The 143104-nt window shown below is 44.2% G+C and overlaps 5 protein-coding genes and 1 non-coding gene across 6 annotated transcripts; 2 read left to right on the top strand and 4 right to left on the bottom strand.

Moving 5' to 3' along the window:
• Positions 1 to 69842: 69842 nt before the first annotated feature.
• Positions 69843 to 70722, top strand: NANOS1 (nanos C2HC-type zinc finger 1). The gene has a single exon (XM_066324468.1). The coding sequence runs from the start codon at positions 69916 to 69918 to the stop codon at positions 70690 to 70692; it is 777 nt and encodes a 258-aa protein (XP_066180565.1). The 5' UTR covers positions 69843 to 69915; the 3' UTR covers positions 70693 to 70722.
• Positions 70723 to 77327: 6605 nt separating this feature from the next.
• On the bottom strand, positions 77328 to 106848 carry EIF3A (eukaryotic translation initiation factor 3 subunit A). Its single transcript, XM_066323500.1, has 22 exons — positions 106698 to 106848; positions 102938 to 103128; positions 102693 to 102829; positions 100689 to 100852; positions 99446 to 99645; positions 98730 to 98938; positions 98069 to 98240; positions 97001 to 97105; positions 96120 to 96218; positions 95325 to 95441; positions 94755 to 94940; positions 92299 to 92646; positions 91980 to 92084; positions 90133 to 90246; positions 89726 to 89848; positions 88805 to 88958; positions 87696 to 87880; positions 85918 to 86006; positions 82719 to 83506; positions 81260 to 81434; positions 80666 to 80844; positions 77328 to 78598 (listed from the first exon to the last, which is right to left on the bottom strand). The coding sequence occupies exons 1-22, from the start codon at positions 106744 to 106746 to the stop codon at positions 78357 to 78359; spliced, it is 4131 nt and encodes a 1376-aa protein (XP_066179597.1). The 5' UTR covers positions 106747 to 106848; the 3' UTR covers positions 77328 to 78356.
• On the bottom strand, positions 95631 to 95763 carry LOC136364601 (small nucleolar RNA SNORA19). Its single transcript, XR_010744184.1, has one exon. It is a non-coding gene; the product is annotated as a small nucleolar RNA SNORA19 (small nucleolar RNA).
• A 2608-nt stretch (positions 106849 to 109456) lies between the features above and the next one.
• On the top strand, positions 109457 to 118704 carry DENND10 (DENN domain containing 10). The gene is made up of 9 exons (XM_066323499.1): positions 109457 to 109532; positions 110013 to 110209; positions 111319 to 111398; positions 112901 to 113049; positions 113236 to 113347; positions 113774 to 113874; positions 114945 to 115052; positions 115580 to 115674; positions 116322 to 118704. The coding sequence occupies exons 1-9, from the start codon at positions 109487 to 109489 to the stop codon at positions 116496 to 116498; spliced, it is 1065 nt and encodes a 354-aa protein (XP_066179596.1). The 5' UTR covers positions 109457 to 109486; the 3' UTR covers positions 116499 to 118704.
• A 3799-nt stretch (positions 118705 to 122503) lies between these two features.
• Positions 122504 to 132505, bottom strand: SFXN4 (sideroflexin 4). The gene is made up of 14 exons (XM_066323498.1): positions 132461 to 132505; positions 132324 to 132389; positions 131492 to 131566; positions 131116 to 131142; positions 130971 to 131025; positions 130338 to 130363; positions 128873 to 128923; positions 128722 to 128787; positions 128539 to 128607; positions 127191 to 127281; positions 126038 to 126153; positions 125238 to 125323; positions 124044 to 124158; positions 122504 to 122886 (listed from the first exon to the last, which is right to left on the bottom strand). Exons 1-14 carry the CDS (start codon positions 132497 to 132499, stop codon positions 122809 to 122811), a joined length of 960 nt encoding a protein of 319 aa, XP_066179595.1. The 5' UTR covers positions 132500 to 132505; the 3' UTR covers positions 122504 to 122808.
• A 1291-nt stretch (positions 132506 to 133796) lies between these two features.
• Positions 133797 to 139290, bottom strand: PRDX3 (peroxiredoxin 3). The gene is made up of 8 exons (XM_066323497.1): positions 139285 to 139290; positions 138931 to 138960; positions 138780 to 138855; positions 138553 to 138694; positions 137696 to 137831; positions 135469 to 135572; positions 134486 to 134651; positions 133797 to 133989 (listed from the first exon to the last, which is right to left on the bottom strand). Exons 1-8 carry the CDS (start codon positions 139288 to 139290, stop codon positions 133936 to 133938), a joined length of 714 nt encoding a protein of 237 aa, XP_066179594.1. The 3' UTR covers positions 133797 to 133935.
• Positions 139291 to 143104: the final 3814 nt, after the last annotated feature.

Below are 143104 nucleotides of genomic sequence, written 5' to 3'. Positions count from 1 at the left end.
ATTCCAGGCACTTTTTTGCCTTTTGAAGTAAAATGACCCCGACAGCTTCTAATGTGTAAACCATCATAAGGTCATGTCAGTTTGTTTAATGTAACAAAAATAAAAAAACAAACCAGAAAGTAAAAATTTAGGTAAGAAATTAAAAAGCCCAGGTATACTCTTGATCCAGTAGATCATCTGGGCTGAAGAGATTCCTAATGCTTATTTCAGTGTTGAATCTTGCTGCTCTGGAGGGGTGATCCCATTAATGGTAGTGTGGAAGTTTGCTGAGCCATGAGAAGTTTCTAGTGCAGAGTTTCCAGAATTTCCTGCTACTTTCATTGAGTTTGAGAAATTACCAGAATAGAGGCTTCATTAAGAGTTGCTTTTTTATGCAGATGACAAAGAGAAATTGCAGCCAGTGGTGTCTTTGCTAAAAAGACTCCATTCGATTGCCATTAGTTGCGAATAATACATCATAATTATTTTTATAGGGTTTAGCTTGTCTCTTTCCTCATCCACCTGCCTTGCAGAGCTAACCTCTAAGAATACCCTGAAGGACTGTCAGGCTCCAACTCAAAAGCTTTTCCTTAGCTAAATTTTCTAAACAATTCATTACCTATAAAAGATTGGTGAGAATACAGAGATATGGCCCTTTCTCTTTCCAGTTGACATTCTCATAAAACTCCACTCAATGCCTAGTCAGACTCTGGAATAATTTGATTCTTCTTCCATTATTGCTATGCAAAGATATTCTGCATATTAGTGAAATATCCATTCATTTTTCAGAAGACATTTGCCATTAACTACACAAACACTTGACTGTAGTTAAAGAATTGTTAATCAGAGGTGTCACCTATCTTATTTGAAATATCCATTTTACTTATTGTGTGTGGCATGGTTTTCAAAAGTTTGAGCCTTACTAGTGCATATTTCTACTTGAGGCTGAAGAATAAGCTCTCTGCTAAGACACAAATTTGTGAATGTGCACATGTGGTTGAAAATTCTGGGAGTTGATACTTCATTTTCTTCTTAAATGCTTTGCCTCGAAGTAAAGCTTATCAGTGAATTTATCAGGTCTAAGCAGCATCTGCTGCCTGACCTTTATGCAAGTGTGTTAGATTATTTTACTTGTAAAGCTGAGCACCACTGCTGGATAAATAAGAGCAACAGAGCAGCTGACTTATTCAAGTCTCACCAAAAGGCTTGTTCTATTTTTCTGCTTAAAATCCTGAGTGTGAGATGAACCAAAATCCATGAACCTTCCAGCAGTGAGAATTTGGCACAACAGACCCATGGCCACGTGGAGAGCAGGGCTGGCTCAGGTCTCAATAACCAGCAAAGCTGCTTGCAGGGGAAGGTCAATGACATTTTCTGCCACTATGGAATGATATCTTCACACAGCACAAAATGCTAAATACTCATTTTCTCAAACTGAATTAACGTAATTTAACTGAGGGCCGTGTATCTGCACTCTGGATTTTGTTTCATGGCAGGAACACTAACTGGTGACATGACCTCACCAGTACATTTGAATCCCCACTGCAGAGACCCTCTGAACAAGAGCCAGGTTTAATTATAATAAGAAAATTTCCACAAGGAGAGTGAATCAGACTTCCTTGTATGAAACCAGAAGATGCTGCAGTGCTCTCCAGAGAATGCTACATACATAACCAAGAGTAACAAAACCCAAACTGGAGCAAACGGCAGTATTTTCTGAGAAATGTATCCCAGAAAAAAAAAAAAAGGTGAGGTGGGATGGGGTTTTTTGTATTCTATTTGAATAATGGTAAAATTCCTCAGAATCTCTGAGGAGACAAAAACTATTAGTGCATTACCATTAAAGTTTAAAGAAAAAAACAACTTCTCCATTTGTGGAAACATCAAAACCCAACTGGACATGGGCAGCCTGCTCCAGCTGACACTGCTTGAGCAGGGAGGATGGAATATATCATCTCGAGACACTCCTTCCAACCTAAATGATTTTGTGATTCTGTCACACTAAAAGTATCAGAATAGGGTTTTTTTCTTTATGTTTTCAAAGGGGGCTGGTGTTTCTGCCTAAACATGAGGGGAGATTTCCAAACTCAGTTTAGAAGTCCTAAAATACTTTTAGAAGTTTTCAACTGCTTTGAGTTGGCATTTCAGAATGACACAGACTAAGTATAATGTTTTTTAAGCTGGAGTGACAGGAAGAGGAATAAAGCTTAAGTGACTTCCGAAAGAAAAGAGATCATTAGGTTTGGAAATGACCTCTGAAATCATTGAGTCCAGCTGTTTACCCAGAACCACCACCACCAGTAGACCGTGTCCTCAAGTGCCACATCCACATATTTTTGAACACTTGCATAGATGGTGGTTCCACCACTTCCCTAGATAGCCTGTTTCAATGATCTTTCCATTTGAGTCAAAAAGAGAAAGTTTTGCTTGTTTTGCCAAGATAAGTTGATTCTTACTATTATTTTTAGGTTCAGCCCTAAAAACAAGATAAGAAAAATTTCCATCTCAGCTTTTAAATACAGCTTCATGAAACTTCTTGATCTCTAGCCTAAGTAGTATGCCAAAAAAAACTAAGCAAGTGAAACCACACCACAGGAATATTGTTCTGGGTTTTGGGTGCTTTCAAAGCTCAGAGATGCCCCAAAAGTAATTTATTCCAAGCAACATGAGATATACACAGCCCTAATTTAACATTGCAAGTTATGAGAGATGAAGTATCAAATTTCCATCTCATATTTTCTGCTTAGATTTGTCCAAACAAATCAGCACATTTCAGGAATATTTCCACTTACTTTCATCTACCTGGTTATTCCAGAAGGCTTAACATGTACTATTTCCTTTTCTTATCCGACCACTTGAATAACATCTGCCCTCTTCGTCAGCTTCCTAAAATAACCACCTCTGGCATGTTAGAAAAGATTTTTCATTCTCTGGTGCAAAACAGCAGTCAAGTAATGAACTGGGTTCAGCCCAGCAAATATTTAATTTGGCAAGTGCTAAGTTTTAACTTGTGATATCTCATCTTTTCATTCAAATGTCCAAAGCAGGTGATACATGCGTAATGCAAACAGCTAGAAGCAAACACCACAGCATTTAGAAAACAGCTGCAGGGGTTTTTTGCTATGGAAATCATTTCTGCATAAAACATCAACCCAGAGTAATTGTATATTTTGTTTAGAGTGACAGCTGAATTTTTCATGTATTTGCTGCCTTTTGATGGCAGATAAGTGGGAAGGAAAATGCACTCTCCAAAGGCTTTTATCAGGGAAAATCACAGTCAGAAAATTGCACCATGTAGCACAGCAATATTTCCATACTTTACTGCACTTACAGAGAGAAAACTGTTATTAAGGCTAACAGGGTGTCATATAAAAAGAGATGTTTCTTTTCACAGATCCCTTATTTGGCCAGAATTTTTCCCCCTACAGTTCCAGGGGTTGGGAGGCCATTGCATCAGAATATAAAGCATTAGACTTTTCAGTGAAGTGCAGCTAATATTTTAACAAGAGGATCCAACAAAATTCCTGCTGGCTCTGTAGACTGTGATAGAACCCAGGATAGGACAGACCCACCCTGAGGAACCTATTCACCTGCATTTCCAAGGGGCAGTGTCCTGAACCGAGGAGGGAGCAGAAATCCACCCCTGAAGCCTTGCCTTGCTGTAGAGAGCTCTGCTGTTCCCAGAGGATAAGGCTCATTCCTCTGGTGCCCTTCATGTCTGGTTTGTTGGACATTTCAGAGAGCATCTGTAAAGACAGCTGGGCAATCTCCCACTTGAAGGAGCTTCAGGAGGGCTGCTCGCTTTGGAGTTCTCTGGAAGACTTCAGTCTGCTTGAAAGGGAAGGAACTTGTAAGGGACCAGACTGGAGAAAAACGGGGTGAGCTTCAGCTCAGGGGCCCTGTGGTCTGCTCCTGCTGCTGCACTGACTCACATTTACTGAATTTACCAATGCCCTAATTGCCTTCTGCTAAGCATGAGCCCTGACTCATAGGAAGAGCTGCTATTTCTACTGTTAGGGATTAAATTCCCAATGGACAAACCCCTGCAGATTCACGAGGACCATCACAGCAGCTGTAAAACCATTTCATCTCCCCGTGACTCAATCGTGCTGCTAATATTTCAATTATTTGCAGGTTTTGGAAACAAAGCTATTTTGAGATGCTTTGGAAGCGCCAATCTCCTTCTCCAAAGGCCAGCAGTTAGTCATGGCTTCATTCATCAGAAGCCCCTTTACTCTGGGAAGCTCTCACCTCACCACTGTTCTCAGATGTGCTGCAGCTATTCCCTTGTGCCATTGCCTATTCCCAGTGCCATTCTGTTTGCTCTCTCCATGGATTATTGCAGTAATAAAAGCAGCAGCTGCCTGAAACAGATTTCTTCCCAGCAGAGGGGTGAAAAATATCCAAAATATCTTTTGCCATTGTAGCTTGGCAAGTGACAAGAAGATCTGCACCCATTTTATTCCTTTGAAGCAATTCGAAATTTTAAAAAAACCCACAAACTCTCAAACACTGCTTCTGATCCAAGAACAATAGGTGCACCTTCATCCCACTGTCAGGGAAAAATGAAGAGAAAAAATGAAGAAAAAAATCTCTTGTCCCTGACAATCTCAACCAGCTTGAAGCTGCAAGCTGTGTCTGGTATTACAAGGAACACTGCAAAAATTCCCAATCCAAACCTTGGCAAGCACAGAGCAAGATCCCAGGCTCTCCACAAGACCAGGGAGGTTTCCTGGCTTGTACTAGGGGCAGTTTCTTTTCTTAGGAAGAACTTCCTTGTGGGATGTTGTACAGATTGACCCCCAGCCCTGAAGAAGGCAAGTTGAACCTGCCATTAATCAGGCCACAAAACTCCTTTTTGCAAGTAAAACATCCTGAGCTGTTGTTTAGGGGTCCCCATCACAAGATCCTTTGAATGTCTGTTTTTCTGATGAAACCTCCTCGTGCTGGAGTAATTATTGTTGTTCTTCACACAGATAACTATTTGCGTTTGTGTTTCATATTATGGATTTCTTCTTTTAATTACCTGAACTCCACTCAGCATTCAGAAACATTAAGCATAGCACTACGAAACATCATTTTTTTCTTGTCCTGCCAACACTCAACTCTTCATCCACTGCTTCAACAAGGAGCTGTTTTTCCTTTATTTGAGATACTTCAGCATTCCACTAGGAATGGATAGAAATTCTGCAGATTTTATTTTCTTCTTAGCAATTGATCAGACAGAATGGAGATAGCTCTATAAAAAAATAAAAACCAGAAAACAATTCTCTTATAAAAGTTGTTGGTTCTTCCACAAGTTGAGCTTAATTTTAGTTTAATTTTAATTTTATAGAGAAAGAGAGAAAGGGTCTAAATGAACAAAACTGTCAGAGATTTCACCATGAAAATGGCAGCAAAAATCACATATTCTTGACATACAAAATAGAGGACAGTGAATGCCTCTTATGAAATCATGACCATTCTACTTTATGCTTCTCTTCTCCCTTTTATGAAGTTCTTTGTTTCTAGTTCTTCCAGAAATGAGGTAAATACAAGCATAGAGTAGGACCTTAACAAGGAGGAGGAAAATGATACAGGAATGGACGCTGGACATGGCCAAAGCCCATCTCTGTGGAGTCCATCCACACTACCACTGGGATAACTGGGGAAGCCAACAAGCTGACATGGATGCATGTCGTTTTTCCCACATTTCACAGGATTTTTAGTTGCTGTTGCTTCACAAGAATAGATCCAGCAGGGTTACATGGGTCCAGTCATTCTAGACTTTAGCAGATAACAGACCTGTTTATCTTAAAATAAATTTTTAAAAAATTAAAAAAAAAAAAAAGGAGAGAGAGACCTAAGAGAGACCTATTTCCTGCACTTTTGGTTGGAAGAGACCACTTTTTCAAGTGATAACTACAGAAAAATAGAACATAGGAATGTGAATAAGTGCTATTACACAGGCTTTCAAAACAGAAATATTGAAAAAACCTTGCAGATCTCATAGTTTATTTCCATGAGGATTAAAGACCAAGAGGCTTTTATAAAATTTTAACATCATCTTAAGCCAGCATTATGTGAAATAAAACTCATCTGAAAATTCTCCTGTCTTCTAAAGAGGATTAAAAAATTAAGCAAAATACTTTCTGTCGTATCATTTGATACCTGATCACGGAACTTCAATTACTGCTACCAGAAGTATCATCCCTCCCTATTTATGGGGTTTTTACATAGTTCCACAGGAAAATTAAAAACTTACCTGCAGAGCAGGATATCAGCATTGCTATATCCAAGCCCAGCTCTGTGTACCTGTGTGTGAAGGTAGGGAAACAAATTAGAGGCACTTCATCACCTTGGCTTTCTGCCTCTAAGAAGGTGAAGTGGAGGATCTTCTAGATGAGCAAAACATTCTTGCACAAAACTCACTCTCACGGCGTAAATAACTTCAATATTAACGATTCATTTCATTCAAACTGAGGAGTGGTTTGAAATAAAGGCACTATCATTTCCCATGACTGTCGTTCTCCACAAACACCAGGAGACACTGAGATCACTGAGATGGAACTTCTTTCATTTCACAGGACAAAATGCTACTCTGGAAGCAATCAGTGGTCAGCAGAACATAATAGCAGCTGACATTTCAGGTCAATATGAAAGCAGTTTGGAGCCAGCCAATTTGGAAGTGCTCCAGTTTGTCACTTCATTGCTAACGAAGACAATGTTGCAACATGTTTTGTTTAATATGAAAACCAGGATAGAATCATGGGAGAATTATTTCCCTCTCAGCCTCGCCCCCCTCCGATCCTCTTTCCAAATGCAATTGTTCTATTTTTAAAAAGCTCATTTGTTCTTATTGTTCTTGCATCAAGCTGGCTGTTCACCCATCTGTCTCCCACTGTGCTTAAAAAGATGTCATGATCCTGCAGTCCCAAACACAGTCCTGGTGTTTCCACGGAACTAAAACACTTCTGCAATGACAGCTTTCACTTAGGAGGGAAGCTATTTAAAAAAAAAAAAAAAATTACAACCTCACTAGTCAGATTTCAGATGTATTTATCAAAAATAAAACCCAAAATAAAACCCCAAACAAGTGCCACCTCATCCAAGGTCCCAGGATACTCATTGTTTAAGGCATTAAACAAAGTTTGTTTAAAGAATTCCCAGCTTCATCATGCATGTTGTTTGAAAGCAATGCCACACAAATGTTCCTGGGAAAATGAGTAGGTCTTTAGGGCTGCCCTGCACCCAAAATCCCTCAGCAACACCTTGAAAAAACCTCCCAGCCCAAGGAGATCCCATAGGATCCCTCAGATCTGTGAGGGTAATATCAGGTGAAACACCCCTGGAAAATTACCTGGAAAATTGCTGCACATCAGAAAGGAAAGAGACAGAAAGTGAGCAGGCGACCAAACCAATGTTAAAGTAACCACTTTCAGGGCTGAAAACAGGATTCTTGCAAGTGGCTAAAGACTGATCCACTATTTTGCAGCTTCCATTGCAGGGAAGAAGAGTCTCATGGGACAAAATCAAACCACATGTGCCTTTACTTGCCTAACAGCAGTGAAATCTATTGGAGGGAGTCAGAAATGTAACACATCATCAGCCCAGGTCCCCTCACATCCCCTGCACCTCAGGTTTCGGCTGTGTTGTTGAAGGCAGCAAGGCCTTCAGAGCTGGGGTTGGCCCTGCTGAAGCACAGCCTCCTCCAGAGAACCAGCTCTGGTTTTGGATGAGACCTCGAGAGCAAATTGGTACAAACACTGAGAGGCTCCCAGACCTCCACCTCAGCTTCTGACCCTAAATATCTGCACCCTGGTTCTGCCAGTGGATTCCAACACCATCGTTTGGGATCCAGCTAAGAGGCCCCAAGACTCTATGACCTTGTGGAAAATAGAGATTGAGGCACTTTTCTCTCTCTTAAACTTCTTTCCTGGGATTCAAGTCAGAGGCAGAGTAGACACACACTTGCCCTCAGTGTGTTTCATGGAATAAACAGGTTTGACAGCTGAGAATTTTTGGCAAGAGCTGCAAACAAACTTGCAATTTTTTTTGAAGAGGCTTAAACCAGACAAACAGCCAGGCTACTCTTCTCAGAGGAGCAAATCCTGAGGAGACCTTTTTTTTCTCTTATTGCATTAATGAATATTCTGTCGCTTTAGCTGGCTGAACATAATTGTTCGAACTGCTATGCTGAGACTAATTTCCCTGTCACTTACATTTAGAGGTGTTAATATGGCCATGAAGATGTTACAAATGACTCCTGAGCACTCTCCCAGGTCCCCAGGAGGTACAGAGCACCCCGGCAGAGTAGCAGAGGGAGTCGGAGGTTGGGGAACCTCATTCTTCTTCATGGCAGTGAGAAGAATCAGATTCTTCTCACTGCCATGAGGAATCTGATAAGGCAAGGACATGCCACAGCTTCCCTTCCTGCCAAACCCTTGCTGGCTGGTCAGCAGAGAAAACCAGCCCAGTTCAGAGAGGACTGGCTCCTCTGCCACACCTGCCAGCCCATCGAGTGCCTCGCTTCCAGATGCTGCAACTCCACCGCCCTTCCCTCCAGGAAGCCAAGCAAGGCAAGGGGTGTCCCAGCCTCCTGGCAGCAATTAGTCATCAGAATTAGGCTGAGACCTCACTTATAATATTTTCAAATGGAAAGACCATCTTGTAATTAGTTCCTCGTGTCTGCAGAGCAGCCGACACATAAGAGAGGGGACTGTGAAGCTTTTAGTTGGTATTCCACAGCTGGAGAGTGCAAGTGCACCACTCACACAGAAAATTCTCTGTTAACTGAGCTGCTAAAGCTTGGTGGGTGTCAGGTTGGTGAGGGTAGCTTGTGTGCCATATTAGCTGGAAGAGGCTGCACTTGCATGGGAGACTCCAGTCTCCAGCTACTTTCTACTTTGAGATGATCCGGAGCCATCCTGTTTCAAGAGGTCAATTTTTAAAGAAGCAGGAACAAAAACATCCCTCTCTAAAAATAAACCAGCTCCTGTGAAAAGGCTTGGCATTCCCCTGTCAGGTTTCAGGGACTGGGAGAGAGAACAGTCTGTCTGGTGTTGGCTTCCAGCCATGAGGAAGTTCATATCTAATATAATCAAGCCACATTAAAAAAACCCGAGCAGATAAGAAGCCAAACCCAACTCAAACCACAAAGCCTCCATTGAAAATGTGTTTTGACTTCAGAAGGGGGACAGGAAAAAAGAAGAAAGAATTAGAGATTCAGGGCCCAGCACTCCTCTCAATTGCCCCAGATTTACACCCATTATACTCCAGAAGAGTTGATCCAAATTCCACTTTGCTGTGAGAAAGGCAAGTGCTTAACTTACATCAGCTACAAAACCATTTCCGATTTCTTATCTCTTTCCTAATTGCCATTCAGGAGACAGTGTGATGTGTGTCACGTCCAGCCTTTACCCATTTATTCTGAAGGTTAAAAATGTTACAAGGGGTGTGGAGTAACCAGCATTAAAAAAAAAAAAAAAAAAAAAGAAAAAAATGTTTGCAGATACAGAAGTCTGTTACTGCAAGTCCAACGAGAAAATAATGCTCTCTTTGTACTTGTTTTCCCTTGACAGACAGCTTAAATTAGGTTGCTGAATAACTTGGTACATGGTACAACAGTAAACCTGTCACAAAAGCATGTTAATCAAAGCACAACTGATACTTGACATCCCCTGGTGAAAGGCATTTTTACAGTGTTTCATTAAAATTGAAAGGAGGATTAAGAGGCCTATTTCTTGATTAATGTCTCTCTCTGACTGGGAGATGTAATCCTATCCATAACCTCAAATTACTGGAAACAAAATTAAATTTCTGCCAGCAGATCATTCCGAGCACATATGACACAGGGCACAGAAGTGTTCATTTCTTTACACTTTTTATCCAACCTGGAGACCCTTTGAGTTGCAAAAACCACAGTGGGAGCTCTAGTTACACTCCAGACTACAGGAGATGCTGTGGAATAGCCCCTAAGACTTGTAGGGGCTGGCCAAACATTTTGAAAACATTGCTTTTAGTGTCAAAAATCATTATAAAATGAGACAAGAAAATCCTTGGTGACAAAGCAAATCAGAGACAGCGAAAATTTCCGAGGCAGAAGTTTAAGGAGAAAGTATTCTACAACATTTGCATGTCACAACAACAGGAACAGGGGAAAAAGACTGCAGTCGACAGGGCTTAGCAGGGTGTTACTCAAACATCCCCAGGCTTTGGGAAGAGAGGAGGCAGCCAGTCTGGAAGGAACAGAAAGTCGGGATTTCTGTCAGGACACATCCTGGCTGTCCTGGCTGCCAGGTGACAAGAATCCTGCCGGGAACACAGCTCTCCTTGGTGACCCACAGCGTGATGAGGAGCGGGTTCTTCCTCCCCACCACCCCAAGGATTCAGTGTCAGGCTGAATTCCAGCTGGTCCCCAGCTGGTGCAGGGCAGTCCCACCCCAGCTCTGGAACATTTCCTTTCAAACCTCTTGTTCCAGCGGTGCTTGGAGCCTGTGTGCCCAGCAGAAGGAACAAAAGATGATACAACCCACACTAATTTCAGCCTGCCCCACGCCAGACAGGGCAAAGGCAGTACTAAGTCAGAAACACAGCTGCAAACACAGCCACCTGCCAAAATCCTTGTTTCACAACATGCCCTGCTCACACTCCATGGCAAAATCCTGCGTGGCTAAATCGCAAGGAGCCTAAAACAGCTGCATGTCCCCTTCAAACAAAACAAACCCACGCCTCAGCAGTCCACTCCAGCAGCACATGGCTGCACCTCCCTTAAACAGACTCTGTTTCTTCCCAAAGCAAACTCCAAGTGGGCTGCTGTGGCAGACCTGGCAGCCATAATCTGGCTTCTCAAAGGCAGATTAGATAAAATCACTTGCAGCTCTGCTGTTTCAGCCACTTCTCCCTTGAAATATTTTCTGGCCGCCTCAACCCGATGGTTTATCTTCAGAAGAACAATAGTTGAGCTAGAAGCCTAAATTCCAAAATGCACAAAAGTGGACTCTCAACAGATGCTCCTCATGTCTCTGGGCTTCAGTAGTGTCTCACTCCCAGGGTCATTAACACTTAGTGCCAGGAATAATTTATTCCATTAGATAAGGGCTAGAACCTTTTCGAGCACAACCTACACTCACTGAGAGGTTAACAATCACCTAAGGCTACATCATGTTTCAGCTTTGATCTCCTGTTTGGTTGGTCAGGATAGCACTTCCCACGTGTTTTCCTCTCTGCAAGGCAGTGTGTTGCAGGGGGAGGCCCTGGGGTTTCAGTCTCCTTGGAGGTATTGTCACAGTCCCCACTACTCCCCATCTCTGCCCACCCCATGGTACTGAGATCAGGCTGGAGTCCTGCTTAGCCATGAATAGCTGAAAATTTTGCTTGAACAGAACAAACCCAAAAAGAAAAACTACCCCAAAAGGCTCGTATAACTCGTATAACCCCATAACTCAACACTGAGTTCTGAAAGGTGGCATAGTATTAAACCCTCGTTTTTAAAACAACATCCAAATATGTTCCCATATCTGACTTGCATCCCCAACAAGCACCTTACTCCAGATTTCTGCAAAGAGGATGGGTTTGAAAGCCATCCACCTCCTCCTTAGATTTTTCGTTCTCCACTGACTCCTTGGCATCTCTGTTCTAAACACCTCTGTTCTCACCCCTGTTTACAAGATCAGGTTAAAGCAGCCTGTGAAAAAAAAAAAAAGGCAGAGTTCAAGAAACGGATGGAGCTGTGCTATCCTCAAAGTGTTTTTTAGGGCAGTAAATATCAGGGCTCTCCTCTCCCTCCCCTATGCAGCTCAATGTACACAACAGGAGAGCACATCTGAGAGATGAGCTTTGAGATACAGCCTTTCATAGTATCTGCAATAATTTAATAAGCTGCAAGCTGCTCCCAGAGCACATTCATGGGAGAGAGGGGTTGTTGTTGTTTTAGCCTTTGCAGCTTTGCTAAGCTTTGAACTGAGGGTATTGCGTTGAACAGCAATAAATGCATTGTGAGTTGCCTAATATTTTCCATTACACCATTTATATCGTGTAATCTTACACCTGACATTTCTTGTTCTTATGCTATATCCACTGCTTGGAAAAAAAAAATAGATGGTTTTTTTTGTTGCTATTTATAACATGCTAATAGATCTTAGCGAGTTTTACCAAAGGGCAGGTTAAAGAGTAATTAAAAATCTCGTCAGATTATTAAAAAAAAAAAAATTAAAAAAATGTAAGGATGCATCAGGCATCCAAAACCTTCAGGGTGAAATCCTCTGGAGCAGTATTGAAATAGACTTTTTTTGTTTTTGTTGTTAGTCTCACTTTGAAAACTCAATTTATTCTCATGAAATAACTTCCTTATTTGCAATCTAACTTGTGAGAAAATATTTACACCACATACACTGGCTTATTTGTCTATGAAGTGAGCCATATGGCATCAAGACTGGCAATTTAAGTGGGAACAGACAACGAATGGTGCAGATAGCAAAACCTCAGAGAGCCACAAGGGCTGGTTCAGGGATGAGCTTGAATAGACAAAAAGAACCATTTCCCAAGGCATGAGAGGAGTCTCACACAGAGGTCACTGGGGAAGCCACGGGATCATCAGAGGGGTCTGTCCCTCTGCTGCAGATGTGTCAGTGTGCAGGGCAGACCCCAAAACTCTGGTCCCAGCTGTATCCAGCTCTCTGACCTCTGCACAGACCCTGCTGGACCATCAGCCCCCTCCAGCCCTGCCCTGCAGCAATTCCATCAGCTCTGGAAAGGGGAGCAGCCCCAAGGGAGGCCCAGCAGGATGAACATCATCAAACACAAGGACCCAGCACTCCTGGGTTCTGGCAGTGCCCACGGCAGATGGACAGAGCAGGCTGAGGCTGATTTGCAGGAATCGGGCAAAGCTGAGCACAAATCAGTGTCCTGAGGATGCAAAACCTGCCTGGTTGCTCGCCCCCCTGGGCTTCTCAAATTTCTGATGCTGCTGAAGGGGGAGGGAAGAATGTAAAACAAGATTCCTCTAGCTGCCCTAATCTATGTTATGCCCCTTTTAAGCTTTCTCCTCCGATTTCTAAGGACAGATATGGCTCTGACTGCACAATGTGGGCACAGATACCAACCAAGGACCTTCCTGGTTATCCTGCTTGTTTCTAAAAAGGGAACAACAGCAGGGTCAGTGGGGAAATGGGAGCTGCCAGGAGAAGGAATGTGCAGATTTAAAATTTCTGCATTTCAGCAAGGCTAGAAACAGTTAAATGGGTCACCCCACTTCGATAGGTTATCCCATTATTGAAGTTGTAAGCAGCATTGGAGCATAAAGGTTTTGGACACAAAAATGCCCATGGTTATTTTTGGAAAACAAATGTGTTTTAAAAGGATTGAGTCTAACATGGAGTCGGAGTGGAGGGAAATACTGGAGTGATGGGAATTTTAAAAGGCCCAAGGAATAAGCATTTACACAGCAACCTGATTTGGAAAGCAAGAAAAAGGAAGATTAGTTTATTAGGAGGTTCATTTCTTTTCTGATTTCTATAGCAGAGTGTTTTTATCCTGTGAAACAACAGTCAGTGCCACAGCTAGTCAAATATAACAAGTGAGAGAGAGAGGGGAAATAATTCTGAAACCTTTCGAAAATGAAAGCTTTCTCCTAACTCAGGAGCCATAAATAAAATCAAGTATTTGCCCTCAGGGAAGAACTTAACACAACTCCAATTCAGCTGAAGGAATCTTTCACCAAAGCATCTTTGCCCTCACTGTTACTGCGCCTTCTCCTCCCTCTGCTCTTTGGGAGCCAGAGCCACTCTGCATTTAATAGCTGTGCACTACCAAAAGTCACTCTGAAGGAGCCAACAAAGCCAGTAAAACCTGGACAGGGCTGATTTCTAACCATTTCTTCACTCCCTAAAGCAGGACTTCAGCCTGTAAGGCTCATCAGGCAGCTGCACACCCCATCGAGCCTCACACCTCTGTCCATCACTGCCCAAGGTTCTCACAGCACCACCAGGCTAATCCTTACAGGACAGTGCAAAATCTGCAGATTTTGCTGTGTGCTGATGCATGATTGTTCCTCCCTCTTCCACAAGAAACCTTTCCAGGTTGGAGGGCTGGTTTCAGGAGGGGTTCCCAGTTTATCACACCGAGAACCATTTGCAATCCAAGTTTGTTTTCCCCATGCATCTGAAAACCACACAGAAGCCAAACAAAATCATGTGTGAAGGTCACAGTTTCCCTTTTCCTCTTTCACCACAGTGAAAGTCTTCCTTCCTTCCTTCCTTCCTTCCTTCCCTCAAAAGCAGAACAAACCCTGGAACCAAAAGCAAATCAGAACCTTTTACAGAGTGGGGAAGGACAGTACAATGAGTTGAATGATGTCAAGATGGCCAAAGACTTTCTATAGTAAGTCTTAGATTAGCCACAAATCCAAGTGCAACAGGCCAAAACTCCTTTTAATTCCACCTGTATAAAACCAAAGTCACTTTCCAGTGAACTCAGTAGAGCTGCTCCAAATTTACTACAGCATTATTCAAAGTAGTGTGAAAAAGGAATGTATAAACAAGGTCTTATTCAGGCTGGCTTGTGACAAATGGTGACATTTCTTCTTGGAATAAAACCTGTCAAAATCATGTAATTAAGCAGAGAATGCCTTTGCTGAACAGAATTTATTTTCAAACACCAAAAGCATCCTATGTGAAGTAAATCTGTGTTGTTCTTGTTTTCCAAAAGTCTCATTTCCAGCATGACTTACATTTCTCCCTTGGAAGACTTCCTGAGCTAGGCTGCCTTAACCTGGAAACAACCGGAATAACCCCAAACTGTGTGCAGCAGTAAGGGCATTACTGTTATCGTTGGGGCAATACTGCAGTCTTGCTTCCAGCCTGGCTCTTTCTGCATTCCTGTTCTGCCTGTGTGCTCACAAAAGGTAAATACTCTTCCAAAGGTGTTACACCTTGGAGCAAGATAAGCCAACCCTTGAAGATGTACACCTGTAGCAGTTCACAGGCTGCTCCAAAGTGTGTTACAACTTCTTTGCAAAGAAAACAAATCACTCAGAAGCGTGCTCACGCTGTGAAACAGCCCAGGGAAGATTTGGGAGTTGTTTTTAAATAAAAGCTGCTAGCACAGCGGCTGCTGTTGAGGGTGGGATTGCTCATTTTGGGTACAGCTGCTTTCAGCTGCCCCCCCTCCAGCTCTGGAGCTGTTGTTAACAGCTCTCACTGCACAGAGGACCCTGAAACTCCATAGCTCAGTCTCCCAAGTCAGCAGGATGCCCCAGAGCCTGCAGAGAACAGCAGCTTCCATTACTTCCAAACACTCAATCAGCAAGATGACCCAAATCCCTCACAAGCTGCAGAAATGAGAATCCACAAAAACACAGGCAAAAAACGTGCAAAACCTCCCCTTCAGAGGGAAGAGGAGGTTACATCCCACATTCAGGTGTAGGGGCTGAGCTTTTCCAGAAAAACGTGCATCCCCACCAGGCGCAGCCAGGAATGTGCCTATAATAGCATGGAAATAATAATACACCAATATTCTAATTCCAATAACAACACTGGAAAACGCTGAGTTTGCCAAAGCTGATTCATGTGTCTGAGGGAGGAGGGGGGAACAAAAGGTGGTTTTGACACATCTTGTTCCTGCCTCCTGTTTTTCTCTGCTTCTTTGAATTTCAAAATTTAAATGCTATAATTGGAACTGAGTGAAAAACAGAACTTGTGTCATATGAGAAACTGACGTTCTGGCATGTTTTTCCATTGAATGAGAACCAAAAAAAAAAAAATTAAAATTTCTCAGGAAGTGGCAATCCCAAAAAATCCGGTTTTGAACCTGTCCATATTGATACGTTTTAAAATTTTGTTTTGAGAACATCAAAGCAATGTAACAAATTAAACCCTGCCAAAGTATATCAACATTTTGTGTGAAGAATCCAAGCAAACACAGAAACAAGGATTTTACCTTTCCAAAGCAAAACAAAAATGTAACACGGTTGCAAATATCTGCGCGATTGACACCTCTCAGTAAGACATCCTGATTTTGATGAAATTTCATTCCCTGACAGAAAATTGTTCCATCAGAAATTTTAATGAGCTTTCCTTCAACACAAACACGTCTGTGCTACTCATGCCTACGAGAAAATGTCACTTGGCAATATTTTGCTTGGTTAGGTGCCTCCCCATTAGGATGAGGATATTACACCAAGTCTGCCTTGGTCTCTCCACATTCCCCCCTCCCCACGCACAGCATGCACATCTATCATCTGATTAAAAACATTATTTATCTTTATACAAAAACACATATTTCCTAACAAGCCAAGACATTTGTAAATAACTTATAATACTGCAGCCGAGTGCTAAACATCATGATTTAGGATGAAAGAAGAAACCTTTCTGATCATTGTCCTTTAGTATTTCAGAGCCCATTTTTCATGTTTATTTGCTGTCACTGGCGGTAAGTGATTGCCTTGCTGTATTGCATTTCCTCTGCAGTGGCGAGTTGTTTGCAAAAGGAATGGAGGACAAGCTGTCACATCAAAGAGAAAAGACTGAAACCCACCAGGAGGTGAAGCAGGGGTTTATTGTCTTTTGCCCTGGGTTTTGACAGTTAATTAGCTCTCATCCAATTTATGCTTGTGTGGCAGCTACACCAGGGTCACCAGCAACAACTCCAAGGTGAGGGCAACGCAGAGGATACGAGGCAGGAAAAGTTGTGACAGAGCCCCAGCCAAGCAAAGGGCTTCATCCCTCACCCCCAGCCACAACCGATGGACTCGTTCCCTAATGAAGCCTTTGACTTGTTTATTTTTTTCCCCCCTCACCACACCGAGGACTCTTTCAACAGCTTTGGGCTCTGAGGAATTGCCAGAGTGGCTGCTAAATTAAGCAGTCAGAGCAGCAGCATCTGTGGAAAAACGCTGCCCCTTCAGCTTTCTTTGTGTCAGCTGCCTTGGGCAGAGGGAGAGGAGGAAGATGACAGTGAGGAGGTGGTAATGAGTGGCTTCATTGAGATGCTCTGTAGGGCTGGACTTCACTGCCCGCTCTTCAGGGCCTTTCACCCACATCTGCTGGCACCCAAAGGTTTTTCAAGGCTTGGCAGTGCAAATGTTCTTCCCCGTCTTAGTACCTGTTGCTCTCTCTGCTGCTTTGGTGGATTTTGCCACCTGCACAAGTTTTACCTCCTCTGCCAGGTTGAAACCCCGAGTGCAGGGAGAAGGCAGAGCCCAGGGTGTTGTCCTGGAGCAGGAGCACAAAAGCAGGATTTTCACATCATGGGACAAACCTTTGATCAAATCACCTGTCTCAGCTGCAATAAATGCTGGAAGAGTGCTGCCCTGCTTGATGCCTAGTGAAAAGCAGCAAGGTTTCACCTCTGAAACAAGGCTCTGGATCAATTTAGAGGTGAGGTGGATGTCTCAGGGGAATATGACAGACAGTAGCACCAGAAAAAGAATTGGAAATGAGATGCATATTCACTCTATGTTAAACACCCACTGAATGGGAATTTCTAGACATAACTGAACCAGCCAAGGCTCCGACTGGAGAGCCAGCCTTGAATACTACAGATCTCTGGCAAAGTCCAAGATGTGCCCCATTTCCAAGTGAAATCTTCATACCTTGCAGAAAGCACCTGCTGCCTCAAAAAATAGTTTATTCTGTAGAATTACCTGTTCAGACCTTACCCAAGCAGAGCGAGGCAGTTTCTAGGCACACAGAAAACATCTTTCCTGCAGAGACACTCCTAAAGAGGCAGCCTCATTTAGCCACATTAAATATGGAAAGCACTGCACTAAAACAACACTGGCACAATATCCAGCTTCCTACCTCAATATCCCAGCTTCCCTGCAGCTGGATCCTGATGAGATCCAGGGGCTGGATCAGGGCTTCCCATTCCGGGCTGCCATGATGGGATGCTGGGTGTGCATCCCACCAATGATACCACAGTCCTTTGTGCTCTCTTTGTGAAAGACACTGAAAAGTCACCAGTAAATTATAAATCTGAAGCACACAGTAATCCAACTTTCTATATTAAAGTCACTTCTGGAGAAATCTTTCCTAAGTGAGTCAGTCAATTACAGGAACCACTCCAAACAGCCCTCTACTCAAAAAAGCTGGAGCAGTTTGGGATTTAAACACTAGTGAGATGCAGCAGCAAGGCTCATCTGAATCACTTGCAGGAACTGAGCTTGGGCCTCACTCTGAGGGATTCCAGCTGAGCATGAAGAGCCGACCCCAAACACTGGGCCAGCAAGAGGGGAGCCAACACCTTGCCCAAAGCCACTTGGAAGTACCAATGGTCACCCTCTCAAATCACTGAATCACAGAATTCAGAATTATTTGGGCTGGAAGAGACCTCAAAGGTCATCTATTCCAAACCCCCTGCCATGGACAGGGACTGCTACCACCTCACTGTGTTGCTCAGAAACTCATCCAACCCGGCCTTGAACAGTTCCAGGAATTCAAACACAAACAGCTCTTTGCTCTGATGACAAGAAGCTGAGACCCACCTCTTCTGAACACCTACAGCTAAGTGTGATGATTCTAGCTCCTGCAGCCCACTCCTAATATCGTCTGAAATACCCTTCCGCACTGCAACCCCCCACTGCTCTCTTAATGAAGGATGGATGTGAATGCAGCCTGTATGAAAGTGGTCTCATGAGACACGCACAGCCAGCTAAACAACAGACTAAACTTAGTGCGTGGGCTTGTGGCTTTGTGTTTCTCTCAGCTGTGAGTCATTGTGTGGGGTAGAAAACTGCCTTCCTCCCCCAAAATATCATGGAAAGTAAGCAATGCCTGATGTTACAGTCCGAGAGGCTCCACTCAGCAGGGGCCAGGACCGTGTTACTCACAGGGAGCCTGAAGACTTGGCAGCATCGCAGCCTGATCTGTCAGTGACGTTTCACACAGCCCATTGAGCAACCAGCAGAGGAAGATCATTTCAGCCAGTCTTGATCCGGCGAGGTTCAGATAAGAAAGAGGATAAAGACCCTTTCAATTCAAGGTCACTTACCTCCTTTCTCTTCCTTGAAAGTTTCTTTCCAATCTCCTCCCTTGCTGTCATGAGTGCTGTGTGCAGCACAGGTCCTTCCCCTGGGGTGATGTGATGTGATGCTGCCTGGGAAGGCTGCCAGCTGGACAAGGCAAGCAAGCACCTCTTGCAGATGAGCAATGAGTCCAAGCAAGCTTTTCCTCAGCACAAATTTGGAAGTTTGAGCGTGCACACTAAACACTTCCCAGATTTAACAAATTTGCATTGGCAAACGTTCAGTGATGCAGCTCAGGACTCCTCACCCTCACAAACAGGCACATCAGGTCCCCTGGTGTGTGCTGCCTGAGCGTGTCCCAGTGAAGCACCAGGAGCTGCTGCACTGCTCTAACTCAGGCACTGCAAACGTTTTGCAGCCAGGAGCATTAAAAAAAAATAAGGTACTGAATAGTCAACTCAAAGGGAAGGCAAGTCAGAAACCCTGAATATGGTTCTTTGGCTTCAATCAGGAGGTGGTTTTCACCTGCAGGTGCTTGTCTCCATCAAGGAAAACAAGTTCCTTCATACCTGCTCCAGGATGTAATTCACAAACAGGAAGAGGCAGCCACCAGGGAGAGGTAAGAATTATGCACATATACAGACTGACAGCAGTTTTCTGCATGTTACTGCATAAAAACTGTTGTCCACTTGGGACAGTGACCAGGGCTGCAAAACACAGGCCCTCGTGTGCCCTCCTTGAACCAGCAGTTAATAACACAGTGCAAGGAGTCGGGAAAGTCCCAGATACCATGACCAAGGCAGGTGCCAGGCTCTGCTGGAGAGAGTCCCAATCACACAGTGCAGAAGGACTGAGTCATGTCCAAAGCCTTGCAAGACCAGCCAGGATGGGTCTTGCAGGCATTTTCTTAGATGTTTTTGGTACTAAATTCCCCCAGCCCATACCTGTGAGAAGCATCAAACACTCCTCCACTGTCTCTCACTGAGGATTATCAGCATTTCTTAGGTTTACAGAGGCTGCCTGGGCAGGGCAAAAGCTTGAGACCGATCACAGCACTTAAACCACTCTCTTCCCTGAAAGGCTTTTTGAAATAGCTGCTGCTGTTTGAAGAACCTGAATACACAGGATAGGCAAGACCCCAGCACACAATGACCTGCTTTAAATGTCTCTTTGCCTTTGGGAAAAACACAGTTAGGCTTTTGAGAATGAATTATAGAAGGTAAAACTTCTAAAGGAAGATCAATAGCTGGACATCCTTTCCTTTACACAGCCATACTGACATTTTTTGACACGTGCCTGTGTATCTTTTGTCAGTGGAGCTGTGAGACTCATGAGAGAGGGTTGAGGGGGATTTTGTGCTACCCTCAACCTAATATTTTTATGAGCATCACTTTTCGTTTCTGACTGCACTGCAAATCCATTATGGATAAGGAAAGCAGTCCTAAAACACAATTAAGAGATGGAGTCATGAGGTTGCAGCCTTGCAGCTATGAAGCAATGACCTCAACAGAAGGAACAGAGAGAAGATACACTAATCCCTATTAAAGGGGGAAGCTGGCAAATGATGTTTTTTAAATCATTCACATCTGCAGCACACTGAGCAGAGGGTGCATGAGGCTGGAGGAGAGCTGATGTAGCTGTGCCAATGGATTTCTCTGCTCCCTGGGGCTCAAGAGGCACCCTGCTAGCAGAGACACTGGAGGGCTGGATGAGCACTGCACGTCTAAACAAGCACACAAACACTCACAGATTTTGGTCCCATCACCCAGAGACTGCAGGGGCTTTCTGCTGGGGGCCTCCCTGCTGACACAGAGCAGCCTGGTTCTCACAGTTTTGTGTTCAGGCTCGCACAGCTCCAAAGAGATGCTTTATTAAAAACTTTTTTTCCCAAGTCTTTATTCCTACCCACGTCTTTAGTGCTGCAGGGGAGCTCAGAGCCCCCACCAGTTCTCAAGGACCCTCTGCACACAACTTACAACACAAGATCATCGAGGACACTTTTCTGGCAGATTCTTCTCCCTCCCCTCACCCAATTTTAAAGCTTTTGACCAAGTGCAAAGCTTTTGGCTTTGAGTGGTCAATGAAAAAAAAAAAAAAAACCCAAAAAAAAAACCTAAACAACAATGCAACCTGAGGGTGGAAGAGATGTCAGAGGAGAAGCAGCAAAGCAGGGAAAGTCTCTGCTCACCACAGGTCTGCTGGCAGCCCGGGATTGTGAGGCACAGCTGGGAGGAGAAGTGCCACTGCATAATCACTCAAAGCAGCAGTGTTTCTTTTAGAGGTATTCAGATGCCTGGGCATCCCACCGAGTCTCCAAATAAATAATATTTGATTGTGACAAGTATACTTAGCATGCTTCTGAATGCAGGAAGAAAATAATGCACTGACATTATGAAAATATTAGAGAGGCACAAGCCAATCCTACTCATCCTATGAAAAAAAAAAAAAAAAAAGCAAAGAAAAAGACCTCAAAGCCCACACAATTGATTAACTAAAATGTCCTCGCCAGCATTAGCAATCATAAAAAACACTTTTTCTGGCAAGGCTCAAGCTACCTGCAGAGAATTCACTTTCCTTTTCTTCTGACAAGGAGCTCAAGGAATAAAAATGGCATCCATCCCTCTTTCCTCTATATGCTCCGTTCTGCTCCATATGGTGCTGCCTGATAGTAAATGAGAAATTAAAAACATTAGCACCAGCCTCTGCCCTCTCCTCCCCCACTGCTTTCTCCCTGCAGTGGCTGCACAAAATCTGCTGGCCCAAGCTGGAGACAAAACCATTTAACTGCTGAGCTCTGGAGTCACATATGACCTCTCTCTTGCCTCCCCAGTTCATCGATGCCAGTTTTGCCAAGCACTGACTGTCCGTCTGAATTATTTCATCTTGGAAAAATAACACTTTTGACAGACTGAAACTCTCCCCATGGATTTTTTCTGTTTTATTTAAAACTGAAAACAAAGATACAGAGACAATCATAAATTAAAACTAAAACCTTTGAGTGTGAGATACACAGCAGTAAGCTGTAACATTATAGCCCAGTCCTTCAAAAACAGAATTTGTAGAGACATCTTCTTATTTAAAAAAAATCAGAGGTAAATTTCCCCAGTAAATTCTAGTCATAATCTGCAACTGCCACTTTACTTTCTGTTTCAGATCCCTTCAAAATCATCTTCAGCATGTGCAATGTGCAGTCATTTCCTTCACAAAAATATTGTAAAACACCATGCAAACATTTTTTTTTTTAAAATAATACTTGGGAGCAATTGAATGAAAAGCCCAAGAACTGGGAGAAGTAGTCAGCAAGCACTGAATGGTTTTTTTATTATTCCTGTAGCACCCAGGGTGGAGGCACTAGCAGATACCAGGTGGCTTGGAGGGAACTGTCCCTCCCCATCACACGCTGTAGGGGTCAAGGCCAAACAGAGGGAAAGGAGGTCAGGGTGAAATGGGAATGGTGAATGGGACAAATCACTCATCACCACGTGCAAACACATGATTTTTATAGATTAACCTCACTGAAGAACCATTATAATCATCCCATCTTCCTAGGCATCACAGCCTTTTGGAAAGGTTTGAGTGCTGATGGTAATTAAGCTTTGTTAGCAGGCCACCACAAGGGACCTCCTCGACCCTCACAGCCCAGGAGCCTGGGGAGATAGAGACCCTGTCCACCACAAAAGTTGCACCACATTTCCAACAAGGGCTTTCAAGAAATGTTGGTTCAATTGCTGCATCAATCTTTTCCTGTTTGTCCATGATCTGAAGCAGCAGCAGGGCAAACCTGACATCTGGCTCATACAGTCTGAGGTTCAGGCTGCCCTTCTGTGTCACTGTGCAAGGTTTGGGAGATAGTTATCATCACCCTCCACACCAAAATGTTCCCACCAAGTGGATAAGGCCATGAAGTCCTCGAGCAGAGCTTGCTCCAAAGGCCTGGAGAAATGTGCAAAGGAAAGTGTTATGACAGAATGCAGTTTTTCATCCCTTCAGTGAGAAGAAGCTTGCTTCAAATTTAAAAAAAAAAACCACAACTGACAACTGCCAAAATTGTCTCAAACTTCTTAACTGCCACATCAACAAAATCTGTGTCTACAATTCACTTTGCACACTTCAGCCCAGCACAAGACAAGTGCAGGAGAAACTGTCTCCTGAAAAGAGACACAGGCTTCATCACTTAGCAAAACCAGTACAACCTGAGCTCTTCCCACTCCACTCCCTCCTACAGCATCCATGGCAGATATTTCCCATGAAAGTATCATGGAGAACAAGATGCATGGAGCATGCAAACTGGGGAATAAAAGAGGTGACAGTAGCAAGGAACTAGAGAGAAGAAATTTATGGGTTAAAAGTGAGAAGCAGCCTGAAACTGGAAATGGAAAAATCCATGCTGAGTGTGAAGGAACTCTAATCAATGCAGAGAATTACAAGGCAAATCATTCACCTGGAGAAAAAAACAACCAACAAACAAAAAACACCCCAAGTGAGAAGACACTTGAAGGGAAATAATTCTCTCTCTAAATAGATTGAGTGAATATTGGAGTGTATCACAAACAATCTCTTATAGAAGGCAGAGATTGCTGCCTAGTCAGAAAATGTAGCACAGCACAGGTCAAACAGCGAGCTCTACCTAGTAAGGCTTCGGAAAGAACATCTTTCAACCACCTGCCAAACCAAGGATTTTTAAATTAAACATATTTTTGTCATATAGACTAAAAGAGAAATCTAGGAACAGGAGAATGCTGCTTCTCACTTGTGTCTCTAGCCTGGAAGGATAAGTCACATCAAGCAACAGATATAGGTGGGAACACCCCGAGGGAAGGAAGGGAGCTTTCAGTCCTCTGGTGGAAAGCCCCAGGAATGAATCTGGGGGTGCTGGGGAGTCTCTGATGGTTTATGGCCCCTGCCAAAACACGACAGCACAGCCAGGTCTGCCCCAGCAGGAGGGATGAGCACTCAGGCCGAGGTGTGAAGGTGACCTTCCCCCGGAGGGGTAGCGTGGGACCACCGGCAAGTCAGAAAAAAATTCTTATCTGGCTCAAAATCCGGCTTGTAGCCGCTGGGAGTAAGTGTTCATCCTCTCTGTGCTACGGGCATCAGCAGCACACAGCCAAACCCTCAGCCCTGCCCTTGCAAATGGGCGATGGAGTCCTGAGCCATCAACATTTCAGTCTTTCCTCTCGGGGGGTACAGCCCAACACTGCCTCCCTCCTCGCCTTCCAGCCTTTTCCTTTCCCAGGGTTTCTCTGGGGAATGGACACTCGGGGAAATCGGCTGCGCAGGGAAATGCAGCCAAGAAAACCAGGGCCAAAAGCAGAGATGAGGTGTTCTTTCTGGGGGAGCAGCGGAGAAAATCAGCTGTGGGGTGAAGACAGGCTGAAAAAAAACAAAGGTAATCCCTTTGGATCTGCAACACAACTCTTTCCAGAAAGCCTTTTGCCTGCTCAGATATGCGATGTACCAACCTCAGCTTTCGTGACGTGCTGAAATTGAAGTGTTACAGCAGCGCCTGTACGAACCCGACACGCACAGAAGGGCAGCAGAGCCCATCCCTCCCAAAGGCAGCCCTGACCCCTGCCATGGCCCGAGCCCCAGGCTGCAGAACCCCTGGCACATGTCCCCAGGCCTCTCCCAGGCTCTGCTCAGCCAAGTGTGGACGCTGTCTGTGAGCCCCAGCGTCGCTTTGGTTTCCCTGTTTGAAGGTGTCTGCAGGCTCGGGGCCCAGTGCTAATGCAGCACAGGGGCAGGGACAGCTCTCAGCAAGCTTAAGACCAGGATAAACAACTTATTACGGGTAATGATTTTCTCAGTATTTCAGCCAATGCAGTGCCCGTCACCCAAAGGCAGGGCTGCGAGTCTCAGCATTAGCACAGGCATAACACAAAGTGCTTTTCCAGGTCTGCCTCCCTGCTCTTAATAGTGTATTGCTTTATATTGTATCATAAAAATTGTCTGAATGGTAGTTCAGCAAGCCAGGACTTTATTCACAGACCTACTGTGTCAGTGATGCACGTGAGGTCAAGAAATACAAATAGAGCAGATAATTAGAAGGGAAGTGTGTGGTGCTGAGCAAACACATCAGGCATGGGAAGATTTTCTGCTCTGGAATGGTAGACAAATTGCATTTACAGAACTACCTGGTGTTGGTCTGAGCATTCATGAAAAACCAAGGACTTGCAGATTGACAAATACAAGATCATCATCCTGTAGTGTTGCAGTTCCTCTTTTAGGGTTTGAAAACAGGGCTCTGTATAGACCAAACTCATCAGTGGCATAACAAAATGCAGACAGCCCTTAGCGGAGTTGTCCCCTTTTTTCCTAGGAAAATGAGATATCAGGGACAACCCTTGGAGACTAACACATTCATTGCTAGAAGAGATGAAGAGAAATGCTTTGCAGCAAACAGAGCTGAGCCCATATTCCACCAGCAGAAAACATCAGGCTTTGCTGTCTTGTTTTACACCCTGGAAAGCAGAACATGGATACCTCCCACATGGAAAAAACTCAGTTGCTCTGTCTGCTGGGAGAAAAATCCTTTACTTTGACAGAGAAGCAAAATATCAAAAGCTTTTCATTCAGTTTGCCTTAGTCATGAGTTCTGCTCGCTTCTGTGTTGTTTCAAGATGAGGTTAAATTTTGTATTTCACTTTCCCCTCAGAAGCTGACAGCAGCCCACCTGTTTCTGGGTGCACCTTTGTGAGTGGGGGTGTGGTAGACAAACAGAGCATTCTTGCTCATAAGAGACCCTGTCCTGTGGCATCAGGTTCAGATGCTGCAGAAGACACACAATCCTCATAACTCACCTCGTCAGCAGAGAAATGCTATGCCATTGACAAAACCCCTACATAAACACCCAGATGGTAATATGATTATGCCCTGAGGAAAAAAAGATTGATAGTCCTGGTGATTTTACTGTGCAATAACCACAGAAGCTGTCTTTGTCCATGTAATTCTCTAATCCTTTCCTGAAACTTTAGTAAATACCCTTGCCTGACAGAGGTGAGCTCTCCAAGTTAATAACACGTCACAGAAAGAGCAAGCTAAAACCTCTATGTTCAGCTGGAAGCTGTAACCCTTTTGCTCACTAATGAAGCTGCAGACACCAGAGGTATTTTTAGGATGCCTGCAAACCTCGTTATAATCCACAACAAAAAGTTCAGCTACAATAGGAAGACACGGAATGTTACAGAAAAATAAAAAGTAAAATGCTTCCTGGTGCTATTGAAATATCCAAACAGCCAACACAAAAAGCCCTTACCTGAAATAAGGGAGAAATTTAAACAAATATTCTTCAGTCTTGTAATTCCTGGAACAAAATTTATTAGCAAATTTAAATTAAATCTGCTCCAGGCATTAGGATACACTATCAGTTACTCCCTTACCCTCCACCCCCCGGGAAATATTTCCCTCTTGCTGTCAGTCAACTGCTTGAATGCTTGGAGTTTACCAGCTGCATAACATATATTGATTTTTGATGAATGACATCTCTCTCTGGGCCATTACGGTTTTGTTTTCAAACCTTATTTAATTGTTCGCCTATTTTTCAGTAGAATAAATGCAAAGTGTTTATTCTCCAAAGGCTGTAAACAGAGATCTCAGGTCTAGTTTCTATGACAACCTCACTTGATACAGCAAACCTAGATTATCTCTAATGACAGACATGAAGTTTAAATTGCACATTCTGCACAAACAGTGTACCGTTGACCTTTTATTGAAAAATGGAATATAGCGTGATTAGCATAATGCGCTATGTGAAAGGAAAAATTGTGGAATAATGCAGATTGTACTTTAATCATAACTACAGTGCTAATCGCCAGCAAACTGTTTGCCAGAACATGAAGCTTAAAGAATTAGGATTTTTCCCAGGCACCATTTTCAAATTCTGTTAGATAGTAATGCTACCACATTAAATAGTTATCAGATAACACTTGCTGCTCCTGCTATTTCTCTCCCATCTCGGTTTTTAACAGAGGCGCAGAAGTGGATAAGCTTATGTAGAAGTATGATACAAAAATTCCAGCTATGAGAACTATTTTTAAACCTCCTGAAGGCATTCTTTTCTCATGCTTACAAATTCATTTGGAAGTGAGAGCCAAAAGACACAGTCCTTTCTGTCGGGTGCTGTCTTCCAAAACCTGCGTGTTTTCCGAGGAGGCAAATTTGCATGTATGTTAGTGAATAAATCCCAGCTCATCCACAGAGACAGAAGCTGCAGGAGACATTCTGCTTTGCAAGAGCAGAGAGGGAAAACATCCTGCCTTCATATTCAGCAAGTTTTGGCAGCCTTTGATTTTGCCAGCTTCGATTTGTTGTTGTTCACAGAAATGTCTGCAGCAGTTTACAAAATGGGAATTCTTTGGGGAGTTTGATGCATGAATTGAGGTTCCCCCTGGAGCTGAAAGAGTCACACGCAGCTGTAAGGGGACAGCAGGCTGTTAAATCTGGCTTCCCTCTGTAGAATACTTTTATTTCTTTTAAACTTCCATGAAACAATAGGACACATTTCTATTTATTGAATGATATTTCAGCTCACTAGTATTCAGCATAATCAGTGAACCATCTGGAGACAACCAAGCAAACAAAACCCTAATTAATATCAAAATACAGTCTTAGATGGTAAAACTGAGAGGTTAATGAATTGGGAATGAGGCAGAAAAACTTCCATCTCTGCAGTACCCAAAAGTAATGCCAAGTTGCTATTGTTTTCTTTCCTGCATTTATAGAAAATATTTATAGTGGCAAACACAGAGGAAAATTATAAAAATAGCTCTCCCTTGTGTAGTAGGAAGTGTTGGATTTTTCAAGCCTGGTCAAAAACACTGAAAAGTCCCAGGCACTAAGCTACCACCCTTTTTTCTTCCAGAAGATGATATTCAGCAACTAGATCTTACTAGCATCACATCAAGGTGGTCTCTTCATCCTCCCCATTCAGCAAACAAGCTAAAAATTATATTTAGGTGCTTGTCTACAGAGCAGTGCCATTAGTGGAAACCTATTCCCTCATTTCTCTCTCACTCTAATGGATTTATGCCATTAATCCTGTCAGCTGAGTTGTTTTTAACCAGCAGTTAAGGCAGCAGCAATAATAAAGGAATCTTTTTCATCCAGGCAGCCCTCAGTGTACTTGTGTTCTATGAAGCTATTCACCACCACTGCTACTCTCTGCATATCAACATATCTCCAGTTCTCAGTGTTTTCCATTTGGCAGTTTTACATTTTTCTTAACAAGCATTCCCTTCCACTGCAGCAGCTGACAGGAAGGAATCAATTAATTTAAAAGGCATCTACTTGCTTCCACATGGAATTATTATACTTGCGAATTGGAATCCTGTCATTTGATATATCAGATAGCAAACTGTGTGTTTGGGAAGGTGATGTGTCCCACGCTTAGGTATTTTTAAACCCTTCAACACTGCCCAAACTTGTCCAGTGAAATTTAAACTTCACTGTCTCATGTGATGGCAAAGAGTATTTTTGGTGCTGCTCACCTTGTGGGTTATGGGACCGAGGCCACATTGACCATATCTGCACAGCCATTCGAAGGTTACTACACATTTTATAAATCTTAAAAAAAAAAAAAAATCAAGGTAAATATTGACAAAACTCTGGCAGCAGAAGCCAACATGTCTGAACAGTGATGTTACAGGCAGCCTCCCTACCTACTGCTATGTCTAAACACAAATAAATCACTGCTTTAAAAGACAGGGTAAATCATAAACCTATTTAAAGACAAGCTTTCACGGCTAGCCTCTCTGTCAGACAAGTACATTCCCTGGACTTTTGCTTCCACAAGTCAGAAGAAGAGAAATACTTCCTTTTTCTTCTGGCACATTCCTTCACTTTCCCTTGTAATACTTTTAGTTAAGATTCTGACTGGTTTTGGTACCTCCAGTTAATTCTTCTCCTCTGTTTCACAGTTCCTTCAGGCACAGTTTGCATAGCTCTAGTCACTTGTACAAATATTTAAAACCAGAAAGACAAACCAAGCATAACAAATCCAGAAATGAAGCAACTCCCACAGAAGCTCATGTTTGAAATATCCCAAACCTCCAGACAGCCTCTTCTGTCTCCTTAAGGTGGGACCTGATGGTGCTGTGGGCAGAAAGGACCAAAGAGTCAAAATCCTGGCAGTTTCTGCATTCCCACCTTGGACCCTCTGTTGCTGAGCCTTTCCAGCCTGTTCTGTGACCCTGGAAGGGCTGCAGCTCCTGCAGGCTGGGTGCAGGTGCAGAATTAGAGATGGAGAAGGTGAATTTGTCAGTCTCATACTCATCACACAGAAGATTCTGGACAGCAGACACAGACACTGCTGACCTCACCACGGGGGTGACACGGTCAGGAATCACCATCCCATTCTGTTGTCCCATGTTTTCAACAAAGCTGGGATATGGCTACCCTGGCAAAGTGGATGAAGCTGTTCAACTGGGCAAGAAAAAATAAAAATTACCAACAAATCTAATTACATTTTGCCTTCAAAAGCAACACACGCTGTTAAGAACACAGAAAACTCACGCTGGCTGCTAGAATCACCTTCCTGCAGTAAGTAAACATCTCCTACAACAAGTCAGACGGCTGAAATACCGTTTGTTTTGCAATGAACTTTTAGCCCCACAGCTCAGCCAAGCATCTACATTTTTGTTTTTTTCCCTCTGAAACATAACCAGCCCTGCGAGATGCCAGACAGCCAGGAGAGCACTCCAGGCTGGAAACAAAAAAGATACTATTGTCTTGGGACTGCCAGAATCATTGTTCCCACCTATACTCATCCCACCACTTCTGCAAGGCTGACAAAACAGTTACAGAGAGCTCTTCCACCCACTGCTGCTTCACAGGGCTGCAAATCAGAGCTGGAGTTGGAACAAGGCAAGTGGCAAAAAGGAAGCATAAGATGCTCAGTAGCTGCCGTAAAGACCAGAATCAGGAGTCCCAAACAGATGTAAGAATCCAAATTATGTTTATTCACATTTTTATGTAGACACAGGTAGCTCATTCTGCAGCTGAAAGTGGTCTGCCGTTCACTTAGAAATATTTCCAGTCCTCCCCGGTACGGGAAGCTGGGGTACCCAAAGGGCCAGCAACCCTTTAGCTCCCAGCCATGGATATCTGAGAGACCCCCCCTTTGCAATCCCTGTGAGCACGGGGATGGCTCTCAGATGGCACCCAAATGTTTTCTGGGGCTCCAAAATAAAATATCCTGCAATTCAGGTTCTGTAGTCAATGTGTGCTATTGCTCTACAGACCAGTCAGGATGCTGTACTGTCTACCTCCATGTTCTTTGATCCAAGTGCAAACTAGATTTTTGTAAGGAAAAATTAAGTTGATGTATACAGCTATATTTTTTAAACCGACTTCTAATTTTAAAGAAAAAGGTATTAATAAAAAAGGGGTTCTACCCTTCACAAAAGATTCTGCTTCCCCCACTTGTTGTCACTTTTCTCAAATACTCTTGTAAGGGGTAAGGACTGTTCAAGACCTCCAGCATCTATCATTGCATCCTCTAGGATGAGTGTGTTAGATCAAGGGATGTTGGGAAACTGCTCTCCCCTCCATGGAGGAAATTCTCAGCCAAGTCAAGAGAAGCATGAGAGTTAGGTTTCTCAAAAAATTTAAAAACATATATATATATATATAATTCTTCAAAACTTTATCTGCTCTAGCCCCTTTCTTGTTTTCCAGCAGGGTGAAGAGTTGACACAACACCATAAATGAGTGGATGTGAGCAGACAGAGCAGTCCTCACCAGGTGATGCCGTGCAGTTTGGGTGGCTCCCAGTTGTGCTGGATTCCTGCTATATTGATGGATTGCAGAAAGATTTGAGAATTATATCATTACACAGGGAATGTATAATGTGAAAAGCAAGATGAGAGTCAAACTACCAGGCATGATAGGAATGTTAGGCAAAGGTGTCTGTAAACTTCTGCTGACCCCTTATACCAACTGGGTCGAGAGCTCTTCTATTAATGCTAATGCTTTTCATATTAGTGCTCACATAAAGAAATCCTGCTGACTGCCGGGGTCAGGGAGTTCACAAGATGTGTTGGCCACATCAGCAATACACTGATGATTGTTTCTGACATGACCCCACAGCTAATGAAGGGCCATTTGTGGGGGAATTGCTTTTCACACAGAAAGAGGTCAGTGATGAAGGCATAAACCACATCTGGAGCAGGACATGCTGCTGTTTGTGTGATGCAGGAATGAAAGAGATCTCCACCCCACTGAGACACGTGTCCCTGGGTTTCTTCTTCCCATTCCTGCCACTTAATTTTCCCTTGCACAAAGCACTGCTCCTGCTCCTTGTTGCTAAATGACCAACCAACACCTCTCAATTTATGATCCTTCCCATCAAGTACTCCACCTGTAAAACTGGACTTTTTGAAGCCCAGGTCAATCCTACAGCTCAGCATTTCTCAGCCAACCAGACATCCTGCATGTCTTTCCTTTGGGGCCCTGCCAAGAGGCTTTTCAGAGGATAAAAGGCTCAGGTGCACCCCAGGACAGGGATGGCAGCAGCAGGGAGTACAAAGGGCTCACCAAGAAGTCCCAACGTGTTGTATCGCTGTGTAATCCTGTGTTAAGCAACATTTCCACTTCCTTTGGTAGAAATCTGTTCCTGTGCTTGCCTGGGCATGAATCTATCAGAGAAGAGCAGTCTGGAGAGGGCTTTAAGAGGTCATCCAGAAAGAGACTCTGGCACTCATGACATATGTGTCTCTAACCTATTCTAAAAACACTCTCTGAAGATTCCCCAAGAAACTGGGCTTGAGAAGCCACTCTTTGTGTCACTGTAAATCAAGATATCCTCTATTACTGTGCCTCTGCAGGATCTCAAGAACATTCTTCACATCATGTAAATTATCCTGCTTTGATAGCCTGGAGGCTCTCTTCCCTAACAGATAACACCTTATCTGTTTACAAAAGACTGTCACAGATTTGCATGTTTAATTTGTTAGTGAATAATGGCTTCATTACCTGATAGGAGGAGCTACATGTATTATGGGGGATTGCAGAATTATGGGGAGTTGAATAATTTTCACACTGAAGAGAACAAGTTACCATAATAATGTATGAGTATATAGGTATTACATGATTCTGAGGAGGAAGGGACTGCATGCAAACCTACAGAATCAACCAAGGAGAAAATCTGGGGATCATAAGCAAGGAACAGTCATGCTGAGAAATTTCCCTTCATCACCTTGAAAAGGACCTGCTGGGAGAAAAGAATTCCATGGTATGAAAAATGTCAAGATGTCAGAAATTCCTTTTCATCCCTCAGAGCAGGGTGAGACTATATCTTTCTCAGCAAGCCTTTTTTGTTGGATCTGTTGTTCTTTGCACAAATCTGATATCATATCAAGCAAAGAACAGCAGTAACCCAGGCTCAGGATCTCCACCCCACCAGAGACCTGCAAAACCTTGAGTTCTTCTGTTGGAGCTGTTTTTCTCTGCAGTCCAGGAGGAATATGCAATAAAAAGCTCTTTTTAAAATTAAAAAAGCCCCTTTTCCACAGAAGGCTTTAACTTTCATGAGCCATTGCTCTCCAGCATAAATGCATTTAGTCAACATTCCCAGTTGCATCATTAGCTTCCCACTCAGGTGGGAAGGAGGGGGAATGAGGAAAGGTTCACAGCTGTCTTACTGCTGCTGGTAGAGTTGCCATGGAAAACAGAACTCAAAAAAAGCAGCAGAGGACAAAAAATTTGAGGTCAACGTTCAGCCTCAGCACCTTTCCCTTGTCTCTCTCATGAGGTCACTTTTTCTTCACAGTACAAGTGGCAGAGCTTCCTCCTGCAAACATCTACAGCTCAGCCCCCAGGCACCAGCAGGGATGGAATCAGTGGGGAGGACATGGACTATTCTTCTTCAGGAAAGCCAGTTGCAGCTGACAAAGTACAAAAGTTTTTAACAAGAGCTGAGCTGCTGCCTCAGCCCAGGACTGGCACATTAAAAACAGGAGGCTGTGTCCAAAAGCTTATCTGTTTCATTCAGCTGTATCAACTGGCCTAAAAAGACATATCTCTCCTTCCAGTTCCCCCCATGGAAATGGGAGTCATTTATCAAGAAGGACTTTTCCCTGAGCTTCCTTGACCTTTTCTGTTTGATGCTGCTTTTGCACTGTGATTTTTACACATTCAGGGAAGAGTCACACAAACTAATTTGAAATTCATCATAAGGTTACATGACCTGTATTATAGTGGGACCACAAATGCAGAGAGATTTTGCAGCCCTCCAGTTAGATGCTACTGCTATATCTTACCCACAGCATGTATTTCCTCTGCACATAGATTAAATACTGAGTTAAGTGGATTTATAATTATTTCAGTGTTGTTACAACACACACCAGTATGTATACTTGAAGCAAGTTCATAAAACTTGAAATTAGACATATTTTTAAGGAGTCCTAATGGCACATTTGATGTGGTAATTATTGATATTGGCTTCCTGTAGGAAGAGCACTGGAAGAACCAGCCAATTTCACACGTAAAACAGCTGTCACCTGGCAATAGCATTAAAAGTCACTAAGCTAATCTACATTCAAAGCCATGGCACAGAGGTGAAAGGCCCTGTAGCCAATTATTACTCCTCTGAGCCAGACAGTCCCCAAACACAAACAACATATGCAGATCCATCCCTCCTTGTCTTTAATTAGACCCTGCCTACCCTCTGTAGCAGCAGCAGCACAAGTCAGAAGGGCACATGTTAGGCAGTGGGGAGATCATCACAAAGAGATCCCAGCGTGCTCTGTCTGGCATGTCCTGCATGTTGTACACAGGAACTAAACCCAGCATCGAGAGACAATGGTTGTGGTGTCCACACTGCAAAACTTTTGATTTTCATGGAGCTAATAAATAAATAAATGGCATCTTGTGCAGAACCTCCCAAATTTCTTTTTTTTTCACTGTAATGACTGTGTCACTGATAGATCAGTGTTTTTTCTGGTACTTGTGGGTACACATGGAATGCAGGTTTGCACTCATTGCTTACAAGGAAATAACCTTAAGAACATCACTGGCACAATCTGGTACAGCTTGAGTGAACCTGGTGAATCTACCAAATTTGCAGTGATTATGAAATTGGGCAAAAGTTAATAAAAAAGGTCCAAAGAAAGGTGCCAGAGCAGCCAAATTATCTCAGAGATGTTTTTTCAGCAAAAAAAAATCTCACCTGGCTGTTGTAGCAGATTCTGACATGAAGGACTCCATGCCCATATCTATCTTTATTCCCTGCAAGATTTCACTGCTCTGATTCCAACCTTTCTGGTAGAGTTGGTACCAAGTCTGCTCATGGTTCCAGGAAGAAACCAGATTTTCTGAAGTCTCCCCAAGAACCCACTCTGCCACTGCAGGGAAGGGTTATCCTTCTGTCAGGTGAACCCCCACCACCCCAGCTGCTCCCTACTCTCCACACTCCCCACCTGGCAGAACCAAATTCTGCTATGGAATTGATACAACTTAATGAAGAGTGGCCAAGAGATGGTCAGCCTGGACAGTCCACTAACCCAGTGCAGCAGTGGCAGCAGCATGCACAGGGATTGATCCACTGAGTATCCACTTCCCAACCCCAGAAAGCAGCTCCAGAAAAGAAAAAAAAAAAACCCTGCAATCAGCAGACAAGGAGCTCAAGATCAAACCAACACATTTGAGTCATACACAGTCATTCTCAGAGAAACCTCTATCCCTCTTTGCAGTACACTGACTTCACCACTTACTCAGATTAAATACTTCATTTCTGAATTTCAAGGGCAGCAAACTAAAACAACATCAGAAAGGAAAAGGGATTATAGTATAAATAAATATAGTTGCACCCACAAACTGCAAATAATCACTTATTTTTATTCACTGCAAGTCAGAATCTATGCATGTTTTTTTTTCTGTTTTCACTGATCAGCATGAACCTTAGTATAGATTTCTAGAATAAATAGTAGCTAAGAGCTGCCGAAAAAACCACTGTGATTTTTACTGTCAATGAGTCAAGAATGACCAATACTTCAGGAATAAGCAGCAGGAGCAGGGTTCTGCCTTTTCCCTCAGAAACAAATGGAGAAGATCTTAGAGCAGAGAGAAGCTAACAGAGTGCAGGGAGAGGGAAGGGAGGGTCTGACACTGTGCCCTCAGAGCTGTGGCTCAGACTGATGAATTATCTCTGCTTGGTTAAATCTCTGGCATTGCTAATCAGACAAGAAGCATAAAATGGAAAGTTCATTAGCAAGATCATAAAAGAGTCAGACTGACAAAGATCATTCCACTTGGCGATAGGAAGGTCAGTTACAGGAATTGGAAAATCACTTTATTTAAGGAAAACAGGTTTGACCAGAAGCAACTCAGAGTCCAGAAAAGACCTGCACTGGGATTCTGTGCAATGGTCTGCTTTATTTCTGGAACATAAACAGGGAAACATTTCCTTTGACAGTGGATAAGCTGGACTTTCTTTAATCAACATCTTGCTGGCCCAGGGTAAGCTGGACAGTATCAGCTTCCCCAGGACTGATTCATTTACCTCCACCAGACCTGAGCAGCCCACAGCTCCTCTGTAGGAAACTTCCAGCACAAGTCACAAGATGGTCTCAGAAGTAGAATTTACTAATTGTGTTGAATTACATGTGAAAGGTTTACAATATGGATCACTGCCCACTTGGGATTTAAAGGAGATTGCTAAAGTAATTTTGAGATTTCAGGATAATTCAGAAACTCTGTTCCCAGAGGTTACTAAATGCTCTTATTATTACTACAGCTGCATTGCACTGGGGGTTCGATTTTGTTTCATCAGGGTAGAAGGAAGAAGAGGTGAAATGATGGTGGGTTTTCTTATAATTAGAAGGGAAAGAACCCAGAATGTATATATTCTCCATATTTAGCCTGGTTTTCTGTAGAAATATGGAATGATAAGGTTTTATATGGATCCTTTTGACTTTTAAGGTCACTACCTTATTTCAATCCTATTTGGGAGACAAAAATTGGCAAAAGGATTCATACACATCTCATGGACATGAATCAGGTAAAAAGGAGGCAAGAAATTTTTACAGCCTCTGGGAATAATACTACAACCTGAGCTCAGTTAGGAGACTGCAAAACCAGGAAAAACTCCTTCAGTGCCTTTGTTAGCCTTGAATAAACCCCACAAGAGACACAGAACTGCAGGAAATTCAGTCACAGCCTTGACACATGCAAAAACTTCTTCTAGTCCAACCCCTCTACCTGGAGATGCTCCACCAGCTGGAGTAACCAACTTTCAGCAAGCATTTTTCTTTGCAAAGCAATAGGCCAGCCAGAGTGGACAGAGGCAATTAAGACAGAAAAAGGTAAGATGTCTGTCATTGTTTCTATGTAAGGAGTCAAGAAAAAGCCACTAATCAAGGTTTTCCTGCCTCAGACCTGAACCTTGCCAGCATCACTCTACTTGCAGGACTGAACTCTGTCATGTTCCTCTTTTTTCCCCCCTCGAAAAACCAGCACTTTGCCTACCCTACAAGCAACTGTTACAGTGCACGTCAAGAAGGAATCATTAAATAAATGTGGATGGTTTCTAAGCACCCTGCTTCATGCAGGATTAACTTGTTCAGGATACATTTTAGAGAATGGGCCTTTATGTTTATCGATGTCAAATCTAAATTGCAGTGGAGAGAAGTATCCTGACCACAAAAGAGCTCGACAGTTTTACAGCTAGGACACATAACACAATAACCATTTAGCCAGATTAAAGCATACTGAGAGCTGCATCAAATATTGTTTAGAGCACATAAAAACTGCTTTAATATTTAAATGTATCCCACGGCTGGGCTCTTTAGATTTGCTAGATTCACTGGGGCTGCACAGCTATTAGCTTCTACATTTCATCTTCAATTCCTCTTCACAGTAGGAGAAACATAAAAATGAGGGTCACTGCTTGGTCATTTCATTACCCCTGGCAGAGAAATGTGCTTTGCACAAATGAGGAAATATTTCAGATGTAGATTGTTGTAATGTTGGTGTGACAAAATGAAACCAGAGTTAAAAAAATAATAACGATATTATAATGGTTATTTTGTAGAATAACATTAAAATAATATGCAGTGTGGCAGTGGTTCCCCTATCAAAAAGCCTGGTGTGTGTCATTGTCATCATTTAAAAGGTCCATTAGCAAGAGCCCTGGAAATGTATGGCTCAAGGTCACAACCAAACTTAATGAGACTGAGCAGTAATTCAAAAACATTAAACTGTTTATGGTTAGAAATCTAATAAATAAATCCTCAGTACATACACACACACACACACAAATCTTAGCAGCAAACTCATCTACAACTCTTCCCTTTATTTCTGTGAAAACTGAAGCTCAGTGAAAGAAATTTATAATCTGCTTAAAGGCAGAAATGGATTAGATAAAATATCACTTGGGGAGATGTGTGACTTCATGCCACAACCATGGATTAGGCTGCACAAACGGTTTAGTCATGGACGCCCCTGTGACCCAAACACAAAGAGTGCTTTTGCCCAAAACCAGCAGCCACAACAGAGCAAAAGATGGGCAAGACCCAGGCAGGGAACAGGGGCTGAGCAGGCACAGAGCCCTCCAGTGCCTCTCTGCCTGGGCACAGCTCCTGTGGCCACGGGGAGAGGATCATTGCAGCCTCAAGGAGGAGATTCAGCACAGAACAGGAACACAATGCTATTTACTAATCACAAACTGGGAGGAAAAAAAATAACAGTTATCTTCCTAACCTTAAGCTCTATTTGTATTATTTATAGCATGGCATTTAATCTGTATTCTAAATATAGGAATAAAAGAAACTTGATTTTCAGTTGTATTCTTCTCCCCAAAAGAATTAGTGTGAGGTGCATTCCTCTGCTTTACCAAATGCAAATTTAGATGAGAATGCAACATCCAAGATGTTGGAAGATGGGACAGGAAGGGCTTATGGATATGATTGTCTGGTAAGAAATACTGGAGATTTAAAATCTGTGAGGGAAATAGAAATGAAGGCCAGCTTTGAGATGGAGGCATGGCAGGCAGGAGGACAGTGATTAACTGGAGATAGGGTGAAGGACAGAAAACAAAAGGACCCAAGAATGCAGCCCCTCTCCACCCTGCCAAGGCATCAAGGAAAAAGCAGATAAGAAGAGTAGCCTTTAGAGTTTAGAATATAGGATGATATGTTAATTTAGCAGTTCTCAGAGGCTGCATGCAAAGTTTGTAGGTTTTGTATCTTGTGCTGGTTGGTCACTGTAAATTAGAATATTCAACACAAAAGGAGATATAATGGGTTGGAACAAGGTCCTCGCTCTTACTCTCTTACCTCTTACTCTCTTAGCTCTTACCTTCTCCTCTTACCTCTTGCTCCTTCCCCTCTTGCCACTCTCTTTTCCCCTGCTCTTTTCCCTGCTCTTCTCCCTGTGCTCTTCTCACCTCTCTTAGCTTTTTACCTCCCTTACCTCATCCCCCCTCTCTCTCTCCCTCTCTCTTTAAGGGCTTCCCTTCAGCAGAGGCTGGTGGCTGAAAGCAGCCCTCTTCACCCTCGACCCCTGCAATAAAACCACGTGTTTCTAGAATATCTCAGGTCTGCAGAGTTCCTTGTCCCTGCCGTCCACGGATGCCTTTACACCAAGAGAATCACTTCTGGCACTGAATGAGAAATTTGGTTGAAATGAAAAACGCAGCATTACTTTCTGCAAGGCTATTCCTCTACAGCTGTCTGGGCTGGGTCTGAGCTCACCTTTAGATCCTCACACTGGCTGTGTCACTGGTCCTGCAGGATCAGGGCATATATCTTATGATGGTCCAACCAAGAATTCCTATGTATAACAATCAATGAAGTTGGGCATGTTCAGCACATTCAAAGTCCCAAAAATGTGGGAAAAGTAATTTAGGTGGTTTTGAGGAGAAATATTTTAGTATATTTAGACACAGATGCCAAAAGATTCCCTTATGAGCAATAAATTTAAGAATATCCTCCAATGCAGAGTATTAGGATCTAAAGACCAAAGCCCAGCTGAATATTAACAAATACAGGAAATCTTTTCCAGTCTTATTGTTTCTGCTTGAAAGCCATTCTCCTAAACCTCCTGGTTTAGTATCACTTACTTTCATAAGCTTTATAAAAATACCACAAATGAAAACAAGATTCCCTAACACAGAATCACAGAAATGTGATGGAAACACTTGATGAAACACAAATGCAGTCAATCAGAGAAACTGATTCTCGGGGAGAAAAAAATGCAGACAGTGTACTCTGCTGCCATTCCTGTAAATGGAATTCAGCTTCCAGGTAACTTACATGACTTGCTGACAGAATGTTTTATTGATGTCACCGTGATCTTTGTATTTCATTTCCTAGCTGAGTGTGGGTGCAAGGGAAAAGGCCTTTGCAGGCAACTGTGCTAACACTTCTCATCTGGCTGTGCTCAACAGCTATTTGAAGGCTGCCAGTGCCTGGAGAGCAGTGGCACACCTCTCTGCAACTTTAATCCATGGCAGGAGCTGGATGCACATCCAAAAAAATTATGACTTACATATGAGGAAAAATATTAGTCTGTTAGCAGTGAAGTCAAAGCCCTGCAATGAGTAAATTGCAAAGCAATGCAGCTTTGTCTAATGACTGTCAGTTGACCAAAAAGAGCTCAGGGATATGTAGCACATGCAAAAATAAGAGCCCATACATCTTGATTTAGATACGTTGAAAGCATTTCCTCAGATATGGCTTTGTAGTTTTCCACCAGGCCCTTTCATCCAGGCACCCCCAGCTCCCATGCACACACAGTAGCACAGCTCCTACACACAAACCCCCTCTGCCTGGTGGCTCACTCCATCAGGGCTCACATCTTCCCTGCAAACAGGATATGATTCAAAAGTGACATAATGCACATTCATCCCAATCTCTCGATAATCCCCTTTCACCACTTGTGGAAATGCTTGGTCAATAAAACGTAATGACATTATTGCAGTAAAGTCATTTTCAAGTTAAGTGCCTGGCTCTCCATCCCTGGGACCCCACCAACAGTCAGGCTCCAATCCAGCAAGTAAACAAAAGCTTCAATTTTGCAAATGATCTCATTTGCTGAGGGTCAATCCAGATTCCATTTAAACCAAAGTGAGCCTGCTGTCTGTAAAGGTATTTGGACCAGACACCAGAAATATAGGACCCCTCCTTTCAGTCACACTCCCTAAATCCTTCCTTTGCAGGATTTGTCAGGTACCTCATGGTGCCATCTCCTCTGTGTGTCACAGAGTCACCAGGCAGTCAGGACGTGCTGTGGCAGCCTCTCATTGCTGGTCTCAGCAATCTGCACCCTGAGAAAAGCGGGCTGTCCACCAGCTGGTTTTGCTGGTGGTGCTCAGCTGGTCCAGCCCCAAATTTAGATACCATGAAAACACAACCTGACACCTACAGTGGTCCCTGCAAGGCTGGAGGGGGTGTGCTCCAGAGAGATTCAGCTCCGTGATCTGCCCAGTTTCGCTCATGTCTAAACTCCTTCTTCTCCCCCTTGCACCAAGGCAAAACTCCACATCATGGGCAGGGAAGGGACGAGTGACAGAGCTCAGCCCTGGCCACAAGGCAGCCCAGCCCAACAGCCCAAGAGCAGGCACAGCAGGGCAGGCAGAGCCAGCAGCTGCCTCTGTGGACACACAAACCCGGGAGCCAGCTCCAGGTGAGAGCACGTCTCACCTGGGATGAGAGCACTGAGAGCACATCTCACCTGGGGTGTGCACATCTCAGCAGGGTAACTGCTCCATGGCTGCCACCATCTTTTCCAGACCCTGCTGCATCTCCAGTTAGGAAAAGCAGATAAATAGCAGGAGTTGAATAGCAAAGTTTTAAAGGAAAAGATTTTCAGGCTTGGATCTAACAGAGTTTCCTGGAGAAGGAGGAATTCTCTCTACTGAGAAAAGTGCTACTATTTATGAGGTGGGTAAAGTGCTACCTTCAAAAACACCAAGTGTCCTTTTTATCCCTTACAAAAACCTCCATTGCTCAGGATTGGAATTGCTGTTGAATTCTCTCCCTTGTAAAGAAAGAAATGCTACTGAAAATGAATAACCAACAGCAGAGCTGGGCAGGGGAAGAAGGGCTCCCCCAAGAAGTGAGAGCAGCAGGACGTGGTTGTAGGAGAATGAAATCAGGTTGTCCCAAAGTAGGTGGCACTGGGAATGCGAAAGGAGTCCGTAGCCTCTCCCACAAACCCACCAAAGCTCTTACAAGCAACCACCCAGAAACTTCTAACTAACAGCAGCCTGACATGGCCCCAGCCTGTATATTCATACACCCAAATCCACAACCCCTCCAGCATCCCAAGAAAGTCACCTGGCAGGAAATGAAGGTAACTGGAGGCTCCCATCCATGCTCTCTGTACCTCTGCAGGTTCCAGCCAAGCAGTTCAGCAGACTCCAACATTCACTGCTTGACTCGCACTTTGCCACCACAGGCTGCTGGTGGTTGTCAAGCAGAGCACAAGCCCCCCCAGCACAAGAGCAAGCCCAGGGCTCCACTTTGTCAGGCACAAACATTTCATGGGTATTTCAGGTGTTTCTAATCCCTCCTGTTCTGTAGAAAGTGTTACATCATTGCTGTCAACACACACCCCCACTTCCAGGCTGGGGGTGGGGGGGGGAATTAATTTATTCTCTGTTTATTCTTCTCTCTTCAATCTTAACTGCCATCACGTCACTCTGACTTGGAAATCTGAGGGGCTCCCATGGAGACCAGACAGTCCTTTTCCTGTTTTATCAGTCCCACACACCAAGCTGTCCCCTCAGCCCCCAGCCCAGGGACCCACCAGACAGGAGCACCACGGAGCTTTCCACTTAATGTGCTGCCATCCATGGAAAGCCCCCAGAGTCACTTCCAGAGCAGAGCTTTGGGCTGGAACACAGACAATTCCTAAAGCCCCAGAGCAGAGAGGCAGTGGCTTAATGACAGTTCAGCCCATGAATCCAGAATAGCAACTCGTTTGTTGTCTGAAGCTGGAATCCACTTTGTGTGATGACAGATAGCTTAGGAGAAGCAGATCCTGCCTGCCAAGAGAACTTCAAAAAGGACAAGGGGAATGCAAAAAACCTGGCTAGAAACCAAACGCTTTGCTAAACCTAGATAACACACTGTTTACCAACAGCAAACTAGATTAGAGGAGGGAAAAAAAAAGGATTTATGCAAATGTTCTTAATTTAATAATTATGATCAGATATGGCTTTGTTTTGTCCATGTAATTTGTGTAATACAAATCAAGTACAAGGGCTCTCTTCCCCTATAGGAAATGAGAATTATTAAACATTGCACCGAAAAGCGAAGGAATGTGTTTATTGACATGAAAAATGATCCTGCGGATACAAAAGCTTTTGTATGTTAATTGCTAGATGTCAGTGCCATTTAGAAAGTGGTTGCAGAAGGAAAGAATTCCTTTCCAAAACAGAAGTGGCTTTTCCTCATCCACCATCCTGATTCAAGGCTGCATCTTGAAAGTATTTACTGCTGTGTTTTGATCGGTGACATTGGGTTAGTACCCAAAAACATCCTCACTTCATATTGATGTGGTTACTTGCTAGGAGGCATAAAGGAAGTGAAGGATTTCCTCCCAGTTTTATTACTGAATGCTCAAAATGTTTCCTGGGGTAAACAGCACTAAAGCCATCTGTTTTTTTTTTTTTTTTTTTTTTTTTCTTTTTGGAAACAAAAGGAGAACAACGGTAGCAACCAGCGAATGGAAAAATACAGGAGTGGAGCAGTGCTGTGAAAAAAGGCCTTGCTCTGAAAGAGGGAAGGTGAGCAGCCACAGGTGTGTTTGGCTGATAGATACACTCAGCAGCACTGAGAGTCTCTGCATGTGCTGTCTCTGGTCTTCTGCCTTGCTCCATAAAGGAGAAGAGAAATACAGAACGTGTGATTCAGCTGCCAGATAGTTAGAGATGCTCCAGTAAGTTAAACTTTGGACTGGAAAATGAAGGAGCTCCTTAACATCTTTAATTACAGCCTGATGATTTACTGCTCCAGGTGGGGAAACAAACCGATAAATCCAAACCTTTGCTGTCCTGATGGAGAAAGACAGACAAAGAACACTTACCATGCATTCATGAGCATATTTGCAGAAGGAAATGTATACACTTCATCCAAAACCTGTTTGTGAGCCATGCAAACCCTTGGAGGTGCAGAGCAGCCACCAGCAGAACCAGTAGATGCACTGGGTCAATAAACAGGACATGTTTCACCGTGATGAAACAACAGAACCTGCAGAACACCCTGTGGGGTTCTCCCTCATCCAGCATCTCCGGGAGAACCTCTGGCTATAAAACCTCAGGCCAGTTGAACCAACAGAGAGGAGAGGTTGATGAGTTATGGGATGCCTGCTAAGCCATCCCTTCCATGTGCAAAACCTTTCTCTGCCAAACCAGAGCCAGCCATGGTCACAGAGAGCTCTCCTTGCCTGTGTCTCTCCTCAAAAGATGCGGTTTCCAAAGCTCTGCAGACATGGTCCTCACAGCTGTGGGCAACCCATGGCTTTCCCAGGAGGAAATCATACAGTTTTTAATGACTTATCTGGTAAGCTGGTCTTAATCATAAAGATTTATTTATTCCAGTTATAGAGCAAGGGGCAAGGAATGCAGGTGATGCAAACAGCCCTGCAAGTCTGCATGGGAACAAAGTGCCTCTGGAAGTACCTCTGCAGCTGCAGCTCAGCATTTGTGTTCCCCTGGCACTGCTGGGGGCTGCAGTTGTGTTTCTCCATTAATTATGGTGGCTTGAGGCAAAGAGGCCACAGACAGCCCTTGGATCTCTACTGTCTTATAAGAAACTGCAAAACTTGCAGGATGAAGAAAACTGCCACCAAAACAATTTAAAAGCTGGGGAGGAGGAACTGCTTCCAGTGAGAAATTTGATGGGCAGGATTTATTGAGCTTATCAAAGAGAAGACCAAGGGTGACTTGATTATAGGGTATAAAGCACCTCCATAGAGAGAAAATACCAGCCATAAAGGGCTCTTTAATCTAGCAGGGAAAGGCTTAACAAGAACCCATGGCTGGAAGCTAAAGCCAGACAACTCCAAATAGAAAATACAACACAGATTTTTAACAGCAAAAGCAAGCTGGCAAAGGATGAGGTGGATTCCTCAGTCCATCCTGGGGAAAATGCTGCACAGCTGCCTTCATTCCCAGCAAGAGCCAGGCTCAAGGAGCACTGCTGAGATCCTTCCCGTCACACAGCAGAGCTGGACCCACGGGAGATGCTGCAAAGGGAGAAGGACTTGACCTCCCACACCCACCTCGTGCAAGAGCACCTGCCTCTGCACCAGGCGAGGTTTGTGCTGTGAGGAACAGTTCTACAGAAGAGGGAAAAGATTCCTTGCAGCCGTTTAACAGATAAATTTGAAGTCAGCCTTTGTCAAAAAAGAATTCAAATTTGTTGTAACTGATTTTGGCTTTCCACCTGCAGAGCAAGAGTGAAGGAATATTCAAAGAAGATTAAAAGAAGGGTTTGGCTACTGCTTTGTAAAGCATCTGGTATCCTAGTCATGTTTGGGATTCTTCCTCCTGCCTGACTAATCACTTCTATTTCCTGTTTTCTTTGAAATTGCTACTATGTTCTGCATTGCTGGAATCTGAAATATTGTTTCATGGAACATGATTGTATTTGTGCATACCACAAACTCCAGAGATGCCAAATTCCTTTTTGTGTTACTGCTCCAGCTCTTGAAAAAATATTTCCCATCTCCAACAAATATCAACACCTCTCCCCCAAGAAAAGCTTCAAACCCATATAAAAATGTTTAACCACTAAAACAAAAAATGGTGATGAAAAGTTGTATTTCTCTATTTGCACTCACTGCCTGCCTTATTCCGCACTCAGACAATTTGGTGAAAAAAATCTTTGGTGGCCATTCATTTCATGAATTCATTTCATTTCAAAACATGTTCATTTCCTTCAGCTGAAAGAAAAACCTTGGAATTAAAGCTAAAAAACAGGGAAATTGTGGGTTTCTCCTAACACTACCACTGATTAAGAGATAGGCCCACTATCACATAGATGATTTCTCCTTTACTGAAAAAAAATCAGAAAGTTATAATATTCAATTCCAAGAAATTCAGCTTTTTGTGCTTTCACATCTGCAAAGGGATGCTGGGTCAGCTGATGAGAAGCCAGATGTATTTCAACTCTTAGTTATATCCTCTTGAACAGTAACTTCAGGGGTTTTTTGTATAAAAATCCATAATTCTGCAAGTAAATTCCCTCTGAAATTCCACTTTTTAGGTACTTCCCTGTCCCCAGCCAGTGTCAGACTGCAGCCTGCACATGTGTTGTACAGTCTTTGTCTCCTCCTCATATTCAGGAAGGTTCTCTGCTGCCTTGCTTTTGTGTCCTTCTCCCCACACACCACTCCTATTCTCATCATTAATGGTTGATAAATAGCTAATGAGTGGCTTGGACATTAGGGCCTCCCTTTCCATCTGGGCTACACGCTATTTTACAGGCCCTGCTAAATCTTTATTAGATTTGGGTGCACATTATTGATTTAGGTAGATGAGGTCGTTGTAACCTCATCTCAAAGAGAAAGGAAGCAGGAGAAGCCAAATGTAATTCAGCTGTTATTTTCTGTAGCATTGCAAATCAATAGGAGGGAAAAAGTCAAAACAAAACCCAAAAGTGTCCATTAAAAATAAAAGTCATAACTGGAGCTTAAACCAAATGCAATGGTCTTACAGGCAGTTGGAAGCAAAAAACTGAGAGAGGCTATAAAAGTTAAGAGCTTTTCCCATTTTAGCACCACAGAATAGCTGGTAGGTTCTAGTGAAGGGACAATGTTAACAAAATAACAGGCTGTTCCTAGGGCAAAGGGACATCTATTTATAGAATAAGAACACTTTACCCAAGACAGAGTGATGGCTTAATAAAAGGGCATCTTTTGGTTAAGTTATTTTTACTCCTGTTAAACGGCCATATCAGCACCTGCAGCTCTAATGACAGAAGAGCTCAGGCTTTATACTAAGCACTTTTGAGCATCCTGTCAGAGGTAACTTAAGCACAGAAATCCTACAGAAAGTCTGGCATTCAGGGCTGGTCCCTCTGAAAGGTTTTAACCACATTTGTAATCCTAGGGATGTGAACATCAGGAGTGTACGTGGGTTGAAAAGGCCTTGCACAAATACATGAAAAAGGAGCCTGGAGGTACTTTAGGAAAGAAATCCTGGCACAGATGTGTACAAAAGTTGTATGTTCATCGTCCCCTGAAGCCCATTCCATAAACAGGGCAAGGTGAACCGAGGTGAAGGACAGCACTGACACAGCTGCTGTGCTCCTGGAGGATCACTGGTGGCTCTGTGCCTCTTCCTCCTCTTCCCAGCAGTGGTGTCAGGCCAGCCCTGTCCTGCCCAGCTCCACCAGACAGCTCACAGCAGTCGGTTCCAAGCAGAGGTGATCCCAAGCTGAGCACCTGCCCCTGAGACAGAGGTGCCAACTCCAGCTCAGCACCCCTTAGCCCTCCCCATCTGGCCCCCACCAGGGCCTCTCTCCTCATTCCAGTTTTGGAGAATGCATCCCAGGGTGGCGAATTCCACCAGGCAGCAGAGCACTTAGCCAAACTCACACAGGACTTGTGTATTGTATGCCTAATCCACGGGCATTTTGGGATTCCCCATCCTAAAGCCACATACCAAACCACACAAAAGCCGTTTTCACCTGGACTCGGGGTTGTTGTTCCCTCCTAAAGCACCGTGACAAGCTGCCCTGCTGCTTCCAAATCGCAGCTCTTTGATCTCCCCATTCTAAAGGAATATGAAATTCAAGAGTGCCGCTTGTATCCAGGAGCTGTCGAGTTCCACTAATCTGCCTCCCTTTCACATGACACCCAGCTGGTGTTTACCTCTGCAGCCACATTCTGGGGTGGAATTCCAAAGTCAGGGAGCATGGAGCTGCCACAGGGGGCCTTGGGTCACCTGCACACAGTCAGCTCCTGCAGGACTTTGTCCAGTTTATGCCCAAGACTGTGCAAACCCCTCTGTCCTATTTCCCAGATGGATTTGGCTAACTGGAAGAATTCCAGGCTGGCAGCACAGCTCTCTCCCTGCATGGAGACCTGGCAACTCAGCGGGGGAAGATCCAAGCTCTTTATTCACCCCTGTGTTTCACCTGATATGATCAATGGTGATGGGAGTGCTCATTTTCCTCCCACCCAATGGCCAGCATTAAATGCTCAGCTCATCAGTGTGTGATAACAGTCACACAGGAGTCTCTCTCTCTGTTTTCTGGTAGCACAGACCACGACAGAGCACAATATATTCCATTTTACTGCTCCTGTGACCAGCTCCAAGCCAGGCACTGCAACCTCAGTGCCCACCAAGCACAGGTGCACCTCCAGCCCTTTGCTTTAAACCAACCAGAGAGCCAACACCCTGGGAACCCACGTGATTTCCAAGACACTGGAGAAGAATTTGGAGGATTTTCAAGTTGTCCACATCTCCAGGCACTTCTGCAACTGCTGCTGAGTGCAGCAGCCTGGGCTGTTTTGAAGGTCACCACAGGATCCCTGCTGTGCTGCAGTCAGCAGCAGAGCACTAAATGCAATCCTCCCCAACAGTGAGGTCTGGGACACTCATAAGAAAATGTGACCATATCTGTCCAAAATGCAATTGAGAAACTACTGTCACAGGGACAGCACATTGTAGCCTTCATTTACCATTTTGTGGTTTCACAATTGCACTAAAAAGGTCAAAACATCCTTTCACCAAACTGGCTTGAGTGAAAAGTTGTGTATTTCTGTCTGGTGCCTGATCACTAACCTGTCTCCAGCTCTTTCCAGATGTGCAGTGAGAGCACAGTTCCTAGTCTTCCTCATCTTCCAAAGACCAAAAAGGTCCTTGGATCAAAACCACAAATTACAGCAGCCACCATCACCACAGCTGAATGTGCAAGCCACGTGTGCAATGAGTGAATGTGAGTTTTATGCCCATGTGAATGTGAGTTTTCTAGATGAGAAGACAAGGAGGAGCTGTAAGGTGAAATTTTTTTGTTTTACCCAGTGAGAGTCTTCACGCACTCTCCACTCCCTCACTCCAACTTAAACCAAATCCTCTCTTGCTGAACTTCGCCGCTGCTACAGCCAGAATTTCTCTTTTTTTGCCTCATTAGCCAGAGCAGTGGGTAGTTTTAAAGCTTTGCTAACACTTCCTTCCTTCTCCCCATCCATAATGCTCCAACAGACATTATCATGGTTCAGTGAGAAAACAATGAGGAAAAACATACATTCGACAGTTTGCTGAGACTGCTTGCTCTGCTAGTCCAAATTCTGCTTTTTTTAATTCCTGAAACACTTCTGCCAAGCAATACCTACTCTGCAGCAGTCCTGGAATCACAGAATCCCAGGGCTGTCCCCACTCAGCAGCAGAGGGAGATGCTGCAGTGGACCTGGCAGTTCTGGTCCTTGGTGTTCATGTCCACGTTTATGGCCACGTCTCTGCTTTGTATGGAAACACCTGAACACGTGCACGGATATGGAGCTCAGGGCTCCTCAGACACTTAGCAGCATCTGTGGCAGGGAGACACAAGCTGTGAAAAGAGCTAAAACATCCCACGTGCTTGGGAAGAAATACACCATGTAGTTAACCATCAATGTACACTCCCCACCACCATACAGCCAAAGAAATCCTCCAGTCACCGCTGCCAAAACAGCAGCGACATTTCAAAGTAGCCACATGCAGATTAACCAGCACTTTTGTTGGCTGCAAAAGAGTCAACACAAGCTGATCTTACAGCCCCAGACACTCCAGGCCTCCTGCTGCCACTTATGTGGCCACAAACAGAGATCAGAGTCTTATGTTCTCATCCTTCACCACTCAGCCCCTGGGCTGGCTCCTTGCTTGGCGCAGACTCAAAACCAACATGGTCTGCAGCAAACACAGAATTTGTGGCCACCTGGGCCATGGTGCATCACTGGCTCTCACTCAGAACTGTATTCCCTGCAGTTACAAGCTGGGGTAAGTAAGAGAGATCATGACAAAACAAACACCAGTAGGCCATCCTTAATTCAGAGATTGTGCTCTGTGTTCCCAACCACCACTATCAGACACCTCATCCTTCAATGTATAGACACTTTTCAACCTGCAGACCAAGAACCCCGGGGAATCCTGAAATAATTCTACAAAGGGTAATTAAGAAAAGTGAGTCTGTTGTTAATGGACTTAAATTAGCTCTATGGGGATCCACTTACTCACTGAAAAGGTTTTTTCTAATAAGAAAAAAAAAGAAGGTTTATATGGACATTCACTGCTCAAAGAGTCCATTCTCTTGAGTGGCAGAAGTCAGAGACACCTTCTTGTCCCCTCTCCTGCACACATCACATCTCTGCACTGTGTCTGTCCCACTGTGTCTGTGACCTCCTGCCATGCTGCTGTTTTACATAAGCTCAACCCATGAGCACCAAAATCAAACAGCAAAAGATCACTGCACTGAGACATAAGCAGAAGGAAACTTCTTTCCTAAAACTGATGTTCACAAACTTGAAAACAAACTAACCTGGAGACATCCACTATACCACAACATCCCTGATCAAATACTACAACAGGCTCGCTCTGCAGAGGAGCCCCTTGCCCTGCCACATGCGCCCAGTCCTCTCTAAACTTCATTAAAGTCTAGTAAAAAAATAAATAAGATAAATATCATTTGCATTTGTAATAGGGATCAGAAGAGCTTGCCAGATGGGGAGCTCTCCTCCAGCAGGGCCGTTGTTTTCCAGGAGAGCAAAGCACTGGCACTACCCAGCTGTTTGGGGGTTGTGATGTTCCCGCTCCTAGAAAACCATCGCCCCTGGCTTCACCCCATAATTAGCTCGTGCTAATACCCTTGGCTGGGCTGTGCAAAAGTCACATTCTGAAAGATCACCCTCGTGAACAGCTGTACTCAGGAGACACAACGTCACCACTCCAAGCTGTCAGCCAATTCATCTCCAGCGAAAGTCAACCGGGCCATAAATTGGGAGTTCTTTATCTCAGGACAGCAGACTGAGCGGGGCTTTAATTGCCCAGCTATGCTAATGAGCCTGGTTTGTGACACGAGGCGCTTCACGGTGGCTCTGTCTGAGATCACTCCCCCACAAGGGCACACACAATCGGCTTAAAGCTGTCTGGGTACAGAAGAGAAATCATGTAAAGGTCCCCTCAGCATGGCACCTTATCAAAGGCATCATTAACAGCTGCCCGTGGAGTGGCAGGAGCCTCTGCTGGGTCAGCTCAGTTCAGTTCACTCCTGTTCTTTCCTCCTTTCACAGCTTATTTTTTTGCTAAACCGTGAGTTCTGTAAACATCGCTGTCAAATCATCTGCAGGGGAACAAAATAATACCAAGAATTCAGTGTTTCCTCACAGGTAAGAGCTGTGTCTGGTTTTAAAAAGAATTAAAACAAATCATGCCTGGGGAAAAGCAGACAGAAGAGTATCAGCTGAAGTCCTTCTTGCTTCAAGTTCTGTTTCAGTCTGGATTTCACTTTTTTCCTTTTGGGTTAGGGGCTGCGGTAATGAAAATAGTTTAACATCCATATTTTGGAAAATAATCAGAGAATCACAGAATGGTATGGGCTCAGAGGGATCTTAAGGATCATGTAGTTTCAACCCCATGCCCATGGGTAGGGTAGGGAATCTTCTGCTAAATCAGGTTACTAAGAGCCTGACTTTCGATACCTCCCGGGATGGGGAGTGCACAGCCTCCCTGGGCAAAATAATAGCCCAGGTGGAGCAAGGCTACAGATTTCCTTGTCCAGATACCAAATGTTGTTTCATTTGTCTCATTAATGACGAGTCTTGCTTGCCACAGAAAGCCCAAGCCCAATTTCCATGGGTAAAGCCCGTGCTCAGCATCTTTAAAAATCATTAGTACTTAAAGATGTTGTTATTATTCTTAGGGCACTACCCAGGGATGAGTGCAGACATCGCAGTCCCCGTGTGCCAGAGTTCTTTATCTCAGGACAGACACTCCACAAACATCCATTTCCCCAGCCTCTGAGATCTTCTAACCTGGGGGCCCAACCCTGCACACACTTCAGTAACCAGCAGCATCTCATGGCCCGACTGAAATCAACACAACTGATGAATGGAATGAAAGCAGTAATTACCCCTGTGCTTAATTATTTGCAGAACTGGGGGCTAAGTGCTTCATTTTTAGCTTTACGCTTGAAAATATTGGTTCTAATCCTGTGTGCCTCACTTTGCACTCAATCCCACAAGGAACAGCACGGTCTGGCCTAATTAAGCAAAAGCACTTAACGAAGTGTTTAACTTTGAGCATGTGAACAAAGCCATTGAGTGAACGCTGCATTGCTCAGGTTAGCTCTTGCAGGATGGGACCCTTCAGCCCAGCTCTTAGGGGGACATGACTGAGGGAAACACGAGCCAAACCCCAAACCTGTCCACGGGCAGGTGCTCAGGGTGTTGGGCACCCCAGGGCTCCACTGCCCAGCAGTGCTGATCCAAATCCACCAATGTGTCCCCTGCTCCCATCCAAGTCTGCCCACGCAAGGGGCTGCACAGAGGCAGTGCTGGGATTTAAAGAGAAGCTGCAAATATTCTCTGTCATTAACTGGCTGGAAGGCTTCATGCTGAAAAGCACAAAAGCACATCCCTGGTTTAACACTGGCCACAGATCCCTCTCTGCAGCACAGGAACAGCCCAGCCCTGCTGCAGCACGGGTGTCCCTGGGGCTGGAGCAGAGTGGATGGCCCTTGCTGCCAGACTGGGACAGGCACAGGCCAGGGGTGGGGGCTGCAGGAGGGGACTTGCAGCCAGACCCCTCTGCACCTCTGCTTCCACCTCCTTTGTTTTTCTTTTTGTTTTTTTTTTCCACACTGAGGAGTACCTGGAATGGGGCATGTGCATGAGGAGACCCAGCTCTCCCCAGGCCTGAGCTACCTGGGACTAAGCCTCCAACCGTGGCTTGCTTCTTACAAGCCCTAATTTTAGGCCCTTTAGGACACAAAATAATGATAACATGCTCCCTGGAAAAAGAATCCCCTTGGGCCCGTGTAAAATTAGCAGTGTGCTGACTGTCCCACTTTCGCTTGTGCTATGTGGGGCAGCCTGGCTTATTAATACACTGGACTCATTTCAAGATCCTTTGCTTTCCCCCTTGCAAAGGGAGCCTGGAGGCAGCCAGGCTGCTTCTCCCCTCTTACCCTGACAGACAAAGCCTCCTGCACCTGGAAGGTAGCAGGACAGGACAGGGCAAGGTGGAGGAGCTGCAGGTTGTCCTGCTGCTGCAGGGGAGGAAGAGGAGGGATGTGCCCTTTGCTGGTAGAAGAAAACACCCAACAATGGAGGTGAAGCACAGCTTGGACTCTCCATGGGGAGAAGATAAACCACAGAGCCTCTGGCAACAGCCTGGCAAGGCAGCAGAGACCTCAGTGCCACTCCTGCAGGGAGCTGTCATTCTGCCCTACACACACAGAAACACACACCCTGCCCCTGGAAACAAAGCACAGCTAAACAGGAAAACTTCTTGAAAGTGCCATCATTACCATAATTCAATATCAGTATAAAATACAACCTCTGCCCAGGAGCTCAGAAGAGGTTGGTGCCTTGATTCTTGTTGTCTGCTCAGGTGAAAACCTCCTGACAGGACTGCCCAGGGTAAGGGAATCTCAGAGTTGCCGTGAGATTTCTTCCAGTGTGGAAGAAAAATCCCAGCTGAACTGCAATGTGCAAGGAGAAACTTGGGGAGAAAAAAGGAGCCCAGACACACTACATCAGAGCCATTTAAGGAGAGAGAACCTCAGCTAAAAGAACAAAGTTTTCAGAAATAAGGTTTTTCATAATGTCACACAGCCTGTTCTTTCACTCCAAACGACGATCTGCTCCAGCATTGTTTTATCTCACACTGTTCACAGTGAGTGTTGTGACACTCCAATCCTGAGCCAGCTTCCCTGTTAAATACTGATTTAAACTCAGCTCAGCCAAAACCTCACAAAATTAGCGCTAGATTTGACTCAGATAAGGAACACAAAAACATATGAAGAGAGAGAGGAAAGGAAAGATCTGGGGAGAAATGATGTTGTGTACCATAAACAAGAGAGTGTATAAACTGTCCTTGCCCCACATAGCCTCAAGAGCTAAGCCTGCAAATCAAATACATTTCAGTAAACAAAAATCTACTGGAATGGCACTGTTTTTCCCTGTGTAGGTTTTCTTTCCCCTCCCATGGGGATAGCAAATTGTGTTGCTTGCCTTTTTTTCCCGTTTCTACGAAGTACATTATTCCATTTAAGTGCTCGTGTGTGTTTATTAATAGAGCAAAAATGAGTGAACAAGGAGCTGCTCTGGGGAGGCTGAAAGTCTGCACTGGAGCAGTGAATCGGAGGAACAGATCCATTTAGGAAAATGCTCATTCTAAGACAAGTTCCTTTCACATTTGAGTTATTTTCTTGATTACCACAAACGTTATCAGACCCAGTGACATGTCAGTCCTACAACACCATGTACACACCCCAGGCAGGACCCTCCAGCTGCATCTCCTGATGTGCTAAAAAACCATCAGAAAGTGACCAACAGCAGCTGGCACAGGCTGGGAAGCAATGAATGGTCACTAGAATTGCTTAGAATACATCCCTCACTCAGTGAGGCACGAGTCAGGCTGTAGAGAATGCCCTGTAAGACTGGCACCATCACAGCTATCGCTGCCATGTCGTGGATGGATGAGATGAGATCTGAGATGATTCTGGCCCTCCACAATGTGTCCTGTATCCTCAGGTGAGTCCCAGGGCTGCAAAGACCTCCTGGGCTGCTGAGGACAGCTCACAGCTCCTTGCAGCTGCTCTCCAGAGGCACAGGTGACATCCCTGCCAGCTCCAGAGCAGAGGGACCATCCTGCTGTGCTCACTGCTGCTGACAAACCCAGAGGAAAGACCTGAAGAAATGCACACACAAAACTAGTCACAAATGTGGGCACAACTCCCAAAGCAGTGGGAAAGGAGGTCCCCAGAGGTGGCCTTGAAAAGGGAGTCAGTAGAAAGTGAGGCACACGGGGAAGATGTGCCAGCAAAGGCCACCAGAGAGGGAAAGCACACATTGTTCACTTGCTAATGAAAGGTGTTTAGTAACGTGAGAAGGAATATTTCAAGACCAGCTCCTCACTTGTCACAGCCCCCCCAGTTTTGGCAGTGACACCTGAACTCCTCCTGCCTGGGGACTGCGAAGCTCCCTGCGGACACCAAAGGTCTCATGCATTTTATTCATTTACTGTTTCCATTGTTATTTACTTGCTGTCAGTATCTGTGCCCGGCAGTTTCAGCTCTCTCTTGGCTTTGCTAAAATAGTTCCCCAGCCAGTGGGAGGCTGCTGCTGGATGCAGCAGAGCCAGGAGAGTCTCTGCTGTGGCCGAATCCCCCGGCAAACCCCAGCCCCAAACCCCCGTGTTTCCAGGAGCGCCGTGCCCGTGTGTGCTCAAACAGGATTAGCTGATTTCAGACAGTGCCTAATGAAAGCTGAGTTTTTCCATTGCCAGCATTTGCCTTTTGCCTTTCCAGCCTGAAAACACACGGCTGGAGGATTGGCCTGGCACCCGGGCTGCAGCATGTGACTCTTTAATGAGGGAGGGCTATGAACTGCAGGACTAATGCACACGGGCACAAAAGCAGCTCCCCGACGTGACCTGCTTCACTGGAGTGGATTTTTTTTTTTTTTTTTTTTTTTTTTTTTTTTTTTTTTTTTTTTTTGTGATTAAGGCCCACTATGGGGAAACAAACCTATCCTTGGCTCTTTCACAGCCCTAGCAGGTGATTATGAACAAATTCTATAACCATGTTCCACCTCAGGAGGACCCCACCGCAATAACGAGATAAAAATGCCCTCTCTCACAGGAGGATGCAGCAGGTTCAGGCATTAGCAGGATGAATGCCACAGCAATCCTTGGGAAATGTAAAGGCTAAAATTGGAGCAAGCCCTGCAGTGTTGGCTTTGAAAGCCTGCGTGGAATAGCTGGATCACAGTGGTCTTTTGGATCTCTGAGCAACACCTGCAGCCAGTGTGACTTCACTGCTTCCCTCCTCCCTGCCATCCTGCCCAACAGCAGCCTGCTTGGAAAACATCAGGAGGGAGAAGCCATTCAGCAGAGCAGCTGTTACATGCCTGGGTGTCAGTATAAGCATTTCGTGCCCACCAGGGCACCAAGGGACACGTTTTCTCTCAGTCCCACCTTCACCCTGCTGGCTGGGCTGGGGCTTCTCCTGCAGAAGGCACCCGAGCCACCTCTTCCCCCTCCTTTAACATTAAGGAGGAAATAAATCAAAGAGACTGAGGTACTCAGGCACCAACCTGGCAGGAAAAGTGGCCTTTTTTTCCGTTTTTAGTTCAGTCTTTGCATCCTTATGCCACCAGATATTGCAGCTAGACGTAAAGGTGCTGCATTGCCCAAAGGCTGAAGGCAGTCCTGTGTGCCAGGCATCGCTCAATCTCCTGGACATTCCCAACAGTCTGCATCACCTTTCTCTCATGTGCTTTTGAAGGAAACAGAGAAATAACATTTTCTATCTGCTTTCGCAGGAGTAAGGCACAAAGAGATAAGAGAAAGTGAGTGACTAACTAGAAAATAATGACTGGAGCTGCCCTGAGGAGCTCCCAGCCCGTGTGCAGACTGTGCTACTTCAGTGAAACCAATGTGAAGTAATGTAAATGTAAATTTACAATGTAAATGTAAATTACAATGGAAAGTCAGCTCTGTCCAGTTCACAGAGTCCCACAACTGATGTCACAGAGAACGACATGTAACTTTTGTGGAAAAGCTTTTGCTGTTCTCCCATCATTCTGATCCAGAAATATTGTCCTATCTGCTTTAAATTGCTTCATACTGGTGGCTTTTTTCTGGTTTATTGCTACATCTCTCTCCTCCCTCTTTATACACATTATCTCCTGGTTTTCCACAGAGCAAGTAAAAGCCAATCCAGATTTTCACATTTCACACACTTTTTTTTTTTTTTTTTTTTTTTTAATCACTTCAGGACTCCCACTGTCCTGGGATTAACCCAGCTATTGTTTTGTTGGGTTTTTTTTTGTTGTTGTTTTGTTTTGTCTTTGGTTTTTGGGGTTTTTTTTTTTTGTTTTTTTCTTTTGGGGAGGGCTTTTTTTATTTGCATGGTTGGTTTGGTTTTTTCAGCTATAGAACAAAAATATTCTGGTTACACAAAAAAACAGGGTTTTCCATCCCTAAAAGCCACAGAGAGGGGAGGAGGGCAGAGCTTGGCCACTGCCACAATCACAGCCAGTGCTGCCAATGAGCTCCAAACCACTCTCAACTCTCTGCCAACGTGGGCACCCTCTGTGTTTGCTCTCTGTGTCTACAGGAACTAAACCACCAAGTTATGGTGGCAGAAAAACGGCTTGAATAACAACAGGTTGTTATGGGATGGTCATCACTGGGCAGGGGAGAGGAGCACCTGCCCCAGACAGGAGCAGTGTGGCTGGGTGAGCAGCCAGACCTCCCAGCCCTGCTCCCCAGCTCCCCTTTTCCCTAAATTCAGGTTGATTTCTGACCTTAAACTACCTGATGGGCTTCCCTGGAGTATCCAGCGTGCTTTCCATGGAAGTTTCCTCTTTACAATGAGGTAAAATGGTGTCTGATCTCTTCCTCACATGCTAGCAAACACTGGAGGGAAACAACAGAAGCCTCCACGAGAAAATATTTCAGCTGTTTTGCAAAGATATAAAAATTAATGATACAAAAAAAAAAGGCTGCGTTGAAGCATCTTAAAATTCAACCCACCATCTTTTCTCTCATTATGAAGAATATTTTACAAAAAAATCTCCTTCAAGTTGATGCAGCTGCCTGCATCCAGCAAGCAAGAGGTATAAAGCCTGCCCTCACACAGCATTTCAGGCAGTATTTAATAAAATCCCAAAGATTTGAGCGCTGTTATATAGTTATATAAACCATATCGTGTTTCCAGTGTTTTCTAAACATTTACATTTAGACATCTCTGTCCCATTTAAAAAAAATCTTGAGATGCTGAAAGTGTGGTTGTGCTTTGCCTGATGCAAATCTGAAGGGAAATGGGGAGAGAGGGGGGATGGAGTGAGGCAGTAAGAAACACAGTGAAAAGCAGCATCACCACCCAAACGGTCCAGCATGGATTATACAGTGCTGGATTTACACATTAAAATATTAGCATGGTGTCTCTGGCAAAACTGCTTCATGGTAAGTCAAAGACACCATGACTGCCTTTATGTACATCTCAGAATTTAAGAACAATTATATTTATTTCTATTTGTTTCATTTCATAGTAATTTTGACCCTCGTATACCACTGTCTTTCAAAGCATCTTTGAATTCTGGTGTTGTGATGTTTTTAGACATCACTGAAAAACAGCACCTCAGCTCTGTCTGCTGCCTTAAAAAGAAGGAATTCTGGCAATTTTTAAAGCTCCATTAATAAGAAGTAACCCTGTTCTGGAAAGGATTTCACTTCTCCCTTCATCTGCAGATGAATGAAGATCTCTCTCTCTTTCCTGTTCCCCCTTTTGCATTTCTCCACACCACAGCCACGGCCACGACCAAAATAACTGTTTAAATGAAACCATCTGGATTCTGCATGGATGAATTTACGTTGTGAGGTTTTCCTGAGAGGCACCAAAACATATCTAGAGACGGGTGGAACCTGGCACGTGTCAAAATAAAGCAGCGACATTTTTAAAAATTCTCACGATTTCTGGGAAAAAAGAAATTAGAGATGGTAAAAGGAGAAGGTTTGGATGTTTTATTACAACAAGGCCAAGACACTCGAGCTTTATAGCTCTGATGGCTACAGTTGCTGAAACAGCACTAAGAAGCATTTTGAACTAACCATAAGGTCTTAAAGCCGTTGTTCAAATACCGATGAATTCCATGTATTTGAAACACTTCCATTTCAGTAAAAGCTTACAAGTACACTTTTCAGAGGGTACATTTTGCTTCCAATACGCAAGTTAATACATATCTAGGCTCCGAGGAGCATCGCTATTTAGAGAAAAAATCCAACCAAATCATAGCACTGTTCATTTTTTATTATCATTGCTATTTTTTAACCTTAAAAATCAGTCCCAAAATCAGTTGCTTTTCAGTAGCATGCGCTTTCAATTTTTATAACGCTTTTAAAGAAAAGTTGTCCATTAGGTTAGGACTCGATGGTGTTTATTTGTATTGTATTTACTTCAAAAGGGAAGAGCACTCATATTCATCCAGAAAGCTATAACAATTTGGTACAAGAACAAACTGCTGAGAAAACCAAAGATGAACCTTCCAAAAATTTGAATGGTAGAAGAATCTTCTCACAATACTTATGAATAGAAATTTTTGCTTTTGTCAGCTGCTGGAGTTTTTTTGGGTTTTGTTTGTTTATTTGTTGGGTTTTTTGGGTTTGGGGGTTTTTTGATGTTTTGTTGTTTTGTTTTTTGTTTTTGTTTTGTTTTGTTTTTTTCCTGAGTAACAGAAGTGGAATATGTTGTCACTCTGGCTCTTTGTGTCTCAATTATCTCAATAAAATCATTATTAAAGATGAATAAATAAGGATAAAACTAGCAGGAGTCTTCTCATTAATTTCAGTGGAATCAGGACATAATGAGCTTGTCTTTTTAAAGGATCAGGATCCAGGGACACACAGGAAATCTGCATTGACATTTGTGCATGTACCTTTATATCTTCTAAGTGGCCTGAACAATCAATTGTTCTGCCTATCTAGAAAATGGGATTCAAATATTTCAAAATAAGTTTTTCTCTGTGTCTCATCTCTACATTCTCAATGTCCTCACTTCTGCTCTTACTTTCAGATCCTTAAAGCAATGTCTTTCCTGATCTCCTTCCCCAGCAGGAAAATTTCCTCATCACCACTCTTGTCCACCACTAGCAAGTATGTCCTTGGCAATCTGCATGTCAGCAATGGCTTGAAATGCAAACATATCCATTTCACCCTCTAAATCTGGCTCTGTCTTTGGAAACCTTGGGGTTTTTTTCCGTGAAAGTTCCATAAACAAAATTCCATGACACTGAATTATACCTTACTTTAGTTAGTTTGCTACTGGAATGAACTAAAATACCCACTTTTTCATTTCTCCTGCAGCCCAAGGACTGTAGTAAGACATCGGTGCCTAAACTTGAAGTGTCCAAGGCCAGATTGGACAGGGCTTGGAGCAACCTGGGATAGTGGGAAGTGTCCCTGGCCATGGAATGGAATGGGATGAGCGTTAAGGTCCTTTCCAACCCAAACCTTTCTGTGACTCTGTGTCCACAGCACATTGTGTGGGCTGGCTTGGTGCCTATTCACTGTAGGGTGGTGAAGTGTGTTAACACATGTCCTGACAGTGTGACACATGTCCTGGCAGTGTCCCACATGTCCTGGCAATGTCACAAAGTGCTGCACCCAGCCTCACAGACTGCACCCACTGAGGAACCACAGCAGCACAGACCTGACCTGGTGCACAGGGCACAACCTGGAAACCAGCTTGACAAAGCTCCAAGTGTGACTGTAAACAAGGAATTGTCATCCAGGAGTTTCCAAGAGGCTCCATGGTGATCTATTCTGAGCTGTGTAACATCCTTCCTGGAAGAAAACATGAAATCATTCACTAATAAAGCTGAAGATGACATGGCAGGGCCGAGTGATAGCCCAGGGAGAGGATTTGTCAAAGAGGTGGCTGGGGAGAGGCAAGGGAGGCCCAGGCACCTCAGTGGGGTAAGAAGGAATTCCCCAGCTCCATGGGGAATGTGGAGGAGGCAGGGCTTTGTTCTGGGGGTCAGAGATGCTCAGACAGGTTTGGGATCTTGGCGGTTCCTCAGCTGAGCTTATGGCCATGGACATTGCTCCTTCCCTGGAGCTGCTGGATCTCAGAGCTCTGGCAGTGCCTGGCAGAGCTCAGAGTTTGCTCCCTCTCCTTTTTGGGGTGCCAGCCCTGGCACAGCCAGCAGGGTAGCCCTGGGTGAGCCTGTCTGCTGCTGAGCACCATCCCCATGGGGCAGGGACACTCTGTCTGCCCTGCCTTCCCAGGGCCCTGCTGGGATTTAAAAATATCCTTTCCCAGACTCTTAGTAAAGACACAGATCTTCTGGTCTGCAGTTTAACTCTTAGGGCAGCCCATGATACAAATGCTGGGAGCTACAGGCCTAACAGGCCAATCCAAAGGCATAAGGATTCCAAAGGCTTTGCATGGAGTTTCAGATTGTATCTTTATTTTTATAAGATAAGGGGAGGCTGTGCAGGGAAATACCACCCTTCAGAATCCACTCACGACAGCCTAGTGTCAGAAAGAAAATGCTGAGCTAGAGGAACCTTGGTCTGAACCTATTTTTATGCTCCTCTTCACTTGTACACAATGTCTGAGGGTTGAACTGTAGTAAAGAATGCAAATCTTCCTGTGCTCCTGGTATTACTGGTGCAATTCCCACGAGGGCCACGTTAAATTTAGAGCCCACAATTCATAAAGGAAGCTGACAAGTTGTAGAGAGTTCAGAAAGGAATATGAAGGACAGAAAAACAGCATTTATAGCTGCAGGAGCTTGATGTATTTAGCTTGTGAAGAGAGGACTTTAAGGGATGACTTGGTAAAAGACTATCAGTGTTCATAAGGAGAATTAAATGTTGAGATCAGGGTCCTCAATTAGCACAGGAAAAATTTTGACACTGAAAAAGGCAAGTCCTGACTGGAAACATGAGGCACATGTTTACCAGTGTAAATAATGAATTTATTACCAAAGCCAGAGCTGAAGCAGACAGGATGACTCTTCATTACAGGGTTCTTTTAATAACATTTGAATGCTTTTTCTCTGAAAAGACATGTTGAAATTCAAACAAGCACAAACAGAACCAGCCTTGTGACCTGTATTATCCAAGGGAGCAAACACTAATGCTTCCCTTTTTCTCCACATTCATAGCCTTCTCTCCCTTCCACCAGCAGCCCTGACAGTGATTCCAAGTGTGTAACAGCTGAGAGCACAATGCTGATCTCAGACCCTGCTGGCAGATCTGCCTGTGTTTGTGCAAGCACCAAGCAGATCTCTCATCTCTCTGCCAGGAGCCTCTCACCTGCCTTGAGCCACAAAATACCACCAGTAGTGACCCTGGTGCTGCCTCCTCAGGGCCTGAAGCCGGGGGCCAGCACAGAATCCACCTCCTCACCCACCTCCCCCTGGTGCCCACCAGCAGCTGAGAATCCTTTGACACTGGTCCAGGCAACTCCAACCAGTCCTCAGTTCCCCACCCTGCAATTCCCTATATCCAAGGCCCTCCCTGTGCTGTAAACCCACTCCTCTGGGTCCTACCCAACAGGATCACAGATCACTCCCTCTTTCAAAGGCTTTTAAGACCATTCTCATGCCTCACAAAAATCTCCTGACTTAACAGCACCGATTCTTCCTCCCTTTCCTGAGAGGCCACAGCTCCCACCAGTTTTTGTCACTGGGCTCCTTCCAAGTGCACCTCTCCCTGCTCCAAACATCACCCCCCAAACTCCACGTGGGGCTGCAGCCCTTCCACAAACACACCCCAAACCCCCCAAGCTCTGTCACGTGTGCCTGAGAGCAGAGCTTGGCCCTTTTTTAATCCCATTGCACTTATCAGCCATATAATGTTTTGCACATTATCGCCCCAATTATAGAGGCTTGGAGGTGATAATGAGATTGCACTGGATGTATTCCAGCAAAGCACATTCTAGGTCTTGCTAACTTCATTAACCAAGAAAAGCTGGTTAATGGCTGAAAAGTGCAATGATGCACATAATCACACCAGTTGCTTCGCTACTACAATTATATTATTAAGATGGATCTTTGAGGTACAATTTCCGTGTATAATTAGTGGGTTATCCCTTCAGGAAAAAAAAAAGAAATTCAAAAGCACCCAAAGGTTTGGGCAAAACAGTTTTTACAGAAAAGACAAATGAAGTCATGCTCTCAGGTCAGGCTCTGAATGGGATTTGTGAGAAAACAGGAGTGCAAGAATTTAGAAACTTAACACAAGTTCCTTGAGGATGTGAACTGCTAAAGTTGCAATCCACTGACAGACACTGGGAGCACCCAGTCTCAATGGTGTCCATGGGTATTCAGGCTGTGACCTCTGATCCCAGAAGATCCCAGAATGTATCAGAAACGTAAAACATTCAGACACGATAACTCCAAATTATTTATTGGTGTTTTAATGACTTCTGTATTCTTCAGTTGTTTATTTTCTTGGACATCACTGTTCTTCCCAACAGAGACAAGTTCAGATGAAGAAAGCCAGCATCACCAAGCAGGCACGACAGTGAAGAACCCTCTGGTTACTCCTTTTACCAAATACTGAAACAGAAAACGAGTGTAAATTTTCACAAGCAATTTCCAAGTGCAAGCCTGATTTTTTTAACTGCTTTTCTCTTTCACCTAAATTGTGCTTACCAGCTCGACAGAAACTGCAATGACTGTTTTTCACTAGGAAATTTTACAAATTTAATCAAGTTGTCCGGAGAAATGCTATTATGCTCACCATGTGAAATTAATATATTAGGAACTTATCTACTGTCTTGCATGTGTGCATGACATTTATATGGATCATTGCAACTAATACACATATATCTCTTCTGCTTGGTAAAATTTCACACAATAAGAAGTCTTCAGAACTGAGTTTGTGATTGTCTAAAAGTCCTTGAATTTGGCTGGCTCTGCCAAGGAGCTTAGCAGGAGACTTTGCTGGATTTAATCAGCCAGACAGACCTCAGAAATTCTGCAGGAATTCTTGTTGCTATTAGAAATATGCACTAGCATTTGCTTATTCAGTTCAGAACTGATTCGGAAACTAAAAGCAATAAATCTTCATGCAAGCATGGAACTCTCTCAAGGATATCCTGGAGCAGTGATTTTTGGAGAGGAGAAATACATAAAGGAATGTAGAGTGTCTAGCCAAAATTTTATTTGAAATACTCTTTTCAATGAATCCAGAGACTTGTCCAAAACAGAAAACCCCTGATTTCCCCCAAATGCATTGACTTGGCCTTCCACTTCCATGGCCCCGCACAGGGGACAAGAAAGCAGAGGCAGCAGGAGATGAAATCAGTACACAAACTCTTATCCACCCCATTTAAGTAGGGAAGACTTTGATCACTGATATTAAACAGGAGTTTAATCTGCACTATGAGTCACCAGGACATCTTTCTGTGCCTTAAGAGCTCTGTGGTCTCCTGAAATCTAACAAAAACGGACAATTTTGAGAAAAACTACAGGTACTGGGCAAGGCCTGCCAGGATAAGCACATATTTAATGTTTGCTGGACTGGGTTTTCATTTATTATTACCCTGGAGTTAAAGGAAAGTGTGAAACAACATTACCTACAGGTGAAACCAACAGGTACTCCAAAATTCAATGCGTGAAACCTCCAAAATACCCCCAAGAGGCACAAACCTGACACAGCTGCTGGGGCAGGCTCTGACAGGGGCACATGATACCAACCCAACAGCCACAATAAGCTCCAAAAATGAACCCCTGGCTGCAGAGGAGTCCAGCAGGCTGGGATTTTAACCTGAGCCTTTCCAAATGCACAGGCCAGCTCACAGGGTGGGGTCAGAAGGTGCAGGACATTGGCTGCAGCTGAGCAGCTCAGATCAGAGATTTCCTGCTCCCCAAATAGATGAGTTTGAGGTCACAGAATCACAGAATGGTTTGGGTTGGAAGGCACTTTAAATCAGGTTCCAACCCTCCTGCCACACCTTGCACTGGACCAGGTTGCTCAGAGTCTCATGCAGCCTGACCTTGCACACTTCCAGGGATATCCACCCAGAGATATTCAGTAATAATGAAATTCAGTAAGACAGACCTGATTAAATTCATACAAAATTGTAAAATAAACACACTTCCTGTGCCATTTCAGGCTCACAGGATCTTTGCAGAAGAACCTGGTTCTCCATTTCAATATGAGTCTGATTTGCTGTAAAGGGAAATCACATTTGACATTTAGGAACTGAAGTGCCTATGGCATTTATTACATTTTCCTGATATATTAATAAAATGCATAAACACAAACTGTTCTTCAACAACAACAACAACAACAAAAAAAAAAAAAAAAAAAAAAAAAAAAAAAAAAGAAAACAAACCTACCTTTCAGTTTTCATAAAAAACGTTTGATTTTCTCATAAATAGTATATATGAATTTCTGTATTTCTGTGCCACTTTGACACCCCTCTCCATAAGTCAGTATATCCTCAGGACAAATATGGTTCTGCTGATAAGCATTTGGCTCTTGGCTTCATTTGTGTTCTGCAGTAGTTTGGATGGGCAAATCAAAACCCTGGCTGGTTGTCTATGACCTTTGCATCCTCCTTTAAATTCCATGCATTTGCAAGAGATGATGGAAGAGCTGATAGTTTATCAGCCACGATAATTAGATTAGATACATTTTTGATAGCAAAACTAGTCTTGTAATGGATTTTTTTCTTTTTTTTTTCTTTTTTTTTTCTTTTTTTTTTTTCTTTTTTTTTTTCTTTTTTTTTTTAGATCTATGCTTTCCAACACTCTCAGCAGTGCTCTGAAGATTTTTAAAAGTCTGTGTCCAGGAAGCACTTTGTCTCCTTCAGCTGACAAACTTTTTTAAGGGGAGAGGAAATTCAGTTTCTCTTCTCTCTGCACTGTCAGCCCCCAGAGCATGAATTCTCTTCTCCTCCTCTTTGCTGTCAGGCCTGGAGAGGGCTCAGTGTCCCCTCCAGCCCCCACATACCCCCCTGAGCACTCCTACTGCTGATGCTGTCCTGTGGCAGTCTGGGCTCTGCTGAATGCTCCGCTTCAATTGCTCTTGGTCCAAGGTGCCATAGCCAGAGATAAAACAGGGGAAATGATGGCATTTTGGTGGAAATTTGAGCACTCAGGAGTCAGGCAGAGCCATGTTTAGGTTGCCCATGTAACTTTGCTGTGATGAGTACGTTGCTTACTCGATGACAATGATGCATTTTTGGAAGCAGCTTTTATTTTCTGCTCTCAGCTCTTTCCAGTTGTCTCCGTGCTGTGAGGTGGAGCAGCAGTCCTTGCAGAGCTGGCTAATGCTGTGTGCTGTTCTGCACTTCCAATGGCTGAATCAAACTGAGAGACAGCTGAAAAGGCATCATATTCCCCACCAGCTCTGTTTGCCTGGGTAAACATTTGCTGCAGTGACCTGAGGACTGTCATGTAGCTCTAAAATGAGTGATTTGGACAAGTCACTCCTGTCCCCAGCACAGTGGAAGTTGTGCTCTACCCCCTGGAGAAGTTTGGTACCCTGTTAAAGAAACACCTGATGTGTTTGGTTATGCTGAAACAGCACCCCTGGGCTCAGCACAGACCAGGAGAAGGTGAAACCACCACTGCTTTCTTTGCAATCAGATTTCCAACTCCTTAAAGGCTCAGCTGCTTCCACACCACAAAGGCAAAAGCACACCTCCAAAGAAAGATCCCCAAAACCAAAGCCATGTTTTGTGGCTGCCTTTTACATCCCTAATCCTCCATCCCAGGAAGTTTTTTGTCAGTAAAAAGGGGCTAGGATGATTTCTTTATCCTTCTTACCAACACTGTCGTGCCAGCTGAGGCCCTCATTTTCCTGGAGTCTGGGAGACACTGTGCCTGGGATCCCCCACCTTCCTCACACCACTGACAAGGAGCAGAGCCTTCCTCCCCAGAGCTCCTCACCACCACAGGCTCTCATGCTCCTCCCTGTTGGAACCCTGGGCACGGAGGATTTTAGACTTTCTGTGCTGACAGGCACTGACCCCCAAGAAAACACTGCATCTGACCTGAGGCCGTGGAAAAGGCTTCCAAAATTGACTGATGGCACTGGGATTATGGTGTGCAGTTTGAATAGAAGTGTGTAACATCACAGGGTGGAAAACTTAAGAGTTTGAGGGTTTAGAATATAATAATATATATGTATATTAAGCAAGATGGAGATTTTAGGGCATAGGCCAGTCCTTCTTTTTCACCTTCTTCTTCATGGCTCTGGGTGGGATTTTGTAATTGGATAGAAAAGCTTGCATTGCAGGCCACAGGTGTTGGTTATTGGGTTAAAAGTAAAAATAATTTAGGTGCCATTTCATATTTGGACGGTTTATCCTTAAAAGGCCTTGTAGGGAGATAGAGACAGCTCCATTTTTAGTTTGTTAGCTACAAGTGCTGTAGAACTCATGGTTTGTGAGGCTGTAAAATAGATAAGAATTAATAAACATCTGAGCCCGAACAAAAAAATATTGTCTCGAGCATTTAATCCCAACCCTGGCAAAAAAGGAGATGAAATGCAACACCTCCCTTTTGAGAAGGGAAACACCAGAGAATGTTCTTCTCCCACAGGCACATCAAACATCCGTGCTGGGGCCTCTGAGCAGACCCCAGGCTGAAGCTCTGCTTCCATGACTGGTGTTTGTATCCTCCACTGAAACCTAACCCACCCATGTCAGTCCCACCAGCTGCTTCCAATCTCCTGAACAGGATTGCTCCGTGCTATAAACTTCAGCTTTCCAAACACAAGCATCATCTGTTAAGCCAAAAGCTTTAGATGGGATTCCTGAACGCTGGGCTGGGAGTCCAAGCAGCACAGGGCATATCTCCCCTGTGTCAGCAGACACCTCGTGTATTTTTAGTGCTGTCAGAAACAAACCACTCCTTGATGTTCCAGAGAGGGGGGGAAAGTCTTCTAGAAGTGGTGGTGAAGCTAATATTTTAAAAGACCCTTCAGAGGACTTGCCAGCCTCCTGGGGGAGCTTGTCAACATCTCCCACGTTAAATGAAAGCCACTTTAAAATCCACAGGGGCTTTAAAGAAAAGCTGGAACATATCAAAGCTGCTGGGATGGCAAGCTTCATAACGTGTACAATACATCAACACTTAGAGACAGTAAATCCTCCCCAGCCCCAGGGGAGCTCACAGCCCCCCAGAGTAAGCCTTTCCTAATGTATCTCTCAAATGAACTGCTAATCTTCTCTCTAAACTTGACAGCTGTCCTGCATGCACTCAAACCCCTCTGTGCTTAAATTCTTCTATCATTCTTGTTGAGTCACTTGTTAGATCATTTTTGCTTTATTATGAGGGAAGAAATCCTTCCTCCGACCCGAACAAAAGCCTCTCTCACCTGCAGTTGGCACGTCCACAGATTTCATACATATGTGTATGTGTGTGTACATGTGTGTTTGTATTCCCAGGAGGAATCTTGGACTTTACAAATTCCTGTGGCCAGTGGGAGTTCCCACACCAGTCCCACCAAGCAGATTTCTCAGACCCCAGAAGATCTGATGGCTTCCTGTGCTCAGATCAGCTCGGATTTCTGACACAGTTTCTGGCTGCTCTGAGGGAGCAGAAAACTTTCCCCTCGGCTGGGCAGAGTTTGGGCCGTGGTGTTGAATTCACAGTGCCAACAGCTATTTGTCACTTCTGCTCCAGATGATAGTTTGCCAGGGTTGCTGTGCAGCCTTGCCACAGGAACTCATATGAGACACCACCAAGACAGCTGTGGTCTTCCACTGCCCAAGTCCTGACAAGGATTGCCTAAAGGGTAGTTTGGCATAGTCAGAAATAATCCCAACTTCCAGTTGGGGACAAAGCAGAAGCTTTTCATGGAATTCTCAGTGTTTCAAATGAAGAACATTTCAAAGCACACCAAATCACCAATCCTTCTCAGACACAGCTACTTGTCCACTGGGTCCTATTGACCACATATTTTGTTTACTGCTTGAATCTGATGAAGAGTTTCACCAAGACGTTGATTCATCCCAATGTCAACAGTGGTATTCCCTGCTCTAGCAGCAGCACTGTCACTGGGTGACCCCAATCAGCTGGTATGAGGTTGGTGCAAGCCTGACAATGCCTGACAGCTCTGCAGAGACCTGAGTGGAGCTGTTGACTATATGCTCAACACCTGGAACATGCAGGTCCATGGGCAAAAGTCTGGCCAAAGGAAGCAATGAAATAATTCCTGCAACATACTTCAAACACTTGGATTGCTGAGGCACGTGAGCTCTGCTGAGCTGTTGGTCAAACAGAGGATGCTGTTACTGCAGTGCTGATGACAGGTGTCTACCCCTCACAATATTTTCCCAGTGAGGATATATTTTTATGCTGCTCCAGGTTCTTCATCACTCCCTGCATTGGCAGTGAGGGGAACAGGGCCATTTCCCTCTCTGCCTGTAGCTACATACACTGCTACAGCAGTGATATGAAATTATTCACTCTGCCTCTTAAAATGTCCACAGAAGATGAGATACAACAATTGCTCCAGAAAGTGATGCTCAGCCACTCTGACTGATCACCTCGTGCCCTGTCATCCATCTGTTACTCTGCCATTCTCTACTGGCTCTAGTGCAAATCAGGCCCTGAAACACTCTGCTGAAAAGGGCAAAGGTCTGTCACATAACTGCATCTCAGAGATGAGCTCTGGGCTGAGCCTGACACCCCATAACTGTGAAATGTCCCTGTGGTCACCCAGTGCAGAACCGTGACCCACAGAAGCATGGTCTGCAACAGGACTTCCTCTGCAAATCTTTTCAGTACTGAAATGAGTCCCATTCTCCAGCCAGAGGATTCATGCTCTGGAACACTGCTTCCAGCCAGCTCAGCTCCCTGCAGCCATCTTTATTGTTCCCTGGTCCTTGATACACCCACTTCCCAGGCACTTCATGCGGCTGGGGAGGCGGATCCACCTCGTGGTGCCGGGAGGCAGCCCCTGGGGAGGCATTCCTGACACCGGAGCTCATGAAACCTGCCGATTTCAGATGCAAACAAAACACATTGGGAAGCTGCTTTACCTGCCAGAGGAGCATCTGTTAGACTGCCAAATCAGGGCCGTGCACAGGGGAGACAGATTTACTTCTGACAGAACTCTACCCACCCTGCTCAGCCCAGCAGCTCCCACCAGGGGCTGGAAATTAATAGCATCTTTGCATTATCAACTCCTCTTGCCCAAATGGAAAAACACACCTGATGCTTCCCAAAGGAGGATCTGGTTTCTGGGTGGCCTGAACCATCAGAGGCAGCCAAGGGGACTTGCATCTCCCCACCACGTCCCTTGTCCTGCAGCACAGCAGCTGCCCTGCAAGGACTGACCAGAGGGGTGAGGGCTGGGCCACCAAAACCTGGGCTCCCCAGGCCCAGCAGTGGGTGCTGTGGGGACACTGCTGTCTGTCCTGCTGTCTGTCCTGCTGTCTGTCCTGCTGCCCAGGTGCCTCTGCATCTACCCGCTGCACACAGAGCACTCACAGGCACAGTGTCCATCAGGCCTGTCCCTTTCTAGGGTTGAATATTCCAGACTAGTTGCCCATACCTGAGCAGCTCTCCAGTGAGGGCACGTATCTCACCTGAGACTCCAGCTAAACCTTCTCTAATTTAATTAATTAAAACCCACTTCTAACAGAGGTGCGAAGAAGAAATCACCTCTGCCCCACACGACTTATTATCCCCAATGGGAAGGCGCCTGCTGCCCTCCATGAGCTTACGAGACTCGTCGGAGCCTCTTCCTAATGGTACAGCACTGAACTTGTTCTGTGCCCGCACCGCTCTGTGCGGATGGAGGCTCCTCCCTGCCGGTGCCGGGACGCTCGGAGCGGAACCGCCCCTCCCACCGGGACTGTGCCTTCTCGGCTCGGCCTCACACGGGCTGCTCCCGGAGCATCCTGCGGCTCTGCTCCCGGTCCCGGTCCTGATCCCCATCCCGACCCTGGTATCGATCCCGCTTGGTCCCGTTCCCGATCCCGGTCCCGATCCCGGTCCCGATCCCGATCCCGATCCCGATCCCGATCCCGATCCCGATCCCGATCCCGATCCCGATCCCGGTCCCGATCCCGATCCTGATCCCGGTCCCGGTCCCGGTCCCGGTCCCGCTCCCGCCGCACCTGCGGGACCGGAGCGCGCCCCGACCGCGGCCGAGCCACACCCCCTCCGCGTCTTAGCCAATGAGCGTAGGGGGCTCTGCCCGGCAGCCAATGGGAGCGCGGCGGCCGCGCCCCCGCCCCCTACTTGAGGCGCTCCGCGCGGCCGCGCGCTCGCAGAAGCGGCGGGAGCGGGCGGCGGGAGCGGCCCCGGAGCGCTCGGTGCGCCCGGCGCTGCCCCGCACCGCGCCCGAGGGAGGGGCCGCTCCCATGGAGGCATTCCCGGGCACCAAGCTGGAGCAGCACCGGCACCTCCCGCCCGTGGAGTGCCTGCCGGGCGCCCGCTACGGCGGCCGGAGCCACAGCGCCTGCGGGAACGTCTTCAACTCCTGGAACGACTACCTGGGGTTGGCCACGCTCATCACCAAGGCCGTGCGGCCGGGCAAGGGCTTCGGCGCCGAGCCCCCCTCGGTGGTGGTAGCCGCCGCCGTGCCGCCGGCCGAGGAGGAGGAGGAAGAGGAGGAGGAGGAGGAAGAGGCGGCGGGGCCGTACTTCGAGGGCGCGCTGGACTTGCACGACCTGGACCTGTGCGGGCATCACCATCATCATCACCACCACCACGGCGAGGGGCTGCTGGAGGAGCGCTTCGCCGACTTCAGCCCCTTTCCCGGGCGCGGCGGCCCCGCCGCCGTGGTGTTCGACTGCTCGGGGGAGCACCCGGGCCGGGAGGGCTCTGCCTGGGGCGGCGTGGTGGTGGCGGGGCGGCTGCCGGCGCACCCGCGGGCCGCCTCCCGCCTGCTCAAGCCCGAGCTGCAGGTCTGCGTCTTCTGCCGGAACAACAAGGAGGCGGTGGCCCTCTACACCACGCACATCCTCAAAGGACCCGACGGCCGCGTCCTGTGCCCGGTGTTGCGGCGCTACACCTGCCCCCTCTGCGGCGCCAGCGGCGACAATGCCCACACCATCAAGTACTGCCCCCTGTCCAAAGTGCCGGCGGCCCGGCAGCTCCGGCACGCCCGGACCGCCCTGGGCAGGAAGGGCCGCTAGCGGCCGGGACCCCCGGAGAGGCGGGGACCCCCTACGCTGACACTGCCCCGGCCCCGGGGCGGCCGCTGCGCGCTGGAACGCGCCGAGCCCGGCGCCGGGCCCGGGGACTGCGAGGCGGAGATGCGCTGTGTTTGTTTATTGTAAGAAAAAAAAAATATATCTATATGTGATTTTTACGGAGACGGCGAGATGTGACTGGGTGGGTGTGCGCGGGGAGAGGGGGGCTTCCCCGGGGATAAACTCACGACCGGGGAGGTGACGGGGGTCCCCGGGGCGGGGCAGCGCCGCTTTCTGCCGCCCGCAGGGCTCGTCCCGAGCGCTCCGTGCCGCCGGGGCAGCGGGCGGGAGAGCTGCTCTTCATTACCAGCTAATAGCAGGGTATTTCATTAGGGTCCGACACTCCGCCTTTCAGCTCTTAAAGCAAAACATCCGAGCGATTCCCTTTGCCGGTTTTAAAGCCGGTGAGTAAATCGCGACGGAGCCTTGCCCTCGGTAATTAACACTCGAAATCGCCTCGCCCGGGCGGTCACCGTTCCTCTCGTGGGCACCGATGGCGCTGGTGTGGCGGGTGCCCGTGTCGAATACTCGGCTTTAGGGAAGGTCTGAGAGGAGAAAAACATCCAAGCGCGTGTTTGAAAACGTGATGACTCTGGGCCAGAGTGCAAACTGAGCCCTTCTGCTGACAGAAAGGCAGTACGAATGGCAACCGAGCAAGCTTTGATGCAGCTGTGTTTGTGGGGGAGAATGGGGGAAGCCTGATGGAAACCGGAGAAAACAAAGCTGTGACCGTAGGGGAATGGAAGAAAGGGAGGTTGTTTATTTCCAAGAGTTCAGAGAATGTGGCTTTAACACTTTGCAAGTAAAAGAGATCTACTCATGTGGATAACAATTATCCTTAACACTGCACAGACTGTACAAAGCACAAGACTTAGGCTGAAGTCCTGGACTACTCTGGGTGACGGTAGTTCCTTGGTACTGGATATCAGTTCAGGGCTATATCATTTTAATCCCCAGGAGAAAAGAATCTGCTTTGGTTTGTTTGGGGTATTTTTTGGGCGGGTTCTTTTTTTTTTGTTTTGTTTTTTTGTTTTGTTTTGTTTATTCAGAGGTAGGATGAGGAGCAGCAGCAGTTTGGAGTTTAAGCTCTCTGGAGCAGAAAGATGGGTGTTGGAGCTTTCAGTGCAGAAGGTGACGCTGCTGTGTGGCTTTAGCAACACCTGGGATGTGGAGGGGTGCTCAGTCCACAGGGTCCCTGACAAGAGCAGGGAGGTGAAGACAGCCTCGTGGAGGAACTGCTGGGACATCACCAGGAAGATGAGAAACGAGATGGGTCCTGGCAGAAAAAGGGAACTAGGAAAGTGAGGAGTAATCCACACTTGTGTGGTTTCCTTTTCAAAAGCTGCTCAGCAGGGCGTAGATGGGGTCAAGAGGGCAGGACAGTCAAGAATGGAGTCAAAACATGTGTGGGATGCGCTGGGCATGAGGGCCCAGGGTTCATTATTCATCACTGCTGTTGACTCCCAGCCATAGCAATTAGGAGGGAGAAACCGATTTTGTGTGGAAGTTTTCCCTTGAATCTCCATCAGATGGCTCCAAAGATGGTGTCAGCTCTAATTACCAAATGCAGGGGGTTTGCATTAAATAATACTCAGTGGCTGCAGCCTCCCTCTCCCTGTGCTAAATACATTACATTTTGTCTCTTGCTCTCTGGGGAGTGCACCACAGGCTCTTCTAAGCTGTTAAAGTTCGATGTGTTTGGTTTTGTGATTCCTGGTCCACATAGGTTTAATCTGTGTCCACCACACGTTAGAATCGAGCTCAAGTGTGATGCTGTGGGGGAAGAGTTTTCTTCTGTACTTTTGTTACCTCCTTGTGGGAAGTTTGAAGATCCTTATATACATTTTAATGAAGTTAACTGTTGCTGGACACAAAAGCAAGAAAGATCAAAGAAAATGTGTCTCGGGTGTTTTCTGAGGGTGGGCTGGATTGCAGGTGTTTGCCCTGTCCCTGCCCCACCTCTCTGGTTTTTACATTAAGCTGCTGTGCAGTATCAGACCTATAGCAACGCCTGGAAACCCCTCAGGATAACAGCAGATCCCGTGTCTTGGATGGCACTGGCCTTCTGCAGAGCCTGTGGAAGAGGAAAACTTCAATCCACGGCCTGTGCTGCTGCCTGTTGCTCCTGGTTCTGTTCTCCAAGCACCTGCAGCCTTGCTCTGGAAAGGCCAAGAGCTGCCTCTTGTCTCTGCTACCCAGCTTTAGGCATCTCATCAAAGGCTGAACAGGTAAAGTGGAAGAGTAACAGCTTCAAGACATTTGGGGGTGGGGGAAGTAAAGAAAACAAACAACAAACCTCAGAATATTGCAGAAAGATGACAGGATTGAGCAAAAGACAGCCTGACAGCAAGGCTCTTCAGTTGTTACTTATGTAATCATTCAACAGGACAATTTGTCCTTTAGAGATATACCAGTGAGAGTCTAGCAAAGGCTAAACCTCAAAGGATTTTTGGATTGGGTGTTTTTAAGTGAGCTCCTGTGATTTCTGGCGCACCAGCACACTCCTTGTGGCACCGAGTGAGCAGAAACATGTTTGTTCTTGGTCACTCTAAAAGGTTATTACAATAGACAGTGTTTGTGTTGCTACTTTGACTCCTTAAATACAGGGAACTCTTTGCTTTTGTGATTTAAATTCTAGGAAGAGCAAAGAGCTTAATCAAAAGCAGCCCAGGCTGGAGATGTATTATTCTCCACAGAAGATGTCTATGAAAAGTTACATACTATTTTCACTCTTCTATGGGCATCTGCAAATCAAAATATTATGGTCACCTGTTTAAACCTGTGCATGTAAGTCATGGAATCTTTTCTATAGTGATAGTCTGGCAAGAGGAGTGAACACAATATTGGATAATCATCCTCAGCTGGTAGTAGCCTTGGCAAAAAGCAATCTACTTCTAATTAGAAACTACTTCCAGATGTATAGGTGACTTTATTCAGCTGAAGTCAGGTAAGTCTGTGCCCATGTTTAGTGGAAATTCTGTTTGGGCAGGTTGCTGTCAGTCTGCTGACCAGTGCCTCAGGTAGATGCCTTAGGGCCATACCACAGTGGCTGTAAAATGTCTTTTTTTTTTTTTTCTTTACAGTTTGACCCACCAGATATATAAATCAATTTTTACTGGAGATGAGTTGCTAAGAGTTGCGTGGGGAGGAAGATAAAATTCTAAAATGCCTGTTGTCTAGACAAAACAAGTGATACACTAAAAATGGAATAGCAAAGCCTCCTGCCCAAGAGAGAAAGGACTAACAGAGCTTAAAGAGCAGCAAGGGAGGTTTTGATTAGCAAAATGCAGTGGAGTAGTTTTTAGAATCTCCATCCTACTGTAATGGAATGCATTAATTTTATTTAAGAGGAGAACCAGACAAAGTGTAGAGCATTTCAGCTCCATCTGGTCCTGCCATGGCAGAAAAGGAAGAAATGGGTGTTTTTGTTACACCACTTGAGTGCCTACTTCTTGCAGTGCTGCAGTAAACCACAGGATGGGCACTAGGGCCTGGATAACAGGTAATTTTTGGATCTTGCATTTCACTGACCTAATGCCTTCCCTTTGTAGGCTGACACCATTCAGCAGTACCCTTTAGCTACAGGAGGAAAACTTGCTTACATGCAGTTCCTGCCATTGACAGCAGCCCAAGGACAGTAAAACAACAAAAGATGTGTTTCATTTACAGCAAGACAAGCCTTCTCTGACTGAGATGCCTCCTGGCTGCCCCCCAGCCCATCCCAACAATCCTCCTGGCCCTCCTCATGGCCTCACTGAGGTCACCAAAGTCACCACATGTCCTGGGCTGCAGTTGTGGCTGTGCCCAGTCAGGAGTAACACTGCTGCACTCTGCCAGTTCTCATAAATATGGGTTTTGTAAAATAAATTTAGTTTTTATAGGTAAAGCACTATAGAGAAAGCTTAAATATAATGCAAATTATGCCCTCCTTCTGCTGAGGAGCCTGATGATCCAGTCATGGGCTGGGTCAATGTCTGGGCCGCTCCTGGAGCAGGAAGGAAACAGCACTTTTCATACCTGACACTGCCTTGCTGGAGGTTTATTTTAATCCAGCAACATTTGCATCCATTCAAACAGCAGCAGCACTAAGTTCTGCCTTCTAAATACAGCCTGTGGCAATTTATATTCTTCTTAGGTTCACTGAAAATTTTAGCTGTTTAATGGAACATAAACAAGGCAGAGATTGACACAAAACTCATTTGGCTTCATCAGCATTTTCAGGTAGCCAAATTTTGTGCTCATGTTTAATGATGGCAGGAGATGGAGGTTTGAGCTGTTGGATTTGGTCAGCAGAGGTTTTTGATCACTGTTAGTATTGTGTCTATTCAGATCAAACAATAAAATAAACACGCTGGCCTGCCTGCAAAGCTCACATCTCCCCAGCTTCTTCTCAAGCTGCCCAGTCCTGAGAATGCAACACTCATTGATAACATTATCACAATCTCAAATAATGCAAATTAATAACACACATTGGGAAAGAGCTTTAACTGGTGCAGGGATGACTAACACTGTGTGAAAATGTCTTTGTGTGGATACAATTAAAACTGTGTAACTGAAGGTATAATCACTATTTACATATTACAAGGCTGGAGAAAGGCAAATGTTGTGCCTGGCGTTGATAAAAGGCTGAAAGGACCATCTGAGAAAGCACAGGCCAGATGGTATCACCTCAGTCCCTGGGAAAATCAGAGGAAGTCTTAACAGAACATCTATTTGGGGACATGCAGAAGATGACTGGGAACAGGCAGAATGGAATTGCACTGGGTAAAGCATGCCTGGCTCACCTGCCTTCTATAATAAAGTATCTTTGTGGACGAGGGAAGGAGCACTGGATGTTCTTCATCTCAACTTTAACAAGGCTCTCAGCACTGTCTCACACAATATTCTTGCACCCAGCTCAGGATGCTACAACTCACCTGACAAAGGGGGCAGAAAACTGGCTGGATGTCCTGGCTCAGCCCTTGGGCTGGGCTGGAGCCACCCTCTAGGTGCTGGAGGCAGCCACAGGATGACCCTGAAGTGGGAGGTCCACTGGGACAGGGCTGGTGAATTCCACAAGGAGCAGGGCAGTGACCCCAGCCCTTGCAGTGACAGGCTGGGGGCTCAAATCCTGCTGGGCTGTGGCAGGGGAAAAGGTGAGCATGAGCCAGCAGATCCCATGCTGTCTGAGCTGGGTACTGAACTGTCTGGGTCTGGATCCCAGCCTCTGGAAGGACAGTACCCCCCCCTCAGCTCACCTCATCTTTCCTGGAGGCTCTTTGGGGTTTGTACTGCCCCCATATAAAGACTTGTACAAAGTTGAGTTGAGTTCAGCAGAGTTCAACACAGTGTTCAGGGGCTGGACTACACACGTGGGAGGAAAGATTGAGGGGACAGGACTTGTTCAGCCTGGAGAAAGGTTTAAAAGAGGAGACCTCACAACAGCCATCCATTTCCTGCTAGGAAGGTATCTGGAAAAGTCCAGCTTTCCACAGTAGCACACAGTGAGCAAAGAGACAGGGTAGAAGCCATAAGAGAGAGGTTTAAACTTTTTGAGTGCCACAAAAATGACCCTGGAGCACCTCCCCTGTGAGGAAAGCCTGGGAGCTGGGGTTTTTCAGCCTGGAGAACAGAAGGTTCCAAAGAGCCCTAATTGTGCCATTCAAATGGGGCCTGTAGGAAGGATGGGGACAGATTCTTTGGCAGATTCTGTTGTGATAGGAAAAGAGGTAATGGTTTTCAACTGAAGGATGGTTGATTCAGATTAAATACAAAAGGGTTTTTAACAAGGGTGAAAAACACTGGCACAGATTGCCCAGAGAAAGGGTGGATGCCCCATCCCTGGAACTATTAAAGCTCTGAGCAAGGTGATCAAGTTGCAGACGTCCCTACTCATTGCAGCTGAGGGTTGGACTGGATGACCTTTGAGGTCCCCTTCAACCCAAACCATTCTGTGACACGGGTTTTTCAGTCTGGAGCCAGTCAAGCATTGGAAGAGGCTTCCTAGAACAGCTGAGCAGTCCACAGCCTTGGAGGTGTTCAAAACCAAACCTGGTTCTAAGTAACACAGGAGATTGACAGCCAGCAGTGAAGTGAGTTCCTGGTCCCCTTAACAGCACTGATCCTGTGAATGGAAGGACAGCAGGAAGTGGCTGAAGAACAGCAGCACCCCCTACTCCAGATCCAGGACACACCAGTACTGTGTTCTCTACTTCCATCCTTTCTGTGACTGCATAAAGAACAAAAAATGCATTATTTTGTTAATGCCTGGAAAACACTACTTCTCTAAAGGAGTCCTGTGACTCAACCAGCAATGATATGACAGACCTAAAGACACAAAAATCAAGCCCTGGGAATATGGCTCTGAGAGCAAGTTTTTCCCAAGAAAACTACCAGCCCTGGATAACCCAGGAGAGGGCAGGATAATTACAAGGGGAGTATTACAACTTTGTTCAGACTCCAGCTTTGGCAGGGAGAAACTAGCCCAGGTGTTCTCACCTTCTCCTTCAGCTAGCACAAAAAAAGGGTTGCTCAACAGCTGTTCTGTGTAAACACATGGTGCAGGACTCACTAAAAAGTCAAGACAACACTGCAGCAGCTAATTCCTTAAGTTGTTTATTTATCATTGAAGAAACACACAGCAGCAAGTTCTGTGTTGGCTTCAGTGTGACCAGATCGTTCCTTGTTGTTACTGTACCCCAGCTTAGAAGTCAACACAGCCATTACTACAAATCATTTTTTTGGAAAGGGAAAGAATTGACCCTGAAGACAAAGAATTGGGGGGAAAATTGAACAATTTCTCCAAAACCACACATTTTAAATATGACAATATTTATAAATCCTTGAAAGGCATGAATTATCCAGTAATGGAAAAAGCAGTTGTGATATTGGCAACAGAAAGTACATAGCCATATGCTTACCAAAACACAGAAATTGTAAAAGCTGCAAGTTTTATTTGTACACTGCAGCAGTGTGTACATTACTGGAACAATGACTGCAAAGTGGCCTCAGAGGCATTATGGATTCAAGTAAATCTACAGAAAACATCCCAGTGTAGCTAATTCACAATGTTTATTGTATTCAATTCAAATTCAAACAACTTACTGAATTTAGATAGTGATAAAATATCTCAGAAACCACCTTCCCTCCAAGATACCTATGTAAAAGAGGGCTTTTTTTACTTTTTGGCTAATTATGCAAGTTCTTTTAGCTCTGCTTTTTCAATAATTCCACTGTGCAAACAGAGGCGTTTTCAAATGCGTGTCCTGTGACAATAATACCCCATTCCAAACTAAGAGAGACTAAAAATAAAAAGGGCAGCCTGTTTTGGTGCGAGAGAGAAGCTGTACTGAACACAGCTGTTGGGCTTGCTTCTTTTTATTTCAGCAACAAATGACCCATGAAATAAGCATCATTTGAAAATTTCCAAAAACCGGCATTCAATTTCCAACCTTCTGCTGTGAGTTTTGTGCATGATCAATCTATATGAGTAAGTAATTCATGCTTTCATGTTACCTCAAAAACATCGGTTAAAGAATTCCAAATTCAGGATGTTTATAAGCACAAATATAATCTGTGGATTCAATCAAATCAAAGCTCAAACATCGGTTAAACTCTGTGATTCCCACTTAACGTCGTACAGTGGTCCAGCCCTCTTCATCTGTCTCGTTTTTAGCGCGGCGGACGGGCTCACGCTCCTTCTCTGTTTTCCAGGATCCCTTCTCCTTCTCCCCGTCCCTTTCCCGCTCTTTGGATGCTGCTGGGGGAGCAGAGGCTGGAGGGGCAGCGGGAGCAGGGGCTGACCGCCGTACAGGTTCCCGTTCCTCGCCGCGCTCTTCCCTCCTGTCGTCAGCGCGTCGCCACGAGCTCGCTACGGCACAGGAACAGAGAGAAACAACTCAGTCAGGCTCCACAGAATCACAGAATGGGGAGGTTGGAAGAGACCTTTGAGATCATCGAGCTCTAACACCTCAACTAGATCATGGCATCGAGTGCCACATCCAGTCTTTTTTAAACAGGTCCAGGGATGGTGACTCCATCACCTCCCTGGCAGACTATCTGCGGGGGTTTGGGAGCAGGACCCGGCCACTCTTTCACCAAACTCGCATTTCAGGGCACAGTTCAGTAACTTTCCGGTGATGTGGGTCAGGCTCAGCCTCGGGCAGAAACGTGGTGATGGTGTGGAAGGAAGGTGGGCTCTCACGTGGGTTTTAACGAGGCTTCACTGCACTCAGAGGACCCACGTGAAAAGTGAGGTCTGCCCCTTTGCGTTACTGCTTAAGTACAGGGAGTGTGGAAAGGGGCAGGGGGTGATCTAGAACCAATCTCAGAACTGGTGGGAGTGACTCAGAACAGGGGATAATACACAGAACAGTCCATACATAATCAAGGGAGGGGTAACAGAGAATTTGCCAAATCACAGTGCAGCCTCACTGGAATTTTCCAGGCTTCTGGGCAGGATTACAGGGTGATTGACAAAACCCACCACCAGGGGGTTTGAACAGGGGGTAGACCAAACCATTTTACAGAAATTTGCTAAACTTACATTTCACACCACAACACTATTCCAGTATTTAATCACTCTTTCTGTGAAAAACTTCTTCCTAATATCCAACCTATATTTCCCTTGACGCTGCCTGAGGCTGTGTCCTCTCATTCTGTCAGTTGCTGCCTGGAGAAGGAGACCCCAGCAGCAGCCTGCAGGAGTTCAAACAAACAGCCCCAACCCCAGCAGTGGGATTTACTGATCCTCAGCCCTGCCAACAGGGAATATGATGGCAACGGCCAAATACACATTTTAATTTCATAGGGAAGTAACATAACTACTCAAACCTCTTCTCAGGTTTGGGATTGTGGTGAACAAGCCCAGTATCATCTTTAAAATACAGTAACTACAATAAGGATGTTCTACTGATGTACATGGGTTTATGGTGTAAGAATATATTCTTATATTAGCAGAATTAAAATCACAAAAGTGTCTCCTTAGAAATGACTGAACCCTGAAAACAGAAAAATCCTGACTTAAAGAGATCTGTGGAAAATGTTTAGGTGTTTGCTGTTATTAAAAGGCAGGAAGTTGCTCTTCAGCCTACTGGAGTCACAGGTAAAATGGTACTGAATTACATGACTCCACTGGTAACAGCATCCACCACCCTTCACTCTATGAAAAACTGTTCATTTCCACCAAAAAGTATGCTAAGAGTTCTGCCTCAGCTGTGTGAACAAAGCTGTGGCAAATGCCAAGAAGTCAAATCCCAAAACCTCTTCATACACTAAAAAAAAATTCTCCACGCTGAGAACACTCTGCCTTTCTGTCAGCACCACTCCTGTGTTTGATCCCATGTTCTGTTCCAGCCTGCTCCCAAATGCAGGAACACCCACATCTGGGGCAGAGACAAAATGAGATTCTGAAGGTAAGAATGCCAGAATTGGAACATGTGGTGGTCCCTCCAGGCTAAATGGATTTGCTGTTACTGTATTTTTAGAACACAGCAAAGGATTAATACATATACAAAATTAATATGGGTCTGTCATCAAAATTAATACCATTAATAGTGTGAAACCCTCATTCAGAAATATTTCTGTCACATTTTAATGAGTTTAATGGCCAGAAATTACTTTCTGGGATGTCTGTCTTGATATACACAAGGACTACATACACCCAGAACACAACCCCTTGAGAAGTGCATACTTGAAATGTTAACCTCCTACTGTAGATGTGAAATGCTACTAAGATGGAAAAGATACAAATAGTTAAGATTCCCTGAAGAATTCTCCATCATGCCAAAGGTGCTTTTTATTATTTTGTTTATGGAAAGGCAGTTTAAATACAGGCTGAAAATATAACCTATTCCCCTGTGAGCCCCTGCCAGCAGTGTGAGGAAGAGGGAGGCTCTGGGTTGGACATGGGGCTTTAGGGACACAGAAGTGAACCTACGCTCTTCCCGCTCGGATCGGAGGGGTGGCCCTCTCCTGAGGGGTGGCTCCCTGTCATCACCACGTCGGTCTCTCATGTCCCTCATGTCACGGCCACCTCTGTCCCACTCCTCACGACGACTTGAGTCTCTCCAGCTGGAAGTTTCCTCAGCTGGCCCCCTCCTCCAACCGCCGTCATCCCTTTGCACACATGACACATAAAACCAAATGTTAAGGTTTTTACCTTTGCTATGGAAAGGAGCACTAATAAATCACAACACGGATATTTACAGACCCAGTGGGTGTCTATTTAACATACTTTCAAAATTTGTTTTGTTTTTCCAGAGTCTAACATGGAATTCTCTTGATAATTGTTAAAAAAAAAATTCTAAGGCATTTTAAGCATTTTGGAATCTCTCCTGTAAACAGATAACATCATCCTAAAATTAGCAAACCAAAATGCCCCTATATCTATTTGCTGCCCTAAAGTGCTTAGTTTCATATAAACCAACCCTTGTTTCTTTCACTCAGAAATTCCACATTATTTCTGTATTAGGAGGGCTCTTTTTTTTTTTAGCAGAAACATTCCAGCAGTACTTAAACAGAGAAGTCAGACCTGGGACGCCTGAAACGATCGTCTCGATCAAAATCTCTCTCCCTGTCAAATTCCCGCTCCTTCTCATTTTCATCCCGATCTTTGTCTCGATCCCATTCTCGGTCTCCTGAAGGTCTGGAGTCTCGGGGAGGGCCCCAGCTGTCCTCACGAGCCTTCTCTCGTTCTCTCCAGCCCCCTATAAGAAAGAAACAGTCAAAGGACTTTGTGACTGACCTCTGATCTCTCTTGTAGATAAAGAGCCTTTTACTTCCGTCACAGAAACTGGTTTTACAAGTTCTGACTCCTGAAGATCCAACTCAAGATGTGTGTAAAAAGTTTGAATGTCAGAGGTCAATCAGAGAAAACACTGTGCAAGCTGCTAAATGTAAAGCCAGTAATGCACATCTCATGTCAGGGCTGCCTGGAATGGTCCAGCAGAGTTGACTGCACCCTGCAGTTTTCAGCCACAAACCACAAGGGTCTGGTGCAAAACAAGGGCAAGAAGAAGCACGGGGTGTAGCTCAGACAGCAGATTCCTTTGTGAAAATCCACAAGTGAGGAGATTTTAAGCAAGCAGATTTTTAAAGAACTTACTGCTTTTTAAGGCACTATTTTAAAATGTGACTTTTGTTACCATCCACTTAACACAGTGCACTCTGCAATACTACTCAGTTATTTATGAATGGGAGTTCTTTATTAAGTACCCTGCTTTGGCTTAAATAGGAAAAACTGGAGTGCAAGTTTTGATATTTATAGTAAGTTTTCTAAAGGTTTGTATTACAGAATTAGTGTCTATGAAAGCTGATATGGTGCTTGCCAATACTTAAGCGAAAAGAACCAGGAAATCGAAATCAAAATCATGTCTAACATTCAAATGTCATCAATAGTTCTAAACAGAATCAGAAACGCCTCCATCAATGACACTTAAGAATAGAAATAAGCAATACAAGAATAGGATTATTCAGATTTTAAGAGACCTCAGAAGGTCATCTAATCCAAGCTCTGCTCTAAGTAGGACTTTCAGGAAGGGTTAAAAACAAAAAAGGAATGTTAAAAACATTATCTCTGTACACACAGAAAGGACTTATCAAAACCAGATCCACTTGAATGAGGTATCAAAATCCTCCTTTAGAAAAAGATTAACTTCAGACACATGGAAGGGGTAAGGAAAGAATCCAAGGTGTGCTAATCTAGTGAGAATGCTCCCAGTAGAGCATTCAACTTGTATATTTCAGTTTTGCACACAGGGAAGTGACTGGTGCTAAGTGTGTGACCATCATATATCTTCCAGACAAGCAAGTTTTTTTTACCAAACTAAAAGGTTTAATTTTACTAAGTAGAGGAGTGTCTACATCAGACAAATCAATCTAGATGTTTTCAGAGCTGATTCTCCCATCTCTGGCATCAAGAATGCTACATCCACTATTTATGAGGATAACACACGCTGTGGAGGGAGGATTATTATATTACTGTGTTTTACCTGGTTTACCAAACGGTCTCCAAGGACCTGGCCTGGAGTCTTCCCCACCACGCCACGGGCCCCTGTCATCATCTCTTCTAGAGAGCCTGTCATCGTCTGCGTTCCGCCAGGGTCCCCTGTCGTCATCCCTCCGGGGCCCTCTGTCGTCATCCAGCCCTCGCCGGGGCCCTCTGTCATCATCCAGCCCTCGCCGGGGCCCTCTGTCATCATCTGCAGCCCTCCAGCTGCCCCTGTCATCATCCAGCCCACGCCTGGGGGGCCTGTCCTCATCCAGAGCCCGGCGGGGCGGCCGGTCGTCATCCAGCCCGCGCCGGGGTCCCCTGTCGTCGTCCACCGCGCGCCAGCTGCCTCTGTCGTCATCCAGCCCGCGCCGCGGGGGCCTGTCGTCATCCAGGCCACGTCTGGGGGGTCTGTCATCATCCAGGCCACGTCTGGGGGGCCTGTCATCATCCAGGCCACGTCTAGGGGGCCTGTCATCATCCAGGCCACGTCTGGGACCCCTGTCATCGTCTGCAGCTCGCCAGCTCCCTCTGTCATCATCCAAACCACGGCGGGGCGGCCTGTCCTCATCCAAGCCACGTCTGGGGGGCCTGTCCTCATCTCCTTCTCGCCTGGGAGGCCTGTCCTCGTCCCCTTCCCGTCGAGGTGGCCTGTCCTCTGCTGATTCTGGAGGACGCTCCTTTTCATCTGCAGGCCCACGCCTGGGCAGATCATCCCCTCGCCGGGGCAGATCATCCCCGCGCCGGAAAGGCCTGTCATCGTCTCTCGGATCTCCTCGACGCCAGTCTCTGTAAAACCACAGGGAACGAGTGAAAAGTGGAAGGTGACATCCAGGAAAGCTTTATATCAACAGCATCAAACCCCTCAGAGCCATTTCTGACTGCACCCACTGGGTGAGGGGTTCCAAATACGAGGTGTGCAGTTTCAAAATGCAGCTTTTAATGCGTTCATCGCTATGGGAAAGCGGAAGGTCACTGTCTCTACAGCTTCACTAAAGACTGAGCATCATCATCTCCTTCAAAACTACAGTTTGGACAGTCCCTTGTTGGTTACCTCCTGCAACATCACAGAGAAGAGGGTTGGCTTCTACACCAAATCTAATTTGGCAAACTTGACCTAAGTCTGAAGGAATCAATATTAAAAAATTCCACAGCCATCAATTAAATATCCTCCCCTCTCCAAGCACATGCCAACCCTACACACCATCAAGTCTGCTGTCTACAGGATTTTACACATATATTCAGACCATAAACCCTGTTGTTGTCACCAAATTAATTTCTTTATTTCAGGAAATTAACCTTACTCAGCGATAAAAAGAAACAAGAAATGGAACATCACAGAAATGTTGTGTCTCCTGCTTCTTGGCAGGAGAAAAGAAGCTGCACTGGGGTTGAATCTCATGGATTTAAAAAAAATAAACCCCAAACCAAAACACAACAAAAAGAACACTCCAGAGTTTAGAAATCCACTATACTACTAAAATGTAAACAAAACTCAGAAAACTAGCAACAACTTGCTAGAAAACAGCAGATGTAGGACTTGAAGAGGTGAGAACAAAGAGACAACAGCTTGTGACAACTCAGAGTCTCAAGAATTTTGAGGAATTGCAAGCAGTGCATTTCCTGGTTCAGAAGAATAAGGGAGAATGCAATTATCATTGATCTGTGAAGTAAAAACCAAGACATGGAGATTGTTAATTTCCATTTAGACTCAAATTGGATAATCTTCCCCTTTCAAAATTCTGATTATTTTACCGTAAAAGACATGTGGAAGAACGGTTATAATGTTTAACAGATGAACAAGTATTTAATTCATTCAGATACTGTCTCAGTGTCTTACGATTTTTAAACCTAATTTTAAACTATTACTTTTAAACTACCTCTAATCAATCTCTAGAAAAGTTGAATGAGAAATGAATAAGACAAGCTGTATCATTCTGTGTGGGAAAAAAAAATCCATTGAAGCATACAAATAAGTGCATTAAACACTTCACAAAATCATTGAATGGTTTGGGTTGGAAGGACCTTGAAGATCATCTCATTCCAGCCCCTGCCATGGGCAGGGACACCTTCCACTACCCCAGGTTGCTTCAAGCCCCATCCAACCTGGCCTGGAACATTTCCAGGGATGGAGCATCACAAATTTTGCAATATATGAATAGTGAAAGGCTTCACCCAGTAGTTTCATCCAATTGTTAGATTCTGCAATTCATGATAAAATGGATCACTAGCAGGAATGGCAACACAGCTTCTAAGGAAAGAAGGAATTCTATTTTGTTCATACAGAGATCACATCCTTCTAAAACATTATAAGGAATTACTAGAGAGAGAATCAATCAATTTGCTTCAACTAGATTCAGAGTAAGCAGTAATGGATTTAAATTGCTGTACTGGAAATTAGGGTTAGACATTTACAAAAATCTATCTACCTGCACGGCTAATTAAGCCATAAAACATACTGCCAATTGGAATCAGCAATGTTTTCTCTACCAGCATAGGCTTTTAAAAACAACTAGATGGGAACCACCAGAAGTATTTTTAGCTACAGTCCATCCTGACATGGAGAAGAAAAATGCACACATGTTAAAAATTTTGTTTTCTACAACTGCATAAACACTTTTCATTATTAGTGAACATATCCAAAATAGATATAAACAAGTGTGGATTTCTTTTTAAAGTTAAAGTACATTCATAATATTCTCCTTTCAGGAATCTATCCCTCCCTGATCAACACAGTTCTTCAGAATTTTGTTTATGTTTTCTTCTCTGTGACTTGCACAGTTACTGTCAGTTTTTTCAGTGAAAAATCTCAGAATTTCATCATCCAGGAACACTGCATTTGCTTGTCAACCGTCCCCACTCTTTTTTTATAGAACTGACACCAATGTTTGAGTGGGAGAGAAATTGTTAACTTAAAAAGGAATCCAAGGAAGCAAGTTTTTTATCACACACAGAAGGTGTCTGCTTGCCTTCACATATCCAAGCCAAATAAAATAGGAATGTTATCTGAGCATAGTTCCAAGATAAAACCTCTCTCTCATTCCAAGAACCTTACAAAGCAACTTTTTAATAGAAGGTAACTTTCAGAGATGTGAAGGCATGAGATATTACTGAGTTAGTGCAGCTTTAGGAGCAGTCACAAAATGGGAGCCTGCATCCTTTGACCCCAGTGTAAGCAGGGCTCAGTAACCCCTCATTACCTCTCCACTGGTGCTCGGCGCCATTCGGATTCCGGCTCACCGCCTCTTCTCCAGGAGCTTTCAGACTCCCTGTCACCCCAACGAGACTCCTGCGTGCCAAAAGAAATTAGGAACATTCTCTTTGAATAATTTAAAACAAAGATTTTCAACAAATAATTTATCCTTGAGCATGTTATGTCATTAAAACTCACTGGTCACACTGCAGGGACACTGAACTACCAGGAGGTTTGAGTAACTCAGGTATGGTTTTAACTGATTTTATTGTTTCTGCTGCAGTTCAAACAAAAACATGGTTCCCTTTGTGCCACATGCTTTACCAGTAGGGCAGAATGTATACAAATACACTAAAAACTTTATGGGAAGTGTATGAACAATTGAACAACAGCTGCAGTCAGCCACAGCCACTACCTGTTGACACAAAAGAGCAATTCTAACAGTTTCACTTTGCCTGGGCCTTTATGACAACAAGAATGAATTTATTATTTGCTTTTGTGCTTTCTGATTTCATCAGGAAATGTAACTGAATACACTGAAAGCTCTCTGTGGGATGGACAGTTTTGTTCCAAATACCTCAGTACACAGAAGAGGTGAGAGATTAGCAATTTACACACGTTGCAGGGCAGAGCAATAATCAATCTGTATTTTTTAAATATAAAGTTAAAATGTCTCTTTCCATTGCCAGACAAACTATTTAAATGGATTTTTATGCCTTAATTCCACCACAAGAAACTAGTTAGCTAAACCACCCAAAATATCTGATTCCACATTATCACACAACCTCTTAATAAGAACGGTATTCCAGTTTTAAACCCTGCTTTGAGAAGTGTTTTTATTTGTCAGCATGGATTACCAAGATCTTGCATATCCACTACTCCATCTCCTTAAATGCTTTTGAAATGACCCCAAATAACAATGGTGAGCAAAGAATCCCAAAACTGCAAGTGGAATTTCTGGAGTGGTACAGGTATCTCTCTCAGAACCTGAGCCAGCTTTTCCATATAATCAAGTGCTCACAGATAGGAAACTTCTCATGTGAAAAATACCTATCATGATTATTTACTTGACAGACTATCAAAACAATTTATACAAGCTGATAACTTATCTTCATGTTGTTACTCAATGAAATATGTATTAAACAAAGAGAAAGGCTGTGGAGGATGAAATTTAGAATTAGTTCTCTTGAATAGTAAGTTCTGTAAAAGCAGGAGTGCAGTGGGTTTATGGTACTTAGTTACAATCTTTTAAACCATTGAACATTTCAAAGTAATTTTTCTTTTGCTTCCTTTTGGATTCGATAACAAATTCCCCCAGTCCAAGTTTTATTTGTAAACAGAAAGTTGCACACACTTCTTGGTTTTATGTTATTGTATCTCTTATAAAACTATGCTTTTATGTTTAATCTGGGGGGGATTTTCCTCCAATATCTCCTTGAATTCTTGACATTTGCAGAAGTCACTGCACTTGCTTCTGATAGTTTGCTTTCTTTTTATATTGAAGAGAATTTTGTCCAGTATTCATTTTATTCTTCATTCATTACGTATTTAAACAGCTTGGCGATCACAGCAGTTTATTTATTTTACTCTATTGCTAAACTAGAGATTCCAGATCCTGATAGTGGGCTGAAACTAAGTGACAGTAATTGAACTATTACATTAGCCACTCACATTATACCTTAATAAATAACTAAATAAATAACTTTCCAATGCCAACACCTTCTTTCAAATAATCTACAGAAGAAGGAGCAGTCAGAAAGAAACAATCCTGCAGGTATTACCCACCTTCCTGGAGAATGGGTCATCCAGACCTCTCCTCTCCTCCTCTCGCCGGCGCTCTCTTTCCTCTATCTCCATTTCTCTCTGGCGTTTTTTCTTCTCCAGCTCCTCCAGTTTCTTGACTCGCTCCTGGTATTCCCGCTGCTCCTGCTCGCGCTTCTCGCGCTCGATGCGCTCCTTCTCCTCACGCTCTGCACAGTTGGAAACACACAGACAACTCACTACCAACACAAGCTCCATCACTGTGCTCTGTCCACAGAAGGGTTACACGATACAAGCTCTCCCCTGAGACTCCATAAAAACAACACCTTAAAATACAAGTATTTCATGTGATGTGTTTAGCTGATCACAGAACCTGTTCTCTGCAAGTCTCCTGACACAAGAGCAATAGGAAAAAGGACTCCTGATACATCCATTAATGAGACATCTTGAACAGCTAGCAAGGAAAAAAAAAGTTACAATACCCATATGTTAATTCAACATACAGGCCACAACTGTAGCAAGTATCAGTAACTACCTCAAATGTGGTAGAGGATCCCTTCCTTAGAAAAGGTCAAACAAAAAAATCAGCTAACAGTATCAGAAATGTGATATTCATGACTGCATCAGTTTTTGTGTGTTTTTTAAATTCTGCATCATGATGATGAACTCTGATACATAAAATCTTCATCCTCCAATTGACAAACAGGGAACAAATTCATCCTGCAGTTTACCTCTTCTCCTCTAAAGCCCTGAAATAGGCTATCAGACAAAACAATTCACAAAGAAAGGTGCCCAAGTCATTTACAGTTTTGGAGTTCTTGATCTGACATAAATGTTCCTTTCTTTTCTCTTTAAGATGTGCACAAACAAGTGACTAGAACACCAACTACAGACTAAGATTCATTCTTTCATTAGCCTCCCTTACTTCATATCTCCTCCCTCCCTCACATCCAGGAGCTACAAAGCTTCCCCTTCCTGTCTATGCTGCACAGGTAAGCAAGGAAGGTGCGACAACTGGAAGTTGAAAAGACTCCCTCCAAACTCATGAAACAGGAAAACCAGACATTAGGAGTGTTACAAAATGGAAAGGCTCAAGGATGCAAAGGATGCAACAGTGACGTTCTCAATCCCACCTTTAAGCAGCTGCTCCTCCCGTAGCCTTTGCTCCTCCTCCTCCTTCTCCCTGTAGTAAGTGATGCGTCTCTCCTCCTTGCGCTGCTTCTTGCGCTCCTCCAGACGGTTCCGCCTCTCCTCTGCCAACCGCTCCTGGAACTGCTTCAGTTTGTCCTGAAATACCAACAGTGCACCTCAGAACACCACAGCTGAAGAGCTGGCCATTTAACATAAACTGCTACATAAAGCTACACAGGAACACAAACAAACTGCAACGCGTTCATTTTGCTCCACTGAAAAACGACCTGTTCACCATTTCAGTCTCTTCTGCAATTCATTTTGTGTTAGACAATAGCCTCCAATGTAGAAGAAAGACAATTAAATCATCATGCACAGTATTAATCTTTTATCTATTTTTCAGAAAAGGAATTGCTTAAATAATAATTTATCTGTACCTAAAACATATTACCCAAAATTATCCCTATTGTTGCTAAGAATCATATGCAGTTACTAATTAATATTAATGTAACAAACACCTCTTCTGCTTTTTTTTGGTAAAGCCAGTTTTTACTGCAATGTAGCCAAATACTCAAAGCTATAAACAGGCAGATACAGTTGCCTGCCTTTATGACATCCAGTGATCCCTTACTAATAGCTGAAGTGAAACACAATTAACCCCTCTTTTATTTTCCATATCAGTTATTCCAGAAACTTCCAAAACTCCAAAAATTTCAAGTGATACTACCTAGGAACAGGTGCAAGAAATTTAGTCTAAAAGTCAAAGCAGAAAATAAGAAATTCCACAGTTCTAAACCATTTAAAATACTAATTTGTTTCTAGTTTCATGAAGAATTCCTGCTAGTTTCATGAAGAATCCCTGGGTCAGTTTTAGCTCCTCACTTTAGGGGTGTACTTTGATAGCAATGCTACATCTCATGTACCTCATAAACTGTTCGTCGTGATGCTTTGAGCCTGGCTTCAAATAAATCTCTATCCTCCAACATCCTGGAGAGCCTGCTCTTGTGCTCAAGGGCTTTCTCACGCTCCAGCTGCAGGGTGGTGATCTGAAAACAGAAAAAAACCAAAGTATAACTTTACTATACACTTGGATTCAATCTATCCCAGCCACTAGAAGGAGAATTTTTCTCTTCCCGTTTCAGAGCAAAGACATAAGAAATTGCTGTCCACTAAAACGGTGAAATCACAAAGCTAACATTCAATCTTTCTTTCTTTTTTGGAAAGAGCTGGAGGGGAAAAAAAACCAACAAAAAAACAAACAGTGCAAAATCCACTATTTTTCATGCATTGCTAATGCACTTTATCAACTGAACAAAAAACAAAATCTTACCCTTTCTTCTTCCTGTTGCTCCCACAGCTCCATATCACGCACTCTTTGTTCCTCATAGGCAGTCTTTATTAAAGGAATTTCTTCCAAGCGCTTCGCTCTTTCAAAGTAGTCAATCTGAGTAAAGATAACACACCCTTAAGTTTGACATAATGCACACATAAACCCCTGATTTCTGGAGATTTCTCCAATATATCTGATATATTATGGCAAAATAGCAATAACCACACTGGACCATCTAAGATCAACCTAACCAAGAACCTGCCTCTGCCACTGGCAACTAAGTGCACTCCCAGGCAAGGATGCAGGAATGGAGACACTCACATCACAATTCTCTCTCAGCATCATGCTTTTTTAGCTCTCAGCATTTTCTGTGTTGGAAGTATTTTTTATATTTTAAACATTAGTGAATTTCCTCTCTTGTCCTTCTGAACTCAAAGCTTTTCATCTAGAACAATGTACTTTGGAAAGAACTCCTGTGTAGCAGCTCACAGCATGAAGATCCAACTTCTACCTACAAACAGCTCTGAACACAGCTCCTGCTGGCTTCATTTAATGCTTCTCACTCCACTACCCCTTGCAGGCAGTGCAAGAAAAACTACAACAGGTACACTCTTACAGACTGGCACCACATCCTCTCTCTAGAAATCTGTCAGACAGAGGGGTACTATTCTACAAAGACATTTCTCCCACAGAAGCTAATCTGCATAATTGATAATTCTTGTTGTCTCCTGTCAAGCTTCCAGTTCAGCTGCATCCTTTTAGACATAAAGTGAACAGAACTGCAGACAGTGATCAAAATGCAGAAGAACTAAGTTCTCGCTGCTGACAAAAAATGTTAAGTTTGAAGCCCATCATTTAATATGCAAAGCCAAAGACTGAGGGATTCTTTTACCTGCTTTGCCTATATAAAGTTTTTAAATCTATCTAACCAGAACACAATTCAAAGACTTCCTTTTGTCACACTACTAAATTGGGGGTTTTTGTGAAGAACTTTGTAAAAAGCTTTTTTTTTGAAATCCAACTTAGCTACACCCATCAGATCAGTCTTAAGTCATATACTTGCTTTGACAGCTTCAGAGCACTCTAAGAGGAAGGCCTTGCTAGCATTCCTTTTATAGAAGCTGTGCTGACTGTTCCTGGTAGATCATATTCACTCAGGTGACTACTAATTCTACTGTTAATGTGTTTTCTGCTTCTCTGTCCAGTATAAGCAGCAGCTTTACAGACCCACAGTGTCAAAGATCCTCCCTGGAACCTTTTTAACTAACCTGCCACTTGCCATTTTTCTTTAAACCAGTTTTAAGTGACCCGAGTCACTGTACCATAGAACCCCTGTTTCATTCCTGAATACAGCAGGAAGTCTGACTGAGTTTCACCTTGCCCAGGTCATGTGTTTCTATTTATTATGACACATTTCTCACACTTTTATAGCTACCCATATTTCAGACAGATCCTTTTCTGCCATCTAGGAGGGCTCTAGTAGTGGAGTTGCCTTTCTTTCAGTAAGGATTAATATGGTTAATTAATTTAGCTTCCCTGTAACGGCCTCTTCCTTCTCTGAATATTTAACCTGTTCTGAACATTTTTTAATTACAAGTCTTCCCAACTAAGACTCAGTTCACATCCAGCTTGAGAGTCCTTTTTCAAAGCAACACCATTAGTTAGAACAGTTTTTTGCACAGAAACAAGAGACCCTATTGGAATATTACACAATTACCATTCTTTAGTTTCAAAAGTAACATTTCCAACACCAGTATTATTTACGTGTGTATGCACATATATGTACCAACACGGATCACAATTCACTAAAAAACTGTATGGACACTGTGACTCTTCCTACTTTGTACCTTTTTCTCCTGATTCTTCAGTCGTTCCTGAAGCTCCTTCTTTTCTTTTTCCAGCTGTTCCACTTGTTTAGCCATAATAAAGTCAGGATCCAATTCTTCAAGATCCTACAAACGAGTGAAGTTATCAATATAAAAAGGAGAAAAAGCTCCCACAAAAGGCGGTCTTTATTCCCCCAGGTAATAAAGGTCCCATCCAAACCCAGAACTAAAGTTTACTTACACTGTCTCATTTTTAAGAGAGGCTGTTTGTAAGACCAGTTGCAGTACAAACCCATGAAATTCAGGTAGCAACAATACCCTGAAAGCACAAATCCCTTACCTCAATATCAATATCTTTAAATGCTTTGGCTCCCAGTTCAGTCTTCTTAATCTGCTCCAAGCGCTCCCGAACAGTTTTCTTTTTGATCTGCTCATGCTCCTGCAGGATCCGCTCCTTCTCCCTCTCCTTTGCCTCCTGGCGCAGCCTCTCCTCCTCAGCTTTCCTGACTTTTTGCAGTTCTGCTTCCCGTTGTTCCAGCTCTTCCTTCTCCCGCTGGATGTTCAGACTCTCCAGGCGCTCCTTTCTCTCCTCTATGGTCTGACGGCGCGCGAGGATACGCTGATGCTCCTTCCTGGAATTTTTTAGGAAGGCGGTGACCGCCAGCTGATGTTGTTCTTCTTTCTCTTGCTGGATTGAAATTAAGGATAAGACAATGATGTGAACAGTCCCTCTTCAAAAGTCAGATGCAAGGAAAATGCCATTCTATTCTCCAAACTTGCCAACTGAATGGAAATATAGCTGTAGTGGCAAATCTAATTACTCATCCAAGTGGCATCCGAGGCAGTACCAACTGCCCGGAATCACGTGCCCATGGAGAAAGTTGTCTGTAAAACTCAATCTGCAACATGGCCTGGGTACAACAGTTTGACATTTTTCTGTCCAAAAATATTGTACACCCAGATGTTATTGATATTGAAATCTAACTGCAATGGGTGTGTGGGACAATCTTGTTTGTCTCTGTATGTGTTTGCAGGCATATCACATGGACTGCATTTCACCAAAGCTGCTTTGTTCTTTTAAAGTTTTGTTATTTTCCAAACACATTAATAGAAGGAAAAAAGTACCCTAATTGACACAAACCACTATTCGTGAGATGATAAAAAGTAAGTCAACAATTTATACATTTTATTTAAAACCACTGTTATTACCTTATAAAAACCACTAGGCTCCTAGACACTAGAACACAGACTGCTCTTCCAGCAGCCTTCCCACCTCCAGCATTCCCCAGAGCACCCCCACAGCTCTTTGTGGGCATTCATGCTGTGCACATGAGGTGTCACTGCTCATTTCCATGAGTCCAGCCAAACACTGCAGCCCAAATCAGCTTCCCACACTCCCCCAGCCATGCTACCCCTGAAATGTGAGCACCCGCAGGGATATTTTTAGTAACCTGTCACTTCTAGGGCATTCAGCAAAAACACTGAAACATCCATACTTTGCTGCAGATCTGTACACATTTAAAGCTAAATGGAGGTGCCAGAAACACAAAACTAAAAAGCTTTAGACAAATTTAATGATTCTGTGAATTATTAGAAATGTGACAAATTAAAATCTTTTAAGCACCTGACCAAAGTGGAAAGTTTTGACCTGAATAGTGAAGGAAAAAAGGATATCAACCTGTTCTGTAGCTTCTCTAACCACACAGATTGATATTAACCTTGATACTGTTCTCCAATTTTAGAAGTGTAATGACCACTGCAAGTTAAATGAGTATTTATGTCTTATTCAGCTACTGAGTATGTGTCAAGTACAAGACTAACTTCCATTTCTGTCCACAAATGTATAGTTAAAACATGCTTTTTCTTTCAAAATGACAATCTAAAACCAATCACTAACCAAATCTTTTTAAGAGAAAACCTATATAGAAATATTTTTATCTTAAACACTATAGAACCATGAACATTTAACCTGTTCTGAACACTTCTTAATTACAAGAATTGTAACTATGTTCAAGCTAAAATAAGGAAGTAAGCATTAGGTGTCATGATAGAGTTCTACCTTCTGCATTTAGATTTTAAGTATATTACTTAGTATTTCAACCTGTAGAGAATCTAACACGGACATGTTGCTATCAGTCTTTTTTCCCTATGGAACAAACATCTGATGTGTTAACTATGAAATCTTTCATAAACCTAAAACAAATGAAAAAATCACCACTGCTCTAGTAAAAGAAGTGAAGGTTTAACTTGCCACAACCAAAACATGCTGGAAATCTGAGACTGATTTACACCTTGCTGCTACAGAGCTCTGGAAAACCTGAAATGTGAGTCTGACCTTGAAACCAAGAGCCCCAGGGAGAAGGAAAGGAAGTGACAAAGACACTTCAGTTCTTGAGCTGTGGGATGTTTTGTTTTATAAAGCTACATTCCAGGTTTTTCACAACAGCAGCTTCTCCATGAAGAATAAATGAAGCAGGCACTTGGATTTTCAAAAATGTATGCTAAACTTTAAACAAATCCTGGTTCTGTAGTCTCATGGCACAGTTATTATTTGTAATATTATAAACCTGGTACTTGCGAGACTGGAAATTTTTAACTCAGGCCTCTTGTGTACATTTTGTCATATTTTAGTTATGACCAGAAACTAACTAGATGAGTGTTTTTAGGAATGACTTCTTTAAAAGCACAAAAAATTGACTTACACTAAGCTGAAAAAAAACCAAAGTAAAATGAACATCTTATATTCATTAAAATACAAGCTTTGTCAACATTCTCATATGACTTTAAATGACTTACCATTAAGTGAGGAGGCTTAATGACTGCAAGAGCCTTAGCCAGAGCTGAGGACATGGCAGTCAGCTGGTTTCTGATCTGCTCAGAAGGCATGCTCTGCAGCTGAGGGCCCAGTGGAGCATCCTCTCTAGTACAGTAATTCAAATCTGACCCAAAACTCAATGTCCGAGTTGTGTGATCAAGGCGAACCTTTGCAAAAACAGAAAAAAAGGAAGAAAAAGGATTGTATTTTTTATTGAACAATTTCTCTGTTGCTCTGCCCATGAGTCAACATAGGCTCTAAGCAGAATTACTGGAAAAAAATTGGCTTACCACTCTATGAGAAATGCCAAATTAATAGGAGAAAAATAGCACTGTCAATGAAGGTTTGTTTTATTTCTATGGTTCAGGAAAAAAACAATCCCAAACAACAACAGCAATAAAATCACTGGAAAGAGGCTGAACTTTTAATGATGCAATGAAACGAGCATTAAAAGACAAATCACTCTTGCCTCTTCATTGTCAGCCAGTTCCTTTTCATCTCATGCAATAGCCATGAACCCAGACATCACTTCACACAGAGTCAGCACTCACCTGTAAGTCACAGTGCCTGGCTGCATCCACGATACAACGCTCCAGCTGGAAAGCATCCACAAAAGGAACCAGGGTACACAGGCGAGCAAACTCAATGCTTTGATAAATCTGGGCCACCTGAATGTGAACAGAAGCATTAGGTATTTTTGGTCAATAAAAAGAAATCAGAAGTTGTTGTACAGGCTTTAAAGTTAACTGGTTGAATTGTCAACATGTGAATGTATACATGTTAATGCAGTTGCAAATACTGATTCAGGATTTTATTTCTGTACTGTAGTCAGATTAAACCTCATTCCTGAATGGCTGCTTTGTATGAAGGAGACTGGCAGCAGTAACTACATCCAGCTATGCTGCTAATTAGCCTTCAACTATTTCTTTAGCACACCAGAAATAACACTGCTCATCACTGGTAACGAGAGCAGGTCAATGAAATGTGCATTTCATAAAAAACTCAGATACAAATAAAAAAGAAACTAAAAGCCCAAGTGAAATACTTCCCTCCCTGACCTTACTCCAAAGAGAAGTTTTAAGAAACTTAGTACATAATGAAGAGAATCTAGAGAAGAGACTACACCACTGTACCCCACTATCAATTACAGCAGTTATGGCTGTATTTAAATAGTGCACAAATTGAAGATATTGGTTATGTATTAGAAAAATGTATCTGAAAATCAAACAGCCTTCTATCCGATAAAAAGAAAAATTATTTCAGCATTAAAGGTTCCAACTGAATCTTCCTCCAAAGCATGTTCTAACTTAGGTATACTTAGGAACATGCACTATCTTTACTCATACCTGCTGCAGAAGGCGAAGGATGGTGTTGTTTTGCAGGTGAGGAATGTACAGCTGCAGTTCAGGTTCCTTTTCAGCTTGGTCCTTCACCCAGTTCAGAACCTATCAAAAGTCTGAAAAGTTACTCTATCTGCACTGACCTGTAGAATCTTTACCATTAAAGTAACATTTCTGGCTTACAGCTCTTAAAACAAGAGCATTTCTGTCCAGATACTGTTTTACTGAAGTGCATCCTTTGATCAGAACACTTACAGTTACAAAGGAGAGCTGACAGTTTTTGTATGAAGGCGACTGACAGTACTGGCAACATTTACCACACTGCTAATTTACCTTCAAGTTCTTTTTAGCACCTCAAATATCTTTGTTCCCACTATCAAAGAAAAAGAACATGACGTGCTTCATCAACTGCAGAATTTACACTACCCTAATCAACAGCTCTCACATTATTCTACCTCCCAACACTCTGCCTTTTAATAGTAAAATCAGTCACTGGTTCATCTTTCTACTTAGCACACAACCCACTTGTCAGCATATGCCCACGTGTGCACACAGTCTTCTTATTTTGCACCTTTAAACAAAATTAACTCAGTATCATCTCCATCAACAAAATCTTCTGATAACATTCCCAAAGCTCTGCACCTTTATGGAGCCCTCTGAACAGCACCCAAAAGATCTGAGTGAATTTCCATTCTATTTCAAGAACCTGGCTCACTCTATCAGCTGTCATGCACACATCATGGTAATGGAACTTCACCAAGTCAAGGTTACTACTGAAACATCTGGCAATAGAAAAAGCTAGTTGATATTTACCACAAATCAATATTGAAATAACAGACTATTAGTCAAGACCAATTACTACACACACAGAGCTACAAAAAACTTACCTTGCTGACACGGGCACTCAACTTGAGCGGGTGAAAGTCTACTTCAAGCCAATTGTAAAGTTCTTTCACTTCTGGGACAACATATTGCACTACATTGAACCTAACCTACAGTCAACAGAAAAAAAACCCAAAGATCTCAACATAAATACAGTATTAACCAATAGTTAATGCTTTAAGAATTTCATATTCAACATGTTAAACAGGCAACAGATGTGGTTTTTAATACAGGAGATTATGTATTTTTCATTACATTAACTGCAGTGACAGTAATTCTACACTGCATCATTTAAATGTAGTTAAAAATGGAAAAGTAGACAAAAACCAAACAAGTTAAACAGACTAGAGTACCATCCTCAGCCATTTCTAAGACACAAGCCTACTACGCAAACATAAGCCCACATCCAAACTAAAACCACACATGACTGTTCATGATTAAACTCTGGAAGACTTAAATTGTGGGTTTTCCCAGTCCAGGCAGACTGAAGAGATGCTGCAACAAGAATTAATTCAAATTGGAAAATCAGCTTTGAACCTAAATTTTAGGTGTGAGTGCAAATGACTGCAAGAAATTCAAACATTATCTGAAAATACCCATTACTTAAAGACTAATTTGGTTATGAGCATTGGGGGAGGTCTGAGAATAGATAAATCTAACATCCCTTCAAATTAAACACAAGGAAGTTTTCATAATCACTTAGATCCATATGCTCCAACATTTGACATCTGGCCTGTGCTTATCCAAAACATATTTAAAACAGAAAAATAAGCACTTGATTCAGTTAATTACACACTTCAGAGCTGGAAAAAAAAACCTCAGAGTTCTAGATCACAACATGTTTCAGACCCCTCAGTGTTTCAAATCAATATTTGTTGCTTGGGTGACATAAAAGACTCCACTGAATTGCACACAAGCATTCATTATCGCTGCCACTTCCAAACAGTCCTCGTGAATCTGCAATTAAGTCCCAATTAACCACACAGCCGTTTTAGGTTTAAAACTGCTGTCCTACAGCCAAGCACAGTGCTCTAGAAGGAAGAGGACCCAGCGTTATGAACCCCAGCACCCACCATGTCATTGATGAGGCTGGCCCGTGTCGGGGGCGCCTGCAGCCCCAGCAGGGTGGCCAGGCGCCGCTGCTTCTCCACGATGATCCCATCCATATCCAGGAGACGGGCAATGTCCGTCCTCTCTGGAGTTATTGGAATGGACAGCGTGGCCAAAAGGACTCGAGTGGACATCCTGGTGACAAAGAAGTGCAAGAGATGAACTGATAGAGAATATTTACTTATTGCTGTTCATGTGTGTGCCAGTTCAAGAGAGGAATGAGGAGCATCCACGATGCAAAACTGTAAAAACACCAGAAATAACAGAGGAGACACCAACTACACCATGAGAGGAAATCGTGAAATCTAGTGAAGAAAACACCACCACTCAGAGGAGAAAAAGAAAACAAACCCCCAGATATTTATTGACTAGCATATCTTCTCAGTCAGTAAAGAGAAGGAAACTTAACTAAGGTGACACTAATGCTCACAATACTTACTCTGCAGCTTTGTAAAACATCCTCCTTGCTCTACATTTCTTCTGAGGCAATTAGTACTGGCCAATTTAGACAGAGCTGCTCATAGCCATACATGTCATCTGTTTCTTTTGGGGTATAATTTAGTTTATTTTTGAACCTAGGGCGTTAGAAAAGATTCTAAGATCACAGCAAGTATCTCTCCCCACCTCTGCATCTCCTCTTGTGTGAGATTCTTTCGCATTTCTCTTGATAAGTGGTAAAGGCGGTGAAGGGTGGATGCGTGAAAAAGAGCATTTCCTGATTTCCAGAAGACAGTTGAAACTTTGTGATAATAATTTGCCATCAGCTGTGGTTTGGGGGGCTTCTTAGACAGCGCAAATAGTCCATGAATATCTTCCACTGCTTTGAAAGCCTCCTAAAAAGTCGCAAAACAACCAAATACACTACTGTTAGGAAGTTTTCTGCAACACTCCAAGAAAAAGGAAAAATATAAATTTATTAAAGGTTGTAAGACTATAAAATGCTTAATACTACTAAAAGCTGTGATCTTCAGTTTTGTTAGCTACATTAAATACTTCTTTCATAAATAATAATAATAATAAATTATTTGGACATACTCCTTTAACTGTCTGCTAAGAACCTGGTATTTTTGAAAACTTGTTTCATTCAGATTTTCAAGCGACAGACCAAGAGGTGAAGGTGGGGGGAAAACCAAACAAAAAAATCTCCAAAAGTTCTACCATCAAAGCTTTGTTTGAAATGCTGTGCACGAACACCAGACTAAGCATTCAGTATTCTAGATATTAAAACTTCAGCTCTTATCCTTTCTTCACCTTGCTGCATGTACCACGAGACACGAACAGCGTGCAGCAGATTCTGGAAAGGCTGCAGACCGAGCGTGCTGGGGAGCCCTGCTGCATACCTGCCACAGCTCCATGCTGATAGCACTGTCCAGCTGCACCAGCCTGGTCTCCAGGTGCATGGACTGGCTGTCAGGGTTGTTGAGGTTGATGGCTGTGCTTTGGTTGTGGTGCCGCTGGATCTGCCCCAGGTGCATCCGCAGGTTATCGCAGAGCTTGCGGAACTCCGCTTTCCGCGTGTACTGCAGGCAGAACTTGAAAGCTGCAAGAAGGAACAATGTCAATTTAAAATGTGAAATCACTAATGGTGACTTCATGGTAGTTCTAAATGGGATTAAAATATGTAAATCAGTACACTTAAAGAGTCTTCATTTGCAGTCAAAAGACATCTCAAACATGATACAATCTGTCACACATAATGAGTAAGTGACAATGCAGAGCATTTTCATCTTGACCTCAAACGACAAAGATGTTTCTACATAATTGAGCTTAAAGAGCAAAGGGAATACTTTAAATCTCTTTAAAAATGTTCTAATTTATGCAGTTATTCCAGCTTTTAGTTTGAACTAAGAGCACAAAAAATCCTGTGAATGGCATGAATTCATGTTTTGGCGTTGTGAAATGTAAGGAAAAAATTCTCAAGTCATCTAAATATGGTAAAGTCAATGAAGCTTTGAAACGACTGGAAATGACACAGACAAAAACTCTGTCATTAATCCCACAGTTCTCAAAACCAGTCCTTGTTCTGTCTTCTGCAGAAAAGCACAACACAGCACAACACAAGTGCAGGAAAGAAGTCAAGAGGAGGGATGGACTGTAGAGGGGGATCCAGACTGCCCAAAACCCTGGAAGCCCTCTAACCCATTTCCAGAAAGGTCCAGAAGAACAGATGGAGCATGAGATGTGATTTGCATAACAAGTGAGAAACTTATCTATAAAAAGGTCAAGCCCAGGTGTGTGTACACACCAGGGCCCTGGATACCCCCATCAGCTGGATCAACACTAGAGTGAGGACTGGTGATTTCCCTTTTTCCACTCCCATTCCTTCTCTCCAATCCTCTCTTCTTCCACCCCTATCTCTTTATCCAAAATCCACTGCCATGTGCTTATACTGGGAGGTCAGGGACTAACCAATTTTCATGCCAAGCATGTCATTTACTACTAAAACTTTGTAAGCTTTTGAGGACCCTCTGATTCTTGTTGTTCCTTCTGACCACAAGCATCTACAAACCTTAGATGCTCCCCTCCCCTTATGGGGGGGGACACCACATCATTATAGTTCAGGTTTCCATCTTTTGCACCTACCTTGCTGAGCAATGTCATGGTACAGGCGTTCTACTCGAGAATTATTTCGGAGAAGATCCAAACACTGTCTATAGGACTCCCACAGAAATTTAACCCAGGGTGTCAAAAGCAGGCGGTCAGTACGATCCTGAGTGTCTTCTCCACTTACAGCACTCAAAAGAACACTTTAGTCAGGGCAGCAGGGTAAGGAAAGAAAAAAAAAAGAGTAATTTATTCCCACAATTCTCATAAATTTTTCTTACCAGGTTCTAATATGACACCAGACAAATCTGGACAGCTAATTCCTTCTGAATGGCCTATTGTTTATTTTCAAACTGGTCCCTCAGACTGCTCTCTTTTCCTTTAAAGGATGTAGACAATTATTTCAAACCTTTAAGTTTCCAGCTTTTGCCACTGCATACACAATTGACATGTCCAAGCTCCAGTGGTAAGACATCAGAAACTTGTATCCTTCAAAGGAAATTAAGTCCAGGATTTTCACCTTCCCTTTCCTAGCAGGGAGCTGTGTCCTGTACCTCTGCTAGAGTCAAGTATCAGTGTCAATGCAGACACTTTAGTACTTGCTGACACTTCTCTTTTAGTCACCAGCACTGCTGCCAGAGTTCATTTTGTGTTGACATGCGACACAAGTGCTGTGTTATGATCCGCACACATCAGAAATCAGAATACTCACACTAACATTTCAATTTCTTTACGAATTCTGAGATTAAAAAGATGCTTAAATATATCAGAAGTGAGATATGATAATCCTGCATTTAGAACTTCATTCTCTCATCACAAGAATATAAAACAGGGGAAAGCATTCCTAATATACTGAGACCAATTCAGTGCTATGTCGCACATAATCCCTTTCTGCTGAACAATCCACTCAACATGTTAAACTCACAAAAAAACATCTTTCCCAAGTCCTCATTTGTAAAATTCTTTTTGAACTGTTTTTAATATAAAGTCTCAACTCTTGTAACTCTTTTCTACTGCACCATTTTCAGTAGCAATTTGCATCCTTGGGTACTACATCCACTAGTAAACACAATATGCCACCAGTGCTTTAACAGATAAAGAGGTGAATCTAGCAAAAAACGTAAGTCTAGAAAACAGGAACACTAAGGAAACTGTGCTTGTTTAGATCAGAAGTGTGACTGCAAAGACGCATTCTCTAGTCCTCTCTTAAAGAAAGGAGAACAAGGAAAAGAGAGGTCAGTCAGTTTTCACTTAGTGAAACTATTAGTGGATTCCTCTAACAATTTCAGGCACTGGAAATAACATGAATGGCACTGTCCCTCTACTGAAGATTCTCCTGTCCCCTTTTCTTTTCTCCAACCAGCTTCTACCAGAGAGTTTTGCTGTTGACATGTAAATACAGAGCCACCTTCTCCAGGCCTTTGTGAGTATTATTTGACTATTACAACTCTATTCCTACACAAGACAAATATTCAGTAATTTCATCCAAATTTTTATCATTTCTATCACCATTCTACATTCTCATTACTCACCCAATCATTTCTCTCTAGAATGTACCTTTCATGTCCTTTCTTCTATTATCTCATCACTTAACCAAGCAAGTATAAAGTAAAATTTCCTTTTGTTTGTACATGCACAATGTGGTCAGAAGAAATGGAGAATATCATATACAGGAATTACACTGGTCTGATATAATTAATAACATTTCTACATCGAATAATAATGAGCAGTTTATCATAACAAACTCTCCAATACCTCAACAGATGCAGACCTGAGCAGACACTGGAAAGTGGTGACCCAACTCCAAAAACCACTCTCACTGCATTTAAATTTTCTACTCCTTACTGCTTGCTTTCTTTACTTTTCTTTATTCAGACTTAGGATTCCATTCAATGTAAAACTCCTGCTTTTATCTCTTCCTTTAATACCTCTAGAACACCACTGGTATTCAATTTCAAGTCTACCACACTTATATCTTAGCTTTGTGAATGAAAATAAGGATACTTTCTGTGAATTGCTACATTTTAAAGACAGGCTGCACACCTTTCTGGAGTCTGGATGTTATCCAAGTCTTCTATGTCCAGTACCATCTGCTGGGATTCTTCCTTAGCTGCTTCTGTTTTTTCTTCAGCTAATTTTAAATAGGCTCGAACAACATCCTCCAAAGATTTGATGTTAACCTACACCAAAGGAAAAAAAAATGGGAATATGTTTCCACCCACAACATGCAACAAATCTTTTAAAATATAACTGCTACTGTACAATAAAAAAAATCAAAAGCCAAATACCTGCTGGCAAATATTCTTGTACTGGTACAATCCTTCTTTTGCCAGGTGACTCTTGCGCAGATCCACGCAGAGTTCCAGGTACTTCAGCATAATTGGCTCGTGGATTTTCTGCCATGTTCGGTGTTTCTTACTTTTCATAACATCATAGAGAACATCAAGGGCAGGCTGCTTTTTGCCAACCTCAAGAAATTCTGAAAGGAAAATTCCAGTTAGCAAAAGCCTTGCACACCAGAAGATGCATGTTTTATGCTTCACATAGGAAACGTTCAGAATTTAATCAACTCTACCAGAGTGTACTGACGGCTTGATTTAGTTGGCCAGATCAAAAATGTTGGCAATTCAGTGCCAGTCGTTCTGTGACGTAGCTGACAAACAAATGTTACCCAGTAAATTTACATGGGAATTTCAGGATAGCAGAGATGTCTCTCCATCCATCCAGGCACAGCTGAGCACTTCATACACACGTGAATGTGTATGAATGCACACATCCAGTTTTCACCATCCTGGTTTCACCAAGGACAAGGAACACCCACCAGGAGGTTTGTGGGTACAGCACCTACCAAGGGCATTTAACAAGGTGCAAAACATACCAGGAATGTGACTGAAAGACAAAGTCCTGCTCTCAGGTAGGGGAAGAAGAGGAAGGAAAAAAACTCCACTCAGCAAAGTTGTTCATTTGTGGGTTTTAACTCTTGAGTGGTTTAGCACCTCAGTTTACAGAAGTTACACCAAAAGCTGCTGCAGTTCAGTCGAAGAGTCAGACACTTTTTAAATTAGCCCTGCTGCTGAAACCAGTGCCCCATTTATTCATCCCTAAGCAGCTGCTGTTATTAACAGGAACTCTCAGCATCACTGCAACTCCCACCTCTGATACCTCACAAAACACAGCAAACCACTCACAGCAAACACTGAGGCAGCAACCCACATACACACAGACCCTACTCTGAACGTCCTCTGCTCTGCAGAACAGCAAGAGAAATAAATAGAATGGGAAGCAAACAGGTTTTTAAAAGATAAGGGAGGTCAAGTACAGCTAGTGGGAGATGTGCCTATTCTTAACGGCTGAGGGGTGGAGTCAGTAATTCCATGAAGTACTTTGGAAAGCACTCAATTCCTAAAGAAATAATGGCAGAAACTATTAAAGTAGGGACCTGCTCTAGGGGCTCAGACACCAGATAGAGCTTCCAAGTTTTAGAATCTCAAATTCGAAGTTAAACATGGCAAAAGGTTTAGATTGAAAGCAGCAGAGTGGTTTTAATTTAAGGACCACAAGTGCTCATATTCAGGGCTCAGTTTATGTAAATAATGAGCTGGCAGAAGATGAGCAAGTTCCTTTCTAGAGAAGACACTGCGATACAACTGAAGATAATCAAAGTTACGGTGAGACAGTATCCAGCAGAACTTTACTCACCAAGGGAATTTTAATAAAGCAACCCTCCATCCCATAATTTACACTGCTACTCTATCGCAGAGCTGCTTTTGAGACAATTACCGTCCAACTTCACACTTTATTTATGAAAATAAACTTGAAAGGCAAGTTTAATCCTGCAACAATGCCAGGGCACTCCAACCACACTGGTCGATGCTCAACTGGACAAAGCACAAAATTAATTTATGTTGTTTTGAAACTTTTAATTAATTCTGGCCAAGCAGGTTCTTACAAGTAAGTCAAATAATTAAGGCTAATTTAAGAGACACTTCAGTAAAAGCACAAAATGAACCTGAAGAATCAAATACAGCACACAAAGCCATGCACAGTACACAGCAGGAACTGTACGGTAAACTGCAAGTGAAACTCACAGGTGTAACATACAAATTGTAAGGCTGAGTCCATAAGTAGCTGCAATAGTTACCTTCTAATAGATTTGTGCTTTTATAAAAATGCTAACAGGTATCCAGAGTAGCAACTGAAGCTGAGTGGTCAAGAACTAGCTGATACACATCAACAATTCACCTACTGCTAAACCAAAATCCTGAATTAAGCTCAGTTTTCCATCTGAGAAAACACGTCATTACAAGAGGTGACAAAGATGTCATGTGCTCTACAGTATCTCCAACAGCGAGCAAACTTAGTGTCTGCAACAATAAAACACTCCTTGAAGTTGCATTACATCCCAGAGTACAAAGCAATGCCAAATACTAGCAATATCTGGGGGTTGGCCTTGACCTATATTTATCAGTATAAAAGGGCTTTTCTTACCTATCTGTATACACATACAATCCTTCATGCTCTCCATATTTCCAAACATCACCTCTTTATGCTGAAGTCACTGAGAACATGAAGTGCTTCTACAGCTCACTTGAGCCTCACATACAAAACACATACTGAAACTCTGGAAACCGTTCTCAATGTCCCCATTTGAAATGTCAATTTAACATTAAACTGCTTCCTGCAACACACAGTCTGCCTTAAGAGTTTCCACCCTTTATTATGCTTGGCTGTGGCTAAGATTAAGCCCCTGCAGTTTGTAAGACCTGACACTGTCATGTTTTCCATTTAGTTCACTGAAATTCAGGATTGTCAGCATCTGTCTGGAGAACACCCCCTTCAGCTCCCACCCTTCAATTCAACTCGACTCCTTCACTTCAACACAATTTAGCAGACTTGCAGCAGAATAAGAAATGTGAAGTTAAATAGCAGGAAAGCATCAATAATAATAATGAGCAGTTTAAAGTCAATGTTCCAGAAATGTGGCTTGCACACCAAGTACCACTTACTCTACCCAAGAATTTGCAAGCATAAATAAAGTTTATATATTATAGTACGTGCATCTTTCCCAGTGAAAGGACTGATACAACAAATCTTCATCCTTGAATGCTGACTGAAGCTGATTTTATCTTTCATCTTTTCATCTTTGTGGAAAAGATTTTTACAATGAATTTTTGATTAAAAAATTTTAAGGACGTGCAGTACTTTCACATTTTCTTGTTAGTATACTAAGTACTTGAATAATGCACAGTCCCCAGACCACACAGCCTCTTCGGCTGTCATTTTGAGACCCATACATACATCATCTGTAACTTGTGGATGCCTTTAAGTGTCAGCCCTGTGACAATGAAGGGTCTAAACGGTCTTGCTAAGGGCTTAAAATAGGCTACTATAAAAAAACAGAAGCGTCAAAGCCGTATTTTTGGCCCGAAATGAGCCAGTTGATAAATATAACCGGTCCAGCTTTTATGTGGCAGTCAGCAAGTGACGGCTACACGCTGAATTGTCTCCCTTGCTTGGTCTTCCAGGGGCAAACCAGCGTTACCAGCCCGTGCAGCAGTGAAGGAGTTTTACCATCTGCGTTCTCACCGGAGTCACATGAAGGACAGGATACAACACACGAAGCCCACAGGGCCCGGGATCAGCCCGGGTTTGAGATCACCCCGGCGGGGCGGCGCGGTCCGGCCCGCTCACGGCCAGCCCCACGGCTCAGGCCCGGGGAACGAGGCCGCGGCGGCTCCCCCTCGGCCCGGAGGCGGCCGTGGGGCCCAGGGGAGCGGGAGGCGGGGCCGGGCCCGCTCCCCGCACCCGCCGGGCCTCCCTCCCCTCCGCCATGCGGCGCGGCCGCGCCGGCCCGGCCTTTCCCCGCGCCGCCCGCTCCCTCCCGGGCGGGCGCTCCCGGGCGGCCTCCGCTCAGCGCCGGGGGGATTCCGGGTGCGATCTCCCGGGCGGGCCCGGCCGGGGGCCCCCGGGGCGGGCGCGGCCGGGAGCCGAGGAGCGGCGCGGGAGGCGACCCGGCGCCGTGTGTGTGTGGGCGCGGCCCGCACTGACCGTTCGCCCGCTTCAGGGCGTTCTCGGGCCGCTGGAAGTACACCGGCATGATGGCGGCGGCGGCGGCTCCTCACGGGGCGGCGGCGGCTCCGAGCTCCAGCCAGGCGGCACGCGCGGCCGGAAAGGGAGGGAGCGGCACGGGAAGGGGAGGGAAAGGGGCCGCGCGCGCCCGCACGGCGGCGGCGGAAGCGGAAACCCCGCCCGGCGCGCGCGCGAACCGCCAGGCGGGACCGGGACCGGATGGACAGGGCATTGGGACCGGGACCGGGATAGACAGGCATCGGGACCGGGACCGGATGGACAGGGCATTGGGACCAGGGCCGGGATCGGGGCCGGATCGACGGGGCATTGGGACCGGGACCGGATGGATGACGGGGCATTGGGATTGGGACCGGGATAGACAGGCATCGGGACCGGAACCGGATGGATGACAGGGCATTGGGATTGGGATTGGGACCGGGGCCGGGATCGGGACCGGATCGACGGTGCAATGGACTCGAGACTGGGACCGGGACCGGATGGACGGAGCATTTGAATCGGGACCGGGAGGGGATCGTGGGGGAATCGCGGAAGAAGCGGGATGGGGATTAGGTCTGGGACCCTGAAGGGGTCTTGAGACGGGGACCGTGAGGCGGATCGGGATCGGGAGGGGATCGCGGGGCGAGCTCCGCAGGCCCTTGGTGCAGTGAGCCTTCAGCGGAACCGGGGCACGGGGCGTTTGCCGGGGACGGCGGTCGGGTGGCGCTGGGCCCCGTGTGTTCGTTCGCCTGTCTCGCACACTGTTATTAGCATTGTTCTTACTGTTCGTTTTTCTTAATCCACTGCTGCTTCTAGTAAATTGTTCTTAGCCCAACCCGTGATCTTTACCTTTTTGTACCTCCAATTCTCCATTCTATCGCTGGGAGAGGTGTGGGGGGGCACGTGAGCCAGTGGTGTGTGGTCTGGGGTGTTTCAGTGGGAACACTAAATTGGGGAGTTCTATTCCTAAACCCTGACAGACCTGCCTATTTTAGTGCGGTCTGCATTAAGTAGAGTCATCACTAAGGTATTTATACTGCTGAACAAGTGCTTTTTTTGTGTTCATAAAATTAATTTAAAAGTCTGTCGGGTGACTACCTGAGGTCTGGGTGGGAGCTGTGCCCATGTCACCGGAGCCAGTGACTGTCCTTGCAGCCTTCTCATGAGGGCAGCTGTGTCTCATGGGGACTGCAGGTGTCCTGCCTGGTGCTTACTGCTGGATTTGCTATTGGGCAGCCTACTCCATGTTTTTGTATCTTTGAAGTTCCTGAAAGCACTCCAGGCTGAGATTAAGATAATTTTCTATCAGGAGCAGCTTTTATTGTCTGACTTGTCATGTCTCTTCCTACATGTCTCCTGGTAGTTGAGTATATTTAATGTGTGTGCTTCATGACTCATGAAAATCATATGGCAGGCTGCCCTGTAGTGTGTTCCCTAGCCAGCTTGGGACAAGCCTGGCCTCTCCCAGAACGTCACATGTTTTTTTAGCAACTTCTGATGCTCATCTAGTTATCCCAGTTACTTCGTAAGTTTCTTCTCCTAATCAGTGTCATGGTATTCCTAGAATCATTTAGGTTGGAAAAGACCCTTAAAATCATGGAGTCCAATGCTCAAGTGTCACTGTTCATCCAAACTTGCAAATGAGATCTTTACATTGTCAATAAACTTGCTGATGCATGGAGTTACTCAGGAATAGTTGCTCTGCTTCCGTGACTGTTCCTCACGCCACTCAGTCCCCACTTGGGCACAAGCCAGCCTTTCTCCAGGCTGTGTGGAAACACAGGGATGTCTGTGTTTTGGGCTACTCAGGGTACAGCTCCTGGCTATGACTTCAGGAGGTGGTTGCCAGCCGGGCCACCCTCCTTTTGTGTAGCATTTTGTATAACATTTCATATAAACTGTGCCCCATGCCTTACAGAGGGCTGTGGATATGATGCCGGCACTGGAGCTCCACACTTTTGGGGAAAGGCTGAGGGAGCTGTTCAGTCTGGAGAAGAGACAACTGAGCAGGAATCTCATCCACGTCTGTCACTATCTGAAGGGAGATGTCAGAGGGTGGTGGTGTCCAGCAGCAGGACAAGAAGCAATAGACAGAAACACGCGGAATTCCACCCGTATACGAGGAAGAACTCATGTATTGTGCAGTGATCACGCACTGGGACACGCTGCCCAGGCGGGTCTGGAGTCTCCCTCACTGGAGATGCCCAAAAGCCGTCTGGACACGCTCCTGAGTGCCGTGCTCCGGGCACCGCCTGAGCTCCACGGCCCCTTCCAGCCTGAACTATCAGGGATTCTGTGACGCAGACAACAAAAAAGACACGTTTTCCCCAGACCGTATTCCCCCGGCGCCGCCATAGAACAGGCGGACGGCGGCCAGAGCGGGAAGCGGCAGGGAACGCTCAGTAAATGGCGGGAGGGCGGAGCGGGGCCGTGAGGGCGGAGCGGGGCCGTGAGGGCGGAGCCGGGCCGTGAGGGCGGAGCCGGGCCGTGAGGGCGGAGCGGGGCCGGGCCGTGAGGGCGGAGCGGGGCCGGGCGGGCGGAGCGGGGCCGTGAGGGCGGAGCGGGGCCGTGAGGGCGGAGCGGGGCCGTGAGGGCGGAGCGGGGCCGGGCGGGCGGAGCGGGGCCGTGAGGGCGGAGCGGGGCCGGGCCGTGAGGGCGGAGCGGGGCCGTGAGGGCGGAGCGGGGCCGTGAGGGCGGAGCGGGGCCGTGAGGGCGGAGCGGGGCCGGGCGGGCGGAGCGGGGCCGGGCGGGCGGAAGGCGGCGGAGCGAAGATGGCAGAGCCGGAGGCGCAGCTGCTGCGGGCCGTGGGGCTGATCGGTGAGGGCCGGGGGAGCCGGGCCGGGGCGGGGGCGGTACCGGTACCGGCTGAGGCCGCGGGCCCGGGCGGTGCCGGCTGTGCCCGTTGCGGAGCTAAGCTGTACACAAACTCGGCCGAAGTGTCTGAAATTCGCGGCTTCCGAGGTTTGTGTTGCGAAATCAGAAATAGAGAAAAATCATAAATAAGCTGGTCCAGGTGCTTGTTCCTCACTAGCGTGCTCATGTTGAATGTGCATTCAAACTTGGTGCTTCTCTGACCTCGTGAAGCAGGTCAAGAATGGAAATGTATTAATATTTTAGAAATAAAATCTGTATCAGAATTCCTGCCTTAAGGCTTAAACAGTAGTGGCAGAACTGGATGTCTAGGGCCAGGGTAAGGTGGAATTTTAATCTGATTCCAGGAAACAAACCTGATTAACCCATCAATTTACTTCCTTGCTGCTGTTTGGCATTCTCACAGTGAACATCTTTCCACCATAGAAAAAGACACCAACGGAGATGCTTTGTGGGTTTGGTGTTATCCATCCGTAACAGCTGAACTGAGGACTCTGTTGCTGCGAAAGTGCTGCCTTACAGATGAAAACAAATTGCTTCATACGTTTGTGTTTGGCCAGTATAAAAGGTCTTGGTTCTACATCACAACGGTAGAAGTTCAGGATTCTCCAGCCTTGAAAAAGGTATGACTTGGCAGGGTATTTCGGCAGGATGCAGGGAGGGCTTCTGCAGAGCTTCCTCTGTGGGTTAAGCAGTGTTTGCCCGTGGAGAGAAAAGTGAGGAAGAGAAGGATTCAGGATGCTGTGTGCTCACAGGTGCAGCTCTGTCCAGGGGTCCAGCCAGTCTATGCTTCATTTGTCACCCAGACATGGAAATGCAGAATGATTGAGAAAGCTATTATCCAATTCTTTGTGTTAACATACAAATGTTATTTCATGATGCTGTTTCTAGTTAATTTGCATTTCGAGTTCAGCATAATTTTGTTTCTAAGAGGTTTGTTTCATAGTGTCCAGAATCTTGTTCCTATAGAACCTGCTGCCTTTTTTTCCCCCAAAGGATCGAGTTATGTAGGTGCCTTCTTTTCCACTGTATTGATTACTGGAAGACAGCAAATACAATTGTATCTTCTATCTTTTCCCTGTTACAAAAATCATTAAACTGTCAGTTAAGTCTGTTCAATTTTCATATTTCATGCTGTGTTGTTAAGTAGAAAGATAGTGTGGTAATTTTGTATGCCCACAGCAGAATGTTGCTTGCCTTTCCTTGCTCCAAGTTTATATTTCCTATGAGGTAAAATAAAATTAAATGTCACAGTGCTGTCTTCAACAGTTGCAGTGGGAGATACTATTTCAGGAGGACACGTGAGCCTGGTCATTGTCTGCAGACTTTCAGTCTTGTACTGTCCCAGCCCACAATCATTTGATTGAGGAAGTTAGAGTAGTTCTGTTTGTGGACCTGTGTATTTTTTCCTGTCTCTTTCTAAATATGTTAATGCAGTCTGCCTCCACAGCCTCCTTTGGCAACAAATTCTGGAAGTTTCCTTCCTGCTGTGAGGAAGGAAAAGTGCCTTTCTGTTTTTTAATAACCTCGTGAGATTAAAGGAAAGCAACTCTTGTGTGTAGGTTAAGCAAAAGATAGTGTGTGCTAGAGCTGAGTCACAGCAGAAGTCCTGTCTCTGTCCAGGCCATTCCTGCAGTTGGGAACTTGGAGCCTTGACAATAAAGTGATCAAGACTGTTTGTGTGGGGTCATTAACTGAGCTCTGTGTGTTTCTGTGCCTGTGTCATGTGCAGGTGACCCATTTCTCCATTGTCCTGATGGCCAAAGACTTCAACCCAGAGAAATATGCAGCCTTCACCAGGATCCTCTGCAGGTCTGTATAAAAGCTGGCTGAGGCTTACATCTTGCCAAAGCAAAAGGTTGAATTCCTTGTGTTGCATTTGTTCAAACAAATTGCTGGAAACTCAGCCCTACAAATGAAATCAGATTATAAAAATCCTTGATTTGAGCTTGTATTGTTCAGAAAGTGTTGGGTGAATGTCAGATGTTGGTTGGTTTTTAATGTGTGTGTTCTCCAGACACACACCACCAGCACCCTCCCACTCATTTTCTCTGAGAATATATTTTTAAAAAGTGTAAATGTTTGGGAAGATGTCACTGCTGGACTTAAAGGTCACCATGTGTATGGTGAATGACTTGTATCCCTCCACAAAATCTTTGTAAATTTTGCTTGCAGCTCCTCTGAGCTAGTTACAGCACTCAGGGATATTTTTGCTTTTCCTATAGGGAAGTGAGAGCCCTCTTCCAACCAAAAAACCTCTTCTCATTTCCTTGTCCTGTTTACTCACTTCCCTTCATGTCCCCATTCTCATGCTCTCTCTCTGCTGCTTATTTTGCTTTTCCTTCAGTTTCTGAATTAGTTCAGTCCCAGTTCTTGATACCAAGAGTATTCCCTGAGATTTTGCAGCTAATTGGATGCAACTGTGAGGTTATTGTGCTCTTGGGACTTACTGTATATAATGTAGAATTGGGAATGCCTTCAGGCCTACCAATTGTGTAAGGTACTAAAAAACTGAGATCTGTTCTTTTTTGGTGATACATGAACTGCTTAGATTCACTGTGGATCACATTTCTGCTGACTTACCAGCTAATATTTCCCCTCAAATCTAGGATGGATTCTTTTAAGCATGATAATAATTGAGTTTCAAATGTGATGTAGCTTTGTGCTGTAGCTGACATGGAAAATGTGCAGTTGGCAACTTCACTGCTATTCCTGAAATATCTTAACCTGTAAAATAGGTTACAGTGTCTCTCTGCTTCCTGCAAGACAGCTGACAGTGCATGGGTTCTCTCAGTGTGTGCTCCTTCTGTGTCATTTTTGGTTTTTAATGAGTATCAAGGACATGTTTATATTTTTCTTTCATCATTTAGCAAAGAGTGGAGAAGAATGGCAAAAGACACTTGGATAAAAAATTAAAATCTACCTAGTCATAGTCTGCATGTAATAACTGGAGTTGCTGTGGTAGGTGCTTTTTCTTTAAGCAGACACCTTCCAAGTCTGCAAAGAATCCTTTGTCTGGACACCTGCCTACGCCTTTGGGATGTGTTTCTACCTTAGTCCATGTTGGTTCATTCATAAAATAGAAAGCTGAAATAAAAATACAGGGTTATTTTAAATTCTAAAAGACAGACGTGTTTGTGTGCCTGTTGGAAGAATTCCAGTTTAGTATTTCAAACCTCAAGCAGGTGTCCAGAACAGGAATTTTTGCCAGCAATATTGCTGTTGGTGATACTGATGTTTAATTTTTTATTTTTCATATATATATTGATGCACTGATTGCAGTTAAAATACCAGACTCTCTTCTTTTCACACAGAATCTACTTGAAGCATGGAAGTCCAGTTAAAATGATGGAGAGTTACATTGCAGTCCTTACAAAGGGCATCTGCCAAAGTGAAGAAAATGGATCTTTCCTCAGCAAGGACTTTGATGCTCGGAAGGCTTACCTTGCTGGCTCCATCAAAGGTTAATCTCTGCCAGAGTCTCTGTTCTCATTTTTTTCATACAGCCTAAAATACAATCCTTTTTTCATTGATGCTGCAAGTAAACTGTGCTGACACTGTCACCTGAGCTGTTATTATTAAGCTTCTTCAAAAACATGATAATATCGGTATATTTATCTTCTATAAAACAATTTCCCCTCTTTTCTAGATATAGTGTCTCAGTTTGGAATGGAAACAGTTATTTTATATACTGCACTGATGTTAAAGAAGAGAATTGTAGTGTACCATCCTAGAATAGAAGCTATCCAGGAATTTACCAGGTACTTAATCAATTCCTTCCTTCCTACTCACCCACCCCCAGAAGTCCAACAAATTTTGAACCTTCACTGAGAAATAAAAGCCTGCATTTTCAGGATAAAACCCCAAACCCTGTCTCAAACCTGTTTATAGAAATTCTGCTGAATCCCTCTTAAAGTTTAGCTGTATCTTGCTCAACTCAGAGTAATTTAATGGTGAAATGAGTGATAAACTCTGCTTGCACTGACAGTAGAAATCTCTACAGTTCATATATATGTATATATGAATTAATATATTTTATATATGTATATTGAAATATACATTTGTATATGTATAAATGAAACCTAGTGATAATGGTTCTTTTTCATGGCATGCAGTTTTTACTGTGAAGCTTTATTTACTGTAAGTAAAAATCTACTGATTCTCAAGCTGCACCCTAATCTCCCTAGGACTTTACCAGCTTTAGTGTGGCATCGACAAGACTGGTCAATTCTTCATTCCTATGTGCATCTAAATGAGGAGGAACTGGAAGCCTTAAAAGCCTGCACAGGTAGTGATAATTTATTAATCAAAAATACCAGGAAAACTCAATTTCAGCTTCTGTTGCTGCCAAGTTTTCCATCAGGGAACTTTGGAGGGGAAAAAAGTTATTCTGCAATTAATGATTCTGATCAAAGTTAAACATCATTTTCTTTGGAAAAGGCAGATCAACTAAACAAGTTTGTGGGAAGATAATTAGTTAATCTGGTGGCTTTGGGTGGATCATAGTCTATCCCTAATCACAGATGCAAAGCAGCCTTAAGACTTTTTTGATGCTTTGAAGGGATTGAAAGTTTTCCTGTTGGAGAGAAGGTCATTTTTTCTCAGCTTTTACACATCACTAGTAACAGAATGTTGTTTGTTTTTTTTAAAATTTCTGATTCTGAAGTCCCAGAGTTCTCTTTTGATGTCAGTAAAGTCTGAGGCTCCTAAGCACAGGTAAACTTTACCTGTAGGAGTTTGGTGTGTGTGACACAGTGCTGTGTGTGCATAGTGCTTAATGCATAACCCAGGAACAGGCCCTTGCTTTATGCAGAGGTTACTGTGACACATCATGTGGCCATTAAGAGGCTTCTTTATACAGAATACGAGCAAGGAGACTACTCATCTTCAACATTTCTACAGCTTACTAGGCATCTTCCACGGAGAAAAACTGCTCCAAAACTGCTCATCTGACAGACTATAAATAAGAAAATCTGCTGGGTTTATTCCTCTGTTCCAGTCTAATACTGACTTCATGACAAGAGGCTCCAGAGTGGAGATTTTTGTAATGAGAAAGTTGCAAATGAGTAATTTTAGTGGGAAGGTAGGAAGAGAGTTTAGAATTTCAGATTGAGAACTTGGTGATACTGCTGTGGTATTTGCAGTTAATCCCTGCTCAACTAGTTTTAGAAGTCGATTTTTTTAAACTCCTTGGAAATGAAGCATCTGCTGAACACTTGTTGAATGACTGATAATATCAAGAGAGCAACCTCCTGGGTCCAATGGGTATTGTGACAAATACTCTTAAAACAGACTTTAGGACTGTGATTTTTGATTGTATTTATGAAGATCCTAATCTTGCTCAATTCTGTGCTCTAGGTTACATCGCTGGATTTACAGACTCTGAAGTGAGCAGCAGATCAGACCTCTATGATGTGTATGTGAATTTGGCAGATAGTGAGATTACAGTTTCACCTGTAGTAAAAGGTTGGTTGGTGTTTATATTTTGGATTTAGAGGCAGAGTTGACAGTAATTGCTCAACCTTGCTGTAGGTCAAACAATCTTGATCCTTCTTCCTTCCAGGTTTTGAAAAGTCAATATGTAAGTTTCTGTCTTCATTTTATTGCCACCCTGGGAGACTGAGTAAAGTTGGAATTTGGAAAGATGTGCTTTGTTTTCCAACAAAGGCACAATTGGGATTTCGTAGCATCCATGTTAGACATGGAAGAGACTTTCAGCATGAGTTTTTAGTAAAACCTGGCACTAAATACTTGAAGACTGGGGAATATTTGAAAGAAAACCTTGTAATTTGTTTATCATCTTGCTGCTCCTTATCATTACTTTGGGCCACTTCAGAGGTACTGGCTGTTGATACAAGGTTATTGCCTTTACCAACAGATTTCAAATGGCAGTCATGAAAAGATTCCTCAGTTTGGTGTGTTATTCATATGTATGTCTACATATCACAGGAAAGGTGATTTTATGTGTGGTGTTTTGTTTGTTTCTTACACAGAGGCAATGACAATGGGAAAACTTCACAAAGAAATTGGACAACTAATTGTTCAATCTGCAGAAGATCCAGATAAATCAGACAGCCAAGTCATTAAGGTTATTATTTTATTTTTTAATCTAATTAACTTCTATTGCTAAGTCTTGGCAGAAGGAGGGAGTAGGAGGAAGAGTGTCACTGAGAATCACTCAGTCTCTTCTACCTTCTTACAAATAAGCATTTTTATTCATCATGCAGGTTTTTAAGGACAACTTACTTAATTTATATTATCTCTTGGGTAACTACATTGCTGAAGAAAGTTCAGAAATTCTGTTGATTGTAAGACTGGTTTCCCAGTTTTATTCCACAAGGCGTGGATTTGTGTCAATAGTATTGGCAATACATTGAAAAGGTTCTGCTAAATATGGCTTCTGAGCTATAAAACCTGATTTTTATGATGATGGCATTTTATCACTCCCTCCCCCATCTAATATTAGACATTTCACAACTGAATGATTTAGTCACAGAGCTCAGTAAGGCCAGGAGAGAAGTGGTTGCTTCCTTTATCCAACAGGGCACAAGAACAGGCTGAAGAACTGTTACAAGATTGCCTTGAAATAAATAAGGTTTTTGTTTTAAGTGACCTATTTATTTATAATTATTTCCATTTTTGTTCTGTATTGATTGTTTTTTATTGTAAGTGTATGTGAAAACCTTTTAATACCTAATACTCTATTCATGACTGCTTGTTTTTCTGTTCCTTAAGGACATTTCTCTGAAGACAAAAGAAATCTTGGCTACTTTAGCCTCACTTACTGAAGTTTCTGATGGCAATGAAAAACCAACCCTTAACGCTGAGGCCCTGAAACAAAAGCGATTTCCACCAGCCACAGAAAACTTCCTTTTTCATTTAGCAGCTGCTGAACAAATGCTCAAAATCTGATTTTGATGCACTGCAGTGTTATGGACCAATTCTGAAAAAGCTGTCTCTGCCATCCAGATAGGTATACCTGGTATTTTATATAAAAAACTAAAGGTATGAGTCAATGTCTAGTTACCATGATGTAATGCAGAATATTGGAGCTTGACTGGGAACATATGGAGACATATTTGGGAACATTCTTGGTGTCATTATCTCCCCCCAACTCTAACTGTGTGCCCATGGCTCCTGTATTTCACACCACAAAGTGAGTGGATGTACAAGTAGCACAGACCGGTGTGTCCAGGCTGTGGCAGACATCAGTGCAGTGGCTGTTTGTCCTGCACATTCCAGAGGCTGGACAGCTCTGACTTGCCTGCCTGGGGTCTGGATCGTGGCTGCAGCACAGGAGCTGTGAACCCAGCACAGCTGATCTCTGCACAGGGACACCCTGAACATGCAGCTGCTCTGAGTGCTCCTTCTGGGTTTCCAGGAATGTCAGCCTGTCAGGTGCTGCTCTTGCTCTGGACTGCCTGATACCTGGAAATCCCAAATAAATGGACAAGTTCTCTCTTTCTACTTGAAAGTGTCTAGGTGTGAATAAAGGATGTCTGGGGAAATCTGATGTGGTAGCCTTAGTAAGAAAATGAAGGGATATTTTGAAGCTCAGGTGTGAGTTGAGCACCTCTTCTGGACTCCTGCCTTAGAGGTTTTCCCCCTTTCACTCCGTCCCATGTCTCTGATGGAGGGATAAGATACAGGATTACTGTGCTGGAAGTGGGGCTTCCTAAGGGGCTCACGGACAAGTGCTGCCTTACAGCTGCAGTCATTTAAGAAGTTGTTGGGGCTCTCAGCTGAGAAGAGACCTGGCCATTCATTCCTGATCCACCTGAGAGAAAGTCAGATGAGTCAAAGCCTTGTGCACCAGGAATGCTCAAATGGTCAGGTGGAGCAGCAGCTTCTTCAATGACTGGAGCTGTAACACAGGTACTGTCTGATGGTGTCTGCGTAAATTAAATCTAGATGGAAACTTCTGAAGTCATAGTGAATACTGGGAAAGAGTTTAGAGAAAACTAAAATTTGCCTAATTGTTTGGTTGCACAGCCATAATTCAAGAGTCGTGGGGTTTTGTTGGGTTTGTTTTTTCACTGAGCAGCCTGAAGCTAACTGCTTTACAATCTTCTGAGAAGAATTTAGAGTCTGTAAGGAAATGCTCTGAGCCAAACAATCTGTATTTGTTCAGAAATGTCCACAGCAAATCAGTCAATTCTGCAGTAGCACTTTGTTATAAGAAAAAAATAACCTTTTTCCTGGCCTTTGTACAGATATGCTGTAGTATGTGGTTTTACATAGAGATTTTATACTTATGATTAAAACTTTAGTAACCAATATTTATATTGTTAAATAATTGGATGTTTGCTATTCTGAAACTGGTAGAGTTCATCAGTAACTATGTGTAGGCAGTATTGGTTGGAAAAAGAGTTGTCCTTTTGCTGTATGATACCTTAAGGAAATCTATTTTAGAATGTGATTAAGGAATGTGGCATCTGTGTATACAATGGGTGGTTATTACAGTCAGGAAATGAAAGTGCTTCAGAACAATCCCCTATTTTCAGGGGTGTAAAACTGTGCTTTAAACACCTAGTCTAAAGTTTAAATTCTGAACACAGTAGCATGTAATTTTTTTAAAACTTCTGAGAAAAATACTGCAACTGCCTTTGTTTACCTGTAAGTGCTCTACAGCCTTTTTTCCCCATTTGCCCATTAATGGTTTTTGTTAATGGTTCTTTAATATTGCTGCTTCTCTTTTGGGACCTATAACACAGTTGGATTAGAAGAACTGCAAAACTGTGCTGAAAATTCTATTCAGGAACTACTTTCAAGTCCACTGAAATGGAATTCTTTCACCAAGAAAAACCTGAATCTGCTTCAGCCAGCTGTCTTAACACCACAGTGTCACTGAGAAGAAATTCCCACCATTTCTAATTAACAAACTGCCTTAAGGCATCTCTAGAGACAACCACACAAAGCAGAGGAGCTCAATTGCAAACTAAACCTTGAATGCCTGTTTTGATTTCTGTTCTGGAAATGTTTCAGTTGAAAACCTCAGTGTTGTATTAGATCTCCTGACATTTGTGCAACACAGATGAAATACAATTTTGCACTTAAGGAACTGGACTCATAGCATGCTTATGCCTATTAAAAAATTCCTGAACAGCCTACCCTTTAATTTATGTAAATTTATTCTTGAATAGTTGTGACCATGGAGTCACAGGCCTTAGCTCTTAGTTTTGCAATACTGGGATTGAGCTATGATTTGGTCTTTAGGTTGGAAATGTTCAGACATTTCCATCATGGGTGACTTTATCATCAGCACTGTATAGGATTTATTGGCCTCCCTCAGCTTCAGTGCATTCAAAGAATTGTCTTAATGTTCCCGCATTTTCTTAATGACTTTCGACACTGTTTCTTTTCAAAAATGTTTAAAATAAAATAGAAAAAATTGCAAGGTCAGGACAGGAAAATAATTCTACTTAACTCCTCACTTCCCTTTCCACACAACCACACTGTGGGTGCAGTTGCTCTGTGGCAGTCAGATGACATCCTTTCTTCCTCCTAGAAGCACAGGCCATATGGATTTTTATTCATACCTTTTCATCTTACTACCTTTATTCTTGGAGAAATACAAAATGGTGAATGGTTTTCACCATAACATCTCCACTACGTTTGCAGAAATTGGAAGGCAAAGAGCGAACAGGGCAGAGGCTTGCAAAGGAGAGCAGGATAAACACTCAGTCCCTGCAGATGAGATTTTGCTGAGTAAATTGGGTTACTTGCTTTACTGCTTTCATCCCTGGGGTTTTAGTTCCTGGTATGAGCTGCCCTGCCCTGTTTCCCCTGCAGGCAGATGTGTGAAGGGGGAAGGTTCCATGGAGAGCAGTGTAATGCTTTGTAACCTGGAAAAACCTGACACGGGATATCTGACAGAATCTATCTTAAACATCCTGGCTGCCTCTGCCAGGCTTTAGCCTCTGACAGCTCCTGAAGTGGCTACTGAGGGTTTGTTGTGTGGTGTCAGTTGAAGCAGCTCCATTTCTAGAGAGAAAACAAGTCATAGATCTCAGTGTAGGGAGTTCCCAGCTGCCTCATGGTGCCTCACACCTTCCTGGGCAGCTGGCTGGCTGCAGGCTGAGTCAGCATCTCTGGTCAGGTGAACTCATGACTTGGAGCTGCTGAGGGATGTGGGATGGGAGGAGACTCCAAAGCCTGGGCAACAGCTCCTTCCTGAGGGACACTGTACAGCAGCACGTGGTGTTTGCTCTGATAGGGAAGGAGCTGCAGTGCAGGACTCCCTCCCTGCCTTCATCCTTCCTTCCTCCACCCCCGGCATGTGGGGGAAAGGGAAGAGCAGCATTGCTGTGTTACAGGCCTGGGGGTAAAGCAGGGACACAGCTCCAGCTGAGAAAGGCTTTGATCTCAGTATTTCTTAACATGGGAGTGGCTGATTTTTTTTAAGCTACATTAAAGGGGCCTGAAAGCCTCACTGGATTTTCCTACGTTTCAAGATGACAGGCTGAGTGGGTGAGGCACAGCATCTTGTGCTGTGCTAAGACTTCTGTTTTCCTTGAAGCTGAAAGCTTCCATCTGTTGTCATTCACCACAACTTAAACTGGTTCCACCACTAGGGCACTGTCACTTAACACAAGGGCTAGCTAAGGCAGGAGACAGACCTGCCTCGGGCTGGTATGTTGTTAATCCATTCCACATTACAAAGGGGAAGGTTTCCTCTTCCCAGGCCCCTCAATCATGATGCTTTGCTGCTTGTCCCAGTCTTGTTCCCTGACTTGTACCTCTGGACTACCAGGTGTCTGGTCCTGGTCCTGGCAGTTCCCATCTCAGGGACTTGGTTCAAGGCTGAGGATGCCAGGGCCTTTTAGCAACTTGTTTTCCCTGATTCAGGAAGCAGCTGAATCAGCCAGGCTGACAATTTAAATGGCAGGCACCTGCCCTCCTCTTCTGGAAAGTTCTGGTTAGGGCCATAGAAACACTTATGAGAATGGGGGAAAGGGGTATTTAATAATCCTGAGGGAGCTGAGTTTAATATGGCAAATTTCAACTCCAGTATTCAGTAAGGAGCTGGTGGAGTTTGAGAAGGGGCAGCTGTAATAACAGACACTGTTACCAGACCTATTCCAGAAGCCTTACTCATGGAGTTGTAATGACATCAATTTGCTTAAAACATCCAAGTGTGTTGCCAGTGAATTTATAGCTTGTCTAGTTACCATGACGATCCCAAGTCCACCAATATATTCTGCTTGTTGGCTTTGCTCTACTCTTAGGTTTTGGGTTATTTTCCTTGTTCCCACTGTGGTTCATGTAACTAGCATTTACTTTAGCCATTCTTAAATTATGTTTAAAAAGGGAGTGGGGAGAGGTGCAAGTCTTCAGTGTTTACAGGGAGTGGAATCAGACCCCTTCTGCATTTGCCTTTGATATGTGACTGAAATAGGAATAGAGAAACACGGTTTAGATAATTTAACTGCAAGATGTTATCTGTGCTCTGCTATTAAAGGTTTGGAAGGAGACAAACACTTCACCCAGAGAGGCAGGCTGAGGCTTAAGCTTGTTCCACCTGACCCTGTGGTAGAATTATGGAATAGTTTGGGTTGAAGTGACCCTAAAGATCATCCAGTTCTGACCTCCTGCCATGAGGAGATGACATTTGGCTCAGGAGACGCTTTGGTTTGACACAACACAATTTTTCACCCTGATGAGATTTTACCATGTACTGAAGAACTTCACCCACAGAGGCTAAGTGAGCCTGCAGAGTTCAGTAGGTGTAAACAACCCTTTATCTTTAAAAATTCACTACAGTCCTCCAGTGGAGTAGTGCAAACTCTGCCGGTTACAGACAGTATCCATATGGTCTTCCTGGAATAGCTTTACAGCATATTCCCCTGCAGTTCCAGGTCCTGAGGATGTGCTGCTGCTCCTCTTTCCTTTCCTCTTCCCTTGTCTGACCTTCCCCTCCAGTAAGTTGTTAGAGGAAGGCTCAAAAAAGGCAGAACTCAAACAAGAAATTCAGCTCAACCCCCAACTTCCTGCTTTTGTTCAGTGCCAAAAGCACACCAGGAATCTCTTCTTCAAAGAGCCCAGGTCTGCTGTTTTTCCTTACTTTGCTCTATGCTGCTTTCTTCCTGTAGGATGGATTGGGTTGGGCATCCATTGTTTTCCTTACACTGGGAAAAGAAATCCAATCTTCCAGCAATAGGAGAGCAGTGATCTGTGGAGTGTACTGTGCCCTAAGAAGTTAAATTATGGCATGCTTTGGAGGCTGCACTTGTGATAATCACTTTCACATAAATAATTTTATGTTATTTAGTGCATTTCCAACCTTGTCACACAGCCTTAGCAGCACCTCACATAACTACAGGCAGGGGTTGTAAGAGAGGTGGCTCAAAAATCACTGAGTCACAATCACAGGGTCTCCTGTAAGCTCTTTTTGCAGCTCTTCCCAGACAGCTGTGGGTTTCTAAATAATTTTATAGGATCAGCAAAACATAATGACACCACATCAGAAGAACTTTCTTTCTTTGGACAAACACTGCCAACCTGCAAAAGTCCTCATTGTCCACCCCAAGGTCAGAAAGACATGGGATCTCCTCATGGCTTCAGTGTGAAAAACAAGTTCTAAAGCTGAAGGGCCATCAGGCCTCACAACTCCTTCAAAGATATTTAGAAAGCCAGGAATTAACTGATAGTCAAGTTTGACACCCATTTCCTGAACACTTTTTAAACAACTAAATTAAAGCAATATTCTATTGCCATCAGGGTTGCTTTGCCTAATGTCACTTCAAGGGCTGCCTCACTCACATCTCATCCTCAAAATGAACATTGTTAGATCACTGAAAACATCGAAGTGTTCTGAGAAGAACCATCTGGATTTTACCCACAGGAGTGATGTCAAAGCCTTCACCAGCTGGGTTCCTGGAAAGAAGCACACCACAAGCTGCAGCAGCAGAACAAACTTACGTACTCAATAGTCGTTTAATTAAGAAACCAATCACCTGAGGAAGCACAGAACACAGGTTGTGACAAAGGCTGTGTTACAGTGCTTTTCTAGTACTTTTCAGCAGCAGGTGAGGTGTGTTAATGTGCCTCCAGGCTGGGGCTGGCAAAGCCACATTGCCAAGTTCTGCCTCTTTACAGCCCACACCATCGTACACCAGATCTGCACCTTTGCTACCACAGGATCACAATGCAGTCACAAAAGCCAGTGGTGCACTGAGAATTCACTTGGATCAGAGCACACATTTATACAGAAGAGCCAGGTCTAAATTCCCCTGTTGTAGAAGAACTCTGTTTCTTCTGTAGACGACAGAATTTCTGGTTCAAGGTCTGCTCGCTTTATCTGCAATGTAGGAAAAAAGGGAATCAGCACCACCACAGCCTGGTAAGTAGATGTTAAAGTCCTTGTTACTGCATTTGACTTTGCACAAATTCAAGTGCTGCACTCAGTATTTGGGATTTGAGGCTCTTTTTTATTTGGGGACTTGAGGGATTTTTTTGTTGTTGTTGTTTTGGGGCTTTTTTTTTTTTTTCCCTCCTACAACATTTTCTACATGTGCACTCATATGGGAAGAAATACTTACTATTTTAAAATAGTGACATTATCTCTGTTCACTATAGAGTCACAGAATCATTTAGGTGTGAAAAGATCTTTAGGATCACCAAGTCCAGCTGTAAATATATCTGGGTGACACAAAGGAGAATTCTGCTGTGGGCTGAGCCATTGGGAAGCCCAAAGGGTATCAACCAGCCCTAATCTCAGTACATAATTCCTCAGAAGTCCTCTCATTTATATTTGCTTTGTTGTCATAAGAGATTAAGAAATCTTAAAAAAACCCAAAAAGCTAAAATGCCAGAAAGTTTAGGCAAATAAAAGAAGGCACTGAAAATTCCAAGAGCCCAGTCTGTGATTTGCTAAGAATATTCACAGAGAGGAAACAAATGCAGAAAAGCTCCTCTCTCATTTGGCCTTCTCCAAAGCCTGAGGAGCTACATCCTCCATTTAAAACCTGCCAGGAAGCCACTCTTTCCCAGGGAACAGATAACACTTCCCAGTTCAGCAAGGCAGGGTGAAGAGATGTCACATGTGAGCAGGTTTACCTCTCCAGTGAGCTCATGCCGACTTTGTATGAGAGAAAAAATTCTCATCTACATCTTTCCTTTCTCCTGCAGGAATAATGCAGTGCTGGAAGAGCCTTGGCTTAAATCTTCAACATACTTCTCCTGACCTTGCTTGCTTCAGACTGTTGTGAAAGTCTGATAAATCCACATTGAAAAGTGTAAATATAAATAACACACAATGCAGCTCAGACCTCCAAAGTCCTGTGAGCCTCTGCCTGTACATGGCCCTTCACAAGCAGCCTCTCTGCTGCCCCATTTTACATGTACCAAATTAATCATGTTGATTTTTTAATATGTGGCCTTCAGACTGCTGGCCATTTCTGAAAGGCTGATTTAATGTCACAATAATTGTAAATCAATTCCTGTGAAAGGACTTACCTCCCCACACTGTGGGAACATACTGAATGAGACTGGTACCATCCCTGCTAGGACTGACATGACCACAAACATCCTCACTGGACCCAAAGCACGAGGGTTTTTAACCCATCTTGCTCTGTCCAAGACATTGAAAAAGTATGTCAGTATATTGAAAAATAACCTGACAGTGACACAAAGAGCATTAGCTACTATTTTACTAGTTGAAATGACACTGAAATTAGTAACAATCTAGGCTTATAACCATAAAATGTTTCCTTAATCTAGGCTTATAACCTGAAGATGCTTTCTTACTTCATTTCCTCTGTTCTTACTCTTAACTTCCTGTGCTTTCCCTTTGTTTTGTGCTTGCCTGCTGCATTTTCCAAGCTCAGACTGTCAAGATTAAGAAAAAAGTAACAAAAGGAGAGAAAGTACATTAGTGCTTTCAAGTGTCTCAGCTCCTTGATTAAGATTTTTCTCACATTACCCTCTTTCCTTACACATTTAGTTCCTGTGGGCCGCCCGACTCTGCCTTGTGCAAAAATGTATTGCTTGACATATATATTTAAAATTTAATTTTACATCTGTATTTGTCTTCTGGTAACAGGAGTTCCTTAAGCTGACAGGGAATCAATTTACGCAACACCAAACTACCTGACAGAGATGATCCCTACCTGTACTATTTACATAACAAAAGATCACAACCAAAAGCTCAGGGCAGGCTAAGAATCCTCTCAGAAAGCATACAATGGATTCTTAGGATACAGGGATTTAAAATGTTTAAAAGCAAGAACATGTTTTACAGTAGGTAGAAAACTATTTGGAAATAGTTTCAGTTGCAAATTCAAGTGCCACATTACCACTTCAAAAATACAAACTTAAGCAAAGTGCTGTGAACAACCTTGATACAGACATTGAAACTCAAATCTTAAGTTAGGAAACTGGAGGTAGGTAGGTGCCTGTCAGGAGAACAAAAACATGTTTCCTGCATTGGAGCAGAGAGGAAAACCTCATTCCTGCAAACCCTTGAAGCACAGGCTCAGACATAACCAGATTCACTTAATGATCTCCAAGAACCAAAGCAGCAGCTTCCCCCATCATCACTTCCAGCAAGGCAAGCAATACTGCAAACCCCAGAAAAACCCTGGCCAGTGGTACCAGCCAGACTGAAAAGCAGAGTACCACTGCCCAGGCACCCCCAGCAGTGCCTCTCACCTCTGCACACTGTGCATGAGCACTTCTGGCAGGAAGAAGGTCGTCCCAAACAAGACTGCTCTGGACAATGCCGTTTCCATAACAGCCTGCAGTGAGAGAGCAAAACAAGTGGTGTCTAAAGAGCGCCCTGGGCAGCTTCAAACGCTGCCTGCTTCCCTGAGTGCTTTTTTGTCTTACATTCTGGAGTTTAAAGCAACAGGTTAATGAGGGGTAACAACACCTATTAGAGGAATCATTTCTTAAATGGTAACTAAGAGGCAAATACTCTGCTTATGACTGAGAATTTCCTTAAAAGGAAGGTGAAACTACTGAGGAGTTTTCCTGCCATGATAATAATTTTGCTAAGACTTGCTTTTTAAAGTTGTGCTGAACTTCCTACAATTGGTTATACTTTCTGGGCATCCTAACTAGCCTGTGTTAAATCCAAACTTCTCTCTCCAGCTCTCCCCAAATCCTTATGCTCATGCAGTTGTTTCCACAATACAGGGCTTTTCTCAGAAGTGTCCCATCAGAAGATCCAAGAGTCTTATCTCCTTCTGGAGGTGAGCAGGGAAAACAGAAATGTCTGTGCCAATGTCTCTGGTCCTCAGCATATTGGTCTGGGGAGGCAGCCAACCCTTGATGACACAGAAGTTGTGGAACTTGGTTCCAGAGACCTAACCCAAGCCTGTCCAAAGATTCAACACCTGATGTGGGGTTCCTTGTTCAATATATCCAACCCTATCTACTTTCAGCATCACATTCTGCTCTTAGCAGGGAATGAAAGGCAAGTCAAAAAAGTCCTCCACTCCCTCACCTACCTTCTCACCAGCCTTCTTAGACACTCCTATAACATTGCCATTCCTGTCCATCACTTCTATCCCATTATCAAATTCCGGGCTTCTCACCATGGCCACAGTAAATGCACTGGTCAAACCTGCAGGGTTAAAGGGGATTTTGCTTTAATAGATCCAAAAGGACTGCCTCAATAGTAACATTCACAACGATGAGCATTTTCATTAACAGTTCAGTGGTTCACAACTGAATAACCTGACAGCTTAAAAAAACACTGCCCCATGAAAATCTACTAGAGACCTGATTCTTTTTTTCAGAAGTTTGAGAGAGACTGCAAGGCTGCAGTCCTAAAAGGTGCTTTGTCATTATGGATTCAGAGCTTTAAAATCACTTCCATCCAGCTCAAACTGTGAGTACTTAGTCTTAAGAAAAAGTGGAGGGATTTCTGTTGTGGTTTTGTCCTGCTCTGCATAAAATCCAGCATAGAAGACAAATCTTGAAAGGGAGAGGGTTTCAGAAAAGGCTGTATCCTGCATTGAAAGGAAGGGCATAGACTGTCAAACTGACCTTGCTTGAAAAAAAAGATTGCTGTTTTTATTAGTTCTTGCTAGGGCTATTCAATAAAGACATCAGTGTACCAGAGGACACTTTGCAAATGCTGGACTAACATTAATCAATTACCCTCAGGCTTTTCGCTACATTTGAGAAAATGGAAGCACATTTAACACCTGCTTCAAAGGAAACAAATCAAACTTCTATTGTAAGACCTCAAAAATATCTAAGTAGGCATCTCACATAACCTGAAACAAAAGAGATGATGCTTTTTAATTATGTCAATTTTCCCCTAAGAAAGGCCAAACATTTCTATAATGACAATAGAAACACAACTAATGACATTAAATAGTTAAACTTGTCCTGGTCCAACTTCACAGTGGCAGTAGAGCTGTTGCAGTAATGAACTGAGTCCCACCTTCCTTGCAAGATTAATCATAGCCTGCTGGAACAAGTCTCACTTTCTGCACTCCCAGAGCGATGTCGCACTCTGGTGTCACAGATGTGCCACACACACCAGGTCATGTCAGTGCCACTGCTCCTGCCCTCCTGATCTGTCCTGGTGCTTTCATGACAGGCAAATGCCCCTCAGGGCAGCTGCACGATGCACAGTTTGTTTCTACTCACCAAACAGAGGAGCAGGGAGCAGTTTTTTGACGACAAGTTGCATTAATGAGCTCTTCAAGGTGTAACGATTCATGAAGGTGAGAGGGAAAGCCTAAGGCATGGAGAGGACACAGGCACCTTCCATTGAAAAGATGTGCAGCATTTCAGTGTAACAGGTTAGGAAAACAAATCTGTGACTTAGTACATAGTTACCATCTATGAAAATAAACAAATGCCTTGGTTTAACATTCCAACAAAATATATGACTTCTCTAGTTAATGAAGTTTGTAATCACTCTTTTCGATAACAACAGAAAACATGATAAAAAAAGCATTCAACATTATTATGTAGAGGACAGCAGCAGTGTGAACACAAAGACAGAAAAAAGAAAAATAATTACCTCTGACTAATATTCCTTGGACATTCATCCAACTGCATTTTGTCACACACTCCTCTCTCCCCCAGACAGGAAATCTGGTTTACTTCTGTATTTTTCCTGATTCTCTGCAGTTTCAGTCCAATTCCATATTCCCATAATACACTTGCAGGAAGTTTCATTTAGGAATAAATGGCCAGGACACAAGCTGGCCCTCAGAGACTCCCCTGAAGGACAAAGGGAAGCACTCCCATGATGACCCACGGGCAGGGCTGCCTCCCCAAGTTTCTGTAAGCCCTGGGCAATCCTGGCCAGCTGGTTTGCCCTGCAGTGGGCAGAGGTGAAACTCTCCCTAACAGAGGCAAAAACAATCACATTTTTCTGCCAGAAGCTTATGAAAATCACTGTTTCTTGTGAGGAGAGGCATTACAGAGACATCTACATTTGTGATGAGTGCCATGATGATACCTGAGCTCATTCTGATGTAGCAAACCCCAGAAACCACAAATTCCTATTCCAGCAGAGAGCACAGGGTCAGCTCCCTCCTGGAAGACTTATCTCCCTGCATCTAGTGCAGTATTTTCATGGCTATGCTCTTCCTGGGATTTGAGCAAAAACTGTCCTGTACTGATGCTTGCAGATCTCACCACTTGTTTGGAGTTAGATCTCTTGCACAGCACCACATCAAAAATCAGCTACAACACCCCAGTGGCTCAGTCTGTGTAAACACTGGCCAGTTCCTCTCACTACCTGTTTGCTAAGCTTGCAAAACAATAAAGAAAACAACACAAGAGGAAGCATCAGGGGAAGCCAAGCAAAATAACAGCAGACAGATGATCAGAAAATATTATTATTCTGAACAGTTCTGTGGCAAGACATCAGAGTACAGCACCAGAACACAGTCCTGGAGGATATCTGGCACTGTGGTTACCTCAGTGCCTACTCCTTCTCAGGAGAGCTTGTTAGGAAAGCAACCATTGAGCAAATACTCACACCAACTAAGGCAGCATAGGAAATGGCTCCCAAGCCAAACAACATCTGCTTTTCCTGAACTGAATATTCCTAAGGACAGAAAAAACCCACACTGCATAAGTACATCGTAAAACACTTGCAAATCAAGTTCAAAATCACATTTGGACAATTAAGATGATTACAAAAATAAAAATCAACACTCACTTCAGCCTTTGGGGTGCCATTTCCATTAACCAGAGTGAATGTTGTGGTGTATGCATGAAACAGAAACTGCAGAAACAAGAGATTGTACCAAAAATTGAATTCAGGATTGAGACTAGAAGACCTTTAAAAGTAGAAAGAGAGGGGCAATTACCTGTGAAAAAAAAGCACGCCCTGCCTGGTGCTGAACAGATGAAACGATGACCTAAGAGGAAAAATGCACCAAAAAAATGAGGTTTGAAGAGTGTAGAGGTTTTTGGTGCAGGAGAACTGCTGAGGAACCACTGGCAGCATTGTCAGAAGCTCCAGCCAGTGCCTAAAGCCATCAGCCTTGGTTCTTCTCTTGTTCAGAGGTGACATGCTCATTTTTCCATTCAACAGACATGTACAAAGCATACATGGATAAGCACACAGACATATATAAAACACAGACACATAGTGGTAAAACATTATGTGCAAGAATATTGCAGCAAGATGGTTTCTTACTTAAAAGAAAAATGTATTTGTGCCTGTGAAGGTTAAATAGCTGCAAATAAATCAGCTAAGGTAACAAAAGTCTATTTAAAGAAATGATTGAGAAAGGGTCAGATTGTTTTTGCTGGGGATATGAATACTAACTTAGATCTAACTGATCTAATATCAAAGATTTTAGGAGTCAATTCCCAGCTTCTTCTCAGATTCAGACAGTGAATAAGAACTTCAGCTTTAATAAATCACAATCTTTCTTGAGGTTTCAAGCTCAAGGTGTGGAGCATTTTCAAAAAACAGAGTCAATCAAGATAAGAATACAAAATATTGAATAAGAGGAATGCTGAGAATCTCCAAAGCCTAAGAGAAGGCTTTTTAATTTAATTTAAAGTGGATCAACCATCTTTATTATTACTGCCAGCACTAACTCTAACCACATCTATTAAGCTGTAAATATCAAAAAGAAGTATTTCTACTAATTTTATTACTGCTATTAATGAATTTAACAGCCATCAAGATTTTCATTGTACTTTCTTAGCAGTGCCATGTAAGTTTATGCTGTTATGTCTGTATGGAATGACATTTCTCAGGATGGGCACTCACAGGCCAAGCCCAAACCCAAACAATCTAAAGGAACAAACATGCAAATAATTACAGCTACAAATTTTATGAACAAAAATGATGCCATTTTTGAGCCCAGTAACAAGAGTTTATTTTTATATCTTTGGTAATTTACTGACAGCACCATTTCCTACTTGCAAATGCACCATCCACAAAAGAAAAAAATAATACTCTGGGTCTGAGACACAGAACACAAGGCTCCAACTCCTTCCCACTGCAGTTCCAGATTGTTGAGGCTGAACAGACCAAAGCCAGGCCTTGCCCTCATTGCTGAGTGATCTCACCTTGCATCAGAAAGCTGCCCTTCCCACATGAACAATCTCTTGGAATGCTGCTGAAGAAGGGTAACTAACAGCTTTGGACTTCCAGGAAGATTCTTTAAGGGCTCGATTTCCAGGTTACTGTCCTTCAAACAGCTGGTGCTGAAGCTACAATAAAGCCCCAAAACTTCCATCCCCTCCCTCCAATCCCTGGCTATGGAAAATGGAAGCCTTGCTGAATGCACACTGGCATTTTTCATGGTTACTCACCAAGGGAAGAGTTATGGGCATGAAAGCTAAAAAGAAAGAAAACTTTATTTTAATAAAAAAATAACATCTGTGAGGGCAGGTGGATGGTCTTGAGCAGAAAATTCCCCCAACTTCCCTATCTATTTCCATCTCCAAGTAAAACACTGCCCACAAACACCAGCATCACCATTAACTTCAACCGTAAGCTTTATCTCTAAATATGAGTAAATAGCCTCAGTATGGTTATATCTGATTAACAACCTGTGCTGCCTAAACAAAACCCCAAGCACACTTGATCTGTCACCAGAAAGTAAATTCATCCAGCAGCCACAGCCATCAAGGGAAAAACTTAAATTATAGCAGACAGTTAAATGTGGAGGGATTTGGGAACTTATTCTGCAGCAACAAGAAGCAGAGACTAATCAGAGTGTTTCTATCTAGATGAGCAGATTATCCAGGGGAGAAATTCCTCCACAGGACCATGGGAATAAATAAATAAATCTTTAACACATATAAATTGCAACTAACAGAAGAGTCTGCTTCTTTTCCTATATGGAGAAGAGTGTCACTGTGGTGTCACAGCAGCTCTTTACTATGAGCTATTCCCCCCTGATGCTTCAGTCACACACATAAAATTCACTTAAGGGAACCTACCTGGAGGTCTAAGCAAAACAGGAATTATCTTGTCTGTATCAGGATGTACACTGGACTTAAAAAGAAAAAAAAAAAGTCAGATTAGAACATCTTTGCCATACTTGAATAAGGAAAAAAAAATCATCTAAATATTTTGTAAACTTACCAGGCTTAGCAAGAAGGCTTGTTTGGTCTACAACAGTTGGAAAATTAGGTTAGCAATTAAATTTCAGAAGATGCTGGGTAAAATCTCCTTTTAAAATTTATTCGATGTCTTTTTCTAATCACTTTCTTTTACACAAAGAGTTTATATTTATATATTCCTTTAATTGTATTTTCCCCTAAAATTTCTCTCCATACACTCCCTTTTGAATATTAAGCACTCACATCCCGTGGGCTGTGTAACAGCACCAAAGCAGACACTAGGGCAGAACAGAAGGTTAATTTTAAAAAGTTTAAACTAGTAGGTATTTTAGAACATAAAACAACAATTAAATATGGCTAAACACTTTTGCTACGGCTTTAACTGCAGTCCAACATACCTGATTATTCTGTATTGGTTCATTTAGGGTCTTCTCATCGGTTTGTATTAATAACCGGCTTCTTTTTATTTCATCCTGTATTTGAGAAAAAACCCCAAAACAAACAAAAATCCCCTCAGATTTCAATATTCTGAGTGCAATATATCAGCCATAAAACATCACAAATACAAACCTAGAAACTAATGATGTACCTGTTCCTCACCTGAGCAGTGAAAGCAGGAAGACAACTAGACACAATGAATTCACAATCACAGAAACTTTTAAACTCTTGGGATAATTCAACTGCAGGCACAGGTCTGAGCAGGGCTGCTGAGATGGTTGTGGATGAAACGTCCCTTGGTTTATGCAATCAGACAGGGAAGTGCACACACGTGTATTTCTGCTTATGGTAGAACTGTGGAACGCTTCGGGTGGGAAGGGACCTTAAAGCCCACCGAGGGCCACCCCTGCCCCGGGCAGGGACACCTTCCATTATCCCGGGGTGCTCCAAGATCCCTGCCCTTGGACACTTCCAGGGATCCAGGGGCAGCCACAGCCTGGGCCAGGGCCTCCCCACCGCAGAGGGAACAATTTCTTTCTGCTGTATCATCTAAACCTCCTCTCTGTCAGTTTAAAGCCATTCCCCCTTGTCCTATCACTCCGTGCCCTTGTCCAAAGCAGCTCCCTGGCTCCCTTGCAGCCCCTTCAGGCACCGGAACGTTACATTCACTGCTACATTGCTCATGTATTCCCCTTTGCTCAGCAGCCCTGCAGTGAGCCCGTTCCTCAGCCCGGCAAAGCCACAGTCCCTGAGGCCTCTCGCTCATCTCGACCCTCCCCGCGCCGGACTCACGGAGGACTTGAGGAGCAGCAGCGGATCCAAGGCGTCCGCCCAGAGGAGAAACCTCTGGAAGAAAGACTGAAAGAGACGAGGCGTTATTTCGGCCCTTCCCTAAGCACGGCCCGTCCCCACATGCCCGCAGTCCGCACCTGCCCCTCCGCCCTGCACAAGCGCAGGTTGGCGTCCATGGAGGCGCGGCGGCGGAAGCGCGGCCGGGCCCGGTCCGCTGCCGCACGCTCCGCCCGGGCACAGAGCCGCCGCGCCGGGGCCGCGCTGCGGGCGGCGCATCGCCCCGGGGAGAGTCCCCGCGGACTTTTCCTTTTCCAGAGCCTTCCCCGGGGAGGCAGGGCCCCATGGCATTTTCCCTTTCCTGCGGCTTGCCCTGGGATGGCAGAGCCGAGGAGCTGGGCTGCGGAGAAAGCCTCCGCTGGACGGCGGAGGGAGGAGAAGGCCGGGCCAGTGAAGGTCGGGGTGTCGCGGTCCCGCAGGCACAAACTCTCGAGGGTTGCTGGGAACAATTCCACGGTTAAATACCAGGTTTGTTTGAGCAATTCCACGGTTAAAATACCAGCTTTATTGGGAACAATCCCACGGTTACATTTCACCAAACACTGGGACTGGAAAGATTTGCGCGCAGCGGAACCTGGAGCATCAGCCGGCACGGCACCACTTCAGTCTCATTTTTTAATCCTTTGTTACACTGGAGCATTGATCCCCAGTATAAAGCTAACTTAGGACACCTTGCGCTTCTCTGCTCAGAGGGACAGAGGATGAAAAGCAGAAACTCACTGTGTGTTGTATTAATCTCTACAGCCCCTCCAGGGCTTGTTCCCCTGGGCGGCTGTGAACTGCTGTGAACAAAGGTGCAGGACAGAGCTCCTGAGGCAGCAAACACACCCAATTCCTTCAAAACAGAGAAACAGGGCTTAGGGGGAAAGGGAAAGGAAAGCAAAGCACCACACCTGCTGCTAGGCCACGTTAAGATTATTTTATTACAGCTGGAGAGATGCTACATCAGCTTCAAGCAGTACAAGAGTCAAGCAAATTCAAGTGAAAGAAAACTTGCCATGAAGCTTGTTAGAGCTCCTGAGCAGCTGCACTTTTTTTAAATGACACATATTTACATTCATTCCATGTTTTAGTGCATTTATACACAAAACCAATGATTTTTTACTTGTTACATTCATCTCTTCCTCTTCAAAATTCATTACAAACCATGTATCAAAATTCTGTCCTTGTTTTATTTCGATTTTTTTTTTTTTGACAGAATTTTATGTTGTGTGAAAAAATGAAATGCAGGACATTTTCTGGTCCAAAACTAGTTAAAGAAAGAGGGAAAAGCCAGTGGAAGAAAACTGTAACTTGTGTACTCATCACATTCAGGAAGATGATTTAACGGTCACAGAAATTCATGAAACTGAAGTTGCAGAAGACAGGGGGAAAGCCTTAGTTTTACCCTTTTAAAGCAAGACAAGGGAGTCAGTAAATATTTCAGCATTTAACTTCTTCTTAAACATGAGAAAATGAGATCTTTTATTTTTATTATTAATTTTTTACAATCATAGCTGTTTTCCTAATGTCTTCAGCGGATGAAACTAGAAGTTTTGTCCACATATTTGAGTGTTTATTTATGCACTTTTTCAAAATATTCTTTGGAACCTTCTGGGCTTGGTTTGATCTGTCAAGAAAAGAAAGTTTAGTTATTACTTGGTACAGTAAAAAAATTACAGATTTGACACTTTATCCAAGAAAATCCATGCATACTTTATAAACAGAGTAATCTATTTCTGTTTCTGCACTTGGTTGAAAGACAAAAGCCTAGATCATGTACAGCTCCTACCTGAAAACTTTAGGTATAAACCACATTTTTCCTCTTAAATTACACCACATTAAATAAGTACGAAATCTGAACTCAGTTAGTGGAGAGTCCAAGTCAAACCTAGAGTTTTGAACACAATTTGCATCTCCTCAAAGGAACCCATTAACTTCCCTCACAGAAATCCCACACTCAGACAGACTACATCAGCCCAACCGATAAAAGCTTCGTGTTTAGACAACAGGCACGGACTCAGTCAAACACCTCCCATCCATGTGGATCCCAGCCCTTCAGCCCAGCACAAAGTGGCCAGTGCCTATCTTTAGCAGGGTTATATTTAGCAGTGAGCAGCCCTCACCGTTGGGGAGTCTGGAGTCCAGTTGGCCGGGCACACCTCTCCGTGTGTCTCCACGAACTGGAAGGCCTTCACCAGGCGCAGCGTCTCCTCCACGCTGCGCCCCACGGGCAGGTCATTGACACTCAGGTGCTTGATGATCCCGTTTGGGTCGATGATGAACAGGCCTCTGCAATGGAGCAGGAGGTTAGGGAAGGCAAGTCACATTCCAAGGCCAAACACAAGGAACTGGATGCACAATTTCAGCGAGTAGCTCCTGTTAACTGACTGTAATTCCTAGTTACAGGCATCGGTTGAGAGCAGAACTACAGCATTTGGTGTGTTGTTTGTTAGCAGAGAGATCCACTGCTATGGTGCTGTGAAATTACATAGAGACCATTCAATCCAGGCAGACAGAGCAAAGGGAGAACTCCATGTTCCACCTGTACTTCAAAACTGAAAGATGGCATCCTGCCCACGTCTTTTTGGTCAAATCTGTAGGTGTAGAGTGAAGAGTTGCTTGTGCATTATGCTACTAAATTAAATCCTGTTGCGTACAAGTATTTGTGAAAACCAAAGTCCCAATCTTACCTTACTAACTAGCTTAATCTGTCAGTAAACAAATGTCAAAAGTTCCTGATCCAAAGTGATCAGGAACTGAAGGTTTCCAGAAGACTCCTACCCAATCCACTGTATCTCAGGGACTACTATGGAAAAAAATTATCAGAAATTGTCCTTCTATGCTGCTCTTCTTCATTAGTGACATGGAGTGCTCTCCCCCTCTCAAAGCAGAAGAGCTGGCTTTTCCTTCACACATTTTCAGAGAGGCCTGGAGCCATTCTCAGCTTCTTGGCCAAAATGGCCAGGGGCCCTTTCCCTAGGTGGGATCCAGCTATCCTGCAGCAGAAGACACCTCACAGTCTTCACCTGACACCATTTCCCCACAGGAGGGGACAGTGTCCCTTGTGTTAGGCTGCGTCACAGCACAGCCAGCAGGCCAGCCTTACCTCAGTGCTATGCCAGGTCCTTCCAGCAGCACCCCATAATCACGGGAGATCTGTTTTGTGAGGTCCGACAGAACTGGAATATTCATTTTGCCCAAACCACCGCTCTAGGGAATAGAGTAAGATTCCACTTGGTTATAAAAAGCTCCACAGGATCATCCTTCCTTGGCTGCTGAATTCCATGTTCTTGAGGGCACAGTAACAACAAAACACAACCACAGCATCTGCCCCATGAAAGTGAGTGCAGTGTTGCAAAGGGTTCGCTTTGTTTTATTCAGGAACAGTTTGTTTCTTAAGAAAGCAAAAATTTCTTTTGCACTGAGCATTTTAGGATTGCTTATTTTGGTGGTAAGAGGCTGCCAATGGCAACAGCCATAAACTTCCAGAAAATCTTCCTTTCTATCCTGTTCAGGAGCTTTGAATAGAAAAATTTCTACAGCATATTTAAGTGTTCGGAATTAAATAGGATGAACATGGTGGGGAGGGAAGGGAAACAAGCCTGTGAACAAACAAATTGTGGAGCACACATCTGATGTGGAACTGAGGGAGCTGAGGATATTTAACCTGGAGAAAAGAAGACTCAGGTGACCTTACCAGTCAACAACTACTTAAAATTAGGTGTAATCAGGTGGGGGTAAGCCTCTTCTCCCAGGTAACATGAGACAGGACAAGAGGAAATGGCATCAAATTGCACCAATATCGAATATTATCCAAAATTTCTTCACAGAAAGGATTGTCAGGCATTGGAACAGGCTTCCCAGGGCATGGAAAAATAACCATATGGATGTGACAGTTGAGGACATGGTTAGTGATGAACATGGTCATGGTGGTGGTGAGTTGGACTTCATGATCCTAGATTTCTTTTCCAACCTTAACAATTTTATGATTCCAAACACAATGCTCCTACCAGCACACTAAATATGTCAGAGTTCTGCTGCTCTGTTCAGTGTGCTTTTTTTCCTTTGGTTTTGCCTCCCACATATAAATTTAAATACTATTTGAAGAGTCAAACAAGATTCCTTTCAGTTTTGCCACATACTGAGACTGCAAGAGAGATAAGCTCTCTAACCTTGAAACAAGGCTGGAGTTTGTTAGCTTTGCTATTCTTGGCATCATCAGTGAATCACTGTGTAATCTCAGCCACTGAGACCCTGATCCTGCAAACATTTGTCTGCAACAGAGTTCCCCAAACAGAGCTTTGAGCACAGATGTCAGAGAAACCAAGGCTTCAGCCTCTCTGGGTGTCAGTTTCCTGCCTGTGCCACCCTGGAATTCTTTCCACCCTGTGCAGGGGGTTTTGACTTGGGCTCGATGATCCTTGTGGGTCCTTTCCAACTCAGAATAGTCTGTGCATCTGTAAAATGCACGACTGATGTACCCTGAACACCTTTGGGATAAAGCTGAGAAATCAGGCCACAGTCACACTGCTGAGCTTTCAACAAAGCATGCAAAAAAGAAATACTCTTGACAGGCTCAGCCAAGGTGTATCAAATGCAGCAAACTCTCCTTCCTCCCCTGCATGTTCAGTGGTGCCAGAAGGCACCCAGCCTGCAGCACTCCTGCTGTCCACACAGGCACTTCTGCACCTTTCTGGGACACCTGTGGTTCTCTACAACTGCCTGAACCAGGGAGATGCTTTATATCATCAAAAGCATGTATTTTTATATACATCTGAAAGAGGTTGCTCTCCAGTAAAAGGCTGTCTTCATCACTTTCCTCAAGAAAGCCAAAATCCTCCACTTGTACTGCAAGAACAGAACCCTTTCAGCAAGTGAATTAATGATACAAGTGCTCCAATAAACTGGTGGTTCTTCTGCTTCCATCCTGAACCCACCACTGTTTTAACAGTAATGACTGAACAGCTGCTGCTCCTTTTCTGTGACAGTTTTTGGGCATTATCAGCTGACACAGGCGTTTCAGGACAGTGATATGTAAACTGAACATTTGTCTTTTGAGATAAATGTACAAGGATACAATGTTACCAACAAGGCTATCATCACAGCAAAACAAGTTAAAAACCCAAACCAAGTAATTTAAAAAAAGGGAAAGAAAACAAAAGACAGAGGTCAGAATTATGTAATCAAATGTGGAAGTTGACTGCATATGACTTTAGGAAATCTATTAAAAATCAGCGTTGGCACAATTATTTATTCAACTCCTCTTCTCTGGAGCTGTTGTGAAAAGAAACCAAATCAACAGAGAAAGCCCTAAAAAGATACTCAATTCCTACCTTTCGTGGTGTGTTTATCCAGGCCAGGTGACTAAAATGAGAGTCCACTGAAACTGCCACCACATCACAGTTCACGTCACGAAATTCATTTGCCTTGTTGCTGAAAGCCACAATTTCCGTGGGGCAGACAAAGGTGCTGGTGGGAAGACAGATCAGGCTGCAATAATTCTGTCATCTTCTCTAGAGAAGACTCTCTTGTGTGTTTCTAGGCATGAATGCAGCACAGGGTTTTCTTTAGACTGATAATTTTAGCCTGCTCAAGATTACTTTTGATCTCAAACCAACAGCTGTACAACAGTCACCAGTTACCTTCTCAGAGTTCTGGATATATTCCTTACAAAGATGGAGAAACTGTCTCTGCTAGAGATTCTCCAGAGTTTCTGGAAACTAGAGCAGAAAGGTCTGCATGTTAAACCCTTCTCCATGTGCCCACATGCACCAGGATGCTCTTGGCAATTCAAGTCTTCTGAGCAGACTGCCCCCCAAGCTGCCGTGTTTTGAGCTGAATGAAGTTGTGTATCTGCAGTTCTGCTGGCCTTGCTGCTTCAGGGACAGAGTCTCCAAGGCAGCCCCAAATGGCAAGGCAATGCCCTCACCCCTGGGATGTGACTGTAACAGGAACCACAGCCAGCTCCTGATGCAGTCCCCGCAGCTAGAAGATGCTCTCCAGCCACCCTATCACTGCTTTAACCCACAATGGCCGTGTGCCCTCAATCTTATCACTCACGCCCTAGAAACAGGCGCATCTGCCCTGCAAGACTGGCTGGAATCGGGCAAAACCACAACGACCTGCAGCGCCTGCGATGACCTTCAGCGGGGCAGAAGGCCCGTCGGGAAGGGGAGAAACGCGCACTCACAAGTCCAGGGGGTAGAAGAAGAGAACCAGGTATTTCCCCTTGAAATCATCTAGGCTCAGCTCCTTGAACTCTCCGTTAACGACGGCCGTCCCCTTGAAGTACGGGGCGTGCTGGGTCACGGCCGCGGCGAACCGCGAGGAGCCTGCGGAGGGGAGAAGGCCGAGAGCTGCGGGCCGGGCCCGGGGGCGCTCCCGGGGCGCGTCCCCCGCCCGTCCTCCCGCACTTACCGAGGCTGAAGTGCCGGCGGGCGCAGGCCGGGGGCCGTGCCGTGCCCCTCCTCGCGGCGGCGGCGGCCACGGGCACCTGCGGGGACAGGGAGGGGCAGGGAGGTGAGCGCACGGCGGGGCCGGGCTGGCAGGCCGGCGGGCCCGCACTCACCGCGGCGCGGAGCAGCCTCCCCAGCGCGGCCATGGCGAGCGGCGGGCGGAGCGGGGCGGGCCGCGCCGCCGGGGGCGGGAACCCAGCGGGCCGCGGGGGACGGGCACGCACAGGATCGGAGAATCCAGCGGCCTGGGAAAGGATTCTCCCGCCGCCGAGTCCGGCCTGCGGCCGCCGGACACCAGCGGGTCAGCCACACCATGGCACCGAGGGCCGCGGTCAGGCTTTTCTTGAGCACCTCCAGAGACGGTGACTCCACCACATCCCTGGGCAGCCCATTCCAGTGTCTAATCTCCCTTTCTGTGAAGAAATCCTTCCTAATGTCCAACCTAAACCTCCACTGGTGCAGCTTGAGGCCATGTCGTCTTGTCTCGCCATTTATTACCCGAGACCAGAGCCCGATCCCGACCTCTCCTGTCAGGGAGTTGTGGAGAGTGACACAACTGAGCCTCCCCCATCTCCCTGCTCCTCACAGGACTTGTGCTCGGGACCTTTCCCCAGCTCCGTTCCCTTCTCTGCACCTGCTCCAGCACCCCAATGCCCCTCCAGAACTGCCCAGAACTGGGCCCAGCTTCGAGGTGTGGCTTCACCAGCGCCCCGTCCGGGCTGAGCCCCGGCCTCACACGGGTGGTGCTGTTTGCTGTGTGCTGATACAGCCCGGCCTGTGCCCAGAAACCTTCCACACACACACTTACAGCCGCCTCTGACATTACTGAACTCACTCGGATTACAGTTACAGAATCACAGAATATTCTCAGTTGGAAGCAATACACAAGGGTCATCAAAGCCCAGCTCCTGGCCCTGCACAAAACACCCCAAGAGTGACACCGTGTGCCTGAGAGCGTTTTCCAAACACTTCTTGAACTCTGGCAGGCTTGGTGCTGTGCCCACTTCCCTGGGGACCTCCTTCCAGCACCCAATCACCCTCTGTTTTTCCTAAAACCTGGTGGTTTTTCTAATACACAACCTAAACCTCCCCTGACTCAACTTCACGTGGTTCTCTCGGCTCCTGTCAGTGATCACCACAGAGCAGGGAGCAGTGTCTGCCCCTCCTCTTCCTCTCACAAAGGAGTTGTAGACTGCAATGTGTCAGTGTGTTGTCCCTCAGTCTCCTCCAGGCTGAACAGACCAGGTGCCCTCAGCCGCTCTTCATACAGCATCCTCTCAAAGCCCTTCACCATATTCAAAGCTGCTAACTTGTTTTTTGGGGGTTTTTTTTGTTCCTTCATCTTAACAGTTAAACCAAGTTGAACTCGGTTTCTCTTCTTGGTTTTAGTAATTTCTGCTTTCACATATTTATTAATATCCATGACATTTTAGAATGGGTGAACCTTGTGAATTAGAGAAAAGTCTTGCTCTGCCAGCAGGATAAGCTCAGCCATCAGCATTGGGGGCAAAGCCAAAGGCAGCCAGAGCAACGTCAGCTACCCCTGGGATGAACTCAATGAATGCTAAATCTATACTTCTGAACTTATTCCTGGTACTGATGCATCTGCATGGTTCAGTCACCTCTGTAATAGTGAAACCTCTGAGCCTTCAAAAGAGGTTCAAAAGAGGTTGTGTTCAAACTGCCTGTTGGGGTTAATAACTAGCTGGGGCAGTATTAGTCGGTGTTGTACAGAAGTGTGCTGAGACCTTTCTCAGGCATTTAACATCATGGCAAATTTCAGTCACTGGCACCTTGAATTTATTAATCCAGATGTAGCCAATGACAGCTGAAAATGTGTCTCTGAAAATCTTTTTTAAATAAAAAGTAATTCCTAGCAGAGCAGCCAGAATAATGTTATCTACTCAAAACATGAAAGTGGAAGTGAATGAACAATTTCTACATTCGAAAGTATGTCAGATAGAGTGTGGATGAGCTTTGCCCTAGTCTGCAGCCTTGGATTAGGACAGAGAAGGAGCGATTGTGGAGATTGTGACCAGGGTAGAGGTGTGGGAGGGCTTTGTGCCATTGCTGAGGGCTGCAAGCAGAGCAGTGAGCAGTAAAGCTGAGCCTGGGACACCTGTGGAGCAGTGGCTGTAGATGGACAGCAAAACCATCAGCCATTACCTGGGCTGATTCTTTTCAGAGCAGGGCAGGATGGCATGACTGCATGCAAGAAATACCTGGCACATGCCCTCGGACACAGAGATGTGCTCACCCAGACGAGTGCCCTGGGGCTGGGCAGCAAACTGTGTGCCCAGGGATGGCCGGGTTCCTTTCCCTCAGCAGTGGGAGCTGCATTGTGGCAGCCAGAACAGGGCTGTTGCTCGGATTTCCTGAGGATGGCTGTCTCATCCACAGATGATTATTCACAAAACTTCGAAGTTGATGTATTCTAAACCAATGCCCTTCCCCCCCCCCCCCCCCCCCCCCATCCCCGGAAAGTTATATTTGTTTAAAACTCTTTGTTTAAACTCTTGGCTTGCAGGTGGGGAAATATTGCTCATGCTTTGTTATGGTGGCAACAAAATTCAGCTTCTCAGACCTCTGCGCAAAAGCTTGAAACACTGCCATTTAATGGGGGCTACTTTCGATTTTGCTTTTGTAAAATGAGCATCCCTGCAATCTGAAGATGGACCTTGTCACTGCCAAAGTGCACCTGATAAAAGTTGTTCTTTTTCCTCAGCTCTGGCTCTGGCACAGGCTAGAACAGCTACTAAACCTGGTTCTTATTGACATCCAAAGCTCAAAATAAATCTACTGAGTGATACTATATGCACATCTATTTCCAAATCTTGTTAGTTGTCTCCTTTGCTGTCTTTAAGCCTGATTCAAATTGACTTGTGAAGTTGGTGAAAGACTCTCCAGGGATTTCAGCAGGCTTTAAGGAGAAGTTGGTATACAAGGTGCAGAGTAGTCCAAAAGGCACTCGAATGGATAATAGGAGATGTGAATGTTCTTTTCGGTTAGGATACTTATCTGCCTGCTCCCATTTTGTGCCTCTCTTTTCCTATCTGGAAATAGTAAATGATGTCTTTCTGGTGAAAAACTACAAGATCCGTTGATAAAAAATACTAGACAATCCTTGTGTGTTGTTTCCATTATTGTTTTGTAAATGTTAGATTTTAAAGAGCTCTTTGAAAGATCATCTCTCACACAATAAAATTTTTGTGAAAAAGTAGCTGTTTCTCTCTAAACTTGATGAAAGGGATAAGCAAATCCCAAATCAGAACTGCTGCTGTGGATCACTGAGTGGCAAATTCTGTGCAGAGTATGGAATACATATATCTGCTTGTTTAAAAATAAAATCTGTTCATCTTCTAGAAGGTTATGTTATTCCATGTGATCAAATGCTGTAACAATCACTTGTCCTCTACCTTGAGGAAATAGATAACTGACAAAGAGGCTGGGAAACGGAAAAAAAAAAACAACAACAGAAGTATAAACACTTTTATCTAAACCAAAGCAAAAAGTTTGGCTTAGGCAACACGATGCATCACCCTGTGACTGTTGGTAGATGGCAGCCTCTGTCCTTGCACACAGGGGCGCTGGAAAATATTCCAGCTGCCTGCAAATGCTCTCACAGGCCTGTGTGCTCCCACCTGCTGATACCCAAGCTCAGCAGGAGGAGGAAGAATTTGGCCGTTCGTAGCAATAAGTTCCAGAAGCAATTCCAAGCACAGTCCAGCTTAGGGCTAATCATGACCGGCCTTTACCGCATTAATTAAGTGGTAGAGCATGGATATAGGAGATAGCTGCTGGTAGGGTATGTTTCCAGTTGATAAGTACAGGCAAAAGCCTTTCTGACATCTGGTTCAGCGAGGGTCTCATCCTTGCCTTTGGAGGCGGCCGTGCAGAGGCCGGGCGGGTTTCTCTGGTGGCAGGATCAAACTGGGTTTCTCTGGTGGCAGGATCAAACTGGGTGTGCTGCCGCTGTGTTTTCTGGCTGGAGCTGTGCGAGCCCACCCTGCCGATGACTCATCCTTCGAGTGGCTCAGAATATCACACTGTGCCTCGCTGCCTCCCTGTTCCTATTACACTGATGCATTTGGGTCTCGCTCGGTGTTGGCGTTTCATTTACAAACCTCGCTTTTCCCATAAAGGGAAGATGGCTGCCAGCCCGGCTTCACCCTGATGTTCAGCACATTGAGGTTTTTTAGGAGCCTCTCCTGAATGACTTCAGATGGAAATTTTAAAGCACATTTTTAAAGCACCTTAGAAAGCACATTTTTCAGAATATGAAATATT

This window comes from Sylvia atricapilla, chromosome 8, assembly GCF_009819655.1.
Source record: "Sylvia atricapilla isolate bSylAtr1 chromosome 8, bSylAtr1.pri, whole genome shotgun sequence".
Lineage (NCBI taxonomy): Eukaryota > Metazoa > Chordata > Aves > Passeriformes > Sylviidae > Sylvia > Sylvia atricapilla.
This window is presented reverse-complemented; position numbering and strand designations above follow the sequence as displayed.

Excerpts from the sequence above, each read along its gene's own strand:
- SFXN4 (XM_066323498.1), bottom strand. The coding sequence starts at position 132,499 with ATGGACGCCAACCTGCGCTTGTGCAGGGCGGAGGGGCAG. Across the intron at positions 132,390-132,460 it reads TGTGCAGGGCGGAGGGGCAG|TCTTTCTTCCAGAGGTTTCT; the intron begins GTGCGGACTGCG and ends CGTCTCTTTCAG. Across the intron at positions 131,143-131,491 it reads AACCAATACAGAATAATCAG|ACCAAACAAGCCTTCTTGCT; the intron begins GTATGTTGGACT and ends CAACTGTTGTAG.
- NANOS1 (XM_066324468.1), top strand. The coding sequence starts at position 69,916 with ATGGAGGCATTCCCGGGCACCAAGCTGGAGCAGCACCGGCACCTCCCG.
- PRDX3 (XM_066323497.1), bottom strand. Across the intron at positions 137,832-138,552 it reads TTCTTCTACCCCCTGGACTT|CACCTTTGTCTGCCCCACGG; the intron begins GTGAGTGCGCGT and ends TCTTCCCACCAG. Across the intron at positions 134,652-135,468 it reads GGACCTGGCATAGCACTGAG|AGGCCTGTTCATCATCGACC; the intron begins GTAAGGCTGGCC and ends GCTCCATTGCAG.
- DENND10 (XM_066323499.1), top strand. The coding sequence starts at position 109,487 with ATGGCAGAGCCGGAGGCGCAGCTGCTGCGGGCCGTGGGGCTGATCG. Across the intron at positions 113,050-113,235 it reads CCTTGCTGGCTCCATCAAAG|ATATAGTGTCTCAGTTTGGA; the intron begins GTTAATCTCTGC and ends CCTCTTTTCTAG. Across the intron at positions 113,348-113,773 it reads GCTATCCAGGAATTTACCAG|GACTTTACCAGCTTTAGTGT; the intron begins GTACTTAATCAA and ends TAATCTCCCTAG.
- EIF3A (XM_066323500.1), bottom strand. The coding sequence starts at position 106,746 with ATGCCGGTGTACTTCCAGCGGCCCGAGAACGCCCTGAAGCGGGCGAAC. Across the intron at positions 99,646-100,688 it reads CCATGACATTGCTCAGCAAG|CTTTCAAGTTCTGCCTGCAG; the intron begins GTAGGTGCAAAA and ends TCCTTCTTGCAG. Across the intron at positions 86,007-87,695 it reads ATGACCCATTCTCCAGGAAG|GAGTCTCGTTGGGGTGACAG; the intron begins GTGGGTAATACC and ends TTTGGCACGCAG.